A 144,179-nucleotide genomic window follows, 5' to 3' on the forward strand; every position below is an offset into this window, starting at 1 on the left:
CTCTCTTCCTCTCTGTAAAAAAAAAAAAAAAAAAAATCAATAAAATATATTTAAAAAAGAAAAAAAAGAAGTCTATCTTCTCTGGGACAAGGTGGAGCTTCTAAAAACACATTAAACTTTAAAATAAGATTACTGATCCAGTTGATTGTTTTATAATATACATAAGCTGTGGATGTCAAGCAAAAATAGATTCAAATCCTGGCTCTGCCATTTACCGTGTGATCTTGGGGAAATTATTTAAACTACCTACGGCTTAGTTTCATGATCTATAAATGAAGATAATAAATCTGACATTATGGGGCTGTGAAAATTGAGACAAAATAAGGATATTTTATTAAATGAGGGCATTTTTAAAGTTCAGTTGAGAGAAATCCAACATAAAATAATGTAAGATGACAACAAAAGAGGGAAATGACTTAATTAGAATAATTTTATTTCTCCAAAGGAATTATAAAAATAGCATATAGTTTCCACATACCCTTCACCAGCTTCCCTAAACAGAAACAACTTGCTGACTGTCAAGTTATTAAAACCAGGAAATTAGCATTGATGAAACACCTTAACCTGCAGATTTGACTCTGATTTTGGCAATTGCCTTTTTTCTGGCCCAGGACTCCATTGCCTTTGGGCTTTCTATCTGCTTACTCTCCTCCAATCCGGGGCAGTTCCTGAGTCTTTACCTTTCTTGACCTTAACAAGTGTGAAGAACACCGGTCAGGGATTCTGTCATGACTTAAATGGAGGTTGTTATGCATTTTGGGTAAGAATACCACAAAAGTGAGGTTGAGCCCAGCCACTTCTGAGTATTTATCCAAAAGAATGGAAATTAGAATCTCAAAGAGATATCCACACTGCCATGTTTTCTGCAGCATTATTCACAAAGCCAGGAAGTGGGGACAACCTAAAAGTCCATGGATGGATAAATGGAAAAAAAAAAAAAATGATATGTATGTATATATAATGGCATATGATTGAGGCTTAAAACAGAAGAAAATCCTGCAATATGATACAGATGAACCTCGAAGACAGCATGCCAAGTAAAATGAGCCATTAACAGAAAGACAACTACTGGGAAAGGATTGAAAATGGCGGCCAAGTAAATGGATGCTGCATGAACACCCTCCCAGGTCCAAACTGGAATCACAATTAAAATATAGAAAAACTTACTGGATAATCAACAGAAGGCTCCTTGGAGAGGACCTTGGCAACCGAGGACCACAAATGGAGACTGGTAGGAGGGGTGGAGGCGTGAAAGGCTGCCCAGGCCCCCACAGACAGCAGCTGAAGTTCCAGAAAGTTATCTTAGCTGTAGGGGGTTGCCACTGAGAACTCAGGGTCTAATCCCAAACTGGGCCCCCAGCAGAGAGCACCAGAACTGAGAAAGGTGCCCGCATAATATCTGGCTGTGAAAAGCAGCAGGGTAGCTGTCTGCCCGGGAGAGGCAACTGGAAATGCAGGCACCCTCTTAAAGCGCCAATGCATAAAACTCCCTGAGGAGCCGCCCATCTCGTGCTCTGACAGAGGGACAGCAGGGTGAAGCAGGGTGAGCAGAAGCCAGGATTCTCTGGGGTTTGAGCTTAGAAGGCAGACACCCTGGTTCCCAGTGGAGAGCCATTCCCTCAAGCTGCAAAGGTAGTCTTTCTCATGCAAACAATTGTTATAGAGGAAGCATTGCCTGGGGGAAGACAGCTGACCCACCCTATTGGAAAATACCTTGCCCTTTAAGAGATTGAAGAGTAACAATGAGCCTTCAAGCAGAAACAATTACCCTACCCTGTTTAAAAAAAAAAAATCCTGTCACACCTGTAGATGATTGCCTAAGAATTGATCAATCCTATCAGTCACTGCTGAGAGGCGGTCTCTGGAGGCTTTGAGTCTTTGCCTGGATTAACTGGTCAGAAACAGTATTTGACACTGTTTTGCACTAGACATTGAAAGGCATAGAGGATCTAGTCACAAACCCAAACAGGCAGCCAGTATGAGAAGAGATGAATGAAGCAAAGATAAGAAAATTATCTGAAATAGACTAGACTAATGATGGTAAAGATGTTCAACAGCAGGAGAAAAGATATAGTAACTATGAAAAAGGAATAGTCAGAAATAAAGAATGACATAGCACAAGTAAAGAACATATTGGAAGGAATACACAGCAGATTAGGAGAAGCTGAGGACTGAATCAGTGAATTAGAAGACAGGCTTGAAAAAAAAATCACTCAATCCGAGAACCAAAAAGAAAAAATAAAAAAAAAACAATTAAAAAACAGGAGCATAGCTTAAGGGAGCAGTGGGACAACATGAAACAGAAAGAGAAATACTGTACGATTCCATTTATATGAACTATCTAATAGAAACAGAGAGTAGATAGGTGGTTACCAGGGGCCAGGGGCAGGGAGAACTGAAAATTAGTACTAATCAGTGGGTATAAAGTCTCAAGTTATGCAAGATGAGTAAGTTCTAGAGATCTGCTGAACAACATTGTCCCTATAATTTAAAAATACTGGAATGTAGCCGAAACCGGTTTGGCTCAATGGATAGAGCATAGGCTTGGGGACTGAAGGGTCCCAGGTTTGATTCCAATCAAGGGCATATACCTTGGTTGCGGGCATATCCCCAGTAGGGGGTGTGCAAGAGGCTGATCGATGACTCTCTCATCGATGTTTCTAATTCTCTATCTCTCCCCCTTCCTCTCTGTACAAAATCAATAAAATATATTTTAAATAAATAAATAAATAATACTGTAATGTAGCCTCACCGGTGTGCCGCAGTGGGCTGAGCATCATCCCACCCACCAGGAGGTCGCCATTCCCCAGTTAGAGTACATGCCTGGGTCGAGGGCTCAATCCCCTGTAAGGCACATGCAGGAGGCAGCCAATAGATGTTTCTATCTCTCTCCCTTCGTCTTTCTGAAAACAAAACATCTTTTTAAAAAAACTATATTATACACTTAAAAACTTAAGAGGGTAGCTCCCATGCTGCTTTCTGACCATCAATTTATTAATTTTAAAGATGATAAAAAAAAATAAAAAAAAAACCTAGAGTGAGGAAGCTAAAGATCCAGGTTCAAGTGTGAGTGGAGGAATGGGACGGGGATGACATTACTGTTATGGGTGACACATGAGGGCACCATTTAAAAAAAAAAAAAAAATCCCTGCAACACTCTCTCCATACTCAGACCCCCTTAATACTTGTGTAACATTTGCTTGTTATGCTGAGATGGCTGTGGCTTAATGAAGCTGATTTTTTTTTTTTTTTTTTTTTTTAACAAACAAGCCAGAATATAAATCCAAACACATGGTTATCCCTTTCAAAACAGTTGCAGAGAAAAGACATGCACTTAGTTCAATGATGCCAAACTTCTACATTTTTCCCATTAAAAGCAGACTTGTTAAAATCAATTAACATTCACATACATCTAAGACTAAAGTGAGCAATTGAGTTCCATGCACCTGTTTGGGGTTAAAACAATAAAGTGGTGATAAAATAAATGACTTCCAAATAGTGGGATACCATGAAACTATTAAAAATAATGCAGCAGTTATTCATGGTGGCCAAGACATGGAAAGAAGCAGTGTCCTTTGATATAGGACCGGATAAAGAAGATGTGGTACATATACACAATGTACATACAAACAAATACTACTCAGCCATAAGAAAGGATGAAACAGCGCCATTTACGACAACACAGATGGACCTTGAGAATATTATGCGAAGTGGAATAAGTCAGAAAAAGCTAAGAGCCATATGATTTCACTCATATGTGGAATATAAAATTAAAACTCGTGAACACAAACAGCAGAGTGCTGGTTGCCAGAGGGAAGGGGTGGGGAGAAAAGGTCCCAATGTAAGGTGACAGGAGATTTGACTTTGGGTGGTGGGCACATAGTGTAATAGACAGCTCTTGTAACATAGAAATACACACCAGAAACCTATATGTTCATGTTGACCAATGTCACCCCAATAAATTTAATTAAAAAATAATAATAATGGCCCAGCAGGCGTGGATCAATGGTTGAGTGTCAACCTATGAACCAGAAGGTCACGATTCAATTCCCGCTCAGGGCACATGCCCGGGTTGTGGGCTTGATCCCCAGTCGGGGTCTGCAGGAGGCAACCAATCTATGATTCTCTCCCATCATTGGTGTTTCTATCTCTCTCCCTCTCTCTCTCTATAATTAATAAAAACATATTAAAATAATAATAATAATAATAATGAAGCTCATACATGTGTATAACTATGAAATGACCTACAAAATGTATTGTCCAGTGGAAAAAAATCAAGAAACATATAAGTCTGTACAACATGCTTTTAACTGAATTTTTAAATAGGAATGTGTATGTAAATATATGCTTAATATATATACAGATATCTCTGGAAGAATATCTAAATAATTGTTAGTTTGCAAATAGACGTTATGCTAAAAATATTAATATGTCAGTGTAACATTTTTACATGTTTAATTGTTCTTTCATTGGATTTCAAGATCCTTTAGGACAAAAATTGTACTTTCTGCTGAAACTGGTTTAGCTCATTGCATAGAGCGTCAGCCTGCAGACTGAAGGGTCCGAGGTTCGATTCTGGTCAAGGGCATGTACCTTGGTTGCGGGCACATCCTCAGTGGGGGATTTGCAAGAAGCAACTGATCAATGTTTCTAGCGCTCTGTCCCTCTCCCTTCCTATCTGTAAAAAATCAATAATATATATATATATATATATATATATATATATATATATATATATATATATTTTTTTTTTTTTTTTTTTTTTTAATTGCACTTTCTTCTTCTTGAAATTTCTTCTTGAAATTCCTCACGTGCACAGGAAGTTACACATGGGCCTCAATAAACGGTTGTGGATTCACATGCTCACATTTACATATAGGAAAGCCAAGTAAGGAAAGGGGTAGAGAAAGATTTATCCAAACTGATGATGGAAACAATGAGGCCTTATTGGAGGAAGTGCCAAATACAAGAACCTCTTCATATTCTTCTTATCTCGTATGAACAAGCGTAACTGGAACTTGACAAAGGTCCGCGCCTTCACTCGCTATTGTGATAAGTGTAATGGGAAAGAGAAAACTCTCCATCTCGCCCCCGGGAAGTGGAAACCTCGGCATGTGGATCCTGTAACCCAGCCTGCACACAGCCATCTGAGGTTATATTTGCCATCGGAAAATTAATAGCCCGTGTGGTTCCCAGAAAGGGTCCAGCTTGGAGGAGGTACCGCCCACTACAGAATGAGCAGTTAGGAACAGCTGGCCCCATGGCCAGGTACCCCGCTGACGGCTGCTGGATGGAGCACTGGCCATGGGTCATTGCTGTTTGGAGCACCAGCCCAGCCCGCCAGCTCTCTGTACTATCGTACAAACCCACAAGCAGGTGGCTGCCGCTCCACTCCATTTCTCCATTCCAAACATTTCCTGAGGATCATATCAATGAGCACATGTGCAGTAAAACACAAACGTTCTGCATTAAAAGCAAGTACACCCGCCGGGCTGGTGTGGCTCGGTGGCTTGAGTGACCTCCCATGGACCAAGAGGTCCTGGGTTCGATCCCCAGTAGGCATGTGTCTCTCTCATTGATATTTCTATCTCTCCCTCTCTTCTCCCCTCTCAATAAAAACATTTTTTTAGGAAAAGGCAAGTACACCCAAGAACATGTGACTTGGTACAACCTCAGGGAAGGCACAGCCCTTGCCTAGGTGGACTGAAGTGTCCAAGAGTCTGCCAATAGGAAATGTCAGGAAGCCTGAAGTTACCTCATGAGAGAGGGGACATATCAAACCACATTCCTCACCAACAGACTGATGTCAGCTCCTTTCATCTGCCAACTACGTAGTTGAGAGGATAGGGAGGGAAAGAGTTAGCAAACTTTCTCAGGCTCTTACGATGGCCATGAGCTTTTATGAGGGTTAGCTTTCTTCACACAAATATTCCCATTTTACTGCAGAGGAAACTAAAGCTCAGAAAAGGTACTTCCTATGCCCAAGGAGAAACAGCCAATGAAATGTCAGGATCTGCCCTCGAACCCAGGCCTATCTGACCTGAAGCTGATGTAGGAGCCTCTGAGAAGCTGAGGTGAATAGTGAGGGCCAGATGACGCCTGACTCCACCACTTGCCAACTCGAAGACAGACGACATGCCGTGTCTCCCTTTCCTCCACCTATAAAACGAACACAATAGTTACCTCCCCTAGCCAGTGTGGCTCAGTTGGTTGAGCGCCAACATACTGACCTCACTGAGGTCATGGGTTCAATTCCCGGCCAGGACACGTGACCAGATTGCAGGCTCGATCCCCAGTAGGGGGTGTGCAAGAGGCAGCAGATGAATGTTACCCTCTCACATTGATGTTTCTCTCTCTCTCTCTCTCTCTCTCTCTCTCTCTCTCTCTCTCTCTGTCTCTCTCTCTCTCTCTTTCTCTCTCTCTTTCCTTTGCTCCTCCTCTCTTTCTTTCTAAAATCAATATTAACTTTTTTAAAAGTTACTACCAAGAGGGTTATTTTGAGTATAAATGGAATTATCCACATCAGGCACCTAAAAATGTACTTAGTAATAAGCATTATTATGCCAAATGCTGACTCTGGAGAGCATTGGGACACACGTACTTTGATGGGAGCTAGAAAGAAATGTGATCAAATTGTAAGTCAGAGGAAGGTCACCCAAGGTAAGAGAAATAATGGAGAGGCTTTGGTGGATGGACCCGTGGTGATATTTGAGGACAGGAGTGGGGAAACGCTCACCAAGAGGGACTGTGGACCGATGAAAGCAGAACAGAACATTAATGAAGACAAACTCAGAAATCAGAGGCGTCCTGCGGAGAGGGATACCCTGATGTTTGTTATTCATTGGCTTTGTTCGTGTTCCTATTCTTTAAACAGAAAGGACATCCTTGTATTGAACCATCTCCAAAGGAATTGCGTAAAAAAGCAAAGTCTATACAATTGGGACTTCTATGAGGGATTTCATTTACCTTCTCGGGCTCAGGCAAAGGCTTCCGGAAACAAAGCCCTGACTTTGATGCCTAAATGAGCCTCGGTCCCCATGGCTCCGTTCCTCCAAGCTTCCAGCAGCACAGAACCTAATGGTTCATGCACCGCAACTGGGTTCTGAGCCTGGGGCTCCCGATGACTTTTTAGAGAGTTTCATGATTGGTTTGCTTCTGCGGGATTTGGATCAAGATGAAAAAATGAGCCCAAGGATATTTAGAAATGGCTCATAGTTAAGAGACCTTCAGACACTTCACAAATAATAATAAAAAACTGTCCTATAAATATTGTATGATAACCCTAGAATAATTTCCCCCTTGCTAATGTTTATCAAGGGAGGGAAGGGGGGAGAAGGAATTAGCAATGGGTGCAGCCATAGCTCAAAAGTTAGGGTAAATTTTGTTTTAAGTGGAGGGTAAATTTCATTTTATTGGAGACAAAAATCCAAGTAGTTTGGAAGAGTTGAAGTCATTTCACTCAGAGGGGAATAGCGGTTCACAAGGGGAGGAAATTGCATTTGAATTTCCCAGTGCTGTGATGAAAGTACTCTATTTGAATGATAACGTATCTGTGATAGTCTCCTCAGCCACCAACACTCAAACCACCAGCTTCTGTCCCCACCAGCTCATTACGGTCGCCATTGGAGCTGGCGTGGTTCTGTGGGCACAGGGATGGGGTTATGCAGACTGAAGATCATCTGTCTCTCTCTCTCAATTCATAAAGAAGAAACCAAATGCAACCATCTCACAGGCACTCAACAACTAACGTGGTCTTTCCAACCCCTGTCCCTCGCCATCCTCTGTGGCACCGTGGTGAGCCAAATAGGCCAATTTTTCATGGCAGACCTGCTGGCTTAGAAATCAGCGCTCACCAAGCAGCCTGCGAGGCACTGAAGAGCCCAGGCAGAAATATAATAAACAACGTTTCAAATTACATTTTTTTGACATTTAAAAATGCTCTGGGCTCCATTTCATAAGGCATTTGCATTTGTAATAGGAAAAGAAGAAAAAATAAAAACACATCTCAGAGCTTCCAGTCTCAGGTTAACAGACTCTTTTATGTTGTAAATTTTTTGCAGGAGCAATTACAAATCTTACACAGACTCATTATTTCTCGAGTACTTTATCAGGACATTTCCCCATACATCTAATTTGTCCTGTCTGCACTGTAACTTGACATAAGGGATTTCCTTAATTGCTTTTGAAGCCCTTCCAAGATAATCAACTGCTTTTTGGAGCGCGACAAAAGACAGCAGACAATGGTGCCAGTCTGTCTTAGGATCATGCTTAAGTTTCCTGGTATGAGAGAGCACAGAGAGGCAACATGTGCCTCTTTAACTATTCAGTATCTCCATTTTTAATTTGGCTTGCATTTAAATAACAATGTCTGAGAACAGTAAAAAGGGAAAAGTCCCATTTTTATCTGTTCTACTGGGATGGCTGACACTTTGCGGGTAGATGCAGTCAATATTTACGAAAGAATAAAATGCCATCTTTGTCATTATGAAGAAAGGATCTTAACCAAAGATTAAGTAAAGATGATAATGAAAATAAAACAAAATAAAGATTTGGGGAGAAGGAAAACTGTCAAAGGCTGGTCGTGTTTCTGCTATCCTGATTTAACAGTTTTAAGCAAATGATGGGACTTTTTACCTTGAGTTTTCAAACTGCCATTTCTAAATAATTTCATTTTTTTAGTTACAGAACACATTGCATCTAATTTACATGGTAGGCAGGATTTTGGTCACCAACAGATGTCCACACCCTGAACCCCAGAACCTTACATGGAAAAATAGACTTTGTAGACATGATTGAGGTTACTGACCTTGAACCCTGGGCCAGTGTGGTGAGTGGTTAGAGTATGGGACAGCACATCAAAGGGTCTGGAATTCAATTCCAGGTCAAAGGCACATACCTGGGTTGCAGGTTCCATCCCTGACTGGTCGGGGTTCATGTGGGAGGCAGCCAAACGATATGTCTCTTTTACATAGACGTTTCTCTCTCTGACTCTCCCCTTCCTTTTCACTCTCTCTAAAAATCAATGGAAAAAATATCATTGGATGAGGATTAACAAGAAAATGACTGACCTTGAGAAGGGGAGATTATGCTAGGTTCTCTGGGCTACGTAACCTAATCACATGCTTCCTTAAAACTGGAGAAACTTTCCCAGCTTGGTGAGAGAGAGATGAGACAGAAGGCTTGGGTAGATTGGACATGAGGAATCAACCAGCTGAAGCTGGCTTTGAAGATGAAGGAAAAGGGCCACAAGGCAAAGAATGTGGTATGGTGACCTGTAGAAGTTGGGAACAGCCAATGGCTTATGAACAGCAAGTGGAGACCTTGTTCCCAGAGACACAAGCAAAATGAGCAGGAAATTCATTCTTTCTTGGTGCCTCCAGAGAGGCCTGCAGCCTGGAGACATCTGATTTTAGCCCAGTCATTCCTGTACCAGACATTTCACCTACAGAACTAACTGCAAGGTCACACACTCTAGTCCTGGCTGGTAATCTCAGTGGTTAGAGTGTTAATTACCAGTCAAGGGCTCATATCTGAGTTCAATCCCTTGTGCAGGAGGCAACCAAACAGTGGCACAGTCTCTCTCCACCTCCCTCTCCCCCTTCCTTCCACTCTCTCTAAAATCCATGGAAAGCCTGGCTGGTTTGGCTCAGTGGTATGGTTCAGTTCCCAGGCATATGATCAGGGCACATGCCCAGGTTGCAGGCTTGATCCCCACTAGAGGGAGTGCAGGAGGCAACCAATCAATGATCCTCTCTCATCATTGATGTTTGTATGTCCCCCTCCCTTCCTCTCTGAAATCAATAAAAATATATATTTCTTTAAATAAAATAAATATCAACAACAAATATGTAACTATCAACAAGTGAATCTAAAAAACAAGGGAATTAAAAAACCTGATGAACAATATTAACTGTTGATTATAATAGAATCAGAGGTCCGGAAAGAGAGTGGACTGACAATTCTCAGAGAGAGGGGGGTGCGGGAAGAGAATGAACATAAACTGTACACCTATGGATGAGGACAATGGGGGGTGGGGAAAGGGCAGAGGGTGGGGTGGGAACCTGGTGGAGGGGAAAAAAAAATTAGGAACTTTTGTAATATGAACAATAAAGATTTAAAAAAATAAAATAAAAATCAATGGAAAAATATCCTCAGGCGAGGATTAACAAAAACAAACAAACAAACAAATGTATGTTTAAGCCACTACAATGGTGGTAATTTGTTAAAGCCACATAGAAAATGAGTACACTGTCTACAGCAAAATATTCTATTTTGGCACCCAGACCATTCTTGAAATGCCCAAATATAGGACATTAATATTAATTTTCTTATCGTGTACTACTCAGTCAGCAACACCCTGAAGCAAAGGAAATTCAAAGGTGCTTACTAAAATCAAATTTAATTATATCTCACAAATGGAAAATATAAACATTCTAGTGTCCTTTCAGGAAGCTGACATTACTAACCTAAGAACACTGACTGGGACATTAAGTACAGAATAAAAATTATTAGCTTTTTTTTTTTTTTAATAGATCAAGGTTTTTCTAACTCTAAAAATTTGAATTTTGTACCACATGAAGTGTACTTAAAGGAACACAATGCTTCAAATATACGTGCCAGGCTGGCTACCTCAGAAGCATGTGGGGAACATTTAAACCTAAATTAGCAAACACCAAGGCCAGAAACTCTATTTCAGTGAGCCCAGGTTAGGGCTGAAGTATCAATTGGTGAATAATCCCCTAATTAATGATATATAATACATAAATAGCATGATTTGGGAATTGCTGCTTTAACCAAACCCCAGCTCTCTTCTTTAAATCCCAAATTCTAAGTAAATTAGGACATTTTATCCAGTGAGAATAAGATTTAGAATACCCCATGAGTGGTATCGGAAAATCTGAAAGAGGGTGTGCATGAACCCCTGAATAGAAGCCAAGTCATATCTTCCTAAGGACCAAGGATATTGTTGAGGCTAAGGTCACCCGAGTTTCGCTTAGTGCAGATAATACATTCAGATATTCTGCATTCTTCAGAAAAAACATTTTATGTAAACATGTAACAAGACTAGTTTCTTTAGTAAAAACCAACCAGCTGACACAGTAGATATCAGCCTATATGGTTGGTCCTTACATTTAAAAAAAAGAAATAAGAAAACTCAGCATTCCCATGCCAACAGTACACATTTATTATTATTTATGGATGGTCAAAAAGACTTACAAGGCCCATTATTATCAGTATTACCATACATAGGAAATATCAATGACATGGAGTGAAAACGACAGTTTTATATATATTTAAAAATACAGACACATACACACATTCTCTTTCAAGTGTTCACCATACACTGCTACACAAGCAGGAGGCATGGAGCTGCAGGAGTGACAATATACATGACATGTGGAAATATCTCAAGCATAAAAACCACACTGAAGTTGCAAAAATAAAGTTTCTTTCTTCAAACATTTTGATCTGGGCTCAAGCAAAGCAAATAATGAACATCAATGATTTTCATAATATTTAACACTTTAAAACAGAAAAGGGTCAACAGTTGCAATAGTCCTGAAAATGTAGAGGTTTAGAGGAATGAACAATGCATTTCATCCCCACTCCCTCAAAAAAAAAAAGTCTACAGCAGATCTGTTTCATCCCAGCTCACAAATATTGAACAATCATAATCTACTACATTCAAACAGCAAATTAAGCCAGAACAAACAAAATGATAAGAAACATCATTACATCAAGCAAGGCATTATTGACCTCAGTTTCTTTACACGATTTCACTAGTGCAAGAGCATTGTTTACCTGAAAGATCCTAAGTCACAACTAAAGAGCACTCATACAAAACTATTTCCTTTAGAAAGTGCCACATACTCTATTGTTTAAAAAAAAGACAACCCATACACTAGTGAAAGACTGTCTGTCTCCATCTCTTATCAATGAGGAAGGGCCAGAGTGACTCTTTGATTCCAATTCGAAACGGTGTTCGCTGACCAATGCCCAACGTCTCCAATTTGGAGCAGTCAAGCTGAGAATTTTTTGGACGTTGGGCTCCTAAGACAGGACTGTCAGTTATCTTGAAAGAAAAATAAAAAGAAAACATGAAAAATACATGAAAGGCTACATGTTGAGATTTTATATTCTCTACTTCATTTAGCTCTTAGTACAAATCTTATTTGATCCCTGAAAAAATATATATTTTTTTTTTAAAAAGCTGCTATAATAAAGACAATACATTTCGTATAAATGTCACCAATACTGACTGGCTCTTTTAACTAATAATTTAGAGAAAATTAGCGATATAAATTGCCACATACAAGCAAGGGTTACTGTGATTAATACCAGAAAATGGAAGTTACCAATACTTCCAAAGCAACAAGGAAATGTTATCAACAATACACACTACAGTGTTAGCTCTGGAATTTGAAAAAGCAAGGCTTTAAATGCCATATACTTACTGGTCGTAAGTGACTGCTGGGGAGGTTGAAGGCGTCTGCAATTGCACATGCCATTTCATACTTTGTCATCTGTTCATTTCCAGACCAGTGAAAGGTTCCCTTAATTGATGGATCCTGACAAGGACACAACATTCAAAACAGTTTCAACTTTCTGAGTTTAGTTGAATGGTAGGTTTGACAAGAAAGGTAATCAAAAGGCCCAGGAATTAAAATGCATCTCTTCTCTCTGGAATGTTCTCCAAAAGATATCTAAAATAAAGTATATTCCCAACTAACATGAAAAGCAATTTCTAGAATTTAGCCTTGAGAATTTTTTAAAATAAAAATATAAATGACTATTTTATTTAGCAGGAATCTTAAAAATTACAGATTTTTATGGAAACATAGTCCAATATAATGAGTATTTCTAATTATTCTAAGCTAACGACAATACTTAATAGAACCATTTTTCAAGATGAGCTCATCAGTTATAACGTTATCAAATACTGTCAGAGTACATGTTTAATATATATAAAATTTTATGTTAAAAAGTACAGTCATATTATTAGTAATATTCTAAAATACGTCAGTCTCTAATCTTTCAAATATTTAACTCCTGAAATTGTGGCTGAAATTGTTAATTCCTATGTAGAATCTTCTTCAACATTACACAGTGCTTCATCAAAATTCTTAAAAGACATTAGGAGATTACTTTGTTACCCAAAGAATAAATACAAGTTTTCAAGTCATCTTGAAATAAAAGAATGACAGATGGGATCTATAGTATTTGAGAAATGCAAACACAAGGGTATATTTTTATAATTCATAAATATAGCCTACTATCTATCTATAAACTATTTTTGCTTACTCTCCTTACAGTTTTAAAAAAGCACTTTATAAAGTATAGCATAGGAAATATAGAGTCAATATATTATTATAAGTACTGTGTATGGTATACCAATTGGGTACTGGAAATATTGGGGGAACACTTTTTATTTTATTTTTTTGGGGGGAACACTTTTTAAAGTATTTGATTGTCTAATCACTGTGCTGTACACCTGAAACTAATACAAAATAACACTGAATGTAAACTCTTAATTGAAAAAATCATTAAAAAAAATTAAAAAGTAGGAATAAATAAGTACTTTAACTTCCGCTCATTAACAGGATTTTACTAAGATGGAAGTTAGAAAATCTTCCTTGCAAAGGTTCTCACCAGCATTCTCTTCTCCGCCAGCTGACGACACACGGAGGCTACGTCTTTGACGTGCGTGGGGAACCTCTGCTGCCAGTGGTCCATGTTCGCTGACTTGTTGCTGAACTGGACTTTATCAAACATAACTGTCACAGAACTCTCCTCCAGCTTTTCAACTTCTCCATACAGAATAGGAATTCTCAAAACAGCAGCTCCTAGAAATGAAGCAGGTAATATTTTAAAGCTGACTGGTTCTTAAGGCTTGATGTAAGATCCAACTATGTGGATTTAACAATATTATAGAAAACTTAAAATAGACCAAAATGACACAGCTCACTGTAATAATGCCCATTTAACAAATGTAATCTAGAGTGTCTTTAAATGTTCTCCTATTTGGGGTATTTTTACACATACTTTCTTCATTATTATGATCATTAAAAATGAAACTGATCATGACAACTAAATGCAATGAGTGATCCTTGACTGGATCCTAGATTAGAAAATAAAATGCAGCCCTAGACAGTTTGGCTCAATGAGTAGAGCATCGGCCCTTGGACTGAAGAGTCCCAGGTTCAATTACGGTCAAGGGCACATGCCTTGGTTTGGGGCTCAATTCCCAGAATGGGTTGTTCCAGAGGCAGCCAATCAATGATTCTTTCTCATCTGATGTTTCTATCTCTCTCTTCCTCTCCCTGCCTCTCTGATCTCTTCCTCTCCCTGCCTCTCTGAAATCAATAAAAATATATATTTTTAAAAAGAACAAAGCCATTCTCTTATAAAAATATTATAAAAAATAATAAAATAAAATGCAATAAAGGATGTTAATGGGACAACTGGGGAAATTTCTCTATAGACTGTATATTATATGACAGTAACGTTTAATTTCCTGAGTGAGATAACTGCATTGTAATTATGTAAAGAGCATCCTGGTTAGAAGATGCACAGTCAAGTATTTTGGAGTATTGTAAAATGCAACTAGTTCTTAATGAATACAGGAAAAAAATATTATGTATAAAACACATGTGGCAAACATTGGCAATTGGTGAATCTATATAAAATGAAGGGTATGTGAGTATTTACTACATAATTCTTGGAACCACTGAATAAAGAATTATGATGTATTTAGATTTTATGTTGGTCCTAATGAGGGGTTACAACTGACTAGATAATTGACACTTTTAAAAAATATATATATATTATTGATTTTTAACAGAGAGGAAGAGAGAGGGATAGAGAGCCAGCAACATCGATGAGAGAGAAACATCGATCAGCTGCCTCTTGCACATCCCCCACTGGGAATGTGCCCGCAACCCAGGTACATGCCCTTGACCAGAATCGAACCTGGGACCCTTCAGTCAGCAGGCCGACGCTCTATCCACTAAGCCAAACTGGTTTTGGCTATAATTGACACTTTAATGATGGCTCCCATCTGAACTGAAATGCAAATATATGAGGGGGACATACACACACACTAATTATAAAACAATATGCACACCTTTTAAAAATCCACAAAAAAACGCGCATGCATACATAACCACATTCGGTGCTTCTCTGAGGCAGCAATGGAGGAGAACTTTCACTCCTTACAATTTCACATTTTACAAAATTGTTTTACAAGGAGGGCACATACCTTTTATAATCAGCACATACATGTGTATATACAGATGTATACACAATCACACATAGAAAAGAAAAACCACACAAATAACAGAAAACCATCTAAGAGAAATGACATGGCTCATTCTTTGAAACCAGATTACAAAATTTTGTACTGTATGATTTCTTTTTTCCTATACACAATATTTATGTACATAGTGATACTGGGGGAAAACCTGGAAAAATTCACAAATTCTAAGATTTCTAAAATTATTATTTTTTAATTAACTACATTCTTTCATTTTTCTCCAGTGACTTGTTCTTTGATTTTTTTTTTTTTAATTAAATACACACCACATCATAACAAAAAGTAATCCCCAAAACAAATCTGGGGCTAAAGAGATGGTTGTGTCTTACCTAAATTGTTCTCCAGAACAGCCTTTTCTCCTTCTAATTTGGTTTTGCCATAGAGATTTAAAGGACTTGGTATATCTTCCTCTCTGTAAGGAGGATTTGTTCCATCAAAAACATAATCTGAGCTAATATAGATTAGAAATGCTCCAATTGCAGCTACAAACAACGAAAAACAATTTATTAAAATTAAAACATAACATTAATCTTATCTGTAATTCTTAACAGATTATATATATGTGATATTTTCAAATGTATCATATATAGACAAATCTCTTACAAGCAATCTATACAACTTTAATATTTACAAACTCAGCAATCATTTAATATTTTATTAAATGATTTTATGAAGTAGTCATTACCTGCTTCCTTTGCTAAATTCCCAGAAGCATCCACATTAAGCTGAGCAGCAGCATCTGGCTGATTTTCTACAACATCTGGCCTTCTCTCTGCTGCACAGTGTACTATGACATGGGGCTGCAAGTTAAGCATTGATTTTTAACCCAATAAAGGAATAAAACAGAGGAACCACAGCCTTCCAAAAGTGATTTAATTCTACAACAATGTTTAGTTCAACATTCCTTCAACTAAAGAATCATTGTATTTGTCATGCTCCCCTTTTTCAAGGTTTGAACTTCCTTAAAATTATATGTAGACACCCTGCAAGTGTGGCTCAGTTAGTTAGTTTTATCCCATCACCAAAGGGTCAGGGTTTTAATCTCTGATTGGGGCTCAACCAATTGATGTTTCTCCCTCTCATTAATGTTTTTCTCTCTCCCCCCTTCCTCCTTCCCTTTTTCTGCCTCCCCACTTCCTTCCTCTCTTTCTGGAATCAATGAAAAACATCCTTGGGTGACGAATACATACATACATACATACATACATACATAAAGGCTCTGAAAAGAAAAGAGCAATTTGGCAAACCCTAGGCAAAATCACACAATCATCTGTGTCAACTACTACATTTAGAAATTCACCCCCAAATTCAGATGAGAGAAAAGAGCTATCATTTGTGTGATTAATATGACTTAAATATTTAAAAATATATATATATTTTATTGATTTTTTACAGAGAGGAAGGGAGAGAGATAGAGAGCTAGAAACGTCGATGAGAGAGAAACATTGACCAGCTGCCTCTTGCACAACCCCTACTGGGGATGTGCCCGCAACCAAGGTACATGCCCCTGACCGGAATCGAACCTGGGACCTTTCAGTCCACAGACTGACGCTCTACCACTGAGCCAAACCAGTTTCGGCATGACTTAAATCTTAATAAATCTATGTTAAAGGGCAAGGAATATCAACTGCAAATCAAATTCATAAGTTCAAATCTTTTAGTGGTCAGCAAACTCATTAGTCAACAGAGCCAAATATCAACAGTACAACGACTGAAATTTCTTTTGAGAGCTGAAAACCTACTTCTGCGCATGGGCCACGAAGTTTCAATGGCACTGTACGTGTGCGCCTGCACATGGTATTTTGTGGGAGATCCACACCCAAGGGGCCAAAGAGCCGCATGTGGCCCACGAGCTACAGTTTGCCAACCACTGTCTTAGACTATTTGAAGCAAATCAACTTTCTATAAGAATTATTTTCCCAGCTGAGCATTTAGAATACCACCTATATGCTAAGCATGTGCAAGAAGCAGGATTTCATCCTCTAGTGGAAAAGAAAGACATATAAAGAGACGGTTTCACCATCATGTGAGAGACGTCAAGACAGAAATGCACCTACTTCCCAGAGGAGCAGAGCCATAGCTAAGATCTGGGAAGACCACTGACAGACAGGCTGGCCTTCCCACATACAAACTCTCCCCTTCTTAACAACTGCTTGAGGAAGCACGGTCTTAGTTGTTCTCAGACTTGAATGTGCACAATCTGTGGTGTTTCTTAAAATGTAGAGTCCTGGGTCCCATAACTGACTTACTGAATTAAAATTGCTGGGAAAGAAGCGTAAGAACAAGTTTCCCCCCAAAAAATTCTAATGTAGGTGTTACCTGGTCCATTACTTTTAGAAAAAAAAACATGAACTTTCAATTTGATTACAGGTAGAACAGAAACTGAAGTTTTCTGAACTTTACTGTGGCCATGGCCAACATGTTATTATTTAACATCTCTGAGCCTTTGTCACCTCTAAAGTGGAAATACTGTCCATTTGACAGTGTTGTAAGATTTACAGACATTATTATAAAAAGCTGTACATGCCTAGCCAGCTTTGCCCAATGGTTAAACCAGGAAGTCACGTTTGATTCTGGTCAGGATATATGCCCTGGATCCGGGCTCTATCCCCCGTGTGGGGCATGCAGGCGGCACCAATCAATGATTCTCTCTCATCACTGATGTTTCTCTCCCTCTCTGAAATCAATAAAAATATATATTTTTTAAAAATCCAGTTGTATCGAAAGTGCTACTTAGAAGAGCACTTCAAAAACAAAAATTTTTTATAAAATGCTTCATATTCTGTCTTTTTGTCAACCTATGTCTGAACCTAGTCATTTTAAGGATTTTATATACTCTGCCATGCTTAAAAGTGTACTGGGGAGAGGTCAATGGGGGGGTGGGGAGAGAGGAGACATATATAATACTTTAAACAATAAAGAACTTTTTTAAGTGTATTTATATTGTTGCTTAATAGAGTCTAAGTTTGGTAACTTCTTTTTTTTCATTTTTTTAAATTAAGGTATTATATGTGTACATATCTTACCATTGCCCCCCCCCCCCCACTCCCATACATGCCCTCCCTCCCCAGAGTTTTGCATCCATTGGTTATGCATGCATACAAGTCTTTCGGTTGATCTCCTATCTCCCCCTTCCTTGAGAGCTAGATTTTCTATGTCATCCAGATGATTCTGTTTTATTTTCTTAATTTTTCCTTGATTTCAGAGAGGAAGGGAGAGGGAGAGATAGAAACATCAATGATGAGAGAGAATCATTGATAGGCTGCCTCCTGCTCACCCCACACTGGGGATCAAGTCTGCAACCTAGGCATGTGCCCTGACCGGGAATCAAACCATGACCTCCTGGTTCATACAGAGGTCAACGCTCAACTGCCAAGCCACACTGGCTGGGCCAGATGATTCTTAATATGTTTCACATTTGTTAAAGTAAATAGACGAAACCATACCTGAAAATCATAAACGATGTGATGAACCGCATTGGCATCTAATAGATTAACATGTTCAAATTTTGGTCTTGCTCTTCTAAAACCACAGCCAACAGCATGCCAATTATTCTGATGAAACTCTTTGTACACAGCTCTGCCAAGAAGCCCCGTGGCACCAGTAATCAGAACACGCCTACTGGGGACATTAACTTCCTCCTAAAAGGCGAAGGAAAAGAAAAAGCATTTTCTTTGAAAACGCTCCCTTAACAAAATTAGTCAACACCATCCACTTCAAGTCTGAGTAGTTTGCTTCAGGTCCCATATCTATAAGCCAAGTCTTAAGAACAAAGATCAGTCAACTGTATCGATAACTACTTCACTTAAATTTTAATAATCTTACCCCCCACCCAAATAAAAACCTAAGATTACATGGCAAGGAATTAGCTAGTCAAAAAGATTGTGATTTCCTACATTAATAAAAAAAAATCTTAATTTTATAATCAATGATGTCCAAATGAATAAGTTTTTCTATTTATAAAATCCACAATTAGGTTTATGCTTATTTTATGGCCTGATTAAATATTTCAGTTTTATTCCAACAATGTTTATAAGTTAACATTTTTGGTTACCAGTTTTTAACCCCAAGCTTTCTTTAAAATTTCACTGATATATCATATTTTGATAGGTCTGAGTAAGAGAATTCACATTTCACTGGAATTTATGAGAAGGAAAAATAAATTTTATCTTTTGGCACTAATATCCTTTCTAAGTTTAACTAAACTGGTAAATGTTCCTGAATTAAAACTTTAAATGTACCTGCACAGACCAGTTAATCTTGAATAAAGTCAGCAACGTCAGTTTTATTAAATTTTATCATCTTGAAGACTTTTTATTTCAAAGTGTTGTTACAGGCAACTAATTCTAAGATGTCAAAACTTTAAAGATGAGTACACTAACCAAAGATCTTTCCTTAGCCCCTAGTTCAGCTGAATAACGCAGCAGACTATACATTAAAAAAAAAAAAAAAAAAAAAAAGGCAACCCAAATCAGGTATTTCCATCAAAGGAAAAATCTGAAATGAAAGGCTGACAGGAACAATAAAAAATTCTTTAAGGATATTTTTTTTTTCTTAGATTAACCAATTTCATCACTTTTTACAAGTGGAAGGAAAATTCATCTAAGTTTTCTTTTGCAAAACTTGGCTCGCAGGCAAATGATCTATGAAAACAAGGATTTCAGCCAGCAAAGTATTTCCTTTACATTTTGGCAAGAAAAGAGTTCTACAAAGACTGAACATAAAGAGAAAACATGCCAAGTCTAGTACAATAAAAAACGATGTACACAGGATAAGTACTATAAACATCCCTGAGAAAATACTGTTGAGAGAGCTCCGATGTGGTTCCTTCTGAGTTCTTATTTTTTACTTCACTCTAAATAAGCAAAGGAATAGATTTGGGAACTGCACTTTGAGAACTGTATTCTTGAACTTCTGGAAAGAACAAGGCTTTTCTCAAAATAAATTTCCCTTATTCAAATAATCAAAAAAATTGCCATCTATCTTTCTAAAAACATCTTTCCTCCTTAAAAAGAAATATTAGTCTGGCCAATGTGACTCAGTGACTGAGGTTTGATTCCTGGTCAGGGCATATGTCCAGGTGGTGTGCAGGAAGTAGCCAATCAATGATTCTCTCATCATTGATGTTTCTATCTCTCTCTCCCTCTCCCTTCTTCTCTGAAATCAATAAAAATATTTTTTTTTGAAAAAGGAAAATTTGAAGTCAAAGAACAAGCATTATGCAATCCATACAGTAAACAGTAAGTTAAGATTTCTGCATATCCACGGACTCTGAAGCATTCTTTCCCCTCATTGTAACATCTCATGTCAATGAATAAAATAGCGATGCATCTTATGAATGTCATAGCTTGGCTGTGCTGTCTGCTTTTTAGTGCAGCATAAAATAAAGAGCCCAGATGATTTTATAAGCGAGAGCATCTTAGACTTGATGAAATGCAGCATTGTTACAAGCACAGCAAGACTCTTTAGAGAATATACTACCGTACACAACTTTAAAAAAGGATGGGAGATGCGTGGAAAACTTATGCCCTATACCCTGGGACAATATGGTCATATGTCAATACTTAAAATGTTTCTTTTTATTAAAGAGCAGAGATCAGAAGTACAAGCACTTCCTGAAATATAAATGATTCTGCACAAACTTATATTTGAAAACCACCAAATGTCATATAAACCTACATCATGCCTTTAGTTCCTAACAGCCTAGTTATAGGCAAGGCAGCTATATTTCCAAAAGGAAGAACCGGAAGTCCAGAGATGTTAAAGGATTTGTCCACAATAAAAGGAAAAGGTGAAGACTAGAAGAACTTGGGTCTTCTTGCTTTTATGGTCCAGCCAAATACCTAATGAGTTTTTTCTCAATCCTTTGTGGCTCCTACCTCTTTGGGGCAAAAGATCAGGGGGCTGTAAGAGGGCCCAGGGCAGGCTGGGGGACCCTTCTTCTCCCCACCCCCACCCTGCAAAAATTGTACACCGGGCCACTAGTTGGTGGGTGGCAAATAAAATGTTTCACTCTGAAATAAAAAGATGCCAATCAAAAATAACTTATTTTTGAGTTTCTATATATAAACAGAACTCTACTAAAGCTTTTGAAAGCATACAGTTTTTCTTTTTTCTTTTAAAAAGGAAAATATTCCTCTGAAAATTACTTTAGACTGTTACTATATAAGTTTAATCCTGCAAAACACAGGAACATCCTAACACCCTGAGGGACTCAGAATGGAAGAATAAAAACTGTCTAGTTCCATCAACACCACAATCAAGAGCTGAAAATGCCATAACCGGTTTGGTTCAGTGGATGGAGCATCGGCCTGTGGACTGGGGGGGTCCCGGTCAAGGGCATGAACCTTGGTTGCAGGCATCACCCAGTAGGGAGTGTGCAGGAGGCAGCTGAATTGATGTTTCTCTCTATCCCTCTTTCTTCCTCTCTGTAAGAAATCAATAAAATCTATTTTTTTTTTAAAAGAGCTGAACATTATTTTGTGAACCTAAAAATTCTCAATTTTTATTACCTATAGGTAAATTATATCAAACATCACTTTAAGTTAGTCTGAACATATTTATTTCTTATTGTATAAAATCTTAGATGTACCGAATTCAGTAATATCAGATGCCACATTTACAGATACGAAGAAAAAACTCTTGAAAAAGTAGACACATTATGTAACTAAACTCAGGCCCAATGCACGAAATTTGTGCAATAGGCCTTCCTTCCCGGGCACCAGCTTCCCTCTGGCACCCGGGACCCGGGCTTCCCTCAGTCCTGGCTTCTTCCGGAAAGTCGTCCAGTCTTATTAGCAAATTGTGCTTTTATTATTATAGATGTGGAACTACCATTATTACTAGGCTATCTAATCAAACACCAAATTGTAATAATGAAAGATCAATGGCTCCTTCAGAATAACCCCGAACAGTACTCTGTGACAGTGATTTCTATCTTCGCACACTTGAATTAAGCATGTCAGAGAAAAAGTAGGGTGAAAAATCACTAAAACCTAAGGAGGGATCTTCTTACATGTTACTGGTAAACATAACAATACTTTGCAATTTTTTCAGATTGTCTTTAATTGACCCCAAGATTTCCCCTCAAGGCACAGATCATTCATTCCTGGGCTGGGAGACTTCTAGGTGATTACTTAGATGACATTGGTCTAACTCCTATAACCCTACTGTACTCCCCCTCCCCACCCCCAGCCAGTATTAACAGAAACCACTAGTCTGCTTCGCTAACATAAACTATAATACCGTCCTTCCGCAGATTTTTTTATTATAGTGTTTTTGTTTTGTTAATCCTCACCTAACGATATTTGATTTTTAAAGAGACTAGAAGGGCGGGGGAGAGACAGAAACATGGATGTGAGAGGGACACATGGATTGATTGGTTGCCTCCCACAGGTCGGGAGAGGATCCAGCCTGTAACCATGGTACCTGCCCTTGACCAGAATCGAACCCGGACCCTTCGGTGGGTAGGCCAAAGCTCTACCCACTGAGCCAAACCAGCCAGGGCAACTCTACATTTTTTGAGAGCAGCAAATACATCCCAAGCTTTTGGATGTACCACTTTTTATTGAAGGAAAACCAGTTTACACTAGTGAACTCCTACTGTGAAAAGTATGCAGATATACATAAACAAACACGAACACTAGGTAACATGTACCCCCCAGCCCTGTTCGGGGTTACACAGGGACAACATAGCAGTTTAAACAGACCATTTTTCCTAACTCTACCTCCTCCCAAATCCCAAAATTATACGAAAGCACTAAATATGCTACCTTTTAGAAGAGCTACAATTCTGCATTCTCTAAAACTGACATGTCCTACTATATCCTTTCTCAGATCCATGAGACATATGGGTCTGGGCAAGTTACCAGTCTCATCCCCGGAGCTAGATATAATTTAGATATATTTTCCGTGGACGGATGAGTGCTGGGAAAGCCTGGGACAGAACACCAAGAAGGGTGGTCGCGGGTGGTCGTCCCAAGCACTGTAAAAAAAAAAAAAGCCCTCCGTCGCCGTTTAAGGCCCCAAACACCCGTTATAATAACGCACTTCATGACCATGGGCCAAGGGCATTCCCGCTAAGCCTCAGTTTCCTCATCTGTAAAATGGAGCGACATCACCCTCCTCGTTACGAAGATTACAACGCATAACATGGTGTCTTGTGTAAACGAGTTCAAGCTATCCTCTCCGATACCGTTATCCCCTTCTTCCTAAGAGGCAGGCACGGCACCAGCGGGTAAGACCGAGGGGAAGGAACGAAGGACCAAATAGATAAATAAATAAATAGGTAAATAAATAGATAGATAGATAAATAGATAAATAAATAAATAAATAAATAAATAAATAAATAAGTAAATAAGAGGTCGAATCAAAACCGAGACAGCTCAGAAAATCCCTCTTCATTCCTGGAGGGGAAGAGAGGCTCCAAAGGGAGGGATTTCCTCGGATGCGGCCGCGGAGGCTGGGGCGGAGGCTGGGAGAGAAAACCGGCCGAACGGGGGGGCGCCCGCCGAGGTAAACAACCCCCGCGGCGCCGCCCCGAGGCGCCTCGGCCGGGGCACCTGGGAAACCCTCCCTCTGCCCGGTCCCCACGAGACGCCCCCTTCACCTCCACCAGCTGGCAGTGCCCGGGCACAAAATGGATGGAGAACTCCTTCTCCCGCCCCACCATGCCTGCCGCCTCCGCTCGCCGCGGCAGCGACGACCTCAGGTTCCAGCCCGGGACGGCGCCAGCCGCCGCTCCGAGGCCCTCGGCCCGCCTCCCCTAGCTCCCGGCCGAGCCGCTCACAGCTTCCGGCTTCCGCTGCCAAGGCCGCTCCCGCTGATTGGCCACGCCAGGCGGAAGCCCCGGAAAGGGGCGGGCACGCCGGCGGGGAGCTCTCCGCCCATGCGCCAACTGTTAAAGGGACACACAACACAAAGGCCTTGGCCTCAAGCCCTGAATACAAGCTTTGTTTGGGGGCAGGAGGAAGAAGGCTGTTTATGTTATCTATTTTCCCTTTATTTTTTCTTGACTAGGGAAGGATTGAATTGGATCGAGTGGAGTTTTAAGTGTGTAGACAGACAGCGCTGTGCATAAAGGGTCAATCTGAAACGAATACAAATACAAAATAATAGAGAATATAAACTGCAATTGAAAAACATAATTTTAAAAAATCAACTGGGCATGCCACATATAAAGTGGGATAAGACATTTTATAAAGTCATAGCGGGGGGAGGAGAGGGGTTAGGTAAGAGAGAGAAAGAAAGCACAATGGACATATATCCCTGGAACCTTAGGAGGGTTTTTTTTTTTGTTTTTTGTTTTGAGAGATTCAGAAGAGAGACAAGAAAAACACAAGTGTTAGCAAATGAGTCACCGCCACCTCTTTCTGGGATGCTAAAAAAAAAGTAGGACCAAGAGTTGAAGAAGGCACCAAGGAGGGAGAATAATGCTGAGCACCCTGCATCACGCTTTTCAAAGTGAAAAATCAAGTGACTTTCACTTCAAAATACAGTCCTATTTTCAAAACCCTTTTTGCTTTAGAGCGGAAGCAGCCTTTTGCAATAGTCCTGTGACTTTCCTACTCAACCCTCTCCCCCCTATCCTCCCCCCCCCCCCCACACACACACACACACAAGAACTCATTCCTTATCGGTGTGAACGTGGTGTCTTAGGAACAGTTAATGTTTGAGCCCTCAGACCCTCACTTTTTCGGTTTTTGTTTTCATCCAGACTGTCACTGTTGATCACTTAAGCATTTATTCGCAGTGAGAGCACAGCCCCAGCCCCAAACCTGCCTGACCTGCAGAGGACCAAGTAAAGGGCAGTTGGGGGCTGAGGGGGAAGATTCCAGATCTTCTTAGCTCTCACTTTAAAAACTGGGAAGTGTTACAATCTAATCTATGAAAAATAAAATGAAGTATTCAATGTGAAGAAGATCTAAGGGCAAGCCCATGCAATTAGCCCTTGGATTCTCAGAGAAGAGAGAAACAAAAAGTTTACTGCCTGCATTTGAGAATCTAGTTTGTGATACTTGCAGGGAAAAATGTGAGGTAGTTCTAGGCGCACATGGGCGTGTAATCATTCTCTTTAAAGTGGAAAGTTTTTATGTGGAAAAAAAAAAAAAATATATATATATATATCCCATCATTATACAGGCACTATTCAAGTTCGTGTTGTGGCTAAGTCTATAAATTTAAAGAGAGCAACCTGGAGCTAAAAGTTTTATGTTAGCAGACTCCATTCACGCCGAGACAAAGAAAGGCTGGCACGTACACTGTGGATAAAATCCTCACTTATACACACCCTTCACCTGCAGCAATGCATTTAATCGTGTAAATGAAATTGCTGTTCTGTTCTGCATTTTTTATTTTTATGTCCATTAATGAGACTTAGCTGAGTTCTCCATACAGGGTCCATAATTAAAGTTAGTTTATTCTCTCATGTCCCACAGCTCTATGTTTTAAAGAAATGAATGGCACTGTGCATTTCGGCTTTTAGCAGACACCCACCAAGCTGCTTTTAAAGAAACTGGAACTCTAGAATGCCTCGTTTCCTGAACTGTTAGCTCTTACCTGTTCCATGTTCTCCGGCATTTCAGGCATGGTTCCAAAATGATCTCAGGAGAAACAGATTTGGGGTGAGTTTCCGCCTCTGGTCTCCTCTGGCTGGGTCTTTGTTCTTTCTGCCGGGAGTGCAGGCAGGGAAAACGTGAGCCCTGGTTTCACGGGACCTTTTAAATTAGCATTTTGATGCCAATCCCAGAAACTCGTGCAGATTTCAACACTGCAGTAAACTGGCAGCTGATTCCCCGTGGCAGTCTTGAAAATACCCAATGAGAAGTTTCCAGTTCAATGGCCAGACTAGTGAGGGTCCATTAGCAAGAGCATTAGGAGAACCAACTTTTTTTTTTATTTTAAAGAAACAACAGCAACAAAACCTCTCAGTGAGGACTTTGCAATTTTCTCTTGCAGAAGAAAAGCAAGAGCCAGCCTTTGGAAAGCACTCACACTATGTAATTGATTCCTGATTTGAAATGTTTTATTATTAAGCCACATTACAACGGAATCTGTTTAGCAAACTTTCCCCTAGCTCTTCCCCTCAGTGCTTTTTAACCATTTCAAAGGTCAGTACAAGGCAGGTGGTAACAGCATGCAGAAACTCAAATGCAACAGGTCATTTTCACTAATAGTCTCCTGCCCTCTGTTCCAGAAAATGGCATGTGGGTAAGCCCTAAGTTTGGCCAGACATTACCAACTTAGAGATCAAATGAAACATCATTCTGAAGGAATGGAGCACAATCTTTTAACTATTTCAAAGATGATGAATATGATCAATTAAATTTTGAACTACTGCTCTGGATTATGGCTCTCTAACAATTTAACAACAAAATTGCTATTCAGTTGAACCTAAAAATATATCTTAGCTCTTGATATATTACCCACTTAGAGTCCACACCTGGCACACGGTAAACTCTATGTGGCATGCAGAGAGTCTATAAATAATGAAGAACTTACAATTTTTTTAAAAATTGATAAGTTATGCCCTAACTGGTTTGGCTCAATGGATAGAGCATCAGTCTGCGGACTCAAGAGTCCCAGGTTTGATTCCTGTCAAAGGCATGTACCTTGGTTGTGGGTACATCCCGAATAGGTGTGCAGGAGGCAGCTGATTGATGTTTCTCTCTCATCAATGTTTCTAACTCTCTATCCCTCTCCCTTCCTCTCTGTAAAAAAAAAATCAATAAAACATATTTTTTAAAAATAATAAAAAATTGATAAGTTAAAATTCAACAACATTTAAAGATCTATTCATCAAAAGATAATACTTAAAACATGAATCAGAAAAGCACAGACTGGAGAAATGGTCTTGATACCTATATCTGCAAAGAACTAATATTCAGAATATTTAAAGAACTTCTACAGGATGTGAGGGCGATCTGGCTGCGACATCTGTCACCCCATTGATCGCCAGGGTTGATTCGGCTGATCTGGCTGGCTAGGCGGGTGTCCCCCTCCTCCCTCACCGATCCATGTGCGTCCTTCCCGAAGCTGCGCGCTCGGTCGAAGAGGACGACTTTCCCCCAAGAGGAGAGGACCGGTCTTCGGTCAAGGGTATACGAGTAGCTGCGCTCCCCTGCTAGAACCTCCAAACAAGCTCTCAAGAACTTCTACAATTCAGTGATTTAAAAAAATCATATATACACACACACACACACACACACACACACACACACACACATATATATATATATATATATATATATATATATATATATATATATATATTTTTTTTTTTTTTTTTTTTCCTGCAGCGAGAATCTTAGGGGAGGGTTTCAGTAGCATATTCACCAGCTTTCAGGTGCATTTTTAATATGCTGATGTAGTAAAATGAGTGTATAAGGGAGTTTTGGATTATTCTTGTTATTTTTTTAAAAATATATTTTATTGATTTTTTACAGAGAGAAAGAGGGACAGAGTTAGAAACATCAATGAGAGAGAAACATCGATCAGTTGCCTCCTGCACAACCCCCACTGGTGATGTGCCCGCAACCAAGGTTCATGCCCTTAACTGGAATCGAACCTGGGACCTTTCAGTCCACAGGCCAACGCTCTATCCACTGAGCCAAACCGGTTTCAGCAGATTATTTTTGGTATATTTTACTTTTATCCTGTTTGTTTGGCATTAATGGGGTTGTTATTTGTTCCCAACTTCCTCTGTCCTTGGGTTTAACTGGCACAAATGGCATTAATGGGCCTTAGTTCTCTATTTTCCCAGACCAGAGTGATTTAAACTGGGTATTCTCTGGTTTGGGAAGAGGGTATAAAATATTTGCTCACAAGTGTCCTTGGTTAGAGAACACAAGGTCTTGCAATTCACAGGCTGGGTGCCAGCTGCCCAAAATGTTTGGCCTTGTTTAATTTTCTTATCTCAGTTTCCCCATCACACTTGCCCAGGGATTTTCTAGCTTCTTGCTCTCCTGGTACAAAAGATACTATTATGTTAATTAACTTGGCTAGACTTAAATATGCATATGGGAGTTTATTAGGGAATAATTAAAAAATGAATCATTAAAAACAACAAGGCTGGATTCCTAATTTACTTATACTAAAATAAGTTCTTGACAGATTAAAAATGTTTAAATTAAAATGTGGCACAAAATTACTAAAGGAAGCCTTTGTTAAACAAAACAGTCTTTTTTTTTTTTTTAAATATATATTTTATTGATTTTACACAGAGAGGAATTGAGAGGGACAGAGTTAGAATTGAGGACAGAGAGTTAGAAACATTGATGAGAAAGAAACACCGACCAGCTGCCTCTTGCACACCCCCCACTGGGGATGTGCCCGCAACCAAGGTACATGCCCTTGACCAGAATCGAACCCGGGACCTTTCAGTCCGCAGGCCAATGCTCTATCCACTGAGCCAAACCGGTCCCGGCGAAACAAAACAGTCTTGAGCCCTGGCCAGACAGCTCAGTTGGTTAGAGCATCCTGCCAATGCACCAAGGTTGGAGGTTAGATCCCCTGTTAGTGCACATACAAGAATGCAAAATAAGTGGGACAACAAGAAATTTTCCCGCTCCCCCCACCCACTTCCCTTCCTCTCTCTCTAAAAATTAATCAATAAATAAAAAATCTTGCCAAAACCATTTTGCTCAGTGGATGGAGCGTTGGCCTGTGGACTGAAAGGTCCCAGGTTCGATTTTGGTCAAGGGCATGTACCTTGGTTGTGGGCACATCCCCAATAGGGGGTGTGCAAGAGGCAGATGATCGATGTTTCTCTCATCGATGTTTCTAACTTTCTATCCCTCTCTTCTTCTTCTCTGTGAAAAATCTATAAAATATATTAAAAAAATAAAAAATCTTGAGTCCAAAAGTTGTGCTGAAAGAAAGGGTTTATTGCCCAGTTGGTATGGCTCAGTGGTTGAGCATCATCGATCTATGAACCAGGAGGTTACAGTTTGATTCCTGCTCAGGGCTCAACCACTGAGCCACAGTGGCCAGGCTACGTAAGTCTAATTCTTTCTGAGTCGTTTTTTGTACGCAGGGTTTAAGGTAAGGTTCCAATTTCATTCTTCTGCATTTGGACACCCAGTTTTCCCAACAGTATTTGTTGGAGAGGCTATCCTTTCTCCATTGTGTGTTCCTGTCACTCTCAGCTGGTTTCCGGAGTTCTCACAGTTCCTGTATTGAAGTTGAATCAGCGTGTCCTTGGGGAGAAAGAGGATCCAGGGCTTCCTGATCATCTTGCTGATGTCACTTCTCAGTTTGGTGTATCTTTTCACATCCTTTTTTTCCATCTATTTTTGTCTTTCTATTGTTTGTCTTTATACTTGAAGTAAATTTTTATAGGCAACATATAGTCAATTTTGCTTTTCAATTTAATTTGGCCATTTCTGTATTTTAATTGGAGTATATAGACTATTTATACTTAATGTTGACTATTGACATAAATTTAATTTTACCATATTGCAATTTGATTTCTTTTTGCCCATTTGTCATTTGTTTTTATGAATATGTTTTTATCGTTTGTTGTTGTTTAAGAGAGAGGAAGGGAGAGGAAGGAACATAGATCAGCTGCCTCCTGCAGGCCCCCAACTGGGGATCAAGCCTCAACTGGGCATGTGTCCTGACTGGGAATCAAGCCGGTGACCTCTGGTGAATAGGATGACAATCAACTGAACCACACCAGCCAGCGCTGTTCTTTGTTTTCCTTTTATTTTAGAAGTGAAAATTTATTTTTTCCCAAGAAAAACGATCTTAAATATAATGTTTTGTGCAATAAACATTAATATCTCAAGAAAAACAAATTTAAATTTTACATGCAATAAACACCAATTATTCAGGAAAAAACGATCTTACATATAATAACATTACATTCAACAAACAATATTTTAGAATAAAAGTATTTTAGGTAAATAATATTGTTAAAACTGTACTAATATAGTATAATATCACAAAAGTTGTAAGGACGTATTAACAATCTGCAAATAACAGGATTACTTCTATTAGATCCTAAAATATCCCCCCCCCCCCCCCCCCCGCTCTATTTTGTTCATCAGTTTATGTTGTTCGTTATATTCCACAAATGAGTGAGATCATGTGAGATTTATCTTTTTCCAAATGGCTTAATTCGCTTAACATGGATGTTCTCTAGGTCTATCCATGCTGTTACAAATGATAAGAGTTCCTTCTTTTTTATAGCAGTATTCCACTGTGTAGAAGTACCAGTTTTCTAATCCACTCATATGATGATGGACACTTAGGCTGTTTCCAAATCTTAGTGATTGTAAATTGTGCTGCTATGAACATAGGGATACATATATCCTTTCTGATCCCCCCCCCCCCCCCCCCCCCCCGGGATATATTTCTAGAAGTGGAATTACTGGGTCAAATGGGAGTTTTTTGAGGAAACTCCATACTGTTCTCCACAGTGTCTGCACCAGTCTGCATTCCCACCAGCGGTGCAAGAGGGTTCCTTTTTCTTGTTCTTTGTTTTCCTTTCCCTCTTTTTCTGCCTTCCTTTAAATAGAAAATTTTTTTCTGATTCTATTTTTACTTCTGTTTTGACTTATGGCTGCAAGTGTTAGTGATTTCCTTAGGGCAGGGGTCTTCAAACTACGGCCCGAGGGCCACATGCAGCCCCCAGGGGAGTCTGATCCTGCCCGCCAGGTTTTTTGGGCAGTGAGCGCAGCCAAGGTGTTACAGTAGGAATTAGTAGTTCATACAGTCCGGCCCTCCAGCTCTCTGAGGGACCGTGATCTGGCCCCCACTTTAAAAAGTTTGAGGACCCCTGCTAGGGTTTACCATATACATTATTAACTTATCACAATCTATCCTCAGATAACATACCACTTTATATATACTTAAGAACTTTACAATCACATATTTCTATTTTTCCCCTTCTGAATTTTTGAGTTTGCTGTCATACTCTAATTTTAAATGTGTTAACTCCAAACTATATTGTTTTTCCTTAAACAATTATCTTTCGCTGAAACCAGTTTGGCTCAGTGGATAGAGCGTAGGCCTGCAGACTGAAAGGTCCCAGGGTTGATTCCGGTCAAGGGCATGTACCTTGGTGGCAGGCACATCCCCAGTAGGGGGTGTGCAAGAGGCAGCTGATCGATGTTTCTAACTCTCTATTCTCCCTTCCTCTCTGTAAAAAATCAATAAAATATATTAAAACAAAACAAAAACAATTATCTTTCAAAAAGAATAAAGTAAAAAGAAGACCAAACAAGTCATATATTTACCCATGCAGTTACTATTTCTAGTGCTCTTCATTCCTTGGTGTATTATTTTTTAAAAATATATATATTTTTATTTATTTCAGAGAGAAAGGAAAAGGGAGATAGAAACATTATGATGAAAGAAATTATTGACCAGCTGTCTCCTGCACAACCCTTACTGAGGATTGAACGCATAGCCCAGGCATGTGCCCTTGACCAGAATCTAACCCAAGATGCTCTATCCACTGAGCCCAACCAGCGAGGGCATTCCTTCGTGTATTCTCCTTTTCACTTGGCATCATTTTTCTCCTGCCTGAAGGACTTTTCTGATTTCTCCTAGCGCGGTCTGCTGGTGATAATTTTTATCTTTTTGTCTATAAATCATTTTATCATCTTTGTTCCTGAAAACTTATTTTTTCTTCATCACTGCTTTTCAGCAATTTGATTGTGATGTCATTTCTTATTTTTAGAGTTCATTGTGTTGTTTGGCTCTGCAGGCTTACAGTTTTCATCCTAATTGGAAAATGCTTCCACCAGTAATGTTTTCCAATAATTTTTCTGTCCCTTCCTTTCCTCCTTTGGGAATCCCAATTAAATATAGCTTGCCTGGAGGGGTCCCAGAGCACCGTGGTGCTGTTCATTTTAAAATCTTCTTTCTGTGTTTCATTTTGGACAGTTCCTACTGCCGTTGCCAAGTTCACTAATCTTTCCTTTTGCAATGCCTAATCTGCTGTTATTGCCATTAAGGTACTATTTTTCCATCTCACACATTGTAGTTTTTACAAGTTTGACTTGGGTCTTATTTCTATGTTACATGTTTCCACTAGGTTTTGGTATGTATGGTTTTGATGCCCTCTGTTAATTATAACCTCTGTGTTAGCCCTAGGTGGTATATTTTCTTCATTAGGGGTAGTGTTTTCTGCCTTTCTGCAGAACTGGATGTTATAAACTGAAATTTACCTTTGCAAGTGCTTCATATTTTTATAATCCTATAATATTCTTGAGCTTTGTTCCGAGGTGTAATAGCATTGTCTAAAAACACATAAACAATTGTACGTACCTTAATTATAAAATACTTTATTGCTTAAAAATGCTAATAATCATCTGAGCTTTCAGCAAGTCATAATCTTTTTGGTATCCTTGTTTGACATAGGGTTGCCACTAACCATCAATTTGTAAAGAATACATTATCTGCAAAGTACAATAAAGTGAAGTGCAATAAAATGAGGTATACCTGTATTCCCCAACACTGGGGCTAAATCCTTCTGTACATCCTACTCTAAGCGCTATACATCCTTGGGTTTCTCCAGCTTGGCTGGTGGTCACAGGCAGTATTCCTAGCCTTGTGTCAGCTTTGAGCACTGTAACTTTTCATTTTGGAGGGTGCTTCTTTCCCTGGCCTCACGTAGTTTCCTCACATGCATGATTGATGAAAACTTAAGGGACCCTTGGCAGACTCAAGAGTTTTCTCTCGGTGCAATTTTCTCCTTTCCCATACCCTGTCCTGCAAACTCTGGCCACTTGGGTCTCCTCACATCTCAGCTCTGTCTTTTTCAACTCTGGTGCTTGGGTGGACTCTGCCTGCATTCCCCTCTCCTACATCACCCTTTGAAAATTCTCTCAAGGCAATAAACAGGGAACAATTATAGGGCTCACCTGGATTTTTCTATCTCTCAGCGATTGTTGTCTCTTGCCTAGCATCTTGAAACTCATTATTTTTTGTATATCTTATCTAGTTTTTTGTTTTTTTTTAAGGTGTGTGTGTGTGTGTGTGTGTGTGTGTGTGTGTGTATAGGGTAGGGAAAGGAACTATAAATTTAATTCCTGTTACTCCATCTTTAATAAAAACAGGAGTCTTGAACTATTTGATTTTATTATACAAATTTCCTAATTTCTACATTTCCTCTGAACTTAATTAAAATGACATTTAAAAATTCAACTATCTGCCGAGACTGGTTTGGCTCAATGGATAGAGTGTCGGCTTGGGGACTGAAAGGTCCCGGGTTCGATTCCGGTCAAGGGCATGTACCTTGGTTGCGGGCATATCCCCAGTAGGGGGTGTGCAAGAGGCAGCTGATCGATGACTCTCTCTCACCGATGTTTCTAACTCTCTATCTCTCTCCCTTCTTCTCTGTACAAAATCAATAAAATATTTAAAAAAAAAAAAAATTCAACTATCTATCAAGTTCCAATAAAATCATTTATTGTAAAAAGCTATTCTGATTGTAATAATCTCTGTTGGTCCCTCAAGGGAGAGATATTATTTTAAAAGGTGGATTATCATGTACTAACTGTGTAAATCAGAAACTTTAGATGGAGTATTACCACTCTCTAAGTGGTATACTACCATTTGTAATTCTAGAGAAGGTAGGTAGGGGAGGGCAGAGATAATAAATATACCTTAAATAGAAGCATTAATGTAACTTCATATAATATGAGTTAATGTGTGACCTTTATTTCACATTTCAGTAATACTAATCCAACGTCCAGCAGTCAGACCAATGGCAAGCAGGAGAAGAAAAATTCTCCAGTTAATTAAGTGCTCTCCCCCTCCTAGGAGCATGCGGTGCCTTTCCCACCCCCCTCTTTTTCACACATAGGCCCGCATCTCCTAAACTCTAAGGGTCCCCTTGAGACTTGCAACTAGGGTAGCAGTGGGTAGCAACAACTCATCCTGGGCTAACCCTGCGTCTGTTCCCAAGGTCCCCTTTCCTTTGACTTTTCCTTGAGCCAATGCAGTTCTGCTGAGGCTCTCCTGCTGTTTCTTCTGACCTACACCCTTCCTTAGTTCACTCTTCCCAGCTTTAATAAACATTCTCTCAAAATAAAGAAGTTATTTCCGATTTTTAGTGTTTCTCAGATTTTCAACTTATCTAAAAATTAAGTGCAGAGTTTGTTTCAAATGCAGATTTTCAACCCAAAATTCAAGATTTTAATTTAATAGGACTGGGATAGAGACTAGAAATATGCAAATTATTGACCAGCCCAGTGACTGATAAGAGATGACTATGGAATTAAGTATGTCCTTACTTCTTGCTTGAACTGGATAAATGGATGATGGGTAAAACACAGTGAACATTTTTAGGAGAATAATGTAGAATCAAGAACAAGCCAAGGTGTTTTGTCTTAGGTTAAGAGGTTCAGATCAGAAAAGCCATCCAGGATGAAACTAAAAAACCTGGGTATTAGAATCCTGAAACCACCTTTAGTTTCAGAATAGTGGAGTAAAAACATAAAAGTGATTTTTAAAGGAATGCTGATTGATGGGACGAGTTGTAAAGCTGGAAAGCCACGCAGAAGGTTTAGAATGAAGTGATGAAAATGAACAGCTGGAAGGAGGTACTGACAGGAGAAAATAAAATGTCAGAAGACATATGGGTAAAAACGTTGAACTTGCTTTCAGATACCTAAAAATAGAAAGTTAATATTAAATACATTTAAAAAGTATTCATTACAAACATCATAACTACAGCAACAACAACAAGAATAATAAAAATAAAATAATCTTCAACTTGGTTTTTCAGATCATCACTTGCATGATTCTTGAAACTCCATAGGAGCTCAACAGCAATTTGTATTGCCTGCAGGGATTATTGAAGAGAGGTGTCAGTGTCCTAAGGCAACACCAGTTCATCAGTCAGTACAAACTAAAAACAGGCATCTACCATCTTTTGTAAGGCGCACGAAGCAATATTCCCATTCTGTAACAGTTTTATTTATATTCCTCATTCACTGTTTCAACCCATTTTGATTTATTGTCAATAATGATACCAAGATTCACAATCAAGATAGAACACCTACTTCTCCAAAACTACAAATCAGACATTGAGGATAAAATGCTAAAGGTGTGCTTCAGGGAATAGTTCTGGTGGGGGGAGTGGGTAGGAGCAAAAAAGTCAGACAAGGCTTCAAGGAAGATGGAGTTTCAATGGGCTTGAAGGACAGATGGGATCTGTAGATATGGAAAATATAAAGTATGGAAAAAGGAAAGGAAAGGCATTTCACTCAAAAATATCAATTTCTTTCATGTCAGAAACTAAAAAATTTGTCAGTTCATAAAAATGTTTAATTTGCTAAATGCTCTAAAAGCAAATCCAAAGGAAGATGACACTTCTATGCATCCCCATTTCTTACCTTCCTTTAGTGGGGTTTTTGGAACAAAATTTTCTTTACTTTCATGAAGAAAAGCCTTTGAAGGATCAAAGCGTCTGATGCCCAGAACTTTATTCAACTCTTCCTGAAGGTTTCTCTCACTTTGCTTTATTTTAGCAAGCTGAGAACGGAGCTTTGACACCTCCTGTGTAAAAAAAAAAAAGAAAAAAATAGACAATAAACAATTAGTTAAGATCAAATTGGTAAAATGTGTAACCAACGTTACTGAAAAATTCCAAAGTCCCTCAGATATCAAACCAAATGGCAAAAATCACTATTGGATAAAGGCTTTAAGACTATGAAGTTAGCCCGGCTGGCGGGACTCAATTGGTTGGGCATCGTCCTATGCACCCAAAGGTTGCTGGTTCTATTCCTGGTCAGGGCACATACCCGAGTTGCAGGCTCCATCCCTTGTAGGTTGGTGTGCAGGAAGTAGCTGATCAATGCTTCACTCCCACACCAATGTTTCTCTCCCTTCCCCTCTCTCTAAAATTCAGTAATAAATGCCAATATCAACTTCCAGCATGAGGACCTGAGGGGCTCCACTGACCTGCTTTCTAGTGAAGCTAACCATCAAGAAAAAGGCAGGAAGTATATTAGTGGTGGGAGGGAGGAGTGGATGAGAAGATAGGGAGATAATAACTAAAGGGTTTCATTTTGAGGTAATAAAAATGTTCTAAAATTGACTATGGTGATTGATGGCTGTAGCTATCTATACATATACTAAAAACCACTGAGTTGTATACATTAATGGTGTGTGAGTTATATTTCAATAAAGCTGTTAGAAAACTTAAATATCTAACTAGTTTTGAACACTGCCTATCTTTATAGCATTTACTTACATCAAGGATTTTTCTGCTTTACAAATAGAAATGGATATGAAACCTTTCTGAATTTTTCCAATCATTTTTTTTAGGGAGAATAAAAGAGAGGGGAAAAGACAGAGAAAAATATTGATGTCAGAGAGACACATGATTTGTTGCCTTCCACACATGCTCCAACCAGGGCTAGGAACTGAGTCTGCAACGGAGGTATGTGCCCTTCACCATAATTGAACCCGCAACCCTTCAGTTTGTGGGGCAACCCTCTAACCACTGAGCCAAATTGGCTAGGGCTCTAGTAATTTTCAATATACTAATGAAGTAGTTAGAAAATCTGAGAACATTACTACCCATCTGGTCAACACTCTAAAAGACAATAAATCCTTAATTGTTAGATGGATTATCACTTTTTTCTGATACCAAAGTTCTTCATTTTACTTAAATGTTATAAATAGAATAAAAAAATACCCCATCCCAATATCTTCAGTAGGACTGTGTTATTTTACAAACCGATTTGAGTTGGCTATTTTCATCTTTCAACTTCACAACATGCTTGATTTTTTGCTTGAGATTTTGATGGCCCAACAATTTGGCATAGGAATCTCTTAGTTTATTTAGCTGGTCCTGAGCTGCACCATGTTCGTTCAACAAAGCCTGTTTCTCTGCCTCAAAGGCATCCAGTTGTAGCTGAAAAATAGTGTTGTTGTTTGTTTTTTTTTAAATATAAAGTTAAGACTTAAAATTCTTAAACCTTACTTGTCTATATAAACTATATATACAAGACAAAGTTAAAAGAAAATGAACAAAAACAAATTTTGTTGACATATTCTCAGAGCTCTCCATAAATGAGACTTTTAAAAAAAATTTAGTGTTTTTCATTTCAAAGATCATAAAAACAGAAAGAAACAAGAAGTCTAGGCTGGCCAGCCTAATTTTTATCATCTGGATCATATTATAACCAGAACTCATAATGTACTGAAGTGCCAAGATTAGCATCTATTCTTTGGCTATGTTAAGATCTGTATGTTAATTTGAGATACATTGAGAAAGATCACAACAAAATAATTATCACAATTTTACATAGATTAATGATAAAAAAAAAAAAACTTCTATGCTATTAACTTTAAGTCTCTCACTAGGAGGTATATTCTAGACTATAAAGGCTTTATTAAAAAATGTATGCATAATAATTTGACAACATTTATAAGCCTTCTTCAATAGGAAATTAAATTGGCACTAGATGCACAGCAAAATGGTCTTTCAGAAAAACCAAGTCACTGTCCTGTCCTGACAAAGCGAATAACTAAAACAAACATGAGTAAGCTTAGTCCTACTTAACACACCTGAAAAGGCTTTGTTTTATTATATAGTTCTTCATAAAGGAGACGCCACTTATTCATTTCCTCAGTTAATTCTGCCATTGTATTTTCTTTTCCAGCTTTTCTGTAACAGAAAATTAAATTAAAGTTATAAAGTATTCAAAAAAATGGACTGAGGTGTGTGGCACCGGGGTTCGGAAGTGGGATTACCTTGCTTCTTTCTCTTCCAGCTGCTGCTTGAAGTCTTCCCCTTGCTGCTTGAGCTGGTTCTCCAAATCACTTATTTTTTGGAGAGAAGAAACTGTGATTTCTTTAATTTCTGCTTCTTTAAGTGCTGCTCTGGTCTGCAGATCTAGAAGCATCCTTGGGTTTGAGAGAGAAGAGTCCACTAAACATTTTACGGCCATTTTAATTCTCTTTTTGTTCTTTTCCATTATTATTATTTTTTAATTTAAGGACCTTCTTGAGAACTTTATATTTTTAAATAAATTCTTTCTTAAAGTATATTTTTTATTATTGATTTCAGAGGAAGGGAGAGGGAGAGAGAAACAGCAACATCAATGGTGAGAGAGAACCATGGATTGGCTGCCTCCTGCACACCCCACACTAGAGCTCAGGCCTGAAACCTGGGCATGTACCTTGACTGGGAGTCCAACAGTGATCTCCTGGTTCATAGGTCAATGCTCAACCATTGAGCCAGGCCGGCTGGGCTTAACTAAATTCTTCATTTGCAATTTGAGATCACCGAAAGCAAGCCATGAAACGAACTACAACTTCTTGCATACTTGGTAGCTGGCTTTCAACAACATTGTCCTATGGTTTGAGGGCCACAAGTACGGTTTTAGTTTTACTTACATACCTTGCATATTCTTGGTTTGAACTCTTAGTTGCCAATATCTGATGCTGAAGATCCTCTGCACTTTTCTCGGCCTTGGCCACTTTTTCCTTAAGTGATGAGTTCTCCAGCTTAAGATCTTCTGTCTCACAAGCTGTTAATACTTTATAGCTTATTAACAAGAAGAATAAGTTAACATATACATGACAAATATGTAGCTAATGAATTTATAGTTTATAAAATTTTAGGTAAAACAAGAAAAACATCTCAGTATCTATGTATGCACGTATACACGTAAGAATTCAATGTTCTGAGGTCAGTGCTAATGAGCTTATATTGCATAGGCTTTTCATTCAAATAAAAAAATCCAGTGACTACTATGTGTAGGAAGTACACATATAGAGATTAAAAATATCAACTACCAAACAGGAAAATTACTCTAAAACAAAAATTCTACAATCTGTGCACTTTCTGGCAGAGTTTATGGTCTTGTGGGGAAGATAGGAAAATGCCTCTCCATGTTTTCCCAAAATATTTGAAAAAATATGTATATAATTAAATTTGTGGTAAGAGTTATGAAGAAGAACTACAGAGCTCCTTAAGCTAATACAACAGAGTACCCTACCTTTTGGTTGATGATTCAGAAGAGGCCTGAGGAATTCAGTTAAGCTGAGACATGATGGATAAGGAAGATTTTGCCAGGCAGTTAGGACAAAGTATTTCAGAGAGAAAAGATGCTCAGAGGCAGGTAGACTATAGTGCATGAAAAGATGAGACTGCAGTGCTACTAAAATTGGAATAATACAGAGAAGATTAGCAACCCTGTGTGAGGATGGTACAAATTCCATATTTTAAAGCAAAACACAAAACAGAAAGAAAAAATATGAGCCTGGAGCCTAATAAATGAAGCAAGGGCAGAAGCTAGAGTGGACTGAGGCCATTCATCACTGCAGAGCACCATGGGGTTACCTGCGGTCTCTACGTGTGTGGACTACTCTGGAGACATGTGGAGAATGGCCTGGGCAAGGTGCAGGGGTGCCACATTGGAAGAGTTAAATAAAAGACAATTATCAGTCCCGGTGAGTGGAAAAGGCTTTAACTAAGGAGCTGGCAATGGAAAGATGTGAGATCTCTTTTGGAGGCAGAATTTCAAAATTCCAGAAATAGATTAGGTGTTAGGAGAAAGGAAGAGAAAATGATCAAAGATGACACTAAGATTTATGGAGTGAGAAGTTAGTAAGATGTTACTGACTGAGATAAAAAAGAATGAGACTAGAGGTAGAATAGAGAGAAGAGTTGTTTTATTTTATTTTATTATTTATTTTTTTAAAAATATATTTTATTGATTTTTTACAGAGAGGAAGGGAGAGAGATAGAGAGCTAGAAACGTCGATGAGAGAGAGTCATCGACCAGCTGCCTCTTGCACACCCCCTACCGGGGATGTGCCCGCAACCAAGGTACATGCCCTTCCGGAATCGAACCCGGGATCTTTCAGTCCGCAGACCGACGCTCTACCACTGAGCCAAACCGGCTTCGGCGAGAAGAGTTGTTTTAGACACATTACTACTGGAAGATAGTCAGGTATCTACTTGGAGATGTCAAGTAGGCAACTGGGTAGGTGGGTACAGAGCTGAATGGAGACATGTGATCTGAAGAAATAAACTTTAATGGCATTAGCATAGTGATGGAGAGTGGATTCATAGAATGGCTAAGGCACTATCTTTCAAAGTAGCAAGAGGGGAAATCCCTTTTCAGGATTGAGAACAGCACTAAAAATCGCCTAATACAAAATTTATATAATTTATATTTCTGCTATGACAGAAAAATTATAATTAAAATAGATACATATACATGATAAGTGTGTGAATATGTGTATTACATATATCACATGAAGGAGATCACTAGGAAAGAAGGTACTATTCAATAAACAGACAATAGGCAATTCATTATCCACATGGAAAAACAAAAATAAATTTGATCCCAATATCACTACACACAAAAATCAGTTCTAGGTGAAAAAGTGAAAAGAGAAACTGAAACTTTTAGAAGAAAAATAGGTGACTATGTTCTTTGGGGCAGAAAGAAGTTCTTCAATGAGATGCAAAAGTGTTCACAAAAGAATCTACAAACTCAGCCACATTAAAATCAAAGGGAAATTACTATACATACTAAGACTAACGTGCAGCACTAAATGCCCATTTATGGTTGGTCACTATGGAATTTAAAGTGATACCAATAATTTTATTTGTGCAATTGATTTTGTTGTCCAGTTTTCCCTAAGTACCCCTCCCTGCTCTTATTATGTTTGCAAGTACAGGCAGCCAATAAAAATACCTTTCGAACTGAGCAGTAACACCTCCCAGGTTTTGCTCTGCAGTATTACACCTTTCCTGCAAAAGCAGGGTGGCCTGAGTGTGAGCGGCTTTACTTCTCTCCAGTTCCGCTTCTTTCCTAAGAAAAAAGGAACAAAGAAAAGATAAGCTACTAGCTACAAATCATTGCCCTAAGAAAGAGGTGAGTATTTACCTTTGAATCCCAAACCTTCCTGTTTACATCAGCTAGTGGATAGCTTAGATGAAAATTTATGGACTACTACACTAAAAGCATGGTTAGTATCTTTTCTGTTCTTTTTTTTACATTTTTTTCATCTTCATTTACTTACTTGCACATTTATCTTTTTATATCACATGTGTGTATGTATGTAGTTTTGGGGGAAATAAGATAAAAAGACTCAAATAGAATCTTAATAGCAAAAGCTAAGAATGTGAAGAATTACTAGTTAAAAAGCATTTGTACTGAATAAAATTTAATTTCTATGTATAGACATTTAAGAAATACTTAGCACAATTAAAGATACTTTGTTTTAAAAGATATAGGATTATGTAGATTTGTTTTGATTGTATCAATAATCCACATTATAAATTGTTCTTTGAAGATTCAAAAACTTATTAAATAAATAACATGTATTACAAAATTATATAATTTTTAGATATGCTTATGAGATCTTTTAAAGAATATTTGGAACTAAAAACTATAAGTAAGAAGCATTATTCACTTATAGATTAAGTTTGACACTGAGACAAGATAACAGGTGGTCAAATTCATTCTGTAATGAGTAGGAGACTTAAAAAAAATATACACACAGCAGCTAAAAGCAGTCAAATCACACTAATGGGTTTTAAAAAAAATATTACCTTTCCTGCCCCCTAGAGGAATCACTTTCAACTACCTTAGTTTTTCTTTTTAGCATAAAATTTCAAGGCTGGAATAGATGAACCACAGAAACAAACTCATAAAACTATTTTAAATATAATTAAATAGAAAATTATGGAGATTAAGATTATCTTGCTCATAGTCACACAACTAGTAGCAAAATATTTATCTCCTGACCTCTCGACAGTTCTATGACTCAGAATACATGATTATGTCAACTTTCTTTCTGAATATGAAATCATCTCCTCAGGCACTTAAAGCACCTGCCCCGAGACTGGCTGTAATATAGAACAATCCCCTAATTACATTTGGTACTGCTCCTGCCAAAGCAGGTATATATAAAACCTTGGTGTGCTTTTTAAAAATTTACATATTTATTTTACTTTAATTTTTTTTAATAAATATATTTTATTGATTTTGTACAGAGAGGAAGAGAGAGAGATAGAGAGTTAGAAACATCGATGAGAGAGAATCATCGATCAGCTGCCTCTTGCACACCCCCTACTGGGGATGTGCCCACAACCAAGGTACATGCCCTTGACCAGAATCGAACCCAGGACCCTTCAGTCCCCAAGCCGACGCTCTATCCATTGAGCCAAACCAGTTTCGGCTATTTTACTTTATTTTTTAAAACACCATTTATCCCTTCTAGTTGTTTCTTCTTTTAAATCACTAAGCACTAAACAACAACAACAACAAAAAACCACATACAAAAAACAAAAAACAGAAAATTAATTAATAACAAATGTATTTCAACAAGAGATATTCACAGTTCTAGACATATTTATTACATGTAGGCTCATGTCTAGTCTATGCTAGGAAATTTTATAGTGATGAAACCCCAAGGATTTAAATAATATGATTATTTTATTTATAATTTGAACTCAATGGCTAACTGGACTTTTTTTAAATTTATATTTTATTGATTTTTTACAGAGAGGAAAGGAGAGGGATAGAGTTAGAAACATCAATGAGATAGAATCATCGATCAGCTGCCTCCTGCACACCCCCTACTGGGGATGTGCCCGTAACCCAGGTATATGCCCTTGACCAAAATCGATCACGGGACCCTTCAGTCCACAGGCTGACGCTCCATTTATTGAGCCAAACAGGTTTTGGCTAATCTGGACATTTTAAGTAAATGTAGTGAAGGACACATAACATGATGAAAGCAATATGGAACTAGAGTAAAAAAAGAAAGCATGAGATCTCAGTCTTTTTATTTCTAATAATACATTTATTTTTTTTTAAGATAAATGTATTTTAAGATAAATGTTATTTATTTCAGAGAGACTAAAAAAGAGGGAGAGATATATAGAAACATCAATGAGGAGAATCATTGATCGGCTGCCTCCTGCACCCCCCAAATTGGGGATCGAGCCCGCAACTCTGGCATGTGTCCTGACCCAGAATGGAATTGTGACCTCCTGGTTAACAGGTTGACACCCAACCACTGAGACACACCGGCTGGCCATTTCTTAATTTTAATGTTTCCCAGTTCTAGTTATTTTTTTCCCCATTTTCTTTTTTTTTAAAAAACACACATATTTTTATTTATTTCACAGAGGAAGGGAGAGGGAGAGAAACATCAATGATGAGAGAGAATCAGATTGGTTGCCTCCCGCACGCCACCTATTGGGGATGGAGCCCACAACCCGGGCATGTGCCCTTGACTGGAATCAAACCCGGGACCGTTCAATCTCCAGACCGATGCTCTATCTACTGAGCCAAACCAGCCAGGGCCCCATTTTGCTTTTTGATTGTTATTTTTGAAGTGTTTGTACTCCCTCAAAACATTAAAAATATAACTCACATTATGTAAATTGATGTACACATATACAAAAATGGAATTGTGTCTTATTAAATGGTGAGAAACTTAATTTGGGGGAGTATTTTTTCTAAATCTATTATTATTTTAACATTAATGTCCTATCATTTTTAGAAAATATGAGAGTAATTATAGGATCCACAAAATTTTGGTCATTTAAAAAAAAAGTATTCTATTGATTTTACAGAGAGGAAGAGAGAGGGAGGGAAATATCGATGAGAAACATTAATCAGCTGTCTCCTGCTCGCCCCCTACTGGGGATTGAGCCAGCAACCAAGGTACATACTCTTGACCAAAATCGAACCCAGGACCCCTCAGTCCACGGGCCCACACTCCATCCACTGAGCCAAACAGGTCAGGGCTGGTCATTTTTGAATTAAAACTCTTAAAATCACTGGCTTTAAATAAAGAAGGGTTTGGCTTTTATTTAGGGTCTTACTTATCTATATATACATCCTATGCATGTATTTTCTCCTTACTTGCAAAATAATTCTAACCTCACCTACTTGCATGATTGATATGAGAATCCTGAGAATGTATTGGCAAAATACTTTGTAAAATCTGGAATCATATGTGTAAAGTCCTATTAATACAAACCCTTTCAGTTTTTCTTCCAGAAGTTTCAGTTCTTCAGCTCTAGCTTTAGTCTCTTCTTCCAGCTGCTTAACCAACTGTTCAGATTTTTCCTCCTTTTGCTGTAATTTATCTAGCTCATCCAGAGCTTGCTTTAATTCTTCCTCAAATAGATTCTTCTCTTTCATCATGTCCTCTTGAAAAGAACAGAGCTTCTGCTGAAGACTAGAAGATAATTCCTACATTCAACAGAAAACCACCAACATTATTCAAAAGGTTTAAATAATTTAATAATGTGTGAGGTTTTACTAAGGACAGACAAATGTACATGTAATGAAGTAAGAACATCAAATTCAAGATCCTCAAGGAAATTGGAAAAAAATATGAAGATATCATATTCACTTTGTCAGGGAGTATATCCTATAACTTGTCAACATTGTGATAAATGTTACTTTAGTCTTTTTCCTATGAAACACATATACACAAACCTACTTCTTGTAAAACTAAAATTATATTCTACAACTGGCTTTTTAACATATTTTTGTCATATGACATTATATAAAAAGGACTATGATTTCAATGCTATATAAAAATATTTTAAAGTTATATGAGTACACACCAATAAAAAGATAAATATAAGTAAATCATGATTGTAAAAAATTTTGACATCATCAATAAAGAAAAAATTGCCTTGACTGCTCTCCACCCCAATCTTACTTTCCCCATTGCAGAGATAACCACTACTTTGATATATTTGCTTTAAGGTCTTTTCTTATTATTTATATAATACTTCTTAACATATGAAAGATAAATACTGTGTATATAAAAGTCATTTAAAAAAACACAAAAATGGTTATTGAGATTTTTAAGTTGGTATATACAGATCTACTTAATTTCTTTAGTTTTTGTAGATTCTTCAACAATATAATATTTATATAATATTGTCCAACTCTCAACAAGGGTCTTTTTTTTTAATCAAATGTTTAAATTTGTGCCCATCATATAAGAGAAAAAGAAAAAAAAAGGATTTTTATTTCTTTGATTACTACTAAGGTAGAACATCTAGTAACTTTTATAGGCTCTCTAAATTTCTATTTCTAAGAATTATGTATTTCCATCCTATGCCCATTCTTTCTTAGTGGACTTTTTTCTCAAAGACATGTAAAATGTTTTTTGCATAACTTGGATTATAAGAAATTTTCCCTTTTCTCATATAATATATGCTTTTTTTCAACATAACTGTAAAGGCCTATGTACAATAATACTCTAACAACAAGAGTGTGCTGGAAAAGGTTTTTAAACAATTTCCTTATTTTGCTTCCTCTGTTGATTATAATTTTTCACATTATCAATAATCTTGTGGTAAACATTAAAAAAGTTATTATTATTTTATTTCAGAGAAGGGAGAGAGAGAGCAATAGAAACTTCAATGATGTGAGAGAATCATCAATTGGCTGCTTCCCGCATGCCCCCTACTGGGGATGTGCCCTTACAAGAAGTGAACTGTGACCTCCTGGTTCATACTTTGACATTCAACCCTGAGCTACACCAGCAGGGAATTAACCCTTTGCAGTTAAATCTGCTGCATAACTATAATTATTTCCTCAGGATAAAATTCTAAATATAGAATTGGTGGATCACAGGATATATATACAATTTGAAAGTGTTCTGACCACAGGGAAATGCATGACATAAGTACTAGTTTTATTTTACATTGTAGAAAACTACCTTCTCTTGTTGCAGAAGTGAATCAATTTGCAACTCTTTTTGCTGTAGCTTTTCATGTTCTTGTTTTTCAAGAATTAACTTCTCTTTTAAGTTTTGTATTTCAGAATTCAGATGTTCATCCCGTTCTCTGTCCCTGTTGATGAGGTCTTCTAGAAAAGAGAAACGTTAACAATGCTGAACACAGATTATGGAAAATAGCTTTGAACTACCCAGATCCCCATTATATTTCATTATACATACGTTCCATTAACATACATAGCATGTTAACAGTGATCAAGTATTTTCAAAGGAAAAAAAAACCTCTTCATTTATATCATATTCTACATGTCATATAATGATCCCCCACACCTACTTCTTTGTACCTACCAACTTTAAATGGTTACCAAATGGAGAAGTCAAATAATGCAAAACTGTATATGTTTACAAGATAAGCAAAATATTAAATAGAACATACATTATAAAAGACTAAATTCTCAGCCGAGACCGGTTTGGCTCAATGGATAGAGCGTCGGCTTGGGGACTGAAGGGTCCCAGGTTCGATTCCGGTCAAGGGCATGTACCTTGGTTGCGGGCATATCCCCAGTAGGGGGTGTGCAAGAGGCAGCTGATCGATGATTCTCTCTCATCGATGTTTCTAACTCTCTATCTCTCTCCCTTCCTCTCTGTACAAAATCAATAAAATATATTAAAAAAATAAATAAATAAATAAATAAATAAAAGACTAAATTCTCATAAGTAGAACAGAATTTTTTTGTTGTTTACATAATTATTTTAAAAAGTTGTTTTTAAACATAGCAGTGCTTTTCTTAGATGCTGTATGTAGTACTTAGCTGAAGACAGTGATACTGCAAACACTTGAATACCTTTTTCTTTTTCAAGTAGCTGACATTTAGCATTCAGGTCTTTTACTTGTTCAGACAACGTAACAATATTTTCTTCAAGAGACTGCTTAAGGCTTAACACTTCACAATTCTTCTCTTTCAAATTTTCTTCTAACTGGGCAATGTCTAGCTTGTATTTTTCCACTTGATCTGAGGCACAACTGCATTAAAACAAACTATTTTGAAGAGCACATCTATTTAAGCATAGGAAAAATTAACTGAACAGAAATGAAAATGATGTATTCATCACAATTCAACAAAATGAGGCCCGATTTAAAAGCACTTTTGATATTACCTTATTTCTTCAATGTATTCCAAGAGTTTTTCAGTTTCAGATTTTTCATCAATCTTTTCTTTCTGTATTGAAACACTAAAAAAAGGGTGTGTATATTAATACATACAATGAGCACACATGGTGCTTATTCTGTACCAGATACTGCTGTATCAGGCAGGTTGATGCCAGAGTCTAAACTCTGTGACATCTCAAGTTGGCAGTTTAATATTTGCAAGTAGGAGACCTAAGTTTTTTTTAAGTGAGAAAGCTTTCCAAATATACACCGACAAAAGGGCCGTGATAATGAGAGTCATCGTCTACAGCGCTCCAGGTGACAGAAATAATCTTTTTGGTAGCTTTCCTGGCTTCCCCACCCACCACACATACAAAAGAGCATCTGTCTGCCATAAAGCCTTTGTTCCAGGCTGCCTTAATGCAATTACTTATGTGTTTACCTCCTCCAAACACTGCAATTTAAGCAAAGGGCAAAAGACTTAGAGACCTTACAAAAGAATATATATGAATGATCTATTATAAAGATATAATCGACATTAACAGCATATAAATTAAAACCACAAATGAGATACTACTTCACAGGTACTGCAAGGGCTGAAATCGCACTGACATCAAATGTCGGTGAGGGTGTGGAACCACTGAAACTATGATACATTGCTAACTGTGTAAAATGGAGTGCAAAATGGTTCATCTGCTTTGAGTTTTTGAAAATGTTATAGATATACCCTGTGACCCAGGAATTCCATTCTTATTTACTCAAGAGAAATAAAAGCATATGTCCACAAAGGGCATATATAGCAGTCTCATTCATAATAGTCAGAAACTGGAAACCCAAATGTGGATCAACAGGAGAACAGTAAACAGATGGAGGCTTATAAATACATGCCTACAATAATAAATGTGCCCCCCCCCCGCCCCAAGCCAAACTAATTTATGACAATGGAAGTCAGAGAGTGGTTGCGGGGTGGGGGGCATTACCCAGGGAGGAGCAGGAACAGCAGGCATGGAAGAACTTTGTGAAGGGATGGCAGTATTCTCTACCATATTCGGGTGGTGGTTATTCAGGTACATACAACTGTCAAGAGTCATCAAACTGACTACTTGTGATCTGTGTATTTTATTGTATGTCAGTGAAAGGCTAGAATTGTGCATTAATCACAGGCTCCCATACCAGTGCTTCTCAATTCGGATCAACTTGACCACTACCACAAGATTAGGCTATTAGAAAGCTTTTGAGGTCTCTCCTCATCACTGATACAGAAGATGTACACAAGTAATAATAGTCGTATATCTTTTCAGCCTAAACTGTTTAGGAATGAGTAAGTCTCAATTATCACTTGGGAAAAGAAATAAGGCAACGAGAGAAATAAGGCCATGAGGTAAGTACTGTGGGAAGGTTAACATCCCAGAAAGAAAAGCAGATGAGAGCAGTGAATCCGGAATGAATGCTTTCCTTTAGGCACTCACAGTTTCCCCTCGAGCTGTGCTACTTTCCCTTGAGACTCTTCCAGGTTCTTCTGGGTGACATGCAATTTCACCTCCATGCCTTGTTGTTTAGCCATCATACTCTACACAACAGAAACATGTTGCAGGAAATAAGAAACCGTTCAGACCTGCAGAACCAGACCCAGCACACTCAGCAAAGGCGTCACTCACCCTCATCTTAGCTTCTCTTTTGTTTTTAAGCTTCATCAGCTCAAGGCTTAGAATCCTCAGGTTCTTCTGGTTGCTATCTTCTGAAAACTAAGTACAACAAACATGGAAAAGATTCAGAAATATTTTCTGTTAAATTATATAACGAATCGTTGACGTATTGATTACTATTGATTAGTACCAGTTGCTGGGACTGTTATTTGCCTGCAGTATATTCTGACAGAGCAAACAGCCTTTGATGAACCAGGATTACTATTCACACTATTGTTCTTGTCCCTCCTTCTCCTTCATGTGACTTTCTGGTTTATTTCTGAAAGTAGTTTGGGTGGTCACCTACCTCTATATATTGGCAAGTTCTTTGCAAGGGTCTAATAAAAACTTCTTGGAGAGGATTTCATAAAGGGTGTTTGCTTAACAAAAATGCATTTAAATTGCCTGGTCTGCTTTGAAACATATGAGCGGTACAGAGTCTATCCAAGGCCAACTACATCAGATCTCCCTGGATGGGGCCCGGGAATCTGTTCCCATGGTTAGTTCCTATGCAGTCTCACTCCCTTTGTAAGCAAAGAGCCCAGCACATAGGCCGCGAATAAATGACTCTGAAACTCAACAGTGAGTTACAGCTTCCTTCTACTTCTGTAAAAAGCGAAATGACTATGCTAAGACCTATTAGTACTGATAAACACAATTCACTGATTGAACATATTGATTCATTTTGCACTTTATTCCCAAGAGGATTTGAGATGGAAGCAGGCTATCATACTACTCATTGTTTCAAAGGGAGATCTTTAAAGGACCTTCTAGATGTAAATGCTGCAACTTTGGTTAATGTTCTTATTTCTGGAGGTTACTTTGAAAGAGGATGAGAAAATGTCAGGCATTAAAACAAAAAGTAGCATGTTTGTTTATAAATTCTTATGTGCCAGGCAACATAATAAAAAAGATACTATAATGATTCCTACTGGAAGCAGCTTAATATTTAAGGTACATTTAGAGAAGGAAAAAAGACTAAATTAGAGTCTAAAATTCCCCCAAAAAATAGTGTATGAGAAAAAATATGTTTATTATTTATCCAGTTGTCCATCTTGCGGTCCAAATACCTTAGATTTGAGTAGCTCGTTAGTCCTGGTTAACTCAGTGAGCTGCTTTTCCAGCGAAGCGTTGCTCGCAGAGAGAGATGTTTTTTCCCTGACCGCAGCGCTGAGCTTTGCTTCCGTCTTCTCCAGCTCAGCTTCCAGGTCCTGGAGGCGCTTGTCCTGAGTCCCGCGTTCCTGCAGGAGGACGCGAATCTGGGTGGAGACAGGTGAGGAAGGAAGGATACACAATGAACACAATGCCAGCGTAACTACCTGCTACTGATCAGTAAAACATTCAAGCTCCAGGAAAATCTCTTACTGTGACACCATGCTCTGCGTGAACAATCATATTTAATTTATGACACATCTTAAAAATCTGTAAGCATTGCCTGGCCACTGTGGCTCAGTGGTTGAGTGTCAAACCATGAATCAATTCTCAGTTCGATGCAAGAGGCAGCCGATTGATGTTTCTCTCTCTCTCTCTCTCTCCCTTCCTCTCTTAGTATAAAATAAAAAAAACACTTTTTTAAAAGGTCATTTCAGGAGGAAGACATAGGCTTCAATTTGTTGTGCACTTACATAACTTTAAAATTTAAATAGCATATACTGACAAACGTAAAAGGGAAATAGATGAATTCACAGAACTAAAATTTTAAAAATACCTCTCTTAGAAACTAATAGAATAATATCAGTATAAATATTTGAACGGGACTATTAACCACCTTGAACTGACATATATGGACTATTATACCTAACAAGTGCATACATATTTTTTTTAGTGCACAGAAAACATTTACCAAACTAGACTCTTTGCTTGGTATGAAAGTAACAAGAAAGCATAGCTGTAGTAAGTCACATGAAAAATATTTTATATTCTCACTGGCTTTGTATTTATTCTAATCTCAGTACTTTAAGCCAACACTGCTTAACTAAAAATGTATTAAGCATCACTTATGTGAACTAGAGGCTAGGGACTGACTGGACTTTGAGAGTCCCTACCATAAGATTTGCAGTGCTTAAATTATTGTTTATAACTGGTGTTTTTAGCATAGTATTATACAGTCGAAAAACAAACACTGAGATAATCTACATCACACTTTTTGCAGCTAAAGAAGCTTAAGTTAAGGAAAAAAAAAAAGGGTTTGTAAACTCAAATACCTACGTGGCTAAACACAAAACATAAACAAGAGAGCCAGGTGAGGGTTGAAGAGCAAGTGTGGGGGATCTAAAGAGGCAGCCCTGCACAGGCCAGGAGGGGAATGTGGGAACAGTGTTTTCAAATCTGCTTTTGGAAAAGAAGGCGAAAATCTGAATTTGTTTTGCATGAAACTTTCCATTTAAATACTGACAACCAATTCAAGTTAAAAAAACAACAGCAAATATTTTGGGGCTTAAATAGAGCTCTATTTGCTAAAAATCTCCATTTTAAAAGATTATCTGACCCAAATGACCAGTTCTAATCCTGGAAATGCCACTTATCTGCAATCTAACTGAGATTCACCTATTACTGCTCCCCCACTCCATTCATCCCTTTTCATGTATCCTCAATAAAATGATAGCTGCAAGGCTGGTGTGACTCAGGGGTTGAGTGATGACCTATGAGCCTGGAGGTGACAGTTCGATTCCAGGTCAGGGCCTATGCCCCCGTTGCAGGATCGATCCCCAGTGGGGGGTCTGCAGGAAGCAGCCAATCAATGATTCTCTCTCATCATTGATGTTTCTATCTCTCCCTCTCCCTTCCTCTCTGAAATCAATAAATTAAAATATAAAATGATAAAAAAAAAAATAAATAAAGTGATAGCCAATATTATTAAAAATAAATACAAAAGGATCAGATTAACCAGGGCTGAGATTTGCAAAGTTACCTTGATATATTCTTGGTCCTAAACCAAAATTTTACTGTAATCAACAAAAAGTTTTAATATATCAAAAAGAATATGTCCACCAGAAAGAGTCAGTAATGGAAACATGGGTAAATTAATGGCAGAAAAGCAGAGCTGGCAGTGACCAGCTTAGCCCTGCTTAGGGAAGTGAGTGGGTTCTTTAGGTCAGCTCAGCTCAATAGGAACTTCTGCCATGGTGGAGATGCACTACCCAGTATGGTAGCCTCCCCTCACATTGGGCTATTGGACACTTGAACTGTGACTAGTGCAACTGAAGAACTGAGTTCTTAATTTAATTTCTTTAAATAGTAGCATGTGGTAAGTAATACCATGTAACAGGGCAGCCCTGACTCATTTTATGCTTGAGGGAGGCCTATATCACTGGTGCAGAGGAATGCATCAGATTACCAGCACTCTATCACAATTCAACTAGCTTGCTAGGACTTTATGCTCACTAAGCAATTCCCTAGTTAGTCATTGTCTTAACATGCAGAGTAGCTTACAGGAAAAGTAAATGTAAATACTGCATCTACATATAATTGTAGTAAACCAACATTTTGATTTTTTGTTATCATTTTTTCATTAAATGGGTTATCCTGAAGCTGTCCCTCACTAAGCTAACAACTTGACTTTGCCAGCATCCCACACAGACACCCAGGTTCTGATATGGGGTGCCTAAGCCAAGGGATGATTACCCTGTAGGCACTGGTCTGATCCAGTGTGACTCCTCAAACTACAACAGAATCCCTGTCTCTTAATTCTATGTAATTCTCTTTCCATTATACACAGCACATTTATTCTTTATTTTTCAAGAAGTTGAAAGCATTGCTTACCTCTTTTTCCAACATCTTCAAGTCTTTATCATTCTTTTGAGATTCCTTCTATTTAAAAGTCAAAGAATAGTGATAATCAAATTTTAGTGCCACAATCATCATAGCTGAATTTTATTTTGAATTATCAGAAAAGATTAAGGATTCCAAACAGTTAATTTATATTTTAAATTATTCCCTGAGTCTATTAAACACTTTGTAGGTGACTTAGTAAATGAGGGAAAAGGTTCTTTAAATCTCAAAATATTTCAGACTTAAAAGTTTTAATCTCAGTCAAATTAGATTTTTTTTTTTTTCCTTAAAAAAGTCCAGGGATGTCCTACTGGTTTGCCTCAGTGGATAGAATATTGGCCTGTGGACAGTAAGGCACCAGGTTCGATTCCGGTCAAGGGCATGCACCTTGGTTGAGGGCACATCCCCAGTAGGGGGTGTGCAAGAGGCAGAAGATTGATATTTATCTCTCATTGATGTTTCTAATTCTCTATCCCTCTCACTTCCTCTCTGTAAAAAATCAATCTACACACACACACACACACACACACACACACACACACACACATATATATATATATATGTAATTATTTTTTTTAAAAGTCCATGAAAAAGAACAGAGGAGCTTTATGAATAAAACTACTGACTGCTTCTTTCTAATGTTAATCAGCAATACGGTTTGAATTTTTAATTATGCTATCTCATAAAGAAAAGAAATTTAGAAAGAGAAATCAACTTAAAGTTACAGATCCAAAGAGGGGGGAAAATTCAAAGAAATAAAGACAAACTGAAATGGTTCAGTTCATAAAACGGGTAGAACATAAGATCATCTCACCTTTAATCCCAAAGTCTTAACTTTTCTTGCTGAAGCAGGCAAGGTGGTATCTTTGTCAACAGTAAGATTTTGTTGAGATTCTGCAATAAATTGTACCACAGACAAAACACAATTTCAAAATTTCTTATTGCAACTATCAGTGAAGCAATATAATGTTATTCTTTTCTTGGCTGTATATTTCTCCCATCCAAGTACTAACCAGGCCCGACCCTGCTTAGCTTCCGAGATCAGACGAGATCGGGCGCCTTCAGGGTGGTATGGCTGTAGACTCTTGGCTCTATATTTCTAAATAATTAGTTGCACAATATATTTTACACATCTAACATTTTTCTGATTTTCCTAATGTTCCCTGACAGAAGGCTAAGGTAATTAACAAAAAGGGAAACGAGCCCTAGTTGGTTTGGCTCAGTGGATAGAGCGTCAGCCTGTGGATTGAAGGATCCCAGGTTCGATTCCCCTCAAGGGCACATGCCAAGGTTGCTGGCTGGATCCTCAGTAGAAGGCATGCACAAGGCAGCCAATCAATGATTTTCTTGATCATTGATGTTTCTATTTCTCTTTCCCTCTCTCTTCCTCTCTGAAATCAATAAAAATATATTTTTTTAAAAAAGGGAAATGACATATCTATGTTGAGTGTTCTGTACAATTTTCCTGATTATACAATAGTGTAATGATAAAAGCATTATTCTGTAGTTGGCTCTCATAAATCCATCAAATACAAACTTATTATTTTTCAAATACAAAAACTTAACCATACCTTTTAATTTCACATTTTTAGAAATACCATAATAGCTTTAAATGTATGTACTATTATTCATAACTTTAAAACTTATGAGATCATATAACCATCATTTTAGTATTTTGGGATTCAGTACCTTTTTGTTTTTTAAATCTTTGTGATTTCTGAAAGGATACTGGTCCTTTCAATACTTCTGAAGTCTTCACATCATAAGCACCTGGAGATGGTGCACAACCTAGAGGAAACAGAAAACATTAATGATTCTTCTAATGTCATTTAGAATCCTAAGTTAAAACATGCAAAGTAAAGTGAGTAATATAAATGAAAAAAATGCTATAAATAGACACTTGGTTCTTTCAAATGTAAAAATAGCACCGTTTTGATCTGAGGAACAATATCAAGTTCCCAAATGCCCTTTATTTCACTTGGGCCAAAGGAATACAGGCAACTGAGCAAAAGAGCAAAGACAGTCTTGGGATGAACGTTATGAAAGAATAAGCAACATGGTTTTCTTTTTAAGGATTGACTAGGAAAAATAATATATTTGGAATCAATGCTATTCAGAGTCTTTGAGGTTAACTTTCATCAGATTCTAGAAATGAAGCAAATAAAAGTGTCAAGCCCTCAAGAGTTAGCCTGGAAAAAAAAATGTAGTGTGACAATTTATCTCTGCCTAATATCAATACATCAAAAAATTGATAACGCCATAGACTATATTTCTATGTCTCAGACATTTATATTTTATAACCTCATGTAAGTAAACTAAGTCCCAAATTAAAGGCATTTCAGAGTGCTTATGCATAGTAAAAGTAAGATCTGGCTCTCAGGACTAAGAATAACAAAAATGTCATTAGCACAAAGCTTTAGCTGATTGGAAATCAATGGCGTTATACTATTCTCTCTCTCTCTCTTTCTATATATATATATATATATATATATATATATATATATATATATATATTTTTTTTTTTTTTGATTTTTTTACAGAGAAGAGGGGGGAGGGATAGACAGTTGGAAATATCAATGAGAGAGAAACATTGATTAGCTGCCTCCTGCTCACTCCCCACTGGGGATGTGCCTCCAACCAAAGCACATGCCCTTAACAGGAATCAAACCTGGGACCTTTCAGTCTGCAGGCCCACGGTCTATCCACTGAGCCAAACCAGTTCGAGAGTAAATACCTTTTATGACCACTCATTGGATAAGCTCCTGTATGCCACCACTTGCAGTGTTCTAGGTAACTTGGGTAATAAGAATCCAAAAAGTTGATCTAGGGTTTTTCCACCATACTCCTGGAGGAAAAAACGAAGGTCCGCTGCTGGAGGGGCTAAGAAATGTCATATCCTGCCCTAGCTAGTTTGGCTCAGTGGATAGAGCCTTCGCCTGCTGACCACAGGGTCTGGGTTTGATTCTGATCAAGGGCATGTACCTAGATTGCAGGCTCCTTCCTGGCTGGAGCCCAGATAAGGGTTCATGCCGGGGGCAACCAATCAAAGTGTTCCTCTCACATTGATGCTTCTCTCTGTCTTTCTATGCTCTCTAAAAATCAATGGAAACATATCCTCAGGTGAGGAAAGGAAAGAAGGAAAGAAGGAAGGAAGGAAGGAAGGAGGGAAGGAAAGAAGGAAGGAAGGAAGGAAGGAAGGAAGGAAAGAAGGAAGGAAAGAAGGAAGGAAGGAAGGAAGGAAGGAAGGAAGGAAGGAAGGAAGGAAGGAAGGAAGGAAAGAAGGAAGGAAGGAAAGAAGTAGCACATCTCCTGAGGGTTCCCAGTCTGTGAGAGGGGGCAGGCTGGGCTGAGGGAACCCCCCACTGCGCAAATTTTTGTGCAGGGGGTCACTAGTTTGAATAAAAAATGGGGCTTATTAACTAAAATAACATCAACAAACAAGGACAGGGGGAGGTGGGGATCAGAAAGGCATTTCACAGAGAGAATGTCATTCCTGGAATCCAGGCTGAGCAGAGGCAGGCTTTTGGGGTAAGGGTAAGTTAAGAATCTTAGAGTGGCTCACACACTAAATGTTATACTATTCTCTGAAAAGCTATTTACTTCCGAGTTTCATGCAAATAAATAGGAAAAGCAGGAGTTTGACAATCACAAAGCAACTCCTCCTATCCCCTAAGTGTTTTTCAAATGGGATGATAAGAGCTCATGGGTACATCTTCACTAGCATTTTTTAAAAAGCGAAACAATAGAAAATATCCGTGTGACTCACACACAGCAAATTTTTCTCTGAAACCAATAAAAATATATTTAATAAAAACACAATAATCGGAAGCCAACACAGGCAGTGAGGCAATGCTTTTGTATGCACATAAACAGTCTATGCACTGCATTAAATAAATGCTTCAAACTTCCAGAACTTTTTAGTTTTTCTTCCACCTTGAATGGCTAGTTCACCTTCCGTTTTGTCTGGCTAACTCTCACTTATCCTTCTGATCTCAGCCTGATGTCATCTCTTCCAGTTTCCTCTGAACCCTCCAATCAGGTTATAGCCACCACATAGCAGCCTGTGTGTATCATTCCTATCATTGAACTCCCCAGTTTTGCAAAAAGGTGCATGCTCTTATAGTGTACTTATCCATTTCCCCACATTAGACAATGCACTATCCATCTCCCTCATCAGACTAACTGTTTGGAGGTAGAGACTGTCTTAATCATGACTGTATCCCCAGGATTTAGTTCAGGGTGGAGATAAGCAGTGTGGTGAATACACAGACAGTCACTAGGGATGTGGCAAAAGGAAGAGGATTTTGCCATCAGCCAGATTAGGATTCAAATCCAACTTTGTCTGCCAATCCATAAACATCACTATGTGCCAGATACAGTGTAGTCATTGGGAGAAGATGATGAATAAGAACATTTGCATTTCCATATTGTCTTACAGAGATTAAAGACAGTGACCATTAAGTGTATGTTATAATGGACAAATCATGGTTCAGCTCTACCACTTACAGGCTGCTCGGTACAGTTACAAAAACCCTCAGTTTTCTCATCTGTAAAGGAAGGACAGTATCAGCACCTTCCTCATTTGGCTGTTGGAAAAAATAAACCAGATCTAGGAGGAAAAATCTTAGCACAGTCCCTGCATAAAGTTCGCCTGTCATAAATGATGGTCTTACTGACCACATGCAAGGTTTCCTGGTTATTGCACTTAGGCCCTGCAGTGGTTAAGAGCACAGGATGGAAATCAAGGAGGCCCGGTTTGGTTGTGTAACGCAGGAAGTCTAAGTCTTGGTCATTTTATTAGTAACATAATGAATAGGATCAACTCTCTGGGATGTTGGGGAATTAAAACAGAACTAATAATCTATGTAAAGACCGTCCATATTAACTGCCATTCCTTCATTTATAGTGTTTCTGATACTCCCACAATTTTACCACCACAAACTGCCTTTACCAGCCTTCTTTCCTTTATGCCTGAATGGAACATCAAAAAAAGAAATCCACACGGACAGACAAAATAGCATGGTCAGGTGTTTGTTTGTTTTTAACCGCAACTTCCACACTGGACCATCCAATAGCTACCCACGCTTTCTCACACCTATTCTTTCTCTCTGATTCAGTGTCCACACAGCCCTGTTTATAGGCTGTATTCTCTCTAACGGAGCGGGAAGCTCCATGGGGCAGACACCTTGCGTCGCTCACTGCTATATTCTTATTATCTAAATATCTAACTTATGCTTGGTATGTAGTAAATGCTTAATATGTATTTAAGAAGAAAAAAACACACACGAATCAACTGAATGAACCCCAAGCCAGCCCTAAAATCGCCTCCAATTAATTGCCCTCTGACAGAGGGACCGAAAGGGGGCAAGGGGCGTGAGAGCAACTCCGGCCCCCCAGTCCCTTCCCCAGTACGCACCGGAAGGGTCATTGAATCGCTTCAGGGGCGCCTTGGGAAAGGACATGATGACCACCGGCTCCACAAACCCAAGGGAACCAGCGTCCCTCCGCCGCCTCCCGGGGCCGATCCAGGCAGTACTGGTTTTCAAATTCAAATCTCCCGGCTCCTTACCCGCCCACCCCGGCGTGAGCCAATCGGAAAACCAAAACCCTGAGCGCACCAATCCAGGAAAGGAACACGAAAGGGGCATGCGTACTCAGCTCTCGCCGCACCCAATCAGGTAGCTTGTGCGTCTAGGCTACCAGCCTATAGAAGCCCACTACCGCCTTCACCGCCCCGCCCCCTCCCCTGCCCAATCACCGCTGGCGTTACTCAATTGTAACCCACCCTCGGGCAGCATTTGCGCATGCGCACTTCAAATCGGAGCAGCATGAAACTCGACCTGTGGCGTCACAAAGGTGGCGGCGAGTTCCAAGCCTCGCCGGTCCCAACCTGTCTCTTATCGTTCCCGGAAATGTCAAACTTTCCCGGGTTCCAGTTGTTTTAGATTTGGCCCTGCCAGCGTCCTCAGCAGCCAAGGAAAAGGGAAATACGCGCTGAGAGCTGAGCTGACATCTCTGCGCATGCGCGGTGACCCAAGCAGGAAACGGGAGCCGAGGAGCCGGGGCGTGGCCTGAGCGTGGAGGTTCTGCGCATGCGCTCAGCCCTGGCTGGGCGCCGCGGCCGCGGCCGGGAGCCACCTGGAGCATGTCGGCACCTTTCGAGGAGCGCAGCGGGGTGGTCCCGTGCGGGACGCCCTGGGGCCAGTGGTATCAGACCCTGGAGGAGGTGTTCATTGAGGTGCAGGTGCCGCCGGGCACTCGCGCCCAGGATATCCGGTGCGACCTGCAGTGCCGGCACGTGGCGCTGGCGGTGGGTGGCCGCGAGATCCTCAAGGTAGCGGCAGGCCGGGCTGGCGCCCACGTTCTTCGCGGCCTCCCCAAATCCCCGAATCCTGGGGCTCCCGGTTTCCGTGGGGAGACTCTGGGAAAGCCGATGGGCTTTTCTGGTTTTGGTCTGATAAGGACCCCCCTCCCCCTCCAGCCCCCCCAACCTCCAGGATTAGTCCTGATGTGACATGGACATTCGAGGAGCTTATTTTTTTCTGGTTTTGTTTCTAAATCCAATGGAATTGCTTCTGTTGTGCCTCGGCGGGTCTTCAGCGGAAACAACTAGATCGTTTAAGGGAATAAATATTGATATTTCCAAACACACTCTTCCAGGCGCAGCCCTGAGTCTGCCAGGAGGGATGACAGCGTTGAATGAGACAGATAACGGCACTGGTTATGGCAAGCAGGGGAGCATAATAAAAGTATTACTACAGATATTTAGGCAGTTACAGGAAAGTGAAGAAGACACTCAAGGATAAGGACTTTGGCATGAGGGTTCAGAGATGGTGTCAGGTGTTTTTGTTCACCTAAAAATTACAAAAATTCTCTGCCTGTTTCTAGAGTAATACCCCTTTGGATCTGCGGTCCACTTTTGCCTGGTGATGCTTTATAGTTAAAATCAATGAAGTCAAAGCTAGATTCTTGTCTCAGAGTAGCTGCTGCAGATGTTTGATGGCAGTGGGGAAGACGGATGGCATACCTGGTTCTGCCATTTTTGTAGTTTTGAAACCTTTGGCAAGAGATCTTTCAGTGTCTCTAATTTCATCCATAAAGTACAGTGATTATAGTACCATTTTTATAGGACTGTTTTGAGCCATGTGAATGAAGAACTTGGAGTAGTGCTTGGTATGCAATAAGCACACAGGACATGTTTGCGGTTAATTTTTCTTTTTTTAAAATATATTTTATTTTTTTACAGAGAGAAAGAGGGATAGAGAGAAACATCGATGAGAGACAGACATCGATCAGCTGCCTCTTGCACAAGCAAGGTACATGCCCCTGACCGGAATCGAACCTGGGGCCCTTCAGTCCGCAGGCCGAGGCTCTATCCACTGAGCCAAACCGGTTTTGGCTAGCAGTTAATTTTCTATTGAAGTGCTTTAAGAAAAGCACCATTGATTGGAAAGACTTTTCTATCAACGTGGACCTAAATGATCTTTCTGAATAGCTTTGCAATCCATAGTTTCCTGAACAGTAGTTTAAGGTTACAATTCAAATTTCCAATTACTTGGGAATTTAGCAATAACTCATTAACTCTAGGATTTCAGGTGTACATTTAGACCACTAGGATTTTTTTTTTCACAAGTATTGACATACAAAAGAAAATATGTATTTGTTAACATGATATTTTCTAAAAACAAATTTGGCAAGCAACAAATAAATGGGTTTCAGCATATGCATTCTCCTTTAAACTTACATTTTGCTTTTTACTTAAAACCAGTTTCTGAAGAAAAGCAGGAACTACTAATTTTAGATCTGTAGTATGTGCTAAAGTAATTTGTTAATGTCAATTTGCCCAACAAAGAGAATGAGCCAGTTTGTTTTTTGTTGATTTTTTTTAGAATGAGCCAGTTATTAAAAGTTTATTTTAAATAACAAAATTTCTTCTTCATTTCATCAGGAGAGCTCTTATATTTTAATTGATAAACCATTTCAGTTATTTATTTTGTATTTGGCTAATCAGTGATCAGTAATATTTCTTAATCTTCTAAAAATTAAGGATCCCTGATCTTTCTTTAGAGAACCCCATGTTTTCTGTCATAGTAAATATTTCAGGCAGTGTAAACCAGGTTTCATTTCACTTGGTAGGAAGAAACTTAGGGTTGAGCACCTTTCAGTGTGTTGAAATGGTATAAGATTTTATCTCCCTATTCTAAACAAATTAGACAATTTTATGTGACTTAGATAGGAAATTAGGTAAATCTTAAATCATGAAGGATTCCCTTTCGATAAGATTTAGATTTCCCTATTTACTAGTACGTCTGCTATTTGATACAAAGTTTATAAAAATTAATGAAATTTCTATATTTTTAATAACTTATCTGTTTATTTTTCAGGGCAAACTTTTTGATTCTACTATAGCTGATGAGGGAACATGGACTTTGGGTAAGGGTAATCTACTATAAATCCTAAAGTCTTTCACAAGTTAATTTTGTCTTGGAACTTAGTATGTTTTCCCTATTGTATTTGGTGCTTTCTTTTTGAAGTTTTGAAAGATATACTAATAGAAATGTATTGAGGGTAAGTTTGTTGTGTCAAGATTACCTAATGTTTTTTGAAAATAGAAAATTTAATGAACTCTAATTTGTGATTTCTGTTTGTTTATTTAGAGGACAGAAAAATGGTTCGTATTGTTCTTACAAAGACAAAGAGAGATGCAGCAAATTGTTGGACTTCTCTTCTAGAATCTGAATATGCAGCTGATCCTTGGGTGCAAGACCAAATGCAGAGAAAACTTACGTTAGAGAGATTCCAGAAAGAAGTAAGTCAGATAAATGTATGCATATCTGTAAACATCTTAGAAACAATAATTATTTTTGGAAATTAAAACTCATGAAGTTATAAAATTATAAAAGTTCTGTAGAGGAATTTTAAAAGTTAAATGCTTAGAAAAATGGCCTTTTAATGCATGGATTTTTTCTTTTAAAAGATTTTTTTGATAATTTATACTACCATGACTTCTAAGTTTAAAATTTATTTAATGTGTACAGTAATGGCTGAATAATCTCATAAAACTCAATCAATAGTCTTAAATAGTACAAAAAGTGAAGGCCTCTTCATCAACATTTCTGCTTTTCATGCCTCTGTCTCAGTCTCATCTCATCAATATATTGGCTTGTTTTGTTTTAACATAAATGGAGATTCACACTGTATATTGTTTGTATTTCTTTTTTAATAATACATCTTGGTTCTCTTTCTCTATTAGTACACATAGAAAAAACTCACTTCTTTAACTCTTCAGGGTATTTTCTAGTTTGTAATATTTAGCTATTTCCATTTGATAAGATTTAGATTTCCCTATTTATTGGTATGTCTGCTATTTGAAACAAAGTTTATGCTGTCATCTCTGAAACTATTCAAACATTCAAATGTATATCTTTAGCTTAGACTTTTCTCTTGAATTTTGGACTCATAACCAATTGCCTATTCAATATCTCCATTTGGCTAGCAAACATTAAAGTCATTACGTCCAACATGGGGTTTCTAACCTCTCTCTTACATAAGTTCTATCTCTAAGCTTCTCATCTCAGTTGATGGACATGAGTTTTCAAATAAAAGTATGTATACACACACACAAACACACACACAAGCACACGCTAGAGGTCTGGTGCACTGGATTTGTGCACTGGTGGGGACGTGGCCTGCGGGTATCAGCCCATCATTGGAGCACTGCTCATCCCAGTCAGTTGAGCAGCACTCCCACTTTGATTGCACACTGACCAACAGGGGGCAGCTCTTGCATTGAGTGTGGTAGTCAGAGCACGTCATAGTGATTGGTTGACTGGTTGTTTTATACACACACACACACACACACACATTTATCTACATACATGTGTATATATACACTTATATGCATGGTATATATTTATGTAAATATGTATGGGGCCGTGATCAGATAGTGTGTCAGCCCGGGGGACTGAAGGATCCCACTTCGATTCTGGTCAAGGGCATGTTCCTCGATTGTAGGCTCCCATGTCGATCCCAGACTGGGGTATGTGCAGAAGGCAACCAAACAATGTGTCTATTTCTCTCTCTCTGTCTCCCTCCCTTCTACTCTCTCTAAAAAATCAATGGAAATGTATATTCAGGTGAGGATTAAAGAAAAAGGGATGTGAGGCCGAAGCCGGTTTGGCTCAGTGGATAGAGTGTCAGCCTGCGGACTGAAGGGTCCGAGGTTCGATTCCGGTCAAGGGCACGTACCCGGGTTGCGGGCACATCCCCAGTAGGGGGTGTGCAAGAGGCAGCTGATAGATGATTCTCTCTCATCGATGTTTCTAACTCTCTATCCTTCTCTCTTTTCCTCTCTGTAAAAAAAATCAATAAAATATAAAAAAGAAAAGAAAAAGAAAAAGGGATGTGAGGGGTCATCCTCCATTCCAGTCTGTCTCTTACACCCTATCCCTTTTGTCAGGAAATCTTAGTGGTACTACCACTGCCACCCTTAATGGGACTACCTCTATCGTCTTGTCTAGATTACTTCAATAACCTAATTGTTCTCTTCACTTCTATCTTTGCAAAGCTACAGTACTCTCAAAATAGCAGTTAGAACAGTTCTTTTGAAATGCAAGTCAGATTACATTACTTCTCTTATCAGAACTTGTTCACTCTAGTTAAGATAAGGTCTCTTAAAGGGCTCCATCTGATCTGGTCTTCCATGATCTCCCTGATCTCTTCTCTTAATGCTGTCCCCCGTGGTTATTCTGCTCTAGCCACACAGGCCATTTTGCTGTTCCTTAAACATGTCAGGCCATTTCTTTTCTGTCATTTTCTTTTGCTAAAGCTTGGCTAACTTCAAGTCATTGCTCAATGAGTATTCTTTGAGTTTTGACCATTCTATTTAAATACTGTAACTTCTTCATTTCCCTTATTCTGTCTTACTTTTCTTATTTTTTTTCTAGAAGCTGCTCTACTTGGTTATTTTTTCCTATCTTGTCTTCTAGCTCACTGATGGCAGTCCTCTGCTTCTTCTAGTCTACTCTTGATGCTTTCTATTGAGTTCTTTATAGCAGCGATGTCATTTTTCATTTTTCTTGATTCTTCTTCATTTCCTCTTGGTTCTTACACATATCGTCGAATTTGTCTTCCATTCTTTTCATCCACCTTATGACCATTTCTCTGAATTTTTTCTCTGACAGGTTGCTTGCCTCCATTTTATTTACTTCCTTTTCTGATGATGCCTGTTTTTCTTTCATATATGTGCTGTTTCTTTGTCTCCCCATGTTTTATTTTCTCCAAGTGTCTGGTTATGTAGTTCTCTCTCTCCTGCTCCCAGGCGAAATCTGACCTTTCCATGGTGGAGTGTAGAGCTCCTCTGAATAAACGTGCTTGCACCACTTGGGAACCGGTGTTCTCAGGTTCACAGCTGTTCGGTGGGTGCCATAGTTGTAGACTCCCCGGGCTTTTCAGGCTCCTGATAATATCCACTTTTCCTTTAAGGTGGTGTGGTCTCCAGGTTCGAGCTGATTGCTCCGGGAGGGAACCCAGCAGCAGTGGGGGCTGCCTGGTCAGGGGAACCCCGTCCGACAGTCCCCCACAGTCTCCTGGATTATAGCTGTTCCTCAACTCACCAACAAACTCTCCCCATGCGACCACACACTCTCCCTTTGTTTTCTCACTCACACACTACCTTGCAGTCTGCCTTCCCATCGGCAGCTATCTTCCTTCTCCTATCCTATTTTTCTTTTCTTTTTTTTCTATAGTACTTACCAACTTTTAACATACTAAATACCAACTCTTAATACACTAGATCAGAGGCCTGCAAACTGGCTCATAGGTCAAGTCCAGCTTGTTTTGGAAGTAAAGTCTTATTGAAACACTGCTATGCTCATTTGTTTGTGTATTGTCTTTCATAAGAGCAACAGTAAAATTGAGCAGTTAGGACTGAGATTATATGGTCTTCAAAGCCTAACATATTTACTACCTGGCTCTTTACAGAAAAGTTTGCTGACTTCTGCACTAGATAACTTAATGGTTTATTATTTGTGTCTTGTTAGAGTGTAAGCTCCACTGAAGCAGGGATCTTTGTCTATTTGTTCACTCTTGAATTCTACATGCCTCTAATAGTGTCTTCCAAACACTAGAAACTCAATAAATGTTTGTTGAAATGAAATGTCCTGCGAGAGACTAAAGCCTGGGGTAATGCTTACTTCATAGGATTTGAAGCTTCCTCATGAGGATTAACTATGTTAATATATGTATAGCTCTTAGAACCCATATAGCAAGGTCTCAAAGAATGCTATTAAAACCTGTTTGGACACTGATACTAAATTGTTAAAAAAAAGAAAAAAAAGTCTTTTTTTTAATCCTATGTATTTCATCCTATTTGTCTCCTTTTTGCTAAATATATATATATATATATTTTTTTTTTTTTTTAAACAATCTCAAATGTTTAAAAAAACGTTTTGTCCATACACTTGTAAACATTGTAATACCCATATTGGATCTTCTAAATATTTGTAAGTCTGAACATTATAAAATTATAGTTTTAAGTTTTATTTTGGTGATTACAGTGCAGTTTGGTACATATATACATGTTTATTGGCTATTTAGATTTCCATTTTTCTCACCTGCCAGTTCAAGTCTTTTTATCAGTTTCCTTTGAAGTTACTTATAGTTTTCTTCATGAGTTTTATCAAATATTGTTGTTCATATCTTTTAGAATCCTGGTTTTGACTTCAGTGGAGCAGAAATCTCAGGAAACTACACTAAAGGTGGACCAGATTTCTCAAATCTGGAAAAATAACTGCTATTTTTTTGCTGCATTTTGTGGACCCTAGCAGATGTTACCAACTTGATCAAAGGAACAAATTACATGGTGGAAGAAAAGTGTGGATGGCTACAGTTAACACATTGCAAAATATATTTAAGTATGGTTCTAAAAATTGCATTCAAATATGATTTACATAGGAAACCTCTTAAATACTGTGGTAGCTATTAATATATGGTAACTTTTTTTGGACTTGGTTTTGCTCAGCATGAAGTTTCATATGATGCATTTTGCTAATTTCATATTAACCTATATTTTTAATACAAAAAAGTTAGGGGATAGATCATCATGAAAAGACAGGGTGCCTTCAGGGAAAATTAATTTTTTTTCTTCTAAGAAGTGTGATGCAGGAGTAATGTTCAGTAAACTTTTAAAAATAGGAATTGTCTACCCTTTTGGCTAAGTATACCATTCTATAGAAGGAAATTATATTAATGAAAACAATTTTAGGAAAGATAAAAAATCCACAAGTATATTCTGAGTAAGTTAACTTTAAGAGTTAATTAAAATCTCTGAATTAGTATATTATTTCTTGAGAGATCTCTTTATTCAAGAAACTTAAAAGTAGTAAACCTCAAAGTAGGAATGGATTAATACAAAAAGATATTTGGTGAAGTATGATTATTGGGCATATATATTGTTAGCACCATAAAACAAATTATGGTCCATGATTATAAATCAGTGACATAATTTTGATCTTCAGTGATCCAGGCATAGAAGGAAGAATTGTCTTGAAATTTTATTTCATTCTTTTTTATCTCTTTTTATATATAAAAAAAATTAAAACAATCTCAAATATATAGAATAGTTACAAATAAAGAACATAGAATTGTGTTTTTTCCCCTCAACCAGTTTGTGTAAATTGATGACATGATGCCCAATTACCTCTTTGTACCTTAGTCTGTATTTCCTTGAATACACACAGGCATGTATTTCCTTACATAATTCAATACAACCTTTAAAAGCAGGAAATAAGCATTGGCACATTACAACTGTCCAATTCTCAGACCTTCATTCCTTTCAAGTTCAATTGTCCCAGTGTCTTTTATATTTATAGCAAAGGTGTACAGTCAGAATCATGCTTTCCCTTTAGATGTCACTTGTCAACTGTGCTTAAATTTGGAACAAGTACTCATTTTTCCCTTGACTTTTACAACCTTGGCACTTTTGAAGATTACAGACTATTTTTTTACAACATTCCTCAATTCGAATTTTGTCTGATATTTCTTCATTAGGATCAGGTTTTGCATCTTTGGCAGGAATGTTAAAGAAGTGATGCTGTGTTTTTATTGCATCCTACCATGAGTTAATTTTAATTTGTTCTTTTTCCGATGGTGATTACTTAGATCACTGTTCAAGTGGTATCCGTTAGTTTTCTCCATTGTAAAGTTTCTCTCTTTATGTGTATAATTGAGTACTTTGTGGAGGTTAGTTTCAAATTATCTTGTTTCTTATCAAACTTTTATTGATATCTTTATGGACTCATTATTTCCTACTTTATTCAGCAGGTTAAAATCTATTGTTCCCATTACTTTGATTCTCAAAATTTTTCTAAATTTGGCCAGTGCCAGACTATTGTAGGTGGCTTCTATGTCCTTTTGACATGCCTCATCATTATCTGAGCAATTTCTTAATCTGTCACAAGGCGTATGAGGCTTATTATGCTTTCTCTGCCCTAGCCCAAGAATTAGCAATTTTTCCACAGAATTTTGGTTTTCATTCATGGTTTTTAGAAGTGTGCAATTACTGTTGATGTGGTATAGTGCATACATTTACATCTATATTTATATGTATTGAAAACCATGTGTGCATACTTGGTTTTTAGTAAAGTCACTTTCATTTTTAATCTCTTATGGTCATTTTTGTTTTCTCTGTCACTCCTTTCAACAACAGTGAGAAACCTGATTCTATTATCCTTAATGTATTTGGTTCCCTATTCTAGGCCATGTTGCTATGAATGAATGCCTTCTCTTACTGTATTTAGGCTCCAGCACCCTATGCCAAGCAATGATGTCCTCACCCGGGACCCTAACCCTCCACACTGGGCCACTGCAGCCCAGCCACGCCCTATGTTCATGTTACCCAATAACTTTAGGAAAGAAATTATGGGGAAGAAGCTTTTTTCTTTTAATTGGCTTCTTATTTTAACATTTTGAAAATATTTTATAATTTGAATAAACATAAAGTAAAATGAACTTTTTTGTTGGTAATTTTGTGAATTTTAATATGTAGAAATATGTACTTCCAAAATCAGGAGATTGAGCAGTTCAGTCACAAAATGCCTTCATGCTAGATTTGTCTTTTTAACAAGATTATGTAACTGGAATCATGTGCTTTTTTAAAAACAGCTTTATTGAGATAAAATTTATTTTACCCATTTAAAGTGTATAATTCAATGGCTTTTAGTATACTCACGTATTCAACCATCATCAAGGTCCATTTTCATTTTCATTGCCTGAAAATGAAACCCCTTTTAGCTATCATCCTCCCCACAGTTCCTGACCTAAGCAACCACTAAATTACTTTCCATTTCATAGATTTCCCTGTTCTGAACATTTCATATTTATGAAATAACTAGAGGCCCAGTGCACGAATTCATGCACGGTGGGGTCCCTTGGTCTGGCTGGTGATCAGGGCCAATTGGGGGTCATAGGAGGTTGGCTGGTGGGGGGAGGGGCCACAGAAGGTTGCCCAGCCGCCCCAATTGGGGCTGATGGGACCAGCCAGGTGTGGGGAGGACCATAGGAGGTTTGGCTGGCGGTGGGAGGGGAGGAGGAACTGTGGGAAGCTGGTTGGTTAGGGGAAGGGGTCGAGGGAGGTTGGCCAACCCAATCAGGGTCATCAGATTGGGAGGGGCTGCAGGGGAGGAGCCACGGGTGGTTGGCTGTGGGAGTGCACTGACCCCAGCGGGCAGCTCCTGCATTGAGTGTCTTCCCCTAGTGGTCATAGCGACCAGACAACCAGTTATTTGGTCGCTTAGGCTTTTACTAGTAGTCCTGCACAAGAATCCATGCACCAGTAGGTCGCTGCTGCCCTCCTATACTCTCTGCCTCCTGCTTGCTTGTTGCCCTGCCCTGTCCTGTAGCTCTCCACTGCCCACATGTAGTTCGCTACCCTACCCTTCTGCAGATCTGTGATCTGGTTGTTACGTGGTCATTCTTTATGCCTCATGGTAAAATGGATAATTAGCATATTCCTCTTATTATATAGGATATATAAAAGCCTAAGCAACTATTACAACCAAATGACCAGCCGAACAGTCTTGACCAGTCATATGACATGCACTGACCATCTGGGGGCCGATGGTCAACACAGGAGTGGCCCCCTGGTGGTCAGTGAGCTGCCACAGTCAACCTTCCATGGCCCCTCCCCCTGGCTGGCCGGCTGGGCCCCATCAGCTCCTGTTCCTAAACCATTTGTAGAGACCTGCTTCTGGGTTGGAGTTTCATACATAGCAGAGCAACTCCCTTGTTGTGAACTATTGAAAGTCAGCCCTTGACACAAATGTTTGTCTCCCATCCTCTTCCCCCAGGGCTGCAAGCCCACTAAGGTGAGAGTAGGAGGAGGGGGATGAGGCGGGGAACTGCCTCCTCTCCCTTCCCTGGGGGCCACCCGCCTGCCATGGTGGTGGTGAGGGAAGAGGGGGTAAGGAGGGGAACCATGTGGTGGGGCACTGATAGCAGTGTCCAGCGTCCGTTCCTTCTGCACCCGGCCTAGCAGCTGTTGCCTCCTCTCTCAACCCCACTGGGGCCTTTGGGCCCAGGCCGGGACAGGGAACTGGGGGTGGGTGGTAGCGAACACAGCCCCTTTCTTAGGGGGGCTGAGGGTTGGCTCCCTCCTTGGGGACCAGTGGCCAACCTCCTGAGGTCCCCCCTACTCCGTCCCCTGCTACCAGCCAACTTCCCATGGTCCCCCTCTCCTCCGTGCATGAATTCGTGCACTGGGTCTTCTAGTATATAAATAATATATGGTCTTTTTTTACTTAGCATAATGTTTTAGAGGATTTCCACATTATATGCCAGTGCTTCATTAAAAAAAAAAAAAAAAAAAGATATTCTTACTGAATGTTTTAGAAGATGGGAGAAAAACATCAGTGTGAAAGCAAAACATCAATCAGCTGCTTCCTCCACATACCCTACCAGTTTATTGTAAATTGGGATAACTTCATACATTTTAGAGGATTATATGAGATGATTCATATAAAATATCTGGCAATAGTATCAGATAGTAAAATTATTGCTAACCACAGATATTAGATCAGAAATGTTTAATTGTTTAGATAGTATGTAGCTGAATTAGAAATACAGATAAGGTGCAAGTAACCTTTTTAAAAATAACACTTGTGAAAAGAGAGCTTATTGAATATTTAATCTGAGTAGAGTGCAAAAGGGGACATTTAAGTTTTTCTTTCATCAGTAATCCCTATAGTGTCTACTTTGGTTTAATTAAACATGAACAGTTCAAAATTACATATTGTTTTAGTTCAACAATAACCAGTTGATCTAACACAATACTTGGCAGTTTACTGCCACTATCTGGAATACTATTTAATTAGGTAAAGAGGGTTTACACAAAACTTTAGGTGGGCTGAATTTAAGGGTGGAAGTTGTATTAAGGATATTCATAGTAGTGATTAATCCAAATGATAAAAATAACCACAGTGCAAAAAAATCAATTTTTAAGCACATTAAGCATATTTATCATCGTCTACTTCAGAAAACCATTAGAGTAAAAGCTTCAAGTAAATAATGGCCATACTATTAAAGAGATTTTTTTTTCTGCTACCATACATCTTACTTTAGTGCTAACTAAAGAGACTGAGTAGAACCCTAGCTGGTGTGGATCAGTGGTTAGAGCATTGGCCCCGGGCACCACAGCGTCACGGGTTTCATTCCTGGTCAAGGGCATGTGTGCAAGTTGCAGGTTCTACCCCTGCCTGGTCATTTGTGTGCAGGAGGCAACCAATCAACATGTCTCATGTTTCTCTCCTCTCTCCATTCTTTCCACTCTCTAAAAATCAATGGAGAAAGTATCCTCTGGTGAGGATTTCAAAAATAGACTAAGTAGAGATAGCTTTTTATTGTGGTTCTGCCATCACATTGCCAAAATACTTTGTTGAATCAGAAGAGACAAATTAGAAAACCACCCAGCAAAGCCATGCATTTCAATCACTTTATTGAAATGTACATCAATGCATCTCAATAATTTTATTGAAATGTATATTCCTTAGTACTAAAACATAATGGTAGTTGGTTAGGTTACCTCTGCAAACTCAGAATTAACATGGATGCAATTAAAATATTGAAATGTATCAGCCTTTTGGGAAAACTGAAAAGTTATCCACAAAACATACTCTTTACAAAAGTATGAGATATACTGTGGTTCTTTGGTTTATTTTCCAGTGCATATTTATCCATAACATGATGTCAACATTGGGTACAATCATCTTGGATGGACTCAGGCTACACATTGCACTGAGTGGTTTATAACACTTTTAACATTGTAGATCTCCTTATATTCACTGACTTACTAGCAAGTCCTGAACACTTATCTCAGCAACCTCATGATTATAAAGATGAGTATTTTTTCAAGACCTTCTGTTGGCACAGTTGGGAAAATGAATAAAAGTATATTCCCTTCATTTTAAACAGAATTGTAAATTGAAGCAATGGCAGTTTTATAAAAACAGTCCTTAATAAAAACTTCTGGAGTGTTAAATCAAGTTTTCAGAGTGACGTTAATTTGAGTCACTAGTACAATAAAACAAATTTTCTCAATGTGACTATATTGAAGCAGATTTTGCATAAAAACTTGTTTTCCCTGGATACAAACATTACCTGTCTTATAGTAAAAATGTTAAAAAAGAATACTCCAATATTAACAGGTATGTAGTTTTGTTTTATATAAAATGTGAATGTAATTCCTATGTAGCAATCAAGTCCATATCTCTGGATAATCTATTACTTGCATTATGGGTGTTAAGAAACCATATTCACTGCCTAAAATAGTGACCCTTATAATGTCTTAAAAGTGCATTTGTGAGATATTGGTTCTGATGTAAACCTCATAATTTAAAATTTAAATTAAGTAGGTCACCATTTTTAATACCTCCTAAATATACTGACCCAATATAGAAAGTTGGATCAATGTTAGAAATAAAGATTCACAGTGTACCTTCCCAGACTCTTCTTTAACATTTCACATTATGGACTTGGCTTTGTTTGTATGCCTCAGCTGAATTCAAATTTAAGCATAATTCCACTGTAGCATATTGTTAATTAGGCAGTTTTCCCAAATCTGAGAACATCAATGCTAATCCAGTTATGTTGTTTTGAGGATTCACAGCTTAAATCCACTCTAACAGTATGGAATCCATCCCTCAGGATTGTGGCGAAAGGCTTCAGAGGAGTTTTTGTTGCTGTAATAATCCTAAACAAACAAAAAATAAAGTTATCAGAAGTTTGCTAAACATAAATACTGTTAAAAATTACTTACTGCTCATATCTAAGATTCATAATCATGTCACACGTACGTGTGTTACATGTTAACCTTGACTTTTGAATAGGAAAAAAATTACAGTGAGTTATATTTAGATGACAAGAATATATGTTAGTGACAGGTATGCAACTACTTTCCAGGGTTCCAAATGCTATAGCAATGATACAAACTATAGTGTAACCTGCTGGTTTCCAAACACCCAATGTGAAGACTATCTGGCATAACATTTTCTTTAAATACAACATCCAAGACCATACTGATTTTGCATATAAGGTAATCTCAAACTAGTTCATATATGGTTCAAACTTTTGGTCCTATTGTCCTACTCAGCCTTGTATAACTTTATTTAAAAAAAATATTTTATTGATTTTTCACAGAGAGGAAGGGAGAGAGATACAGAGTTAGAAACATCGATGAGAGAGAGTCATTGATCGGCTGCCTCCTGCATATTGGGAATTGAGCCCACAACCTGGGATGTGCCCTGACTTGGAATTGAACCGTGACCTCTTTTGATTCTTAGGTAGATGCTCAATCACTGAGCTAGGCTGACCGAGCTACTTTTAAAATTCCAATTATTCAACAGGATACTGTTTTCTAAGCTGATAATTTAATGAAATAGCTAAATTGCATATCAAAAGTTGGCTATTTCCTTATTGTTAGGGTGTTGTGCCTTAAATGTAGTTATGCCCTAAAATATTAGCTAACTAGATCAGTGAAGTCATTTTCCTCTGTTAGTCCAACTCCATTTTTGTTTGGAAAATAATTCCGATTTTAATTCTTGAATTATAGAAGAAAATTATAGCATTAGAAAATTTCTCTATTATGGGAAATAACTATGAACCCAATTTACCAATTAAGGAACCGTTTCAGGAATTGTTGGAAGGTGGGTTATTCTGTAGTAGCTATGCTTCAATTGCCGTGCAGTTCGCCCAGAAACAATCCATTTCAACTTCTGAACATTTGGTTTGGAGCACTTGTTTGATGAATATTCAGTTAAACACTTGGATACGAGCTCTTGCCAGAAGGTCAAATCTCTGCCATTTATCTGTGCATAAATTTTAAAAAATTATTACTCAATTACAAGTTCTAATGTATTTTACTACAGTAATACTTGTAATCTTATTAACATGTGTCTTTCCTTGTCAAAATATTTGAAGATAAGCTACTTAGGTTTCAAACACATGATGTCTCATTTTAGTTCAGGAGACAGTACAAGTGGATTAATTTCCTTTACAGCTGTTAACAGGAATGACCTTGACATACCTTGGAATGTTTCTGAAGACATTCTACGATTTCTGTTAACTCTACACACTTCTGTGCTTGGATCTCTAATGCAATGATAGACAATGCCAACACAGAAGGCTAAAAGAAAAAAAAAAAAAATTAAGGTAAATGTTGACTATAAAAACAAGTACATATAAATAGGTTTACTCTTTATATAAAATATTTACCCTTGCTTTAGAAAATAGGATCCTGCAGTGGCATGCCTTAAGTTGAGCTTCTAATCTTTCGAAATTAAGGCTATTCCTCCTTTAAAAAGAAAACAAGATTAATTGAACATAGATAATTTTGCATCTAGTCAAAAGTCAAATTTTTAGAAAGGCACAAGTCAATTATTTTAAAGTTTAAGTTTATACACACAGAAAATAAATTATTGGAAGTAAACAATTCCTTTTCCTTCAGAGACATGAACTCCTAAGGATCAGTAGTAACTCCTTAAGGGTAGCAAACATAAATTTTAAGTCATTTGAGCCCCAAAATTAAAAAGTATCATGCCATAACTAACAAGGTTTCTTTTTATCATTTTTAATTTAAAAAAAATCTTTATTGTTGAAAGTATTACAGATGTCCACGTTTTTCCCCATTGACCCCTTTTAGTCCGAACCAATCTCCTGCCCCAGGCCTTCACTATGGTTTCTTTGGATTTTAATAAATCTATTTCTGCATCTACTGAAGTTCCTTTTTCCAGTAATCTGTGTTAGATGCATACCTACTAGGTTCTATAAATTAACTAGTCTATAAATGAAAAATGAAATATAAGTAAAAGGTGAAATATCCTTTAGTCTCAAGAATTAGCCTTCACATACTTCCAGAGGCTATTGACAACTGAGTCTCATTTCTGCTGGACAGTGAAGTGAAATTCAAGGAGCTGCAGGTCTTTTGATAGGAATTCTCCCAGGACATTGATATTAAGCATTATTCAGACAATAACATTCTAATGTCCAAATAGCCTTGGTTTAGGACAAAGATTCCATACCTTTCAAATGGCAAGTTCTCTTGAATGAGTGAATAATAGAGTTGCAGAAATTGAAAGGCAGTAGTAGCTTTCACTTTCCAACACACTTTCTCCAACACAATCTTTTCCATCCTCATCAGGTCTGAAACTGTGAACCTGTACTGACTTATTCGGATCAGGTCACTTGCCAATGGGACATTCCTTTCCTCTTCTATTGATTTTACAGCCAGGTAGAAGCAGCTTAGTCCAACACACCCAAGGTGCTTGGGCTGTACCTAAAAAGATAATAAGTCCATACCTTTACCTTATTTCAATTAAAAAAAAAAAAAAAAAAAAAAAAAGATAATCTAGAACTCAGACCCATCTAGAACTCAGACCCATCATTATGAAAATGAACCTTTGAGGTATATTTGTCAACTCTGAAGGAAGTAATAAGTCAATACTTTGCACCCGACTTGGAACCAAATTTGAAGTAACTGGACTAAGTTGCAATATAATGTTTGGGTTCAGCTAAATAAATAAATAAATAAATAAATAAATAAAAAAATTTAAATCACTATAGAACTAACTATAAGTGCTCTGTTCTAGTTGGACTAAATAACTGGTCAAAGGCTTAGATGAGAACTGAAACACCTTATAGCTTATACACAAAATTTCTTTCCAGAATGTTGTGTTTTCCTAAGCTGTTGTCTCGGTACTAACACCTGTTTAAAACACTATAGCACATAACTTTCACTTTGCCTGAAAAACTCTGCTATCAAGCTCTTTTTATTTATTCATCACCTGAATGTCCACAATGTGAGACAAATTCTCTCCACTCTTAAGCCGTAGCTCAAATACAATTTTAAGAAGCCTTTACCAGTGTTTGTAACTAGCCTCTTTTTGGAACCCCTTTAGCAATATCTTTTTTTTTTTTAATACTTCTTTAGCAGTATAATGTATGTATTTTTCTTATTAAGCCTTCTTTTGTATGATAGTGCAAACATTCTCATATAAGACTATATAATTTACTTAAGAGATAGATGTATATATTCATCTGTGCAATATTTATAGATGCAAAGATAATGCTTGCACATTCTGTCTAAAGAGTTGCATAATTAACCTATTCAACAAATTTCTTGAGCCTTCCAATTCAACAAATACATTATTGAGTTCCTCCTCTATAGGATACATTGTGTTAGGTATCGAGAACTAAAAGATGAGTTTTATAGCCTTAAATTTGTCAGATTATCTCATTATCTATCAATGACCCTGGGCACACAGAGAAGGCAGATGAATTTTTAACAGCTAAGTTAGCTTTGAAAGACAAACAGACATCCTGCTTATCCAAATATAGTGAAATAATTATGTAAACACTGCTCCATCAGAAGATACTCTACTATATGTAAGCAGATGCTAGAAATGCCAACATAAGCAAGACTTGAGTATGTATAAGGCTAAAACAAGTATAACTATATATATATATATATATATATATATATATATATATATATACACAGAGAGAGAGAGAGAGAGAGAGAGAGAGAGAGATCAATATACTTTATTGACCAGGTGATTGATAACATCAGAAAAAAATGAGGAAACCCCCCTCCCATCTCTAATTATTAACCACAACCTAGCATTCTGATGCTAACACATTTTTTTAAATAAAATAAAAAAATAAGTGAAAACACCCAACCTATCAAGAAGGATTTTCAAAAACAACAGCCAACTCTCCTACTGGGAGACTGCAATTAATGATTTGATATTAGACTATGTTTCAGTGTCAGAAGTTAAAACTAATAATGCATTGCTCTTGATTATATATATATATATATATATATATATATATATATATATATATATATATATATAATTCATCAATGCTGTAGTACAGAAAATGCTTGGGCTACCTGCTGAAAATAAAAAAGGTCAAGTTTATGAATACCAGCCCAAAGCTAGCCATTCCATCTCTAAAACATTGAGTAAAACTAAGAAACTCAGGGTAGCCCTGGCTGGGTGGCTCAGTGGGTTGGAACATTGTCCCATACACCAAAAGGTTGCGGATTCAATTCCTGGTCAGGGCACACACCTTGTTTGTGGGTTTGATTCCTGGTCTAGGCACGTATGGGAGACAACTGATCCATGTTTCTCTCTCTTTCTCTAAAATCATTAACATATCCTCGGGCGAGAATAATAATAAAAAAGAAGCAGGGTAATGTAGTAGCTTTAAACATACCTTCATTTTGGACAGAAACCTGTCCAGTAAATTCACAGCTAGAGAAAATGTCTCTGTGTCGAAGCCGAAGAACTGAGTTAGACTCAGGAGATCCTTCACTTCAAAGTCCCTCAGCCTCGCAGTCATCCTGAGGCCCTTGTCGTAAGCAGATTCAATGAGTCTCAGGCCGCAGACCTTCGGCTGGCATTTCGGCTCCTGTTCCAACAGGGCGTTCAGCTGGTGGAGCAGTTTCTGAGAGTCGGTTGCTGTGAGGACCTCTATCATCTAAATATAGAACAAAGCCCAGAGAGGATAAGAATAGCCCTTCCCGCACTGCACGGGGCCAAGTGCTTGATAACATACCCTTCCCCTCCCCCGGTGCTGCTAGTGAATCTAAGTCACTGCAATTTTAAAATATTGCAAACTTTCCAAGAAATACTTACTCAAGCCAGACACTGTCAAGGGAGAACTAGGAGTTGTTAAGACAAGACAAGACACCAACACTTTGAAATCCTGCCACATGTTAATAATGGGAACTGTTCATGTGAGATCATTTCTCTTAGTCCTTAGCTCCTCATCTGTAAAGTGGATATGAGGTTATTATTACCTCCCTCCCTGACTTGTGTAGAAATACATGAGGTCACCATGTCCAGTAGGTGCCTAATCCACACTGGACAGCATGAATGACCTTATTTCTACGTCTGTAAAATGAGGCAGTAGTAATCTCTCTGGCTGTGAAGATTAAATAAGACGATTCATGCAGCATCTAGCCCGGCGCCTGGCACTCGGTGCTCAGTAACCGGGAACTTTTCTTGGTGTTGGGGAAGGGAGCGTAAAGCATGTTCTAGGGGCACAGAGGGAGCGGGAGGCTGACCTAGCCTGCAAGAGGAAACTGGTGGGAATTTTCTAAATGAATACACTGAAGTGGATGGATACTTTTTATTGCTTTATGAATATTGCACGTGTGTGTCCCAGACTTCACGCTAAGTCTCGGACGCACATACATAAGGTCCCGCTCCCTACATAACGGAAAGACAGGAATGCTGGAGACCTTTAGCGCTGGGTTAGGGAAGCGGGGCGCGCGGATGAGGAGCCACTAACTTGATGGGTTCAACTCTTCCCTCTCCCCCAGGCTGGTCCCTGGGACCCCAAAGCCCGCTTTGACACTTCAGAGCCCGCGGATCCGAGACCGAGTGGGACCTGGCCCCACCCCTGCGGGCTGGGACTAGCCCGGACTTGTTGCTTCCAGCAGCGGACTGGCTAACCGAGGGGAAGGAAGGTCGCGGGCTGGACTCCCCCCTAGCCCCGGGGCCCAGCGTCGCTCCCTCCCTGCCCGCTCTGCCCGCCCCGCAGCCCCAGCTCACCCTGATCGCGAATGAACGCCGCTCCTTCGCTGTGATCTCCCCTCCCCGGGCCTGCCCGCGCCTCCGCCCACGAGGTCCGATCCGAGGAGTCCTAGAGGCGAGGGGGCTCGCGGGCCAGAGGGGGCCGGCCCGGGGACGGGGGCTGGGCTGTCCCGGCGGGGAGGTCTCCGCAGCGCCGCCCAGACGACACTGCCCTCCTCAGGGTCAGCGTGGAGCCGAAGGGACAGGGACGGGCCTCCCCAGCAGATATATGGGAGGGCGGGGCCTTCCTGCCAGAAACGGGGAGCCGCGCCGCCGCTCATTGGTGCAGTGCCTCTGATGGATGGCCCGCGCGGACCACAGAGGACGGGCCTGCAGAGAGGAGGCAGAGTCTCCGCCCCCCAGAGGCCACGCCCCTCCCGCCCGGCGTCTCTCATTGGGGGACGGTCCCATGTGTCTTCAATGAAGAGGAGGGCGGAGGAACCAATCCTGGCCCGGGTCAGGTGTCTGCGGGCGGCCGGATTGGCTAGAATGCCCTTCCAGAATGGACTGGGACTTGCTGGTCCTTGTGGTTTGGCAGAGCGGTTATCCCCCCTCCTTCTGAAAGTACCTTGGCTGGGTACCAAAAAAAAAAAAAAAAAAAAAAGTAAAGTCTGCGTTCTCATTTCCAATGCAGAGGTAGTGGGTTAGTTTATTCAAGTGGAGACGATTCTCTTGGGGAGCTTTGGAAATCAAGGGATCCTTGTCTTAGTTTGCTTTTTTTGAATCCTTAGTCAAAGAGTTGGAGTTGGGCTACATACATTCTCGGTCTTCTACCGATTTTCTGAATTTGATGTTTTTAGTCAACTGAAATAGAAAAGTCGGTAGTTTTTCAACGGCTTAACATGAAAAGCCGTGGTTGGCTCTTAAGAGGACTACATTGGCAAAATAGTGGTAGTGACTATGAATCTCAGTTCGCAGGTCTGTGTGTGAAGCATTATTGTTCTTTTTATTTACTGTAAGTGAACTCAACCTCTGATATGGTGAGTCTGTCCTGGGTTAGTGGTAAAATAATGTTTGAAGGCTTTCTGAACTCCCTCTCCTCTCTCCTCTCTCCCAGATTGTCACAAATGAGAAAGGTCTACATTAGAAGGACTCGTGAGCAAAGAGTCATTTATCAGGTTTCAGGGACTGTACTTGAATGTGTCTATTCTGATGGCTTCTTCCTAGTAGGTGGTTATCTGGGCTTTCACAAAATAAAAATCAGACAGACTTGCTGGCATCTCTGCTGTTTGCCCTACCTTGCACTACCCTGGGGCAATGCCATGGAACCAAGTCCTAAAATGAGGACAGAGCTGTAGGGAGCAGCGGGGAGGGACAACTGGGGAGGAAAAGTTAAAGCTGCAGAATAATATTTCAACCACATAATCAGGTCAGTTTGACAAAGCACAGCCTTGCAAATGGGGAAGTGGCCTTGGTTCTCCTTGAAAATAAACTATGTAATGAATATTAGTGGGCCATGTAAAAACACTTAAAAGTACTTATTAAAATAATTTGTGAATTTACAAAAATATGTGTTTCTCTTTTTGGCTTTTAATAACAAAATTAGAAATATATATTTATACACAGGCATTTGTTCACTAATATCTTCTGAACACATAAAATGTGCCAGTGGAGAACAAAATACACTGGTCCTTGGCCTTGTGGAGCATGTAGTCTTTTGGACAGAATGAACATTAGACTTTGGAATAAAACTGACTTATTTTCTTTTTTTTTTTTTTTTTTTTTTTTTTTAAATATACTTTATTGATTTTGTACAGAGAGGAAGGGAGAGAGATAGAGAGTCAGAAACATCGATGAGAGAGAGTCATCGATCAGCTGCCTCTTGCACACCCCCCACTGGGGATATGCCCGCAGCCAAGGTACATGCCCTTGACCGGAATCGAACCCGGGACCTTTCAGTCCCCAAGCCGACGCTCTATCCATTGAGCCAAACCGGTCCCGGCAAAACTGACTTATTTTCAAATCACAGGCTACTGACTAGAAAAAATATTCAAAAATTTTAGTAAAATAGGAAGTAAAAGTATTTTGTTCATACAGTTACTGAGAAGATTAAATAATGCAAAGCAGTAAAGTGGTCAGCACTGTGCCCATAACACAGTAAGTACTTGAGAAATCATTAAGTTACTAACATTTCTTTTGAGATGTCTTGTTTAAACATACATTTGATTGTGTTTTCTCTATTGAATCACTTAGTCTTCTATTCTCAGCTTAGAATCACAGAATTAGAATTATTTATTTGACACTAAAAGTATCTAAATTGCATATGTTAATTTCTAGGCCTTATTTATGCTGGAAATTTTCACGTGAGATTTTAGATAATAAAAATTTTATGTAATAAAATGTTTTTTTTTCTCACATTAGGATTGTGTTATTACTTTGTATTAAGATAGAAAAATTCCCAACATAAAAAAAAGTTTCAATAGCACTGAAGGAAAATTGATTAAACAGTCAAGTCAAATGGACACTCTTTACCATTGCTTTTCCTTCCACCCCAACTGTCATTTTTATCTACACTAATAAAAGAGAAACATGTAAATTGACCGTCCCGCCACTATACCCACCAGGCAATCAGGAGCAAGTATGCAAATTAACCCAACAAATATAGAAGTTAATTTGCATACACAGACGAAGACTGAAGACCGCAGAGGGAGTGAAGCTGTGGAGAAGGGAGGGAGTGAGGCAGCAGAGAAGGGAGCAAAGTCCACTGAGCCCTATTCTTGCAGGAATCTTCCTGCAACGGGCCTCTAGTTCTATAATACTGGAATATAGACAATAATTTAAATAATTTAAAAGACCTAATTAGCAAAATGTGCAAATGTAAGACTCAATTGTGTACTCTTGTAAAGGAAATAAATGACTCCTTCATTAACTATGACTTTAAATATTGATATGTGTATAGTCACGATTTTCTCTGAGTCAAATGGCTGACTTCTAGGGTACTTCCTAGACTTAATGATATATTCAGCTGCCATCTTCATACTTTTTTCTTCATCAACATCATTTAAATACAGGAGAACTCAAGCTCAGAAGAAATGGCCTTAGGAAAAATTATGGCCTGGAGACTAAGCAACAGTTCTCTCTCTCTCCCTGTCTGTCTCTGTCTCTCTTTTTCCCTCTCTCTCTCTCTCTTTCTCTCTCTCTCTCTCTCCTCTCTTCATTTCTCCCTCCCTCCCTCAAATCTAAGGCCTCTATGACACTAAGACGATTTATACTTAGTCAGCTGTATTGTTCTAGAAGCTTCTGGTCAAATACTCACAGACTACAATGGAAACAAGCAGCGTAAAAGAGCAGAAATTCTGAGTATTTAGCCTATTTAAAGTTTTTTTTAATAGATGTAAAGAAATATTAGCAAATCTTTTATTTGTTTCTACCTCAATTTTACATTCACAATTCCCAGTTTCAAATTATTTAAAAAAAAAACTTTTTTTTTTTTTTTTTTTTTTTTTTAATACTTAAAATATCCTGATCATCAAGTTTAGGAGCTTTATATTAGAGCTGACATAAGAATAACAAATAAACAAAACCGCTATTTTTGTACCGTTATGTAGTTAAAATATGATGGAACGAGCATCAATTTAAGACGTCTTAAGATATCTAGCTTTTGTTGGAAGTCACCCACGCGCCGATTTAGCGCAAACAGAATAAACACTTTAAGGCACATTCTGTAAGTTTCCATTTCCAATGGAAATGCACACATATTTACATTAGGAAGCCATAAGTACAGTTTGCGTGAGCATGAAAATATTTGCATGTGATAAATAATACTGCCAAATGGCCCTGAAACAGTTTTGATTTTTAAATAAGCAATCTCCCGCCACGCCTGGCCTTGTGGAAGAACGTTTAATAACTAAAAGCAGTGCCCTGGCTGAGACACGAAGGGAAAGGCTGCAGCTTGGACGTCAGTGTTCTCAGTTACCAGTTCATAACCTTAGTACCTGGCTATTCGGCCACGGTCGCCCCCACCTGCAGTCCTGCCGGCTGAAGCTTCAGGGATCTGGCTGGCAGCAGTGAACGGAGACTCGCAGGAATGAGCAACGCGTGTGACATCGCGAGTGATGTGATCAAATCTCGCGAGTTGAGCTCGGCCCCGTCCTGGACGTGAGTCCTGCCCATGTCAGCGTGCCCACGCCGCCAACGCCGCGACGCAGCCCACGCTGCCCACGCCGCCGACGCAGCCCACACCGCCCACGTCGCGACGCCGCCCACGCTGCCCACGCCGCGACACAGCCCACGCCGCCCACGCCGCCCACGCCGCCCACGCCGCCCACGCCGCCCACGCCGCCCCGCCCTCCGGCCCTCGGGGTCAGGTCCCGGTCAGGTGCCGCCGGGCTGTGCCCAGTCCCCCTTCTTCACTTAATAGCTATCCCGGAGTTTAAGGGCGGCGATCCTGGCAGCTGGGATTTGCCAAAGGGAAGCCGTGTAATGCTTCCCTTCATTGAGAAGGTGAACGTTCTTACCTTAACAAGAAATGGGCGGAAATTGGATGCTCAGGTTGCCAAAATTTAGGGTGAGAACTAACCCACTCCAGCGGTGACAGTGTGAGAAACAAGAAATGTGTTTGCTGTCGAGCCTCAAACTGCAGGAGTTCTGGTCACCGTCTGTGATGAGTGCTCAGTGAAGATGGGAAAGGAATTACCTTCGTGGGCTTGAGGATTCGCCTTTTTTTTCCTTTTTAAATATATTTTATTGATTTTTTTACAGAGAGGAAGAGAGAGTTAGAAACATCGATCAGCTGCCTCCCGCACACCCCCTACCAGGGATGTGCCCGCAACCAAGGTACATATACTTGCCAGATATTGAACCTGGGATCCTTCAGTCCGAAGACTGACACTCTATTTATTGAGCCAAACCGGTTTCGGCAAGGGTCCTCCTTCTGACGATATAGCCATCGTGGCCTACAGCTTGGCCACAACCTGTATCATTCCCTTCACTTCATCTCATCACGTCGCATCATTTCCCAGCATCACACGAAGCGGGTGAGTACAGAGCAATAAGATACTTTGAGCGAGAGAGACCACGCTCACTTACATATTATCTCAGTGTATTGTTGAAATTGCTCTATTTTATTATTATGTTAATCTCTTACCGTACCTAATTTATAAGTTAAACGCTATCATACATATCCGTGTATAGGAAAAAACGTAGTATATCTAGGATTCAGTACTGTCCATGATTTCAGGCATTTATGAGGGTCTTGAAATATACCCCTGCAGATAAGGGTGCCTGCAGGAGGCGGGAAATAATGACAGTACCGCCTCAAAGTCAAAGGTGGTTGTGAGAGTTAATTGAACTAATGCTTGAAAAGAGCACATTGCAAAGGCTCAATAATTGTTATATATTATTTTCTGTAGAAATAGTAACCTTCAAAGATAAATTATAACTCATGGACTGTTGACATCAGTGACTAAATATATTTATTATTTTTAATTTTTCAATTGCAATTTACATTCTAGATTGTTCTGTATTAGTTTCAGATGCACAGCAAAGTGAGTAGAAAATCATGTACTTTACATTCACATGGTCCCCCAGCATTTAAAGGACCCACCTGGCCCATTACATAGCTACCATGATATTGTTGACTATATTCCTTTGCTATAAGCTACATCTCTGTGACTATTTGAAATTACCTACTTGTACATCTTTCTTTTAAAGTGGTTACACTTATCCCCATTAAAAAAAATACATTTTATTGATTTTCTTACAGAGAGGAAGGGAGAGGGTTAGGGAGTCAGAAACATCAATAAGAGAGAAACATCAATCAGCTGCCTCCTGCACACCCCCTACTGGGGATGTGTCCGGAACCAAGGTACATGCCCTTGACCGGAATAGAACCTGGGACACTTCAGTCAGCAGGCTGATGCTCTATCTACTGAGCCAAAAACTGTTAGGGCAGTGGTCATCAAATCGTGGCTCGTGACCACATGCCTCAATCAGATTGAGGACGTTTTTAGCAAAGGCCAGGTTAGGAGTACCCTAATTAAGTTAATAATAATGTACCTACCTATATAGTTTAAGTTAAAAAAAATTTGGTTCTCAAAAGAAATTTCAATCGTTGTACTGTTGATATTTGGTTCTGTTTACTGAGTTTGCCGACCACTGGGTTAGGACTATTTGTACTTCTTAATCCCATCACATTTTCCACCCAGCTCCCAACACCTTGCCCCTCTGACAACTGTCAGTCGGTTCTCTATATGTGTGAGTCTGTTTCTATTTTGTTTATTTTGCTCTTTAGATTTCACATATACATACAAGCATAGGCAAAGGAGATTTACAGTTGTGAGTCCATGAAACAGTTTATTCTGTCGCACCTCAAACTGCAGAAGTTCTGGTCACTGTCTGTGATAAGTGCTCAGTGAAGATGGAAAAGGCACTACCTTCGTGGGCTTGAGGGTACTCCTATTTTTTAAAAAAATATATATTTTATTTAATCATAGCCTGCATGCCTTTTTCCATAGGAACAACTGTAAAACCTACATTTGCCTATCCCAGAATAAACCCCATACCCAGTAACAGTCATTGTTCATTCTCTCCTCCCAGTATCCCAGCTCTAGGCCATCAATGGTTTATGTTCTGTCTATATATTTGCCTATTCTGGACATTTCATAAAAATGGAATCTTACAACGTACGGTCCCTTGAGGTTGGCTTCTTTCACTTAGCATAATGTTTTCTAGGTTCATCCTTGTTGTGGTATGTATTACTACTTTATTCCTTTTAAATAATATTTCAGTGTATGCGTATAACACATTTTATATATGCATTCATCAGTTAATGGGCAAGTTGGGTTTGTCTCAGTCAGCTCAACTGCTATAACAAAATACCATAAACTGGGTGGTTTAACAACAGATATTTCTCATAGTTCTGGAGGCTGGGAAGTCCAAGATTAAGGTGCTGGCAGATTTGGTTCCTGGTCCAAAGTAGCTGTACCATTGCACACTCCTACCAGCACTGTGTAAGGGTTCCAATTCCTCCACATCTTCATCAACATTTCTTATCTGTTGTTTGATGATAGCCATCCTGGTGGCTATGAGGTGGTCTCTCATAGTTTGGGTTTGCATTTGCCTAATGACTTATGATGTTGAGCATCTTTGCATATGCTTATTGGTCGGTCATTTTAACATCTTCCCTTGAAAAATGTTCAATCTTATGCCCATTTTTAAAATATACAGAAGATAAAATTGATCGTTTTAACCATTTTTAAGTGCACAGTTCAGTGGGCTTATGTACATTCACTTTGTTGTACAGCCATCACTGCTACCTGTCTCCTGAACTTTTTCATTTTCCCAAACGGAAACTTGTACCCATTAAACAGGAATTATCCATGATGCCCTCTTCCCTACCTCCTGGCACCCACCATTCTGCTGTTTGTCTTCCTTCTGCACAGCCCCCTTATGGTCAGTGCACCTCATAGAGGGAGATGATAGAGAGAAAGAGAGAAGGGAGCAGGCAGAAGCCATATTATTATTATTATTATTATTATTATTATTAGTGCCATATGGTTTTGTAGGAATTAATTTCTGAAGTCAAACCATGTTCCTGTTTTTGTTCTCTATTGGTCAAGTAGTTTAAGGGCAGGAAAATGGGCTCCACTTCTTGATGGACAGCTGCAAGGTTCTGGAAGAGCTGTGGCTATTTTTGGAAAATGCAATCTCTATACCTCCCAGTGGTAATATACAAATGTAAAGTGGAAACATCAAAATATAATGAAGTGATTGTTAAAGTGGGATCTTCAGGCAATAAAGCACACCTCTGGCAGAGATATTTAAGCAGCTCTTTCAATTACATTAAGTAGGCAAACATATATTGCACAATATTATACATGGGCCAGTTCTGAAAGGGCACAGTGAACTTTCTAAGGATTAAGTGAGCCAAGTTTTCCACGCAAAGTCTTGCAAAGTAGAATTTATTTTTGCACTCATTAATCTCAGGATTTGAAGGGAATGTTCTAATAAGTTCCCTTATCATCGCTGCCTATAGGAATATTGCCATCCAAAACGGCCAGGGTGTTATCAGTGTGGGTTCTTTTTTAAAACTCTGAAGCCACTTAATTATAAAATTGATAAAGGTTAGTGAGTTTGAAAAATGAATGTTGAAAAAAGTATCGATAATATGTCAAGGAAAGCCAGAAAAGGACATAGATTTGAAGGTCTTCTAGAATTCTATGGAGAAAGAGTGACCCTGTGGCAATGGAGTAACAGAATATAGGCAGTGCCCTAACCAGTTTGGCTTAGTGGATAGAGCACTGGCCCTCAGACTGAAGGGTTCTAGGTTCGATTCTGGTCAAGGGCACGTACTTCAGTTGTAGGCTTGATTCCCAGCCCTGGTCGGGGTGCAGGCAGGAGGCCACTAATCAATGTGAAAGAGACATTTCATGTGGATGTTTCTCTCTCTCTGTCACTCCCCTTTCCTTCCCTTCTCTCTAAAAATCAATAGAAAAATATCTTGGATGAAGATTAACAACAACAACAAAACGAATACTGGCAGTGCCTTATTCATGCTGTTTTTGAACTTCAAGTCTGACTTATATTTGTTTAACCAGGTCTGATTATTTTAATGGTCAATGTGTGCCTGTTGAGAAAGTTACTCATAACTGGGGGGGGGAGGGGGGGGGAGGGGGGAAAGGGGAGAGAACTGCTTCAAAATGTTATTGTTTGTCACAGAGCCAATCAAAAAGTTTTACAAATAGATATATTGGCTGTTTTTATGCAAAGTTTTCCACGCAAAGTCTTGCAAAGTAGAATTTATTTTTGCACTCATTAATCTCAGTGCAAATCACTCAGGTCTAATCACTGGTACCCAATGATGACTGAAACAGAGCATTAAGTGAATATTTGGTTGTGACAGTCTGGGCCAAATCCAGTCTGGTGAGCGATGGATCCTGGGTGTATTTTTTGAGGGTAGGATGATGGGGATGTTTGGCCTGGAAACAGAGAACCATTTTCAAGGTAAATTAAATCTTTAAAAAAAAAATTTATTGATTTTTTACAGAGAGGAGGAGAGAGGTATAGAGAGCTAGAAATGTTGATGAGAGAGAAACATCGACCAGCTGCCTCTTGCACACCCCCTACAGGGGATGTGCCCACAACCAATGTACATGCCTTTTACCGGAATTGAACCCGGGACCTTTCAGTCCACAGACCGACACTCTACCACTGAGCCAAACCAGTTTTGGCGGTAAATTAAATCTTGAGCCCAGCTGGCATACCTATGAATCAGAAGGTCATGGTTCGATTCCCAGTCAGGGAACGTACCCAGGGTTGCAGGCTCAATTCTCAGTTGGGGATGTGCAGGAGGAAACCAATGAATGATTCTCTCTCATCATTGATGTTTCTATCTCTGTCTTCCTCTCTGAAATCAATAAAAATATTTTGTAAAAAATCTTGGCTGAGCCGAAACCGGTTTTGCTCAGTGGATAGAGCGTCGGCCTGCGGACTGAAGGGTCCCAGGTTCAATTCTGGTCAAGGGCATGACCTTTGTTTTTTTTTTAATTTATTTTTATTTTTTTAAAATCATTTATTTATTTTTACATATTTTATTGATTTTTTTTGCCCCCCTCCCTCCCTCCCACACATCCCCTCCCTCCCCAGAGTTTTATGTCCATTGGTTGTACTTATATGCATGTATACAAGGGCATGTACCTTTGTAGCGGGCACATCCCTGGTAGGGGGTGTGCAGGAGACAGCTGGTCGATGTCTCTCTCTCATTGATGTTTCTAGCTCTCTATCTCCCTTCCTCTCTATAAAAAATCAATAAAAAATATTAAAAACAAACAAACAAACAAAAACATAATATTCAAAATGTCCCCCCTTGGGAATTCAACTTACCAGGAGTTGAATCACTCACTATGATGTGCTCTGACCAGCAGGGGGCTGTGCGGAAGGAAGGAAGGAAAGAAGGAAGGAAGGAAGGCAGGCAGGCAGATGGGCAGGTGGGCCAGCCTTGGCCAGCAGCCTGCAGCCAGGAAAGGGAGATCCTGGCCAGCAGCCAGCAGCCGCTAGGGACCCTATCCGTGCACAAATTTTGTGTTCTGGGCCTCTAGTTGGTTAATATTATTCAGGTTTCAGGTACATAGCACACAATACAATATAAAGATGATGTATTGTAAATGATAGGTGCTTTTGAAGGGATTCAGAGTTCTGGTTCTTAAATAGAAAAGGTTTGGTTTTCATTCGTTGAATCACTAGATGGCAGTCCTGTGCCACTTTTCAAGCAGTCAGAAAAGTCCAAGTTTAGGAGGAAAAGAAAGAGCTTAGGAGTTTGTAAGGATGCCAGTTCATTCATTTCTATCTTACGTGTGGTTTTGACATTCTGTTCTTTTGGATTTTTTCCATTAATTATGACACTCAAAAGTTTTTTGTTCACTGAGAGGCAAAGAGCCAGAGCTTTAATTAAACCCGTGGGGGTACTGCTGCGGTAACTACTGTGCGCCAGGCACTTTACATAAATTGTGTCATTTAATTCTCATAACATCCCCGTGAAATAAGTATTATTACTCTATCTTTATAATGGAGAAAACTGGGGGTCAGAGAGGTTTAGCAATGAGCCCAAGACTATCTGGCTGAAAAGCAGGACTGAGTTAGGAAATGTGGTGGTATTAGGAGGTGAGTCAAAAGGCTCTACCCTCAGGAATGAGATGAACACTTTTTATAAAAGAGGCTCCAGAGCTAGCTCAACCCCTCCCAACAAGTGAAGACAGTGAGACTCAGCAGTCTGTGACCTGGAAGAGGGCCTTCACCAAAACCTTAAGCCCACAGCCTCCAAGACTGTGAAAAATAAATGTCTGTTGTTGCTAAGGAGCCAGTCTGTGGTTTTCTGTTTCAGCAGGCTGACTGGTCTAAGACACAAGGTCAACGAGGAGCTCCAGTGGATCCAGTGAACCTTTCTTGTGCTTCCCATGCTTACGTTTAACAAACCCAAAAAAGAAGGTTTCAAGAAGACAGTGCAGAGTTTTGCAAGTGGGAGAAGATATTCCCAGACCCCATCAAATTCCCTGACAAACCACACAACTCAAGTGAAGTTATTTGAGAAGGTATCAGAGTAAATGTAGAGCCAAGGAACACAGAATAGTGGAGTTTTTCTTTTCTTTTCTTCTTGATCATGTTCTCAGCTTAGCTCACCTCTTTGTTCTCTTTCCACATCTTTTGCAGAAGTTGGGGGAGGGGGGGCAGGTCAATCAATATTTACTCTGGCCACAGCCAGTTTGGCTCAGTGGATAGAGGGTCAGCTTGCAGACTGAAGAGTCCCAGATTTGATTCCTGTCAAGGGCATATGCCTGGGTTGTGGGTTTGATCCCCAGTAGGAGGTGTGCAGGAGGCAGTTGATCGGTGATTCTCTCTTATCATTGATGTTTCAATTTCTCTCTCCCTCTCCCTTCCTCTCTCTGAAATAAATGATTTAAAAAAAAAATTTACTCTGGCCCTAACCCGTTTGGCTCAGTGGATAAGAGTGTTGGCCTGCAGACTGAAGGGTCTCAGGTTCGATTCTGGTCAAGGGCATGTACCTTGGTTATGGGCACATCTGTAGTAGGGGATGTGCAGTAGTCAGCTGATCAATGTTTCTAATTCTCTATCCCTTTCTCTTCCTCTCTGTAAAAAATCAATAAAATATATATATTTAAAAAATAAAAATTTGAAAAAAAAAAGCTCCAGACTGGGAAGAGCGCGATGAGGAGCAGGAGCCGCCACCTGGCACCAGCAAGGAGCCGGGCGACAGGGCCCCCGGGGGGGGGAGGTGCCTCTGGGCCCTCGACAGCTGAGCATGGGCCACGGAGCCCAGGCCGGGGGGTGCTTCCTGGGCGGCGCCAACCCCAACAGGCTGAAGCCCCGCAGGAGGCCTCGGAGAACAAAGGGGTGCTGCAGGCCAGCCTGCTGAGCTTCCAGGACGAGGAGGAAGAAACCAAAGAAGTTTTCAATGTGAAGAAGTCAAGTTATAGCAAAAAGATAGTAAAATTACTTAAAAAAATAAAAATTTACTCTGAAGATTAAAATTTGCAGCTTCTTTAGAGTACATCTTTTAAGCTGATGCCATCAATAGGAGGATGCCTGAATTTCACCCTCACAATATTTATTTATTTATTTATTTATTTATTTATTTATTTATTTATTTATAAATATTTATTGTTTAGATTATTACAGTTGTTCCTCTTTTTCCCCCCCCATAGCTCCCCTCCACCTGGTTCCCAGCAAACCCCATATCCTTACCCTCTCCTCCCTCCCCCTGTCCTCATCCATGGGTGTATGATTTTTGTCCAGTCTCTTCCCACACACCTCACACCCCTTTCCCCTGGAGGATTGTCAGTTCACTCCCTTTCTATACCCCCGATTCTATTATATTCACCATTCTCTTCATCAGATTTTTTATTCACTTGATTTTAGATTCACTTGTTGATAGATATGTATTTGTTCATAATTTTTTATCTTTACCTTTTTCTTCTTCTTCCTCTTCTTAAAGAATACTTTTAGCATTTCATATAATACTGGTTTGGTGGTGATGAAGTTCTTTAGCTTTTTCTTATCTGTGAAGCTCTTTATCTGACCTTCAATTCAGAATATAGCTTTGCTGGGTAGAGTAATCTTGATGGTAGGTTCTTGCTATTCATCATTTTGAATATTTCTTGCCACTCCTGTCTGGCCTGCGTAGTTTCTGTTGAGAAATCAGCTGACAATTGTATAGGTGCTGCCTTGTAGGTAACTAACTGTTTTTCTCTTGCTGCTTTTAATATTCTCTCTCTATCTTTTGCTCTTGGCATTTTAATTATGATGTGTCTTGGTGTGGTCCTCTTTGGATTCCTCTTGTTTGGGGTTCTGTGTGCTTCCTGGACTTGTAAGTCTATTTCTTTCACCAGGTAGGGAAAGTTTTCTGTCATTATTTTTTCAAATAGGGTTTCAGTATCTTGCTCTATCTCTTCTTCTGGCACCCCTATAATTCAGATATTGGTATGCTTGAAGTTGTCCTTCATATTTTTGGATTCTTTTTTCTTTTCGCTTTTCCAGTTGGGTGTTTTTTGCTTCTTTGTATTTCAAATCTTTGACTTGATTCTTGTGATCCTCTAGTATGCTGTAGGATCTCTGTATATTATTTTTTATTTCAGTCAGTGTATGCCTAATTTCTAGTTGGTCCTTTTTCATATCCTCAAGGGTCTCACTAAATTTGTTGGCCTTTTTTTGAAAATTCTTGAAAAACCTTATAACCATGGTTTTGAACTTTATATCCAGTCATTTGCTATCCATTTCTTTCATTTGACCTGTTTCTTTGTCTCCGCATTTTGGCTGCTTCCCTGAGTGGCTTTGTGTGCTAGTTATTTTATAGGGTCCAGAGGCTCATCCTCCCTAGTTACTTGATGTAGACACTCTTGGTCTACCCCTTTGTGGGCTGTGTGCACAGTCTTGTTGTAGCTAAGCCTTGATTATTGTTGGTATCACTGGAAGGAATTGACCTTCGGGCTAATTGGTTGTGAGAATCAGCTGTGTCTATGCTGGGAGAACCTCTGTGCTGGAGACACCCTTATGGGGCAAGACTTGCTTTAGTGGGGCTTTGGTGCTCCCTGAGTCTGCCCCCTGAGTGTGTCCATTATGGATCTGACGAATTGTAATCTGGATGGTCCTACTCTGACCTCTGGGTACACTGGCTCTTGGATCTCCAAGGAGGTGCTAATTTAGCCTTTGCCTGAGGCTACCCAGCAGGAGCTCCAGAGAGACCTGCAGATTCCTCTTCTTTGTTTAGGTTTTGCAGGTGTCCAGATGAGGCCCAACTGTGAAGCAATGCAAGCTGCTGTGGGGCCTTGGGCCTTCTTTTGGATGTTATGGGTCTTTCTGTCTCAGCTGCAGTTTGTTAGGTAAGTTTAGATTTCAAAGGACTAGGCAATTCATATGCAAAAGCCTCTGTTTACAGCTTGGATGGGGCGGAGTCTCAGGGCGGAGCAAACAGCAATGGCTTCCCATCAGCCCTGCCCTAAGAGGCCCTCAGGTTTCAGTGTCCCTTGGTAGTTGCTGCAAGCACCTCTGAGAGAAAACCGCCTTCGAGTTCTGCCCTCTGCCAGCCAGTGCAATTTCTCTCTGAATGCATCTGGGTCACCAGAGTCTTGCCCATACTGGAATTCAGAATAGTCAGGAGCTTTTGTCTCCCTCCTGATTGAAAAAGCCAGCCGTGTATTCAGTTGCCAGCCCTCTCCACTCACACGCCTCCATACCTCTGCTCTTTACTTTTGCAGCTTTTCTGAGTCTCAGTGTGCTTTTCTCTTCCCTTCTAGTTGTAGAATTTCCACTTAGCTAGCCTTCCTGTGGTTCTGGATGATGTCTGTTTTATCTTTTAGTTGTAGTTTTGAAGCGGTTGTGTGTGGCAGCAAGTTCAGGTGTTTACTCTGATGCCATCTTGGTTTCTCTCTCCACCCCCCACCCCACCATATTTAGAAAGGTTTTCTGTGTTCACTACCAATGAAATTATGAATAATAATTTATTGTAAGAAACAATCAGTTTAGTTATTGGAGTGCAGGCTGTTGTATTTTTGTCATTTCAATGTCAAGTTTGTCAGTTTAGTAAAAAAAAAAAAATATGCCATGATCATGTAGAATTTTGTCTGTACCCATTAAATAATAATTTAATTAAACTATCTACTTAAAAGAACTGGTCTAGTGGGTAAGAGTGTGACCCTTTTGGGTTAGACTGCTTGGGTATGAATCCTGAATTACACTGTTTTCCAGCCATGAGACTTTCAGGGTTTACTTAAACATTTTTTAACTTATTTTTATTGTTGATACTATTACAAATGTCCCTATTTCCCTCCTCTTTGCCTATATCCACTCAGATCCCATTCCTCACTCTTTCCCTCTGGCCATCATCCCACTGTTGTTTGTGTCCATGGGTTATGTATATATGTTCTTTGGCTATTCTCTTCATGTTCTTTCATCCAGTTGCCCCTCCCCTTCTCCTCCTCCTCTCTGACAGCTGTCAGTCTGTTCCATGTATCCATGCCTCTGGATCTATTTTGTTTGTCAGTTTATTTTGTTCACTAGATTCCACATATAAGTGAGATTATATGGTATCTGCCTTTCTCTGACTGTCTTATTCACTTGGCATAATAATATCCAGGTCCCCTCATATGTAGACTGGAGATACCCACCACATAGAATTATTAAATGAAGTGATATATGCACAGTATTCAGCACAGAGCTGGCTTATATTACAAGTGCATGATAAATATTAATGATCATTATTGGTATTAAGTTGACTGGGCTTAATATTCTCCTTCCCTCACAGTTCAGTATTAGCATTTGTTGTCATTTGAAACAACCTTTATAAAATCACATTGGTGATTAGGTAATTTTCCTCTTCAGCTATCCAATTTTTCTGGAGCTCATCCCATGAGTTGAGTGCATTAATATTAAAGTTTGCAAAATAACAACCTTGGGAAAAAATGTATGCTCTGACTTTTCCCCTCTCAGAAGTGACTTCAGTAGTAGCTGCAACCATCTGATGCCCAAATAATTTAACCAAAATGGAATTTGTAAAATGTTTAAGAATGCTTATATAGTAAAATTATTTTAATGAGGCATTGGGGTATATTTTCCTATGAGTCATTAATATGTTGTGAGGGAGAAAACTCTAAATATAATAGTGAGATAGCCTTGTGATAGTCTCAGAATATGCTAGCCAGGCTTTTCTTTATAGCTTGATATTCCTCTCTGCATGGCCATTATGGTAGAGGTTAAGCACTATGACAGGATTAAAGACTAAAAGCTACAACAGCAGCTCTGCTTGTGCCTGTTCCATTATTAAGTCAACAGAGAGTAAGCAAGGGAGTTGCTTTTCCATCAATATTGTCAGGTGGGAACTCTATTGCTGTAATGGCCTGTCAGCTCTGATTCACTTATGTGGAAAGATTTGGGGGTGGGGAGGAGAATACTGTTTTAATCATTGTACTGTGAATCGACCTGCTCTTTCTCTAAAACCAAAGAAGAAAAAATGAAGGCAAGTGCTCATTTCTTGAATGGCAGGTGAGACTTAATCTTTAAAAGAAACACAAAACTAATACAACGATCAATCTTGATTTTGGAGGCCTTAAATAGTCACCTAGGGCCAAGCTGAAGCCTCAGGTTGGAGTGTGAAGCCTTCAGAATCCACCAGTGTGCTAAACTTGCACTCTGTAATAAATTTAATTGGTTGATTTTTTTTAAATAAAAAAGAAAGCAAACCAAGTATGCCGAGGCCATATTTTCTATTTTTTTTAAATATTTTTTTTTATTGATTTTTTACAGAGAGGAAGGGAGAGGGAGAGAGAGTTAGAAACGTCGATGAGAAAGAAACATCGACCAGCTGCCTCCTACACAACCTCTACCGGGGATGTGCCCGCAACCAATGTACATGCCCTTGACCGGAATCGAACCTGGGACCCTTCAGTCCACAGACCAACGCTCTACCACTGAGTCAAACTGGTTTTGGCTGAGGCCACATTTTCTGACCCTAACAGCAGAAAAATAGGAATCTGTTCATGGAATCCTAATACTAGATCAGAGAGTCACTGTGGGTTCCTGTTTTGCATTTTTCTGCTCATTTTTCCAGTGAATATTTGTTAAACCTTTTCTAGCTTCCAGGAACAATGCTAGGCCCTCAGAATATAGCAGAGAACAAGTCAGATAAGCAGTGTGTTCTCATTGCTTATGTAAAACTTACCATCTGGTTGTTCTGATTGTGATGGGCACAATTTTTATTTTTATTTTATTTTTTTAGTTTTATTTATGTTTTGGGATGGACACAATTAAAGAAGCTTTCAGGGTTGTAAGGTAGTAAGCAACTGAAGTTTACAAAGGATGGTCTAGGATGTCCTCTGGAAGGAAGTGGCACTTAAGCCTGGAACTGAAGGAAGAGACTGAGCCAGATAATTGAGCATTTCAGACAGAGAAACAGCAGAGAGGGGAAGAACTACTCTGTTCTTTGTGAATGGCACAGTAAAGAAGGAGCCAGGGAAAAGTAAGAGAGCTCCCCCTCCCCGCACCCCCCCCCCCCCACCACTCAAATGAGAGAATTATCCATGATTTATTTAACAAATACTAATTAGGAGGCATTGTACCAAGTAATTTTAAGGATCCAAAGATAAGATTAACTCTTTACTCTCAAAGTTATATAGAAAAGAGTTCTTTACCTAGTAGAGATTTATTCTCTAAATCAATGAAAATATGCTATAGCTTTGTGTATGCTTTAAAATATACCTCAAATTAAATTTCTCTTAAACATAGAAAAAGACAAACCAATTGACAAGCAGAAAAAAATCGTTTGTGGGGTGGAATTTTTGAAGCCATAGATTTGAGCCAGTCCAGGAAGCTGAACAGTTGCCCCAAGACATGTAATTATTTTTATCTCAAGGCTTTATTTATTATTTTTTCCACCACCATTTATCCCCTCTCTGCCTTCTTCCACCTCCACAGTCTCCTGCCATCACCACACCATTGTCCATGTCCATGAGCTCTCTCTTTTTTACTCAATTTCCCTCTCTCCCCAAGCTGCCTGCCTGCTCTCTGTCTAGATCTCCTGGCGTTAAAACCTCTGATTTCCTCTGCTATGTGACTTCAGAAGGTGGCTTTGATTTTCTGGGCTTCAACCATCACAACCTGAAAAAAGGAAGTTTGGGGTGGAATTTAGCTGTTGATTTAAGTTTATTTATTTAAAAAAAAATATATATATATATATATATATTTTATTGATTTTTTACAGAGAGGAAGGGAGCAAGATAGTTAGAAACATTGATGAGTTAGAAACATCAATCAGCTGCCTCCTACACACCCCCTACTGGGGATATGCCCACAACCAAGGTGCATGTCCTTGACCGGAATCGAACCTGGGACCTTTCAGTCTGCAGGCCGATGCTCTATCCACTGAGCCAAACCGGTTAGGGATAAGTTTATTTATTTTTTAAACTGGACAATGTAGCCACAAAGATTGTCACAGACAATTGCAGAAAGGAGGGAGGGACACAGCCCCCACCTGTGCTGTTTTGTTTTGCTGGCATTTTCTTGGGGAACTAGGGAGAGTAGAATAGATATAACAACAATAAATGTTATTTGTGAATCTGCTACTTTTCTCCGTATACTGTGGTCAGCACCTTCATACAGTTTATCTTTTATAACTCCAAAAAGTACCCTACAACGTAGATATCATGTTATCCACACTTTACAGATGAGGAAACCGAAGGTTAGAAAACCCATGGTCATATATCTAGTAGATGGTGGAGCCAAATTTTGAATCTTAGCTTATGCTCTTCCAACTTTACCTAAGGAAAGCCCAATTGCATACAAATGTTTAGAGGACCTCTAGAGATTATATTTTAGGAAGAATTACCTAAATAGGATGCTTGTTATATCTGGAATGGTTGCTAACTGGAGATGTGAGGACTTAAACAACAGAATAGACGCTTAGCCAGGAAGGAAAAAGAGAAATCAAGAAGACACTAGCCTTTATTGAGTATATACTTTGTGCTAGACTCTATACTAGTTATGTGCTTTCATTACATCTTATTTAAGTCTCCCAACAAACGCTTAGAGGAAAGTAGAGTTATCCTTTCACAGATGAGGGTATCAGTCCTGATGAAGAAAGCAGAGCCTAGAGTTTAAGGAACTTGATGTTTAATAGATGGCTGGTAAGGAGCAGAGATGATATTCAAACTCCCATTTTTTTTTTTTAGAGCACCAAACTAGGCTATTTCCACCAAGAGAAGCCAAGTTTTAGGCAGGAAGATAGATGATTTCTAGATGTTTTTCTAGTTATTAGCATTTACCTTTTCCTTTGGCCATTTATTTTTTATTTCCGCATCCATATTTTTCACATACACAAAGCATTGTTGACATATATTGTGCTTCCGTAACTTGTTGTTCACAGCTCATTTTAATATCTCTCTTTTCCCTCTGTTTCGCACCCCCCCCCCCCACTTTGCTGTCTTTGACCAAAAGCTAATTAATGAAAAGTTAACAATTCTCTAGCTAACATATTACATAGAACTTTATCCCTTCAGCCAGAGTTGAGGCAACTAATTATCAGCCTCATTTGGGTGCAAGGGAAGTTGACCTCAGATAGACCAACAGAGCCCGACAAAGAGAAGTTTAAAGCTGGGGCCTCCCAATTCCTTCAGCTCTGAGCCAATCTATACATATAGAAGGCTAATATGCTAAGTGTCTGACCATCCAACTGGTCGCTATGACACACACTGGCCACCAGGGGGAAGATGCCCATGCTTAGCTGCAGTAAGTTGGCAGCTGCAGTTCTCAGGTGACGCACCCTGAACCCAGAGAGCAGGGATCCCAACTCCCTGCAGGGCCCTGCAATTCCACCTTTGGCCGTGGGCTATGTTGTTGCTGTGGCACTGTGGGCCCTGAATCTGGCTTACTGAACACTTGTGTTTGCATTTCACACCCTGTAAGACAACAACTTTTCAGAGTGCTCTCTTACACTCTGGAACCCCTGGGGGGATGTCATGGCCGATCCCCACAGGCCAGGCCAAGGGAACCACCTTCTGGAGGGACCCTGCTTGCTTTGCAGATGCCAGGGAGGGACCGCAGGAGGTTGGCACCAGGGCATGTCTGGCCTGTCTTGCTCAGTCCCGCCCTGCCGGCCATCTTCTCATTAATTTCCTTTCAATGTGCGCAAATCCATGTACCAGGTCAGTAGTCTGATATAATTGCCTCAAAACAAAGACTCAAGTTCTTGGAGTCTTCACAGAGAGCCTAAAAAATAATCATTACAGCACATTAGGGCTCATGAATATGTGGCTTATTTCTGTTTAGAGACACTTGAGTTATCAAAATTAAAAATACAAAATTATGGATTGCTAAGAAAGCTGCAGCAAATTTTTTTTTTTTTTTTTTTTTTTTTTTTTTTTTTTTTTAGAATTGGAAAATATCATTGGAAATGAAATCTTCCTGCCAACATGAATCACTTAATAATCATGCCAAGGAAATGATGCTTTTCTAAATACTTGTTTTAAATAGATTTTTCTTCACAAATTCTGTGTAAAGATAGATTATGGAAGCTTTAACTCACATGACTTTTCTTTTTGTGGATTTCAGTTTGAAGGTTATTCATTTTGGGACAGAGTCTAATACCATCTCATTCACAAGATGTTACTATAGTTACCTTCTATAACAAGGCAACTTGATTGTAGTGCCTTTTTTCAGAGGTCTCTTCTCTTCTTTTTTTCAGAATCTTTTCAGATGTTCCTAAGTCTGGTCTGCCAGTGACCTTAATTCTTCTAGGGTTGACCTGCTAGACTCCAAACTGTGTAGCTTAAACAATAGAAATTTATTTTCTCACAATTATGAAGGAGAGATCAACTTGTTGTTGGAATTGGTTGTTTCTAAATTTGTGAGGAAGAATTTGTTCCATATCTCTGGCCTAGCTTTTGGTGGTTTTCCTTAAGCATCATCTTGATCACTGCCTTCATTTTCACACTAGATGCAAGGTGTATGAAATTTGTGCATGGGGTCCCGGTGGGTGTGTCTCCCTCAGCCCAGCCTGCACCCTCCCCTATCTGGGACCCCTTGAGAGATGTCCAGCTGCCCATTTAAACCAGCAGTCGGCATCCCTCTCACAATCCAGGACTGCTGGCTCCTAACTGCTTGCCTGCCTGCCTTACTGATTGCCCCTAACCACTTCTGCCTGCCAGCCTGATTGATGTCTAACTGTTCCCTTGCCAGCCTGTTTGCCCCCTACTTCCCTCCTCTGCCAGCCTGGTCACCCCTAACTGCTCTCCCTTGCAGGGTTAATCGCTTCCAGCTTCCCTCCCTTGCAGGCCTGGCTCCTCTCAACTGCCCTCCCTTGCAGGCCATGTGCCTCCCAACTTCCCTCCTCTGCTAGCCATCGTGTGGTGGCCATCTTATGTCCACATAGGGGCAGGATCTTTACCACATGGGGGCAATTATTATGTGTTGGAGTGATGGTCAATCTGCACATTGCTCTTTTATTAGATAGGATAGAGGCCTGGTGCATGGGTGGGGGCCAGCTGGTTTGCTCTGAAGGGTGTCCTGGATCAGGGTGGGGATTCCCTTGGGGAATGGGGTGGCCTGGGCAAGGGGTCTATGGTGGTTTGCAGGCCAGCCACGCCCCCTGGCAACCCAAGGGGAGGTCCTGTTATCTGGAATTTATTTACCTTCTACAATTGAAACTTTGTTGCCTGGAGCAGAACCAAGCCACCATCTCACTCTGTGGCTGCTGCCATTTCTGTTTGGATTTGTTTACCTTCTATAATTGAAACTTTGTAGCCTTGAATGGAGGCTTAGGCTGCTAGAGCAGGCAGAAAGCTTGGCTTCTTTGGTTGCCTAGGAAACTCAAGCCTCTCTCCTTCTCTCTGTGGCTGTAGCCATCTTGGTTGGGTTTATTTGCATACTTGCTCTGATTGCCTGGTCGGCATGGCTGGTGGGTATTGCTTGTGTAGCGGAGTGATGGTTGATTTGCATATAATTCTTTTATTAGGTAGGATATTTCTCTTGTGTTTGTCTCCAAAATTACCCATTTTATTTTTAAAAAAATTTTTATTGATTTTAGAGGGGAAGGGAGTGGGAGAGATAGAAACATCAATGATGAGGGAGAATCAGTGATTGACTGCCTCTTGAATGCCCCCTACTGGGGATTGAGCTGCAACCCTGGCATGTGCCCTGAAGAGGAATCAAACCATGACATCCTGGTTCATAGGTCGATGCTCAACCACTGAGCAATACTGGCAAGTTAACCCTTTTTATAAAAATACCAATCATATTAGACTAGAGCCCATACCAATTACTCCATTTTATATATATATATATATATATATATATATATATATATATATATATATATATATATATATAAAATTGACTTTAGAGAGAGAAGATGGCAGAAGGAGAAAGAGATAGAAACATCAATGATGAGAGAGAATCATTGACTGGTTGCCTCTTGCATGCCCCCTACTGGGGACCGAGCCCGCAACCTGGGTATGTGCCCTGACTGGCAATCGAACCATGACCCCCTGGTTCATAGGTCGATGTTCAACCACTGAGCCAAGCCTGCTCGGCAAATTACCCCATTTTCAGTGGATTACCTCTGTAAAGACCCTGTCTTCAAATAAGATCACATTCTGAGGTATGTGGGGTAGGGTTAGGACTTCAACATATGAATTTTGGAGGGCACAGTTATACTAGTACTCAAATATACTGTGTAGATACTGATATACATAATGAATATAAAACTATAAAACCATAATCATATGATCAAAATTCCATTGCCATCATTAACAGTGTCTACCTGAAAAAGCTTTCCAAATGTATTTTCCTTTTCCTAACTTGAAATGAGAAATTCAGAATTTATCAATATCTATTCAGCATTGTGTTGAAGCTTTGCAGTAATCCTTTTTTCTCTCTGGGAAATAGAACTGGATGGACAGCTGGCTTCAGAGTTTGTATGAAGAGAACATAATCCTCCTTATGTAACCCATCGTGCTTGCAAAATCTGCACTGCAGTTTTGGAGAGGGAAGGAGATATTTGGAAATGAAGTCTACTGTGCAGGAGTGGAAAAATTTATCCTTTTTTTCCACATTATTTTTGTTTGCATTTTGATTTTGTATTCTCAAAAGGCACACATCCTTGCTTGAGTGTTTTGTCTTTGCTGTACATGTCAGGAATTCAGAAAAGGAGAGTTATGTCTCTGGGTCTATTTATTGACTTTCTTTATGATGTACACATTGTTTAACTTCTCAAAGATATAATCCCTCCCTCCCTCCCTCCCTCCCTCCCTCCCTCCCTCCCTCCCTCCCTCCCTCCTTTTCTTATTAATCCTCATCCAAGGATGTTTTCCCATTGGTTCTTAGAGAGTGGAAGGGAGAGAGAGGGACAGAGAGAAACATCGATGTGAGAGACACATTGATTGGTTGCCTCCCATAGACAGGCTGATGCTCTATCCACTGAGTCAAATCAGCTAGGGCAGATTATGATTTCTTAAATCCAGAGACAGTCAGACTAGTCTGAGGTGGGATAAGGAAAGAGTGCTTTAGGAAGGAATAATTATGCCAATCTTAAAAGTATGAGAGCTCATTTTTCAAATAGTAATTCTGCAAACAAAGTCATTCATTATTCCATATGCTATGCATGTCTTTTTTAAATCAGCCCAGCAACACTTCACTTTTTTTTTTTTTAAATAGGAACTGTTATTTCTTTATTTCATGTGGTTCTGTTGGGGATGCCACTTCTTTGAGTATTGGCTAATCATATTCCCCTCACAAGTGGTGAACAATGATTGGACAAAGGGTAGGCATGTGAACAGGTGAGCCAATTAGGAACATTCCTTGGGATTTATTTTGTACTAAAAAACTTTTTTTGTTGAAAGTATTATATTTGTCCCCCCATCCCCCACATTGACCCCTTCTAGCCTGCCCCTGCCCTCCCTTCCCTGAGATTTTAAACACTAGTAAGGAGGAGGAGAGAATAAAAAAGTTCTCACTTTCCTCTGGGTTTACTAAGCTGGATGACTTAGTCTTATTGAAGTCACAGCCTGCTCAACATCTTATGATAAGCCTCTGTATGATAGGAAAGAATGAGGCAACACAGACAACACATAGGAAAGGAGAGAGAGAATTAAACTATCATTTGAATTCTTGGAAAAGGACAGATTCATGACTAAAGTTTTAAGTTGTTTGAGTCAATAAAGTTGTCCCATTACTTAAGCTGATTTCTGTCAGTTGCAATAGAAATAGTCTCTAATACAGTCTATAAAAAGAAAAGGCAATTATACTTATATTACAAGTTCAGGTATTCTATTTACATACTGGCAAGGAAAACTTTCTGTAGGCAGCAATTGTGTTTTTGAAAAATATTGGGAAATAATGTACTTCTCATGATCTTATTTTCAGAACAAAAGTTAATATTTAAAAAATATTTTATTGATTTGAGAGAGAGGGAGAAAAAAACATTGATTTGTTGTTCTTTTTTTATTATTTTTAAAAAATATATTTTATTGATTTTTACAGAGAGGAAGGGAGAGAGATAGGGAGCTAGAAACGTCGATGAGAGAGAAACATCGACCAGCTGCCTCTTGCACACCCCCCACTGGGGATGTACCGGCAACCAATGCACATGCCCCTGACCGGAATTGAACCCAGGACCTCTCAGTCCACAGACTGATGCTCTACCACTGAGCCAAACCGGTTTCGGCTTGTTGTTCTAATTATTTATGCATTCATTGGTTAATTTTTGTGATGATCTGACCAGGGATTGAACTGGCAACTTTGGCATATTAGGATAATGCTCTAACCAACTGAGCTACCCAGCCAGGGCCAGTTCATCTTTGTGTCTTCCAGTAATTTGAGGGGACTTTCAGAGTAGCATCTCGGGCTGTCAACAGCCCACTAAAAGAAATAAGGTCTTTAAGCTTATGCTGTACACAATCTAAACTGCTTCTTGTTTTCTGTTTATACTTTAAGAGCAACTTAAGAGTTCCTTGTGAACTCTTCCCTGATTTTCTTAGAAGTGGATTTCCACCCATGTCCCATTGCACTCTGTGTCTTAGTGACACCAAATCCAAAATTAAGGGCTTAAAACACCGAATATTTTATTATATCTCATCATTTTGTTGGTTAGGGATTTGAATAGAACTTAGCTGGGAGATTGTTCTCCACATGTTGCTGACTGAGGTCACTTGATGATATTTAGCTCATCTGGTCTAGAAGGCCCAAGACAGCGTCACTCACCTGTCTGGCACCTTGAAGGGGTTGCTTTTGCTTTTGTCTCCTCTCTGTCCTTTTGAATTCTGTTTTCCCTTTCCTTTTGGGCTCATGCATTAAACAACAGCCTTTCCTCTTACTTTGAAAGGGTTTTTGGAGGGACCATGTGTTCAGTCTAGCATTTTTACTTGTAAGTACCCAAACCCAAGTTTTTATTTTGTCTTTACAGGAGCCTTATGAGTATTATGTCTTTATCTTTTAAGATAGGAAAACCAAAACAGAAAAGATAAGTGTTTTGGTATTGGAAACTTTTTGATTACAAGAAAAAGGAACACTTTGAAGCCAATGAAGGTAATCATCATATTTCTATTTCTTTTAAGTAGCCTAATCAGCCCCCAGGCTTTCACTTCTAGTCTTTGAAGGTTGTTCTGGCCAGGGGTCTTCAAACTACGGCCCGCGGGCCACATTCCGCCCGCGGAGGAGTCTGATCCGGCCCGCCAGGTTTTTTGGGCAGTGAGCGCAGCCGAGGTGTTACAGTAGGAATTAGTAGTTCATATAGTCCGGCCCTCCAGCTCTCTGAGGGACCGTGATCTGGCCCCCACTTTAAAAAGTTTGAGGACCCCTGGTACACCATCTAGATTCTTATGATCTCTGGAGCCCAGGTATTTGTTATGGTTCCCAGATAAAATGGAAGATGCCCAGTTAAATTTAAATTTCAGATACAATAAATACATTTTAAGTAAAGACACATATGAAACATTTCATAGATATTCATACTAAAAATATTCCCCGGATCAGCCCCCACCACCCTTGTTGGCCCTGGCCTCACCTCTAGCCAGCTCTGCCCCCGTGCATACATGCATATAAGATCTTTGTCCAATCTCTTCTCCCTCCCCTTCCCCTCCAAACCGCATTCTAGCTGAGAATTGTCAGTCCACTCCATTGGCATTCCTCTGATACTATTCCATTCACCAGTTTATTCTGTTCATCAGATTTTTTTATTCACTTGATTTTAGATTCACTTGTTGATAGATATGCATTTGTTGTTAGTTTGTTGTTTATAATTTTTATCTTTACCTTTTTCTTCTTCCTCTTCTAGTGTTGTATCTTGACTTTTCAGAATTAGGCACTTTTTTGGGAGGAACTTTTCTGCTTTGGAAGATGAACCAGGTCACATGCCTAAGTTGTGGGCTCAACTCCCAGTTCAGAAGGCAGCTGATCATTGATTCTCTGTCATCATTGATGTTTCTATTCCTTCTCCCTCACTGAAATAAAAAATATATATGTGTGTGTGTGTGTGTGTGGGTGTGTGTGTGTGTGTATATATACTAATAATAGACAAATGTGTAAATTGACCATACCCCATGAGGCCCATAACCAATCAGGAGTGAGTATACAAATTAACTGGACAAAGATGGTGGGCCTGTGGGCAGCAAACACACACACACACACCCACACACACACACACACACACACACACACACACAAGCAGGTGCTCAGTGGCTGGGAGCAGGGTGAGATGCCCACCTGCCCTCTGCATAGCTGAGGCAACACGGCAGGCATCCCTGGATCCTACCCACTTAGAACCCTGTGGCCAGCATGCGTGTGCCAGTGCCGAGTGGCTGGGGTCCTGGGGATGCCATTGGAGTGTTTGGTCCCGTCAGCCTGGCCCAGGGGTGGCTGGAGTTTGCAGTCCTCTTGGTTTGTGGCACCCCTTGGCCAGAAGCAAAAACCAAGAGCGTGGGGAGCACCAGGAATTCTGGGAATCATAGTTCTGGTGGCAGCCCCTGGACCAGAGTGGAAGCACAGAGTATGGGAAGCACCAGGAATGCTGGGAATTGTAGGTCTGGAGTCGTGAGCCTGGAGCAAGTTACTGTTGTGGGTGGGGGATGGAGGGAAAGCAAAGGTGAGAGACATAAGTAAAGTGAGAGTGTTGAGGAAAAATTAAAGGGGAGATATCTGCAACCTCTGGAAATCTCCACCAATGGAGTAAAGAAAAAAAAAAAAGACCTCTATTAATCTGTGAGCACCAAACCAAACTGGGTGGGGGTCTTAGACAATTCATGTGATTGCAAAGACAGACAGAAACTCCTGGATTGGAGAGGGCTCCCCTGAGGGCTCCCAGATTGGAGAGGGTGCAGGTTGGGCTGAGGGATCCACCCTCTGTGCACGAATCTTTGTGCACCGGGCCCCTAGTACACACACACACACACACACACACACACACACACACACACAAATATTTAGCTCCATTTCCCCCTTTCCCCTGTCTCTTCCACTCATGTATATAATCAATAACTCTCTTGACCCCTCTTTTATCCAACACAGTTATATCCAATTTTGGTTAGAAAATTTAGTGTTCAGCAATATGATTGAGGTTTGTAAACATGATTTATTGTTGTTTTGTTTTTCCTTTTGTAAATATTATTTATGAATTAGTCATGTGGTATACAATACTTTTTTTTCTATCTCCCCCCCCACAAGCTTTTTTATTTTCTGATGAAATTAATAATCTTTTGTTGTTTTATTTTGATTTTTATGAATGTACCCAACCCAGAACTCACCTGAGAAGTGAAGTTTGAGATTTCACCTGCAGGATGAGTAGATGAGAACTGGACTCTGGCTCTGCTTCTAGCTTTACTGAAGGGATGTAATGGAGGGGTCTGAAGGAGAAAAGCATATATTAAGAGGGAATGGTAGTAGAGAGCCTGTGAGGTGGTCAGTGTGAGTAGAATTCAGAGATTAAGGGAGAGAGAAATAAAATAAAAAACTGCTGGAGAGACAGAAAGGGGCCAGGCTATGTACAATATTAGGCAATATTAATGATCTTAATTACTATTTAAAGAAATTTACATAAGCATTTCTAGCAGGGGAGAGAAATGGCCAGATTTATAACTTCCTATTCATTCTGTGCATTCCTTTATGTTTTTATAATAATGTTCTCTTTTGATTAAGTTAGCCAGGGTATTTTTCTATTGTTGGTAATCAGTGAAGCTTAGCTGAATGCATGAGTTCTTTTGCATGTGCACTCTGGTGTTGGCACTCAGCTGGACTGGATTTCTTTGTAGTGGGCCTATTTTGTTTTGTTGCCTGAATATTGCCTAGAGCTGCAAATACACTCTTCATAAGCTGCTGCTTCTTTTTTTTTTTTTTTCATTTGTAGCAAATAGTTGTTTTGCATTCCCTTTAATAGTGGTGGTTGCATTCAGATCAACTCACAGCTGTTATTTTTCAGATACAGTTAAACTTCTTTTTAGTCATATCTTTTACTATGTAAAAAAACCCACAAATCTTTAAATTTTTTTGTATATTATTTCATTTAAGTCCTAAGAATTTGGGTATGGCATTGTCACTGCACGGTTCAGTTGCAATTCATTTGTTGTCTTATTTCCATTAGTTAGAACTTTTAATTTATTTCAAAAGGGGTAAAACTTCATGATGTATGAATAACACATTCTTTGCTTTCTCACTACCTGATCCAGAAAATTTTGTTCTTAACCATACTATCTCCTTTCCCTTTGCCTACTAGACTGATTAGATCAATCAACGAACCAGGGATGGGGGCTGGAGCAGGTTTCAAAAAGGACTGAGAGGTTCAGCAAATGACAATATGCAAAAAAAAAAATAAAAAAAAATTCTGGTATAAAAGAGAGTTTGGGAGGGGAGCAAGGAATCAAGAGTATCTGTGAAGATGGGAATATTGCATAATTAAAAATTTTTCTTTCAGAAAATGAAGACTGAGGAATGGGGAGAACAATTTGGGGCAGTTAATATGAAAGTTGGGGTAGAGAGAAATGGGAGAGAGAAATTTTAAGATGTGATGTGATAAGGTGCTTTTTTTCAATAATTATTTAAAAAATAACTTGAAGTCAGAATCAGAATTAATTTTTTTTTCCTTTTGAGTAATACATTGTTGTAAGATGGGACATATGAGCCCCATTAATATTTGTGTAATATATTTGTACTATGATTGGGTAACAGCAAATGGAGCATCTAGGCATTTCTGTAAATTAGCATGACAATGGCAGAGTTCTTTGAGAGTATGAGGAAAAAGGCTCTGGTATAGTTTAGAAGGCGAGAGCGATAGATAGTGTCAATTTTTCTTAATTTAATGCCTTAGTTAAATTCTGTGCATTTCATTTTTGAGAGGGTATCTCAAAGGATTAAGGAATCAAGACTTTGAGACAAAATATAGGCAATAAAAAATTCTAGTCATGAAGACAGCTTTAAAAATTTTGTGAGTGGGGATGTCTCATATTGTTATTGGGTAAAAACATGGTGGTCTAGTGGGAGTGGGATTCTTGGAGTGCCACTGTAATAAGCATTTCTGGAAGCCCCCATGGGAGGACGAGATATGGTAGAAAGTTTTATTTCCATGGAATTACATCCTTTCAGTAAAGCTAGAAGCAGAGCCAGAGTCCAGAAGTTTTATTCTATGATGGACTTGGGTCCAGAGCACTATGCTAGTTGTAGTCCATTAGTCCATTGTGTGTGGTCCATGTGGATGAATGCGGGGGAGCCAATAGAGCTTGCCCCCCCTGCAACCAAGTGTAGACAGCACCTGGGAAGGCACATGGGCATTTCTTTATTTATCATCAGCTGAACTCAGGGTGATAGACAGAGCCACACCCTGGGAACATGCTTCCCCAATAAAGCTGGACATGTTATCAGCTTGGCCTTCATATCAGCCCAAGTGTCCCCATAGGGAGCTTAGATATGTAAATCCACTCAAGCGCCATGAATGCTAGGACCTACTCAAGAATGCAGAATGCAAATAAGCTCCTTTGATCCTAAGTTTTGGTGTTACTTTCTGGTATTTGGGGGTATAAAATAAATGCTCAGGGTCCTGTTCCTCCATCAGAGTGGCAGCATCCCGCCCCGCTCCCAGCTTTATAAATCTATTTCTGCGTATTGCTTTCTTTCTTTATATTACTTCTCAATCCCTGGCTGCCTCCACTTAGAACTGGTTCGTTCATCTCTCTTTCCATACTGGATGCATGGAATAGACTAAATAGAAATAATGAGATTATAACTCCCTTAAAAACCTATATAAATCTTGGGAAGGCATATAAAAGTGGAGGCAGACATATGTTATGAGAATGCTGCAACTGTCTCCCGTCATTATATTTTGTTAGTGTTCATTTTTTGACCATTGAGACAATTGTCCACAATCAGTTACTCTAGAAAGTATTTGCAAAGACATCCTTTCTATCCAGAAAGAAGAGATAATTGAGTACAAACAAACAAACACCTAATTTTGTTCCACTTCTAATAGCAAAGTTGACAAAATCACAAGACACCTAATTTTATGAGGCTACAGGGACTCATGGGAAACCCAGGACTAAATACCTTGAACAATTTGATAAGGATTCTGTGCTCTAAATGGCCTCTAGATTAGTGCAGCTGCAGGCAATTTGCAGGAGACAGGCAATGTGGTGAGTGGCCCCCATGGCACTGAATGCTAATCTGAGACTATCCACACCAACAGCTTTTGCCATTCATCATTCTCACATCCAGATGGCTCCCACTGTCTTTCTAGTTCTCTTTTTGTGCAAAGTGGCTGATCTTAAATTGCAGTGTATTGGTGTTGGAAGCAATTTTATTATTCATCCAGTAGTCCAATTACCACTCTTTGTAGAAGAGGAAATGGAAACCCAAAGAGGGGAAATATCATGGTCAAAACTAACCATTTACTTAGTGTCAAGCCGAGGCAAGAACATTTATCTTTTGGATCTCAGCCTGGTGCTCATTCCAGTTCATCAGTATCTCGTATTTTTTGGAAAATATGTAGCAGAGGATTTGGAGTCCAATGTCACAAATCCAAAACTCATCTCTGCTATTTAATAGCTACTTGACCTTGGACAGTTTATCTGGCATAGTTTTCTCATCTGTAAAATGAGGTTGATTATTGAACCTCCATCCTAGGCTGTTATGATAACAAACTGATGCTGATACTAGTTGTATCAGTTAATAATGTGGATTTTTTTCAATATACAGAGTTACACATATGTTGACATATATGCGATTTGATATGTATGCTATTTTGTTGAATTGACAGCAAGCTTCAAAATTTCATATGTCAAATATGCTGAAGATGTTAACATCATAGATACTTTTATGCTTAACAATGTCAAATTTTGTGCCAAAAAAAGAGCATTTGCGGAAAGTTTTAATTCATTACTTTAATTTGAAGAGAAGTACTGCTGAAAGTTATTGTATACTTTGGGAAGCTTAAGGTGAACATGCTCCATCTCAAGATACTTGTGAATGCTGGTTTAAACAGTTTAAAAGTAATGATTTTGATGTGAAAGACAAAGAATGTTCAGGTCAACCAAAAAAGTTTGAAGACCAACAATTATAAGCATTATTGGGTGAAGATGTTTGTCCAACTCAAAAACAACTTGCAGAAAGATTAAACATTGCTCAGCAAACAATTTTCGATCATTTACAAGCAATGGGAAAGATTTTAAAGGAAGGAAAATGGTTACCATATTAACTGAATGAAAGACAAATGGAAAAACCGAAAAGTCATCAGCAAAATGTTTCAACGACAGGAAAGAAATTCTGTTTTGCATCGAATTGTGGCTGGCCATGAAAAGTGGATTGATTTTGAGAATTCCAAATGCACAAAATCATGGGCTGATGCAGGTCAACCATCAACATCAACTGTAAGGCTACATTGCTTTGGAAAGAACACAATGCTCTGTGTTTGCTGGGATTAGGAAGGTGTGGAGTATTATGAAATTCTAAAACCAGGTGAAACCATTAATACTGATCGCTACCGACAACAAATAATCAATTTGAATTATGCTTTGATCATGAAATGACCAAATGTGCCAGAAGACATGGCAAAGTTTATTTTTCTTCATGATAATGCCCCATCACACACTTCAAAAATAGTCAAAGACACGTTAAAAGATCTTCCTGGGAAAGTATTAACCCACCTTCTGTATACACTATACCTTGCTCCTTCAGATTACCACTTGTTCTGATCAATGGCATATGCACTTTCTGAGCAGCACTTCAAAACATACGAAGAAGTGGAAAATTGGGTCTCTGAATGGATTGCCTCAAACCAAGAAAAGTTCTATTAGGACGGTATCCACAAATTACCTGAAAGATGGGGGAAATGTATCGCTAGCGATGGATGTTACTTTGAATAAAGCACTTCTGTTGTTTCTTTTGAAATTATTGTGTTTTCTTTGATTACAAAATTCTTATTATTAACCAATACTCCTAGTATTTCAAGTGCTTAGTATAGTGTTGGGCATATAATAAATGCTCAGTTCATTAGCTCTTATCATTATAGCACTAAACCTTTTCACATGAAAGAGGGAAGAATTGGTTCTTTTTAGGAGAAAGATCAAAGGAGATGATCTTTTTGTTTATGAGCATTTGGGTAGGCATATTTTGACTTGGTACAAGCTTATAATATATATCAGTCTAGTGATCAACCTGATGGCAGAAAATGCTCTTCTGGAGGGAACATTTTTCTGGATAGTAGGAAGAATGAAAATGTTAAATTCTTAAATACTGTACTTCCTGTTAGTATCTGGCATATATTCATTGGTAATGATAATCAGTGGACCCTGTCATCAATTTGGGATACTAAATATTAATAAAAATACTCTTTGCATTCAAGATATTGTGCATATTTAAGAAACAGTTTGATATTTGAAGAGTATAAAATGGCTTAAAAATAAAACAATACTCAATCTTTCAGTTACTTCATAGGATACTTGGTGAATATTCAAGCTTTCTAATTTTTAGAGACATAGTTAATGCATTGAGAAATCTAAAAGAGAAGGAAAATGATATTAAGCAATACATAATCCTTTAAATTAATGTATTAATTTTCAATTGTAGACAAAGAAAAAACACCTTGAAATCTTGGGAGGCTATTAGTGTCTGGAAGATTTTCAAAAGTTATATATATACACTAATAAAAGAGAAACATGCAAATTAACCATCACTCCACTATGCCAAGCCATGCCCACCAGCCAATCAGTAGCGAGTATGCAAATCAACCCAACCAAAATGGCGGCCAGCTGGAGCAAGCAGGAAGCTTGGGATGCCCCAATAATATTTGGAAAAAATTATTAAGAATACAATGGTCTTTGACATTTATTTTCCACTAAAAAGTGTTTTTTCATGAAATCATAACATTTTTACCATTAATAAAGAAGTTCAATTTCCATGGTAACAAAGCCTAATGTATTCTCTACACACTAACTGCAGTGGAATCAATGAGGGAGAAATTTTTTAATTTAAATTCTTTATTGTTTAAAGTATTACATAAGTCTCCTTTTTCCCCATTGACCTCCCCCCCGCCCCCCGGGCTCCTCCACCTCTTGGCACATGCCCTCACCCTCCTAGATTCTATGTTCATTAGTTATGCTTATATGCATGCATACAAGTCCTTTGGTTGATCTCTTGCCGCCCCACCTCCCCACCCTCAAACCCTCTCCTGCCTTTCTGCTGAAGTTTGATAGTCTGTTTGATGCTTCTTTGTCTCTGTATTTTTGTTAATCGGTTTATGATGTTCTTTATATTCCACAAATGAGTGAGACCATGTGATATTTATCTTTCTCTGACTGGTTTATTTTGCTTAAAATAATGCTCTCCAGTTGTATCCATGCTGTTGCAAGTGGTAAGAATTCCTTCTTTTTTATAGTAGTACTGGAGGCCCAGTGCACAGAATTCATGCAGGGGATGTGTGTCCCTCAGTCCACCCTGCACCCTTTCCAATCTGGGATTCCTCTCACAATCCAGGACTGCTGACTCCCAACTGCTTGTCTGCCTGCCTTCTTGATTGCCCCTAAATGCTTCTGCCTGCCAGCCTGATCACCCCCTAACCACTGCCCTACCAGCCTCATTGCCCTTAACTGGCTTCCCTTGCAGGCCTGGTCACCCCTAACTGCCCTCCCCTGCAGACCTGGGTCCCCCCCAGTTGCCCTTCCCTGCAGGCCTGGCTGCCTCCAACTTCCTTCCTCTGCCAGCCTCATCACCCCTAACTGCCCTCCCCTGCTGGCCATCTTGTGGTGGCCATCTTATGTCCACATAGGGGCAGGATCTTTGACCACCTGGGGGCAGCTATTATGTGTTTGAGTGATAGTCAATCTGCATATCACTCTTTGATTAGATAGGATAGAGGCCTGGTACACAGCTGGTTTCCTCTGAAGGGTGTCCCAGATCAGGGTGGGGGTTCCCTTGGGGCATGGGGCAGCCTGGGTGAGGGGCCTATGGTGGTTTGCAGGCCGGTTATGCCCCCCAGCGATCCAAGTGGAGGCCCCGGTATCTGGGATTTATTTATCTTCCATAATTGAAACTTTGTAGCCTTGAACAGAGGCCAGGGCAGGCCAGGGCTGTGGGAAGCTTGGCTTCCTCCATCACCAGGGGCAACTCAAGCCTCCTGCTCTCTCCATCTCCATGGCTGCTACCATTTTTGTTGGGATTTATTTATCTTCTATAATTGAAACTTTGTAGCCTTAAATAGAGGCCAGGGTCGACCAGAGCAGGCGGGAAGCTTGGCTTCCTTCATTGCCAGGGAAACCCTAGCTTCCTCCTCGCTCTGTGGCTGCAGCCATTTGGGTTGGGTTAATTTGCATATGCACTCCTAATTGGCTTATGGATGTGGCTTGTGGGCATAGTGGAGGTATGGTCAATTTTCATGTTTCTCTATTAGTGTAGATAGTATTTCACTGTGTAGATGTACCACAGTTTTCTAATCCACTCATCTGCTGATGGGCACTTAGGCTGTTTCTAAATCTTAGCTATTATAAATTGTGCTGCAATGAACATAGGGATACATATATCCTTTTTGATTGGTGTTTCTGTTTTCTTGGGATATATTCCTAGACATGGAATTACTGGGTTAAATGGGAGTTTTATTTTTAACTTTTTAAAAAACTATATATTTTATTTATTTTTCACAGAGGAAGAGAGAAGGATAGAGAGCTAGAAACATCAATGAGAGAGAAACATTGATCAGCTGTCTCCTGCACACTACCTACTGGGTAAGTGCCTGCAACCAAGGTAAATGCCCTTGATAGGAATCAAACCTGGGACTCTTGAGTCCACAGGCCAATGCTTTACCCACTGAGCCAAACTGGTTAGGGCCCATTTTTAACTTTTTGAGGAAACTCCATACTGTTTTCCACAATGGCTACACCAGTCTGCATTCCCACTAGCAGTGTAAGAGGGTTCCCTTTTCTCCACATCCTCGCCAGCACTTGTCCTTAGTTAATTTGTTGATACTAGCCATTCTGACAGGTGTGAGATGGTACCTCACTGTCATTTTGGTTTGCATCTCTTGGATGATTAGTGACTTTGAGCATGTTTTCATATGTCTTTTGGCCTTCTCTATGTCCTCTTTCAAATAGTGTCTATTTAGGTCCTTTGCCCATTTTTTGATTGGATTGCTTATCTTTTGTTAAGTTGTATGAGTTCTCTGTAAATGTTGGAGATTAAACCCTTATCCTATATGTTCTCCCATGCAGTGGGATTTCTTATTGTTTTGTTGATGGTTTCTCTTGCTGTGCATAAGCTTTTTATTTTGATGTAGTCCCAGAGGCAGCAAATTTTAATTAAAAACCGCACACATATATTTATTGATTTCGGAGTTGAAGGGAGAGGGAGAGAGATAGAAACATCAATGGTGAGAGAGAATCATTAATCAGCTGTCTCCTGCATGCTCCCCACTGGGGATTGAGCCCACAATCAACCCGGGCATGTGCCCTAGACCAGAATCGAACCGGGACACTTCAGTTCTCAGGCAGACGCTCTATCTACTGAGCAAAACCAGCTAGGGTAGAAAAAGTGGGGTTTTAAAAGAAGCTGCGTTTATGAGATTGTGTGGGGAAGGGTAGGGAGAGGTGAGGTGAGGATAGTGAAGTAGCCCAAGTTTTGCCAAGAGAATGAATTTGGATTTTATATTAAGCGCAGTGGGAAGCCTTTGAAGAAATCTAAGCACAGGAATCATGTGCTGCCTTTTGCCTGCCCACTTGGTTAAAATTCAGTAACTTTGGCATAAGAGACATAGATAATACATACAGCAAAGGTCCATTATCAACTGAGGCCAGTGCCTCAGTTTTAGCCTTATAAATCATTTGCAAATCCTACTGCATTCACTAAAGACATTCTTCCAAAAACATGTTTCCTGTTAATCTGAGAATGGATTGAGTCATCTAGATGGGGTTGTGTTTAAAGGACAGTTTGCTGCTCTGCAGAAACATTTTGGTACATCTTGCAGATTTTAGATACCCTAATGGTGAGGATTTTCTTCTTTCAGTGGGAAACCATAGCAACATGCCACTTAGAAGAAGGCACACTGTATAATCTATCTGTTCTTCAGTTAGCATTTTGCAGTCCAGAAATAGTCATCATTGCCTAATGTGAGTATACAAAAGGTCAGGCAAATCTGAACCCCAATGATTACAGTTCTCTCTCTAACCATGGTGTGGGATGGGAACTGTGCCTTCTATCAGAGATGTCTGATTAGATGCAATGGGTCCAGGAAGGAGGAAGGAATAGGGATGGATAGCTCTGTGTTTCTGTACAAATTGCAAGCCAAACCTGAATCTCTAAGTACAAAGTATAGGACTATGATCCATAGAATTGCTCTTTTTCCAAAATGTCATACACACTCAGACTCAGTGGCCCTTGGAATAATTCTTACTAAACCACAAGATTTATAGTTAAGAGATTTTATGTCCCAGCACCTTTTGCAATTCCACACATACTCCCTATCTTGATTTTGTTGCAAAACAATAATCCACAAGTTCTTGAATAAGTATACAGAGGATTTCTTATCTTTTAAAAAATATTTTTATTGATTTCAGAGAGGAAAAGAGAAACAGAAACATCAATGATGAGAGAATATCATTGCTCAGCTGCCTCCTGCATGTCCCCTCTTGGGGACCTAGCCTGCAACCAGGGCATATGCTGTTGACCAGAATCAGGACTCTCCAGTTCGCATGCTGACACTACCCACTGAGCAAACCAGTTAGAGTGGATTCCTTATCATAATTCATACTATGGATAGCCAGGGCTGCCAGCTAGGAATCCATCAACATATAGAAGTTAAAGGTTCTTTTCTAAGGATCAGATAGAAGTGGTAAGATCTTTAGAGAAGGGATTCGAGATAACTGATCACAATATAAGTAGTGTCTTGTTGGTGAAAAATTGAGAGGCACAAAGGAAAAAAGACAAGAGAAGTAGGATGGACCTTTTGGGGTCTTCCATAATTCTGGTAAGATGTATGGCTATGTGTGTGAGTTTTCTGAGGAACAATCACATCTTTTTTTATTTATTATTTATTTATATATTTTATTGATTTTCCACAGAGAGGAAGGAAGAGGGATAGAGAGCTAGAAACGTCGATGAGAGAGAAACATCGACCAGCTGCCTCCTGTACATCCCCCACTGTGGATGTGCCTGCAACGAAGGTACATGCCCTTGACCGGAATCGAACCCGGGACCTTTCAGTCCTCAGGCCGAAGCTCAATCCACTGAGCCAAACCGGTCTCGGCAGGAACAATCACATCTTAAAGTGCCATTTCCTTCTCTTTCCCTCCTCACTGGAATAGTTCCCCTTTTTATTTCTCCTTGAGATCTCATTGGGGCTCACATGGCCTTTTTAACTTCTCTTGCTTTGCCTTGACACCAACTTGTGAAGTGGCTCTCCAAGTAGCTCATCTCTCAGGGCTCCAGGGGGTCATATCCCCACCTTCTCCCTAATCCAAGCATTACCAAGGTTGGTTGCTAAGAATATTTACTTCCTATCCTTGTTGACTCACATTCCCAGTTTGTCAAGGTCACACTAAGAAAGACTTTAAAAGAGATTGTATAATTTATACAATGGCAGAGGCCTAGGAGCAGAGGGGAACACCACCCCATGTAGAAGAGGCATTTGCTAGGTGGTCTGCACCCATAGAGAGGGAGAAAGAAGTCAGAACTCCTTAACATGATGCCCAGTGGTCTTTAGTTCTCTTCATTTATTCATCTATTCCTTCATTATTTTATTCATTCAACAAAATTCCTTGAGCACCTATGTACCAGGTGTGGATACAACAGAGAACTGAATAGACATATTTCCTACCCAAAGATAACTGCTCATGATCTGCAACGAAAACAAACAAATAAATGGGCACTTGCAATATAGAGTTATAAGACAATGAGCCTTGGCTATGTGGATTTTATGTGAGTGAGAAATAAACTATTTTTTTGAATTAAGCTACTGAGATATTATGGTTGCCACTGTGGTAGAGCCTATTTTATAGCCAACAGATTCATCTGTATGAAGAGGAATTATACCTACCAAAGTCATCTCTCAAAACTTGTTTTTTTCTTGTTTTCAGAAGAAAGTTGTATCAGAGGCCGGGATTCACTCCACACATTGATCTCTAGCCACAATATTGTAGAGATTGGCCTTTCTCTTCTCCTTCTTGCTTACCAAAAAAGAAAGTGGATATTCCTGCTACTTACCTTATATTTAATGGAATCCTCCTGCAATTGGGATAAATTTGGCATCTGAAGAAACCTTACACCAGCCATTCTCCGAAACTAAGAATCAAGTTCTATTTCTTCCTAGCTGCAGTGCTCCTGTCTGATGCGAAGGCAGCTGAATTAATTTCCCCTCTACTTATTGCCTCTCCAGAGTACCAGAGTTGTATTCATTTTAACCTGTATGAGTTACTCATCCAGTGTAACTATTTCCAGCAAGAAAAGTACCTAAAGCTGCCTATTCACAGCACTGGGGAAGGAGATTACAAAAGAGATTTTATTTAAAATGAAATTGAGCTAATTTCTTACACCATGCAGGCTGTCTCTTTTGGCCATCTACCAGAAGAGGGCAATATAAGAACACAGTTTACATACTGTACCAACTCAGAAACATTTCAGAATACTTTTTATTAGGAATCACACCAAGTGTTTGGTGAAATCATTTTACATGTATTTCTAGGGCTGAGAAATTCCAGAGTATTAAAACCCCCTCCAACAAGGATATAGGGGGGATAAATGGTGATGGAAAGAGACTTGACTTGGGGTGGTGTACACACAATACAGTAAACAGAGCATGTTTCGTGGAATTGTGCACCTGAAACCTGTGCAATTTTGTTAATCGGTGTCATTCCCAATAAATTCAATAAAAAGAAAAATAAACACTATAGAGAAAACACTACAAACACTATAGAGAAACAATATAGAGAAAAGATTTTTAATTAACTTGCTTTAAACTCTAGGTGACCAAAGTGAATTGTTTCTCCCTGAAAGAAGAGCTAAGAAGTTGGCTGAAGGGAGATCAGGCAAGTGAGTTTAAGCCCACGGTGTCCTTGTTCAGCTCCTACTCTTACAGAGTTGAAAACTTCTATTTGTAGCATGTGACTTTCTAATATCCTCCTTACTACCAAACGCAGCTAACACCCAGCCAGCTGTCCTTTGGAAAGGATTCCTAAATAATCGCTAATTTAGCATATGCAAGAACTCCAACAACTAGTTATTTCAGAGTAGGAATGCTGAATCTGACAGGTGTGGTAGAAAGAACAGTGAACTCTGAGTCAGCCAGAGAGTCTGAGTAAGTCATCTCATCATTCTGGGCTATAGTTATCTATCTCTTAAATGAGGGGCCTGGATAAAATAATTTCTATAGTCTGTTCTGTGTTTGAATATCCATGATTCTACAAGAAGCATGCTTCTATTATACCTATTACTAGAAATGGCACTTACTGCATTATTAATGTATATTAGACATTGTGTTAAGTTTTGCACATACATTGTCTTTTTAGTCTTGCAGCAACCGTACAAGGTAGATACAATCTACTTTATTTTAGCAAGTGGTGAAGACATAGTCCAAACCTAAACATTCTGATTCCTGAGTCCCTACTTTTAATCATTGCCCAGTATGTGTGTGTTTTTCTTCCAGCATCTGTGTCCTTATACTAATAGTTTTTAACATTCATAAGCTTGGTGCCAGGCTACAGTGATTGTTCTCTCTTTGGCTTCTAGACTTTGCCTCTGCTCATTCAAATGTTGATCTTCCTGTCTATCCAAATATTGCTCATCCTTCAAATTCTAGTTTATGCCTGTACCCTTGCCTGACTTCTCTAGCCCATACTAACCCATTTTTCTCCTATTTTATTGCATTTATAATCAATTTTTGTATAATTTAGACTCAACTTGATATTATCTCTTATTTTGCCTTGTGTATTATATAAGTTATTCTTGTCAGCATTAACTACAGTGCAAGGCTCTTGAGGACAAAGAACACATTTTAGTCTTTTTAATCTCTTACTATGAAGAACACATATTGGAGATTGATAATTTCTTCTTGTTTGCTAGAGATAAATCTCAGGCAAAATGATCCCTTTTCTAGGTAAACTTAAAAACACACAAAATGAAATCCAAGATATTTTGATCAGCTGGCATAGCTCAGTGGTTGAGTGTTGACCTATGAAACAGGAGGTCACAGTTCAATTCCTGGTCAGGGCACATGCCCAGATTGCAGGCTCGATCTTCAGTGAGGGGTGTGCAGGAGGCAGCCTATGGATGATTCTCTCTCATCATTGTTGTTTCTATCTCTCTCTCCCTCTCACTTTCTCTCTGAAATATATTAAATATATTAAAAATAAAAATAGAAAAAAATCTAAGTAGGAAGAATTCTACTAACGTGCTCAAACAGTAAGTCAATCCTGTTCCAATGGTATGTTCTGATGATATGTTCTATCCATTTTTCCTTCTTTTCCATAATAAAGAAAAACCAGAGAAGAGTGTGGGTTTGGTTGCACATTTTTTCCTGTACTGTCCAATTATTACTGCCTAGATACTGGACAGCATTTTAGAGCTGGCCCTTATTTATTCAATTTAAGTGTTAGAAACAATAAAGAAAATATATTGGCTCATATAGATTTGATTTCAAGTAAAGATCAATTTATAAATAGTCATCAGGGATCAGATTTTCTTCTCTCCCACATGGGGTCCAATATCAATGACTTTATCAGGCTCCATACATGGCTCTGATAACTGAAGTTTTTCTCTTCAAATGTTCAAAATGATTTTATATATTACACCATGCGATCCAGGTTAAGAACATCCTTTCAGTGACCCCATATAGCAGGGGTCTTCAAACTACGGCCCGAGGGCCACATGCAGCCCCCAGGGGAGTCTGATCCTGCCCGCCAGGTTTTTTGGGCAGTGAGCGCAGCCAAGGTGTTACAGTAGGAATTAGTAGTTCATATAGTCCGGCCCTCCAGCTCTCTGAAGGACGGTGATCTGGCCCCCACTTTAAAAAGTTTGAGGACCCCTGCCATATAGTTTCTGGCATCCAACCCCTCTCTCATTGACTGGTACTGGGTCACATACCTCCCATTGAACCATATCAGTGGCTCAGAGGATAGAATACATCAATGGTATTAAGTCAAAAGTAGCTCACTCATTCAGCTAGAACATGACTAAGAATGGGGAGATGTACAAATATATTCCTCAATGAAAATCAGCATAGTAGTGCTGGGTAGAAGTGTATTATGGTGTTATAAGTTCAGTTTTGATTACTTATAGTGATTTTCTCAATTGTAAGATGGGTTCTGTTATGAGATAGAAGATGAAAGGATATATATGTATATATTTAAAATATATGTACACACTTTGAATAGTAATAAAGGCAGTGCTTATTAAAATATATTCATTTTCAAAATTGAGGTATCTGCAATTAATATGATTACATTTTTTTGATACTGTATATATAGTACACACAAAAGTGTGGACAAAGTTAGCTTTATAGTTTTTATGGTAAACAATATAGTAATAACTAATAATACAAGAATGAACTCTGTATTCAATAAATATTAATTCTTTCATTAGGATATTATCACCCCACTCATGTTATAGAAACTTGGGTCCTGAACGATTAAGTGACTTCCTCAAGGTAGCAGAGGTAATAAGTGGTGAATTGATACCAACATATTCAGAATATATTCTTTATGAAAAGCAGACATGGAAAGTATTAAGAAGGCTTCATTGTTCAACCTAGATGGAAACCAGGAATGGGGGTGGGGATGGGGGAGGGAGCGGGTAGTTCACAAACACAGAACAAAGTGGGCAGAGAAAGGAAGGTACTGAGGATGGGAAAACAAGCTTTTTAGAAATTGTAATTAGTTTTTAAAAGGGAGATCCTCTAATTACCATTTTTATTTTTTGGTGTTTACTTGAGGATTTATGTTGAGAACTCAAGAAAACATGCCATTAATTCTACAGCTCTTTGGAGGCATGTTGTTTACCTTTAGCTGTTTCCAGCTTCCCAGTTAGGTAGGTAGGCTAGTTAGACAAGTAGCCTCTCTTTTTTAATCCGTTCACTTTGTTTTCTATTCTTCAGTCATTCCTGCATTCTTTCATAAGAAGAGTCTATATCAATTTGTGGGAAACCACTTAATAGTTCAGTTCTTCTCATAGCAATTGAGGGTCAAGGATCATCAGCACTATCAAGAAAATGACCACATTCCCTAAAGTCATCAAAAACATCTTACTCTGAAATAAGAAATAATGGCTATAGCCAGAAAAGAGGTACTGAAGTCTTTGTCAGTGTTGGGTGAGGAGTTCAATCAGTGGGGGAATAGACTAGCCCATGCGGGAACAGCAATTGGACATAGGCAGTTGCTAGAGCAACTAGCTAGAGGAAGAAGAGGCAGGCAGATGGGACCTGGTATTTATAGATTCTGATGGCAGGTGGTACGTGTTAGTCCTAGATCCTGTTTGAAAGAATGGATATCAGTTAAAAAGAATGATATAGCAGGCAAAAGGTGCCTGTAAGAAGGTTTTTATTTATTTATTTTTTGCCTTGATATCCTTTGTACCTAATATATTGCTTATCACATAGTAAAGTTTCAATGTTTCCTAAAAAAACTGAACAAAAGGTAATATTTATTTATTTTCTTACTCCTCATTCAAGGATTTTTTTTCTTCTATTGATTTTGAGAGAGAGCGAGCGAAAGGGAGAGGGAGAGACAGAGAGAAATAACGATGTGAGAGAGACACATGGATGGGTGCCTTTCGCACACTCCCAACCAGGGCTGAGAGCTTGCAACTGAGGTACTTGCTCTTGACTGAATCAAACCTGGGACCCTTTAGTCTATAGGCTGATGCTCTCTCTGTCCACTGAGCCAAACCAGCAAGGGCAACAAAAGGCGATATTTAGAGTTGCAGAAAGGCAGCTGGCGTCAGGAGGATTTGGTAGAAGGTAGAAAGGAGGTACATTCATAAAGCAGGTTTACCAGATGTGGGACTCTCAGAGCTTAAGCCAGGATGACCTGGGTACACCAGGATGAGGGATCACATGGCCTAGTCCACATGGCCAAAATCTAAAGGTTGAATTTTTTTTATTTATTTTTATTTTTTTAAATATATTTTATTGATTTTTTACAGAGAGGAAGAGAGAGGGATAGAGAGTTAGAAACATCGATGAGAGAGAATCATCGATCAGCTGCCTTTTGCACACCCCCTACTGGGGATGTGCCCGCAACCAGGTATATGCCCTTGCCCGGAATCGAACCTGGGACCTTTTAGTCTGCAGGCCGACGCTCTATCCACTGAGCCAAACCGGTCCCGGCTAAAGGTTGAATTTTAGTGATTGTAGATGGCATCCCTTCCCAACTTCCCAGATGCCATACCTGGTATGACCCAAGTTATATGACAGGTATGGAAACAGTTTACTTGACTCTAATCACCTCTAGTTGTGGTTTCTCTAGAATAAAAGGTGAGGTTTCACTTAAGTCTCAGATATTTTTTAGAAAAATCAGTGACCAAATGTCATGACTAGAATGGCTTTAGGATATATATAATGTGGACTGATTCTCAGTCCCACCAAGCAGGATATACCACATGGTTGTTAACAATTTGGGCTTTGGAGTTAGAGGGGCCTGACTGTAGATGGGGCCTCAGGTAAGTTCCTTAATTTCTTTCCATGTCATTTGCGAAATGTATATAATAGTTCCTACATCAAAAGGCTACTTTATTATAAAGCCTAAATGATATAACATACATTAAGCACTTAGTACAGCATCAGCCTCAGAGCAAAAATTACTAATTAGCAGTAGATAGATATTATTCTATGACAAGGATTTTCCATCTTTGGCTGATGTGGCTTTAATGAAAATGCCTTAAATATTTTTTAAATATAACTTGGGGTTTATCTCTGGGATAACTCAAGCTACAACTGGTCCAGAAGACAAATGAATTTGATTAAGAGATAAGACAACTATGTATTGAATATCTATATATACAAAAGCTCAGCAATCAGAAAGGCCGAACAACCAGAACGACCACTGGCTATGATATGCACTATGGCAGACAACCAGCCTGATCCAGGCCCAGATTGGTCCTTTCCCCTGGCCAGCCTCTCCACAGTATCTCCCCCCCAGCCGGCCTGGCCAGATGGGCCCCCATTGGGCCATGCTGGCAGGACCCTACCCATGCACAAATTCATGCACCAGGCCTCCAGTGTTAACATAAAATCAGAGGTCTGTTTGCTGGATTTTGCTCTCCTTTCTACTCTACCATCCTACATAATAAAGCCCTAATGTGCAAATCAATTGAATGCAGGATGAGTGGTCGCTATGATGTGCACTGACCACTAGGGGGCTGACACTCAACATAGGAGCTTCTCCCTGATGGTCAGTGCATTCCCATGGGGAACGCTGCTCAACCAGAAGCTGGGCTCATGGCTGGTGAGCACAGCAGTGGTGGCAGGAGCCTCTCTTGCCTCCGCAGCGCTAATGACCACTTGGGGGATGGCCATGGGGTGTGGGCCTAAGCCAGCAGGCAGACATTCCTCAAGGGGTCCCAGATTGTGAGTGGGTGCAGACTGGGTGGAGGGACCCACCATCCTCCCAACGCTCACTGCACGAATGTCGTGCACCAGGCCTCTAGTATCAAATAAGTACCATAATCATGAAAGGAGTTGAAGACTTTTCTCTTTTTCCTATTGAGGAATTAGAGAAAATATTTACAAGTGTTTTCTGCTTTATGTAGTCCTAAAATGTATACATTTATTTGTAAACAGGATTTTTAATGAACAGGTTAAGAAAGTCCTACTTCATTCTAGGCCTAATGCTGGGTGCTGGTATATGAATGTGATAAAGAACCAACTAGTTATGGTCCTTGTGTTCACACACTTTAGTCTTATGGAGGAGCTAGGCTATGACTAGTGAGCAAATAAGGATATACTTTACAAAATTTAAGTTAAATGTCATGAGGGAGAACAATGGGGAACCATGAAGGGATGTTTTCATTAAAGGTGGTGCTTCAGGAAGCCTCTCTGAAAGGTGATAGTTGAGCTGAGCCTTGAAGGATAAGGTAATCCTAGTCTTTTAAAGGATGAGCAGAAGGATGTTCCAGGTAATGGGACTAATGATTTTACAGGTTGAGGTGGGGAAGAACTTGGGGTGTTAGAGGAACTGAATAAAGCTAATGTGATTTGATGGGGCCTTGTTAGTGAGAGGAAGAGAGGGGTAGAATGAGGTTAGAAAGAATACAGAGATTGGCTCCCACCAGTGCATGTGAACTCTTGGAGGCACTTTAAGGAGTCTGGATGATTTTGTAAAGATAAGGGAAAGGCATTGAATGCTTTCAAAAGGATCAGGCTAACTGTTGTAGGGAGAATGGATAGGATTAGGGCAGGACTAAAAGGAGGAGCTCAATTAGAAGTTGATTGTAATAGCTCAGGCAAGAGATGATCATAGTCTGGACTTGGGTGGTGGCAGTGGAGCGGAAGCAAAGTCACAGGTGAAGAGTAGAATATATACCATAAGATTTGGTGATAAGGAAAGAGAAGAGTCAAGGATGACTTTTAGATTCCTTGCTTAGAAAAACTGGGTAGATCGCAATGTTGCCATTTAGTTAGATGTCAGTGACAGAGGGCAGGGAAGATTATAGGAATCCAAAATTGAGATTTTAGTTTTAAATATACTTTCTTTGAGGTGCTGTGAGTCTTATAATTGTAGATTCCTAGCAAGCAATTGTAGAATACCTGTCAGAAACCCAGAAGAAAGGTCATGCTAGAGGTGTAATCTGAAATCACCTGCAAAGAAGCTAATTAAGGCCACAGGAGTAGCTGTAATCATGCCAGAAGGGGTATAGAGAAAGAACTGTAGTAGGGGGCCTGAGAAGCACAGACAGGCTTAAATGTTTTGAAATCTGGACTAAAGAAATGCAAGACATTGTGTGTTCACATTTGCTAAAAATCCTATTCCACTTTCCCATCAACCCCTCCCACAAATTTTAAGTTCCACATTTTTCAGTCATGCTTCTTTAGCTCCCTGAGCTAACTAATGGAATTCTAGGATTAGCCTTCAGACTGTAGCCTCTTTTAATTGCTGGAGCAAGAAATCTTAGTGCCACAAGGAGAAAAATTTCCACCTGCTCTTTAGCTGCAGAAAAGCAGGTTCTGTTTTGCATTATAAAATTCTACTTGCAGAGGATATTTTAACAACAGCATTTGTGAGACATTAGGATTTCACATATTGATAGATCCTGTGAAACTAACCTTTAACCTGTAAAATGTCTGTATATCCTTCCGCCACCATGTTACCAGGTGGGGGTCATTTGTATTATTCTCCTCTCTGCTCTGGCTGTCCTGTCTGGAGTTCCCCATTGGGATTCTGAATCTAGGAACTGAAGATATAATTTTGCCTTGGGAAGTCCTCACTTCTAACCAGGTCTAACCCTCAAGGCTGCTGTGAACACTTGATCTTCTTCAGAGCCCTAAAAATTGCACGTCTTCTTAATGAAGCCATTTAAAAATACTTTTTATTATGAAAAATTTTCATCATTTATGGAAATAGAATCCTTGCATATTTATGTGAAAGTAAAAAGAAACCGCATGGCACACATCAGCAGCTTCAGTAATTACCAGTTCCTGGCCAATTATCTTTTTACCTAAACCCCTATCCACCCCAGCCTGTATGCTCTTCTAGAAATTACCAGGTATTATATTAAGGAAGCTTTTCTTGTTTAATTTAAATCAGCAGAATTGCATATTCTTTATTCTAAATTAAATGTATATGAAATCATTTTTTCTTTGATAATATTTTTACTTTTGATAATATTTTTACTTTATAATAGATTGTACATTTTATATGGTTAAAATTCGAAAGATCCAAAGGGTCTTCCTCTCTTTCCTCTGTCTTCCTTTCTCTAGTGGCTGGCTTTTAATGTATTCATTCATGCATTTGTAAATGTTTGTGTTTGTGTAAGTGAGAGAGAAGAGGGGAGAGAGAGGGAGGGAGGGAAGAAAAGAGTGGGAGGGAGAGGGAAAGGGATAAGGGATGGGAGAGGAAGAGGGAGAGAAGAGAATTATATTTCTGGCATGGCTTGCTTTTTTTCACATAGCAATATCCCTTGGACATCTTTCCTTAACAGGACTTATAAAGCAAAGAGTTGCCTAATAATTTTAAAAGGCTGCATAACATTTCATTTTGGTTAACCCATTTCTGTTGCTGCACATTTAAGACATTTTTAACCTTTTGCTGTTATATGAATCTTGGCAAATTCCACATTTCCAGCATATTTAAAAAATTTGAACACCTTGAAACTAAAGTTTTAGGTACATTCTGACTTTGCTATTCCAGTCTCTTTTACTGTCTTTCCACACCTATAGCCTCCTTCCATGTTCTTTTATGTGTGAAAATCAAGGTCCATGGATCTTGCTTTTAGGGCAGTGGGAACAGTGCAGTGTGGGAGGATAAATGTTCTGTGACTCAGCCTGAGTTAGTGAAAGCCTAGGAGCCCACCACGCTACAGGATATTAGAACTGGACCGTTTAAGTTCAATCTTCTCATTTAAAGGTAAATGGAGGCCTAGAAGAATGAATTACTTTGCTCAGTTCCCCAAGATTCTTAATTTTTCTTATTACTGAGAGGAAAGAGTCACAAAAAGACATAAACAAATCTAAAGAGTATATTTCTTGTAAAGTTGTTTTTAGGCTGTGTCTTTTGTACTTAAGGACTAAAAGGAGAGAATGTTTTGCTGACGTCACTGGGAGAAAAGAAGGCTGATATGATATCATCTGGCCTTATTTACGTAGCACAGTCAGCAGGACAGGGAGGTAGAACTCTTGTTCCTGGAGCTCCTCTTAAGGTTCATATTCATGACATCTCTTTCCAAGCCTCTCCTTGGATGTTCACGATACATGATTTCACCTGAAATACAGCAACAGCAACGATGACTCACACTTTTTGAGAACCTACTGTGTTCCAGTGCTTTACATGCTATTTAATCCTTACAGCCATCCTATGAGGAAGGTACTATTGTGAATGGAGAAACTCAGGCCAGAGAAGAAAAATAAATTGCCCCAAGTCACAGGTAGAAAGTGCTAATTCCAGATGTCGATTCTCCAGAATCTGAAGAACAGTGTGTAGGAGAGGGGCACGCAGGTGACTTTGACCAGTTCACAGATGTCCAAAATCTTGCCCTAATCGTGGTTTGCCAGGTGTTGCAGGAGCCTTGGGTTCTATGAGTCTGAGCCAGGTCTGGCTGGGATAGTGTTGCTCAAGGTCTCTCAAGGACACACTGGAGGATTACATAAAAAGAAAGCATCCAGGCAGGAAGCTGTAGTCAAGTCAGGCACACGGTTCAGCCAGAGGATTAACGGAGGGGAGCTGGGCCGAGTCTGAGGGATGCAGCAGGAGAGAAACTGCAGGCATCAGGAAAGAGTAAATAGGTTCAGCATGGAGGGAAAGAGGGTCCTCTCAGAGAGATTTCCTGAAATGCTAGAGCCCCACATCAGGGGCTTTTCACAGAGGAGCTTGCAGCCTCCTTTGTGGGGGAAGAGATTTGATAGTGGGGCTGCTTGCCAAACACAAGTCTGTACAGTTATCATTCATTCATATTCTTGAGCCCTGGGCCCCAAGGCTCTGAAGCAGGAGGTCTGAAATTGGCCCCTGGAATCCAGCAAGCACCTTGGGTGGTTCTGAAGCAGGAGTTCCCTGGTCCTCATTCTGTGAGGCGGGATAAGTGTAGAGAGCCAAATTGTGTTCTTTCTGTTGCCGTCAAGTCCCATTTAATTAAATGCTGGAAAAGAATGGTGGTCAGGAATTGCACATTGGAGGCTAATCTGGATTTTAGAAAAAGAAGAAAAAATATTCTTCTGTTGGGACAGAGGGGTATTGCCATTTTATGTGCCCATTGGTGGGGTCCACATCCCAGAAATAGCTGGGGCAGGGATTTTTCTTGTCATATGCTTAAGGCATGTGTTGGGAGTGTCCTGTTTTCTGTCCCCAATAAATTGGAAGATCAAGGGAATGAGCTAGAGTGGGAATTTCATTCATGTTTTTTGTCATTTAATTAATTAAACATTTATTAGGCACTTACTTTGTGCCAGACACTGTTTTAGGATTTCAGAGGTATACAAATGAACAAGATGGATCAAGTCCTTCATCTCATGGGGCTTATAGTCTAAAAAGTAATTGAGAGGCATGAGTACGGTAGCTTAAAAAACATTTTCTGGAGGTCAGACTGGTGAAAACCCTGACTCCAACAATTACTTATTGTGGGACTGCTCTATGCTTAAATTCCTCTCTTATGGGTGATACTGATGCCTCTCTCATACTTATAAAGACTAAATGGGGGTAGGGGGAAAGCATTTACCATAGGCCTAGCATGTGTGCTAATACATAGCATAGTTTTTCCGAGGCTAGAGTCTTTAGTCTTCTGGAGTCTGACTATGGCTCTTGGATTGTCTTCATTTGCTCACCAGCTGAGTGCAGCTGCTGGTCAGGAGAGCTTCCCACCTCGCCCCTGTTTTACTCAGTAAGGAGCTCCTGTAAACGTCAAACCTGGCCATTTGTTAAAAAATTGAAATTTACAAATTATGTAATTGGGTTGGTGCCCAGCCCAAAGTTTTAAATTATTCTAGTCAGAGTGGGAAAATGTTGGTGAAAGGAAAAAAGAAGCGATATTTACTTCATGTGGTTTTAAAAAAGTATTCTGCATGAATATTCAAGACCATCACCAGCACCAGTCACAGCAGAGACATTTGCTCCCTAAACTATAGTCTTTTTTTCTCTCCAGATAATTTTATGTAAGATATAGATACTATAAAAAAGGAAATTTGAGTAAGATACTAGAAAAGGGTCTGCGGAGCCCCTGTATGCTTTGATGATTGTGTCTGAGCAATTAACGATATGTCAAATGCTTTCAAATTCTATAGAACTCTTTCTCAGGAAACTGCAGAATAATTCATTTCTCATACACACCATTTTAAGAGCAAAATGCCTGTGATGGAGGATCCTTTGCAAAGGAGAACTGTTTAATGCCGAGGCTCACTGAGAATGCTTTCATTGCAAATGCAAAGCTTGAGGAGGATCTGGGAAATAAAAAAAAATGCGCTTAGGGGGAAGTCAAGACGCCTTTTCAATTGGAACATGCTGGTGTTTAGATGGGAACCTTGTTTCTTGGTCTGATCAGTGCCTCGTCCAGGCTCTAAGGACGGATAGGAATTTTTTTCCCCCCAAACCCTTCCCAGATCCTATTTATTTCAAAAGGAAAGAAACAGGCTGATCTGCATTCTGCAACAGACTGCCCCAGAGCCTCTGCAGTGTGAAGATTTGAAATTGACTTTCTCCCTGGAGGATGTGTCTTGGATGCAGGAGAAGAGGAAAAGTTAGCTAAGCCAAGACATCTTTAAAGATCTTCTCTCAGGAAGCAAGATACAAACTGTGCTCTTTACAATACATTTTCAGTGTTCTAAGCCGTGACCTTTCCTACTTCAAAGGAATACCAATGAAAATCAATTCTTCCATAAGAGAGCAACAGAATTTACAGGGGTTAGGAGGTAGGCAAGAAGGGAATTTAGTATGTGAAGAGAATAACAGTCCTTTTAGAGGTTCTGGGATCTGCTAAGCAAATTTTGCCTTGGGGAAAAGAGCTGAATATTTACACTTTAGAGTAGCTAATGGGACATTTATCTCAATCTCGGGATTAAAAAAAAAAGATACGATTTTGTCACAAAATACACATTCAGAGGCCTCTGAACAGAAAAGTATTTTTTTTTCTCAGCAGGAACAAGATACTCAGTCTGATCATGCTTATCATTACATTTATAATCATGATATTGAGGAAACCTGAGTATTGGATTGGGCAGATCTGGGTTCAAATGCTGGCTCTGTCATTGACAGCATTGTGTTCTAACCTATCCAAACCTCAGTTTCCTGATATGTAAAAATAGAGATGACACCTTGCAGAGTGATTCTGATGATTAAATTTGATTATTATATTATGTAATTAATGCAGTACTGTCACTCAATTGGGTACCCAACATATGGTCTGAGGAAAGAATGAAGATAGGGAGTCACTTTAACCAAACTGCTAAAATTATTAACATTATAAAGGTTGAGGCATGAAGAAAGACACTATTCTCTTTCTAGTCTGGGATGCTAAACTCTTTTGAACTTTCCTGTCCTGTGTCAACGCCTGGACTCCAGGTAACCCTCTGATTATGTCTCCTGACCACCTGATTCATTATCTCCTGAAGGATTCATGTATGCATTCACCTGACATCTATTCAGATCACTGGACATGACTAGACTTCCTGATATTCATCTTCTGGACCACTTGGCATCCATCATCCAGACTGTCTGACATCTGAATGATAACCATTTTGGACCAATCCTAGGGCAAAGAATGCAGGGCTGATCATTCCCAACAATGTACTTTTAACTATAAGAAAATTTAACTTTTCTTTCTTCTTTGGAACACTTCTGTTTTTTTTGCTTAGTTGTGTTCACAGTTTGCAAACTCTAAGACCCTTGAATAAATCTTTATCACTTATTTATAGCCAAAGCCTTCAGACCATTCTTGAGTTCATTTGACAGCACCTCCTTTCCCCCCTACACACACACACACACACACACACACACACACACACACACACACCCTTGACTTCTTCTATGGATTGCTCTATCTTCCCTTGCTTTCTCATTTGCTCATTCTTTTAAGGCTTAGTTCCCATCTTTGTCTTTTCAGCCCTCTTTCTACAAGAATTCTTCTTTTCACTTTTTCCAGTACTCATTGTTTAATCCATGACCTCAGGGGTTTATTATTTAATTAATGTGGCAAAACCATAATTTTTAAATTCTCCATGACACCCACAACTTTGAAAGAGATATAATAAATTTACAATAATTATTTTGTTTGTTTTAGGTAGTATGCTCCTCAGTTTTTTTATTTTCTTTATATTGGTCTGTGGACATCATTAATATGAATTATGGAATAACCATATGGTTTACATAGGTTAACTCAAAGCTTCTTAAGCACTCTGTGAGGCAGGGACTATTATCCTCATTTTGCCAATGAGCAAACGGGGTCAAAGATTTTCAATAATGTGTCCAAACAGTATTCCAAGGGGTAGATAGGATTTGAATTTAGGTCTTTCCCATTCTAAAGCTTAAATTCTTTCTGCTGTATTAAGTGATTTTTCTATTAAGTTTCAGATGAAAATACGTTTAACTTCTAAGTCATGGTTTTAGAGCAGAACAGAATTTCTCAGTGAATACTCTTCATCGCTGAAACAGTCCATTCCTTGACCTTCTGATGTGATGTAGGGTCCTTGGGAGCAGTGGAAAGAGAATCTTGAGTTCCTCTTCTGCTCCGAGGTTTCAAGTCACAGCCAGTCTCCAGTCCATACCCCTACTCTTCTCGGCACGAGCATCATTGCACAGCCAACACCTTCCTTAGAGTGGCTAGAGAAAGCACTGTAGATAGAGAGTAATTCTGTTAAATAAAGAGTTATAGATGTGGTTGTGGCATCTGCATGTAAAAAGAACCAAATAAAACACCATATACAAATAACTTCTTAAATACACATTTTCCCTTGCTGTAAAACTTTGATAAATAGCTCAGGAAATGAGCTGAACACATCTGTCTGAATAAATCCACATGGCATCTTTTCCCCTTTAAAATTAGTGAAAAGGAACACTGCTATTGCAAATAAATTCAGTTTTCCCCCACAACCGAGAAATATTTTCTGTAGTACAATGCTTTCCAATTATGTTGGATAGCTTCAGGCTGAATAACAACACAAGTTTCCAAACTGAATGCTTGTGGCCAGTTTCTGAAGTTTAATAATTTTATATTAAATCTTTTTCCTGCTCAATGGCATACAGAAACATCATATTGGAGGCTAGACCCTACTAGACCTTTTGGACAATGATCACTGATTTCCAATTATAATTTAAACTTTCCTTTTTTTTTTGTATTAAAAAAAGTACCAGAATAGTAGTTTCTATATGATTTTGGAGGTAGCAAGTTCATTAGTTTGGGCAATTTATTTAAGGGTTTAATGTTCTTTTTGCTATGGATTGTTATAAATTGCTGTAAAAGTTTGGTACATTTCTTTTTGCTGCATTTTTTGCTGCATTTCTCAGAGGGCTGAAACAATACATTCTCTGGAATAAAGAAAGGGAGACACAGAAGAGCAGAGCAAGGCACTCTAGGGTCAGGCTTCATCTTTGAATGCAGTGTGGGTAAAACATAATCAAACCAGATTCCTAATGTTGGGTGCAAATTAAATATGGGGACCAATTTTATTTCATGTCTTTCTTAATTCCTAATTTTATCTTTCAGTTTGCTTGAGTGTATCTTTAAGTAGGATTTTGTGTGTGTTTTTTTTTTTGGAGATCTTGTACACCTATCCATATCTTTATATATTTAAGATAAGTGTTTTAAATATCAAATTATTAGGTAATTGGATTTTTTCCTGCAAAATATAATTTAATGTTAGATCTTAGGCCAGCCTAACTTTTATTCATTATAGATAATCTGTTGTCTTCTTTAAAAAAATATTTCTACTGATTTCAGAGAGGAAAGGAGAGGGAGCAAGAAATAGAGACATCAATGATGAGAGGTAGTCCTTGATTGGCTGCCCCCTTGGGGATCGAGCCCGCAACCTGGACATGAGGCCTGATCAGGAATGGAACCATAATTTCCCTGTTCATAGGTCAACAACCTCTAAGCTCCGTAGGTGGGTGAAAATTTGTTGTCTTTCTACCTCTTCTCCCCTCCAATTTTCCTCTTTTTTTAAAAATTTTTTTTTTATAGTACCTTGTTCTAATTTCATGTATATTATAGTTTGCCTAATCTTTTAGTAAAGCAGAGATAGTTTACTTGAAGTTTTATTTTCCTTACAGAAAAATAAAGGTGCTTTTATTTCTTTTAAACCCTGACTTTCATGTTTGAGGCTTTTTTATTGGTGTTGGTGATCCTTCAAGGGTGGGACAATAAGCAGCTGACAGGGAGCTCCTGAACCCAGTTGTAGGGGGTTCTAGACTGTGGGCACCTTTATAGTATGATCTTTGTTGACCTTTCATTGAGAGAATTTCTGATGCAGAATCCCCCCCCCCCCCCCCATATAATAACTCCATCCTTCGCTATGCTTTTTGTCCTACCTAGAGAGTAAACTTGTCTTATTTCCTCTGATCAGCCCCCTTTCCTTTGGGGCAGAGATGATGCACAGACTGGTTGTATGGAGTAAGGAAGGTATCAGGGCTGTAAATGATTCTCTAACTACTTCTTTAAGAGTTTTTCAAACAATCCTTTTGTTTTTAATTTCACTTCCACGTACATTCCCAGAGGACCTAATGTTGCCAATTCCAAAGCCTTTGTAGATTCTGCAAAGCATATTGAGTTTCTTCTTGGCTTCTTCCACTGCTGGTTTAATATTCAGCTGTCTTTAGGTCTTTTTTTTTACTCTACCACATATCCTGCTTTCTGAATTTTGCTGCAGTTGTCTCCGTTCTTGTGGTTTTGTGTCCTTTATAAATTTTTTTTCTGTTGTTTTAGTGTAGTTTTGAGAGGGAATAAAATAAATAGAAATGTATCTGAAGGCTTCCCTTGTTTTATTAAGAATTTTGTAAAAATTAGAACAATTAAAAAAATACATGACTTTTAGATGAAAACAGCTCATCACTCTAAGAAAATGTGGCTATCCCTACCTCCTGGCCTTGGATTCCATGTTCACCTCTCCAGAAATGAACAATAGCAACTATTTGATTATTTTTCCAGTCCTCCCATGCATTAACACACACTTACACATGCATACATTTAAACAAATAATTGGGATCATACCAAACATATGGTTTTTATGGGTTGTTTATTTGTCATTTTTTTCCTAACTTGATCTTTCCACATCTATATCCTATATAATAAAAGGCTAATATGCAAATCAACTGCATGGAGGAATGACCGGTCACTATGATACACACTGACCACCAGGGGGCAGACACTCAATGCAGGAGCTGCCCCATGGTGGTCAATGTGCCAGAAACTGGGCTCACGGAATCCCCTGAGGGCTCCTGGACTGTGAGAGGGTATAGACTGGGCTGAAGGATCCCCATCTCCAAGTGCACAAATTTTGTGCACCAGGCCTCTAGTATACATATAAAGGGCTAAACTACTGTCCCACCAGTAGGTATGATGCACACTGACCACCAGGGGGCAGATGCTCAATGCAGGAGCTGCTGAGCTATGATGACTTGGCAGCTGTAGTTCTCAGGTGATGCATCCTGTAACCTGAGAGGAGGGAGCCCAATTTCAGGATGAGTCACCACCCTCTCACAATCTGGGATCCCTTGGACCATGTCGGAGATCCAGTTTTGGCCTGATCCCTGTAGGCCAGGCTGAGGGACCCCACCTGCTGGAGGGATCCCGCTCACTGCAGACCCCTTCCAGCCATCTTGCCACCCCAGGTGTGGCCAGACAGGGAGGGCCTGTGGAAGGTTGGCTCCAGGGCATGTCTGGTGCATCTCACCCAGTTCCACCCTGCCAGCTACCTTCTAATTAATTTCCTTTCAATGTGCATGGATCTGTGCACCGTGGCACTAGTAAGTACATATAGTTCTTTCCCATTCTTCAAACAGCTATATAGTATTCTTGAATAGTAGTTCCATATTTTACTTAACCTCTTCTCTATTTAGGAACATTTAAATTTTTTTTTTTTTTTTTTTTTTTTGTATTACATCAGTGCTCTGGGGAACATATTTGAAACAGACCTATTTTTCTTTTTTACATGTACAGGTAATTTTAAAAAAAAATGTTTAGTGGCTCCTAGCCTAGGTCTATGTTTTTTAACCTTAACTGAGTTGTTTTCTATTTCTTGATTTTTGCCATATATACATAACACTTAACCATTGTATAATTATTGCATGTAATAATTAACTATTTTAAATAAAATAGCTTTATAGTATTTATTTTTACTTATAAATAGAAAATGTAGCCCTGGCTGGTTTGGCTCAGTGGATAGAACATTGGCCTATGGACTGAAGGGTCCCAAGTTCAATTCCAGTCAAGGTCACATGCCCATATTGTGGGCTCAATCCCCAGTAGGGAGTCTGCAGGAGGCAGCTGGTCAGTGATTCTCTCTTATCATTGATGTTTCTATCTTTCCCACTTCCTCTCTGAAATCACTATAAATATATTAAAAAAGAAAATGAATGTCACCATAAATACATGGTATCTATGAAAGTAAATGCAAATTCAATAAAATAGTTTTATTGAATTCTAAGTGGATGTAATTGCCTCTCTTTTTGTTAAAAGGGATATTAACAAAGTGTTTAATATCAAACAAAAGATTTTCTCCCTCAAGTCTTCTAAAAATGAGAATTAACCCAGAATATACTTTTACTGTGCAAGTTGACATTATTTAATCCCATGTTTATGCACCTCCTAAAATCACTTTCTCTATAATCAGTTGGTGAATTTATTGTCCAATTGGTATACCACTAACAGTATTACCTTTCATCAATGCTTCATCGGGTCATTTCTGCTTCAAGATTCTTTAGATCTTCATTGCCTAGAGAATAAAGAAAGTATCTAAGATTTAAGGCTCATCATCTAATCTCAACCAGCCTCAGTATGACTGTTTCTGTGTCTTTATTAATCTTTGAGTTTCTATAGGATCACTATTTATACCCATTTATTTTGTTGTAACATTCCAGCTTTATATATCTTCTTGAATTCTGGTTATTTTGTTTTCTTTACTATACCATTACTTTCTTTGGGCACCACCTGTCTTTTATATTACTTTCTTTTGCCCTTAACCATGCCTAGCACAGTGTCTCCATCAATATAAATTAATTACTTGCTTATAGGATTTATCTGTTACCACAAATGAAGCATTCATTACACAAAAGCTTAGAAGAGATGATTCAGTTATGAAGCCATCTAAATTCTCATAACACAGTTATGAGATTCTTCTTTATAAAACTGCAACATTAGAAAACACAACTGGAGGAAGACTTGCTAGTGGCAATATTTTTTTTTTACTGAGTTTGAGTTCATATTCATTATATTTGTTTCCTTTATTTGAAAGTCTAAACTCCCATAACTTTTTATGAACTAGTTGATTTTCATGTATCTGAGTCACTTTTGGAATACATTTTATCTTAATAAGAATAACACATCAAGCAGAAAGCCAGCAGGCTCCTCATTATCATGCTCCGCATATAGGCGTTTATCTTTTGGCTGCCAAACTGGAATTCCACACTGTCCAACTTTAGAAAATGGATGGTTTTTAATGGGTAAGTTTGACTGACAAAAGCAGGGAACAAGCCAGTGGCCTGTCCTCTCAGTTAATAAGATTAGATCTGAATGGATAAGACATGTGATGGTCTGAAGACTTTAGGAGAAAGTCTACAGTGCACACTGGCACTTCTGAGAAGCATTAACATTCTCTGTCTGCTGCACTAACTCTTTAAAATGCCATTTGCATTGACGATGGTATAATTGACATTGCTCCCAGAGGAGTTCACAGGATTATGGGAAGATGGAATAAAAAATAAAAATTCATCTCTTCTCAAGATTCTCCTCTAGCTACAAAATGCAGAGAGACAAGGACTCTTGTTGCTGGGTGATGTCATATTAATAATAATAATAATAATAATAATACACAAAAGTCTATTCATCATCACAATTTTCCTAGCAGCCTTTTTATCTCATGATATATTATCTTCCTAATTGGCATTCATCACCATTTGTCTGGATGCTTGATATTATTTATTAATTTTTGCACCAAATATCTAGTCAGAGTCTTTATTATCCATTTGTTTACACTAATCTCTCTTTAAAAAGTTAAATTTTGACAGTTCTAGCAATAGTTTAATGCCCCAAACACCCATGAAACTGTGTGAAAGAGGAAGCTTCTGTAGGGACTCAGTATACAGTCTCTGCTATAACTGAGCAGGTTTGAAATCACTGTGGATGAACATGACCATTTAGAGGTCAAAGAACAACTGCAGCATGTTGAAACCGTATATAGAAAGACACATATACAGGTATGAATAAGGTTAAATGAAACTGTCAGATTTTCAACTAGGTCAGTTGTGATGTATTTACTCCTAGATTTGTGCAGGACCAGTGTATATTAGCAACATTTTGATATGTTTTCCAAACAATGGGTTAATTAGGGGAAATAAGTGATTTCTAACTAGCATTTTTTTCATTAAATTAGTCAATGCTATTTTCTTGCCTCAAGTCATAGAAAAAAAAAGGTCTCTAAATATTGCCAATTTTTTTTTTTTTTTTTTTTTTTTTTTGTCAGTTAAATCATCCTACTGGAGAACTTGAGTAATAGGAAAGTAAATTTATGGATGTCAGATTGGCACCAAACTGCCAAACCATTTATCCAGTAAGGAGTGACGAGAAGTGTGGGAGCCTTTTTGCCCAGCTCTTTCTAGAGAAACCTGAAGTTTTGACCAAAGGCTCTATTATATGGAACAATGTGAGACTATTGGGGGAAGAATGTAAGAAAATGTTTCTATAAGGCTTTAATGCATAATGTCTTTTCACGTATGTTGAGGGGTAGCTTATTGGTTTGCATCCAAATATGTGTTCAGTTAGACTAAATTTTCCAAATCTTTCTAAAAGGTTTAGATCTAAAACCCTATGCTATTCATTTAAAGTATCAGATAAATATGGCAAGCAAACTTCCAGCTTAAATGACAGTTTTTGGTAGTTCAGGAATTTCTTTTCTCACTTAATTCTACTTTAATTGCAGAAGACATCTCTCTATTTTAAGAAATGCATGATAAATGTGGAATTTAGGATTAGAAACCAACTCTACCCAGTATTCCATTCTTGTTTTGCTTGACTTATATATTATCCCTGGTAGGTGTTTACGTTTGGGTTGATAGCAAACCAAAACAAATGAAACCAAATCTAACATAGCTCCATGCTCAATTTTCACAATATTGTCAAGTCTATTGTTTAGTATTTCGAGGGCTTCTTCTAATATTTAATTTTAATTAGTTTCATTGTTTATTTTAGTCAATTATATTTTCACATCATTATGCTATTTTCTTTTCTTCTCAGTCTGCTCTTATCATAAAGGTTAAGTATTCTAGCATCCTGTTGAGGAGTGCTATAAAACTTATGTTTTTTTCTTTGTGTTTATTAGTAAACTAGTGGCCCAGTGCACAAAATTTGTGCAGGGTGGGTTGACCCTCAGCTCGACCTGCATCCTCTCCAATCTGTGACCCTTTGGGGGATGTCAGACTACTGATAGTCGGACATCCCTCTCGCAATCCTGGACCACTGGCTCTTAACTGCTCACCTGACTGCCTGCCTGATTGCTCCTAACCACTCTGCCTGTTGATCTGCTCGCCCCCAGCTATCCCTCCGACTGGCCTTCATGACCCCAACTGCTTCCCCAACTGGCCTGATAGCCCCCAGCTCTCCCCCACTGCCATCCTGCTCGCTCCCAACTGCCCCTCCCTGCTGGCCTGCTGGCCCCCAACTGTCCCCCCCCCTGCCAGCCTGATTGTCCCTAACTGCCCTCCCCTCCTGGCCTGATTGCCCCTAACCACCTCTGCCTTGGCTCTGCCACCATGACTTTGTCTGGAAGAATGTCCGGAAGGTCTCCCAGTCTAATTAGCATATTACCCTTTTATTAGTATAGGTAGCCTTCAGAATGATGATGATCTTCCAATTTTTCATTATGTTATTCCCTTCTTAATGTTTTACATTGCTATAATTCTTTGAGGATTTCTGTCTGTCTGTTTGCCTGTCTGCCTATCTACCTACCTACCTAGTCCATCCACCATCTGAAAATAAGGAGAGATTTATCTAGATTCAGTGTTTACCAGCAGAGGGTTGTGTGCCTTGTCTATGTTTTTTTTTTTTTCCTGCTTGTTAAATTCTTGTATCAAATATCATAAGAAAGTAGTTCATTTCCCAATGTTATACAGATATAAATGTAGGGATTCATAAACCCTGGATCCTTAACATGTTGAACTGATTCCATATACACACATTAGTATGCAGTTCTTTCAAGTTCATTCTTTAAAATTTTTTTTAAGACTACATTTTTCAAAAAGTATATTTTTATTGATTTCAGAGAGGAATGGACAGGAATAGATAGAAACATCAATGATGAGAGAAAAAAAATAATTGATTGTCTGCCTTCTGCATGCCTCTTTCTGGGGATTAAGCTTGCAACCCAGGCATGTGTCATTGACCAGAATAGAATTCTGGACACTTTAGTTCACAGGCCAATGCTCTATCCACTGAACCAAACAGCAAGGGCTAAGACCACATTTTTTTCTTGCAGTGACTATATTTTCTAGGGGAGATATATCTCTGCCATTCCTCCTTTTATTTCTTCTATTTATAAATTTGAGAGTTGCTTTTCCCAAATAACAAACATAATTATGGTTATTTTAAGCTAAAATGGATTTAATATTTTGAAAAGATTAGAGAATTATAGGAGTATTGGGATGCCAGAAGATCATCATTGCTACATTAGGGAATGAAATTTAAAAGTCTTTCTCCTTCGTGTCACTTGGTCAAACTGTAATATATGAAGTGGGAGTATCTAGCTAGCTGGAATGTGCATGGGTAGAAAGTAAAATAATTTGATTCCTTTTCTTCCACTACAGGGCAGCAGGGCACGGCCTCACACAAGAACACGTGTGCTATAGGTTGAATTGTGTCCTCTCAAAAGCTATGCTAAAGTCCAACCTCCAGTATCTGTGAAGGTTATCTTAATTGGAAATAGATTCTGATGTAATCCAGTTAAGATGAGGTCATACTTGATTAGAGTGGACTACTCTAGTGCTGGGTGTTCTTATGAGAAGAGGGAAATTTGGATATAGATGCAGAGGGAGAACACCATGTGATGATGGAAGTAGAGACTATACTAATGGAGTTGCAAACCAAGTAACATTAAGAATTGCCAGTATGAAGCTAGGAAGAGCAGATCCCTAGCTGGTTTGGTTCAGTGGATAGATTGTTGGCTGGTGGACTGAAAGGTTTGATTCTGATCAAGGGCACGTACCTCATTTGCAGGCTTGATCATCAGCCTTAGTTGGGGCATGTGTGGGAGGCAACCAGTATGTCTCTCTCATGTTGATGTTTCTCTCTGTCTCTCCCCTTCCCTTCCATTCTTTCTTGAAATCAATGGAGAAAATACCCTCTGATGAGGATTAACAACAAGAAGAAGCTAGGAAGGATTGTCTTTTAACAAAATTAAAAAGACTTTATTGTGAAATACAAAGTATTTGAATACATCTAAACTGTGGGTAGCTATATGGCACGACTGTCCCCATAACAGATTTTATTTTGTGAGTTGTAACTCAGCACTGTCCTTGCTATATGAGAAATATGGGTACAACTCTGTGCTCTCAAAGAGTTCCCTCAACCTTTCTTTCTCCTCCCCATGCTATGCCTTTTAAAATAAGAAACCGACTCTTGGGGAAAATCATTGTCATCTGGAAGCAATGCTAACCACATCTACCGGTACTTGTCATTGTGTGGACCAAGCATGTCAAACTCAGCTCACAATAAATATTTTGCAGCCCAATATAATGGTATGTAAGAAACATTTTAATAAAATTTCATAATTTAATTTTTACAATATCCTGTTATACAAATTATTAATAGTTCACTACAACATTCACTAATAACTGATTACTATAATCATGTTGCATTCATTTCCCTTACGTGCCTTATGCACAGAAACACCATTTTCCCCCACTAATACTAGCAGCGAATATTTTAGCAGCTGATTGCCACAGTCATTAGTCTTGTACTGACTTTTTTGGTGCACAACAGGAAATATTTCGCTTTCAGAGAACAAGAAAAATAGTTTTATTTGTGTTATGCTTATTAATTTTTGCAGTTATTCAGTGTCTGGTAAATTAATGTTCAAGAAAAAATATTAATTTTTTATTAAAATGTTCTATTATTTTATGCTATTGATTACTCATTTATTTCAGCCCTTTGCATTCAGCATGTATCTATCGAAATAAACTTACATTGCTATGAAAATTGAAGCTTTTGTTTTTTTGCAGACCACATAAACTTAAACCTTGTTTATTTGGCCCGTGTTTGAAATGCTTTGAGTTTGACATGCTTGGTGTAGATCATTATGAGGGCTAAGATTTACATTTAATATAAAACTGGGAATAACTGGGAAGACTTGGTCAGTGGAGAAATGAAACCAAGCTGACAACCAGCTTAAAGGCAACAAGTTGCCAAAGGTGGTTGACTTGTCACTGAAGAAATGAAACCAACCAACAAGAACACCCCAAACTACCAGCCAGTTATTTAATCTATTTTAAGGCAAAATTGCCTTATGGCTAATTAGTTATGTGGAGAAAATGCTTGCAGCAGATATGATTTGGAGAAAATACTGACTTGATTCTGTCCATTTCCAAGTGGCACTCTTAGTAGATGAATGCACACCCAGTTTTCTTATTGGTACAGATCCTGGATCTCTTAGGCCTCTGACTAGAGAGGAAGAGAAATGAAACATCTTTCCATCTTCTTTCAGTGTTGCTCTGTCTGATGAACCAAATCTTGGGTAAGAAATATTTTTTTCTTTACCCAGTTTCACAGCTGTAGTCTTGTGAGACATTCCTACTAGATTTTGGCAATAATGCATGTGTTTATCTTTATTTTTCATACTTATTATATGTGTATATTCATGAGAATATTTTTGTGTGTGAGAAGTTATGAGGATTTTCATTGAAGTCACCTGTTTACTGCCCCCTCCACATTACCTTCTTCTATCTTTTAAATTATGAGCCTAAGTGAGGACATTTAGGGAATAGTGGAAAATTTACACCAACTAAAACATATCATATTATGATATCTAAAAGTTTGTTAGCTTTTTGTTTTCTTTTTTTCCAATAATATGGAAAATTTGCCTATTTCAGCGACTTCTAGATTATCTAAAGATATCTTAGGAGGGTACTGCAGTCTTTTTTAAAAAATATTTTTTATTGATTTTTTACAGAGAGGAAGGGAGAGCTAGAAACATTGATGAGAGAAAATCATCGATCAGCTGCCTCTTGCACACCCCCTACCGGGGATGTGCCTGCAACCAAGGTACATGCCCTTGACCGGAATAGAACCCAGGACCCTTCAATCCACAGGCCGATGCTCTATTCACTGAGCCAAACCAGTTTTGGCGGTACTGCAGTCTTAATTAACAAATTATAAAGCTGAAAATTTCCCTTCCATATCTCGGTTTGTTAGTTTTTGAATTATGTAATATGTAAATAACGTTCAGCCAATTTAAATAACTTTAAAAGTAAAATTATGCATTAAAGTTCAAAGTCAACAGAACCCATTAAGAGTCAAAAGAATGTAGTTGCTCTTGAATAATAATTTGAATGATTTAGTGGAGATATATTCCTAAATAAATGTAAGCCAATAAAGAAATAATCTTGGACTTTGAAATATTTTTGAAAGCATTATGACCAACAGTTTGTTAGCTGGAAGTTTATTTCAAATGTCTATCCCATGAATGGTATTTGAAGAAAACCATCTAAGATTCTTAAACATTGAAGAAATTGACAAAAATAAGAATTTTAGGGCCATAAAAACGTTTTTAAAAAATCAGAAATCTTTCTCTGTTTTACTTATGTTGAAGATATGTTTTTTGATTAAAAAGCAGAGAAAGCTACCCTTCTTAGCAAATTTCAAGGCATCTGTTCTCATAGATAGGGTATTTACAGATGAAGACTAAGATAATTTAAAAGCAGTGAGACTTGATGAGGGAAAATAGGATTTTATTCTTGTACTATTACTGCCGTCAATCAACTCTGCAGAGAAAGACAGAGATGAAAGGAACAACAGAAGGACAAAGTTATGTACCTTGAAATGCTCAAAAGGTGCAGGTGGTGTCTATGCATTGGTTTGCAAATGAAAGGATTTTTCTCTTTTCTATTCATTTTTTAGACCTCTCTGAACAAAAGGAAAAAAGTAATTTAGATAAAATATTCACAGGCAATGAATATTGTGTGTGAGAGCTTGTAAATTAATTTCAATTGTTAGGCTTTTTAATATCAGGGTGTGTCCTATGCCCCGTGTCTTCTTAAATAATCCTTTCTATGTTGCTCAGGACAGATATATTTTGAAAGTGACACTTCTGTTAATCTTAGCTATATATTCAGGAAAAAAAACCATTGGAGTTACATTTTGGATGCTACCCATGCTGAACAATTGCTACAGAACATTAGTTCGAAATCTAAATGGAGTCTTCACTACTCTTTTTACATAGGAGAGAAACAAGACAGTGAGTAAAAACAAAGATGCTTCTCACCCTGAATTTCTATTATGGTGTATGAGGATCTAGGAAAATAAGACATTTTTAAAGTGGGAGAGAATTATCTAAAGAAGTCACAGTGTCCTCCAACTAGATGACAATAACTAATGTTTAATGAGTGCTTATAGAACACCAGCAGAGCACTAAATGCGTTACCTGTTTTAGCTCATACTTTCTCCTAACAACTCTAATGTTGCCATTCTAGTAAGACCCCCACCTAATATTACATCCTAATTTTGCAGCTGTAAACTGAGGCACATAGAAATGAAGATACTTGGCTGAGTCAGGTCAGAATGGCTCAGTGGTTGAGCCTCGAGCTCTAAACCAGGAGGTTGCAGTTGCATGCCTGGATTATGGGTTCAGTCCCCAATGTGAATGAGAAGCCCATCAATGATTTTCTCTCATCATTGATGTTTCATTTCTCTCCCCCCCTCTCTTTTTCTCTCTCTTTCCCCCTTTTGCTCAGAAGTCAATTAAAATATATTTTAAAAAAGAAACGACTGAATTCTTACTTCTAGTAAACGGAGGAACTAAGATTTGATCCTGCAGTTTGCCTCCCTAGATCTTGCTCTTAATGTCTCAGCTCCCTGCCTCCCTGCCTTGCAATGCCTCCTCTGTCTCATCCCATTCATGTGTGTGCAGGTGCAAATTACAGTGAATAAGTGAAATGATTATTTATAAATTTTCAGGTGTGTGATCCTATTTGTAGAAACATGATAATGGACTTTGGTGGGTCTTGGTTTTGTCTGCTTAGCATTTTCTCTCTCGGAGTGGGTATCAGCCTCCTGTTTTAGCTTAGGGTTGGTATCCTTCCCCATTTTGGTACCCTGTCTTTCTTTGGCTAAGGGATAGATAAGTGTTGCAAGCTAGCTGGATCAGATGAGAAATGAGAAAGACCTAAAATAGCTGCAGCTTTTTCATCCTGATAAGGGCTCTGGAGGAGACTGATCTGAGTTCTTATAAGGAATCATGATTCTGGAGCTGCTCAAGCTAGACCTTCTCAGAAGTCTGGTAGATAGCTGCTTTTCCTTCAATTCTGTGAGCTAGCTAGTGCTCCTCCAGTACATTCCTTTCTGCCCTTTGATAATGATTCTATTCGTTTTACTTGCAGCCAAAGCATCTTAATTGATCCACTGACAACTGTTTTTAAAAATATATATATTTTATTGATTTTTTACAGAGAGGAAGGGAGAGGGCTGGAGAGTTAGAAACATCGATGAGAGAGAAACATTGATAAGCTACCTCCTGCACACTCCCTATTGGGGATGTGCCCTCAACCAAGGTATATGCCCTTGACCAGAATCAAACCTGAGACCCTTCAGTCCACAGTCCAATGCACTATCCACTGAGCTAAACCAGCTAGGGCCCAGCAAACATATCTTGATCCTCCAAGACCTAAGTTCAGCATCTTCTCTGTGATATAACCTCTCCTATTTTCTAGCCTAGGTAAATAATCTATGTGATCTATCTTATGAGAACATTCCTTACACACTATTTCAATTATTGAACTACACTTTGTTTTCATCACTTAACTGTGAAGGGCAGCCCCTTGAAATTTCGATCTCTAGTATATTTTGTGATATAGAAAATGCTTCAGAAATACTGAGTACACCTTGCCAAAATTCCCAAGAAAAATTTAAAGTGTCTCTCAAACTGTTACTTACATTCTGCATGTTTGAAACTTCTTATAATATTATAAGATCATCTCACAAAAGGTATGTTTTATAAGTATTTTTCTTTATTATTAATACAGTTTTACATTATTTTAAGTGTTTTAGTTCATTTTGGCTACGGTAACAAAAATACCATAGACTGAGGGGCTTATGTAGAAATTTATTTCTCACAGTTCTGGAGGCTGGAACTCCAAAATGAAAGTGCCAGCATGATTGAGTTCTGATGAGGACCTACTTGTGGGTTGCCGACTATACCATCTTATTGTACCTTCACCTGGCACAGAGCAGAGAGAGGAAGCAAGGTCTTCCTGACCATTGTAAGGTCACTAATCCCATTCCCCGAGGGGTCCTTTCATGATCTCCTCTAATCCTAATCACTTCCCAAAAGCCCCACCCCCTAACATCATCACAATGAGGTCTCAGTATGAGTTTTTCGGGGACATAAACATTCAGTCCATAACACTTCCTTTTGTTTTTTAATTGTAGCTCAGTCATGGGAA

General features: G+C 39.0%; 4 protein-coding genes across 8 annotated transcripts; 1 reads left to right on the forward strand and 3 right to left on the reverse strand.

Annotated features, from left to right (window-relative positions):
* Positions 1–11,167: 11,167 nt before the first annotated feature.
* Positions 11,168–26,075, reverse strand: MAT2B (methionine adenosyltransferase 2 non-catalytic beta subunit). 2 transcript variants are annotated; one of them, XM_084884101.1, is made up of 7 exons: positions 25,871–26,075; positions 18,760–18,954; positions 15,999–16,113; positions 15,643–15,795; positions 13,651–13,844; positions 12,456–12,569; positions 11,168–12,073 (listed from the first exon to the last, which is right to left on the reverse strand). In XM_084884101.1, the coding sequence occupies exons 1-7, from the start codon at positions 25,898–25,900 to the stop codon at positions 11,903–11,905; spliced, it is 972 nt and encodes a 323-aa protein (XP_084740227.1). In that variant the 5' UTR covers positions 25,901–26,075; the 3' UTR covers positions 11,168–11,902. The 2 variants fall into 2 exon arrangements, with proteins under 2 accessions (XP_084740227.1, XP_084740226.1); XM_084884100.1 differs by lacking the exon at positions 25,871–26,075 and adding an exon at positions 23,922–24,097.
* A 7,226-nt stretch (positions 26,076–33,301) lies between these two features.
* Positions 33,302–58,165, reverse strand: HMMR (hyaluronan mediated motility receptor). 3 transcript variants are annotated; one of them, XM_084884028.1, is made up of 18 exons: positions 58,038–58,165; positions 54,311–54,409; positions 53,436–53,515; positions 52,613–52,657; positions 49,921–50,109; positions 48,824–48,910; positions 48,635–48,735; positions 47,174–47,248; positions 46,861–47,039; positions 45,998–46,146; positions 44,294–44,508; positions 40,990–41,106; positions 38,679–38,825; positions 38,030–38,182; positions 37,844–37,943; positions 37,011–37,187; positions 35,662–35,824; positions 33,302–35,108 (listed from the first exon to the last, which is right to left on the reverse strand). In XM_084884028.1, the coding sequence occupies exons 1-18, from the start codon at positions 58,081–58,083 to the stop codon at positions 35,089–35,091; spliced, it is 2,142 nt and encodes a 713-aa protein (XP_084740154.1). In that variant the 5' UTR covers positions 58,084–58,165; the 3' UTR covers positions 33,302–35,088. The 3 variants fall into 3 exon arrangements, with proteins under 3 accessions (XP_084740154.1, XP_084740155.1, XP_084740153.1); XM_084884029.1 differs by having other exon boundaries at positions 45,998–46,143; positions 52,613–52,660; XM_084884027.1 differs by having other exon boundaries at positions 52,613–52,660.
* Positions 58,166–58,666: 501 nt separating this feature from the next.
* On the forward strand, positions 58,667–67,281 carry NUDCD2 (NudC domain containing 2). Of its 2 annotated transcripts, none has more exons than XM_084884032.1 (4): positions 58,667–58,955; positions 61,006–61,054; positions 61,279–61,430; positions 65,328–67,281. In XM_084884032.1, the coding sequence occupies exons 1-4, from the start codon at positions 58,767–58,769 to the stop codon at positions 65,409–65,411; spliced, it is 474 nt and encodes a 157-aa protein (XP_084740158.1). In that variant the 5' UTR covers positions 58,667–58,766; the 3' UTR covers positions 65,412–67,281. The 2 variants fall into 2 exon arrangements, with proteins under 2 accessions (XP_084740158.1, XP_084740157.1); XM_084884031.1 differs by having other exon boundaries at positions 58,680–58,955; positions 61,354–61,430.
* Positions 67,282–70,593: 3,312 nt separating this feature from the next.
* CCNG1 (cyclin G1) lies at positions 70,594–78,112 on the reverse strand. The gene is made up of 7 exons (XM_084884030.1): positions 77,731–78,112; positions 76,388–76,651; positions 74,191–74,444; positions 73,385–73,463; positions 73,197–73,295; positions 72,784–72,978; positions 70,594–71,864 (listed from the first exon to the last, which is right to left on the reverse strand). The coding sequence occupies exons 2-6, from the start codon at positions 76,649–76,651 to the stop codon at positions 72,787–72,789; spliced, it is 888 nt and encodes a 295-aa protein (XP_084740156.1). The 5' UTR covers positions 77,731–78,112; the 3' UTR covers positions 70,594–71,864; positions 72,784–72,786.
* Between the last annotated feature and the right edge of the window lie 66,067 nt (positions 78,113–144,179).

This window comes from Pipistrellus hanaki (genome assembly GCF_964339955.1).
Source record: "Pipistrellus hanaki genome assembly, chromosome: 5".
Lineage (NCBI taxonomy): Eukaryota > Metazoa > Chordata > Mammalia > Chiroptera > Vespertilionidae > Pipistrellus > Pipistrellus hanaki.

Bases quoted from the DNA above. Each gene is read 5' to 3' on its own strand.
- CCNG1 (XM_084884030.1), bottom strand. From the start codon at position 76,651: ATGATAGAGGTCCTCACAGCAACCGACTCTCAGAAACTGCTCCACCAG. The intron at 73,464-74,190 runs GTATGGAATCTT...TTCTTTTTAAAG, and splicing joins GAGAACTTGCCATTTGAAAG to GAGGAATAGCCTTAATTTCG. The intron at 73,296-73,384 runs GTAAATATTTTA...TTTTTCTTTTAG, and splicing joins TCCTATTTTCTAAAGCAAGG to CCTTCTGTGTTGGCATTGTC.
- MAT2B (XM_084884100.1), bottom strand. From the start codon at position 23,984: ATGGTGGGGCGGGAGAAGGAGTTCTCCATCCATTTTGTGCCCGGGCAC. The intron at 16,114-18,759 runs GTATGGTTTCGT...CTTAACTTGCAG, and splicing joins ACATCGTTTATGATTTTCAG to CCCCATGTCATAGTACACTG. The intron at 15,796-15,998 runs GTAATGACTACT...CGTTGTTTGTAG, and splicing joins GAATTTAGCAAAGGAAGCAG to CTGCAATTGGAGCATTTCTA.
- HMMR (XM_084884027.1), bottom strand. From the start codon at position 58,083: ATGTCCTTTCCCAAGGCGCCCCTGAAGCGATTCAATGACCCTTCCG. The intron at 48,911-49,920 runs GTATTTGGACCG...TGTTGTACTTAG, and splicing joins ACGAGCTACTCAAATCTAAG to TTTTCAGAAGATAGCAACCA. The intron at 47,249-48,634 runs GTGAGTGCCTAA...CCCTTTTTTTAG, and splicing joins GCACAGCTCGAGGGGAAACT to TGTTTCAATACAGAAAGAAA.
- NUDCD2 (XM_084884032.1), top strand. From the start codon at position 58,767: ATGTCGGCACCTTTCGAGGAGCGCAGCGGGGTGGTCCCGTGCGGGACG. The intron at 58,956-61,005 runs GTAGCGGCAGGC...TTTATTTTTCAG, and splicing joins GTGGCCGCGAGATCCTCAAG to GGCAAACTTTTTGATTCTAC. The intron at 61,431-65,327 runs GTAAGTCAGATA...CATATCTTTTAG, and splicing joins TAGAGAGATTCCAGAAAGAA to AATCCTGGTTTTGACTTCAG.